The sequence below is a fragment of the Sarcophilus harrisii genome, chromosome 1 (assembly GCF_902635505.1).
Source record: "Sarcophilus harrisii chromosome 1, mSarHar1.11, whole genome shotgun sequence".
NCBI classification, from domain to species: domain Eukaryota; kingdom Metazoa; phylum Chordata; class Mammalia; order Dasyuromorphia; family Dasyuridae; genus Sarcophilus; species Sarcophilus harrisii.
Window position 1 is genome coordinate 618,659,120 of NC_045426.1, and position 144,179 is coordinate 618,803,298.

General features: G+C 33.4%; 2 protein-coding genes across 5 annotated transcripts; one reads left to right on the forward strand and one right to left on the reverse strand.

The window, feature by feature from the left end:
• Positions 1-2,360: 2,360 nt before the first annotated feature.
• Positions 2,361-27,001, forward strand: GSDMC (gasdermin C). The gene is made up of 11 exons (XM_031947347.1): positions 2,361-2,938; positions 7,568-7,754; positions 9,189-9,357; positions 15,707-15,812; positions 16,886-16,936; positions 17,573-17,617; positions 22,738-22,881; positions 24,106-24,245; positions 24,545-24,686; positions 25,268-25,341; positions 26,235-27,001. Exons 1-11 carry the CDS (start codon positions 2,719-2,721, stop codon positions 26,466-26,468), a joined length of 1,512 nt encoding a protein of 503 aa, XP_031803207.1. The 5' UTR covers positions 2,361-2,718; the 3' UTR covers positions 26,469-27,001.
• A 14,928-nt stretch (positions 27,002-41,929) lies between these two features.
• CYRIB (CYFIP related Rac1 interactor B) lies at positions 41,930-113,443 on the reverse strand. 4 transcript variants are annotated; one of them, XM_003760386.4, is made up of 13 exons: positions 113,429-113,443; positions 109,770-109,822; positions 104,174-104,212; positions 74,485-74,567; positions 68,826-68,947; positions 62,121-62,226; positions 59,278-59,414; positions 56,985-57,062; positions 49,500-49,616; positions 48,259-48,338; positions 47,253-47,379; positions 46,043-46,113; positions 41,930-42,689 (listed from the first exon to the last, which is right to left on the reverse strand). In XM_003760386.4, the coding sequence occupies exons 4-13, from the start codon at positions 74,555-74,557 to the stop codon at positions 42,626-42,628; spliced, it is 975 nt and encodes a 324-aa protein (XP_003760434.1). In that variant the 5' UTR covers positions 74,558-74,567; positions 104,174-104,212; positions 109,770-109,822; positions 113,429-113,443; the 3' UTR covers positions 41,930-42,625. The 4 variants fall into 4 exon arrangements, with proteins under 4 accessions (XP_003760434.1, XP_031803057.1, XP_023352265.1 ...); XM_031947197.1 differs by lacking the exon at positions 74,485-74,567 and adding an exon at positions 75,478-75,560; XM_023496497.2 differs by lacking the exons at positions 104,174-104,212; positions 109,770-109,822; positions 113,429-113,443 and adding exons at positions 83,883-84,031; positions 86,984-87,002.
• Between the last annotated feature and the right edge of the window lie 30,736 nt (positions 113,444-144,179).

Below are 144,179 nucleotides of genomic sequence, written 5' to 3' on the forward strand. Positions count from 1 at the left end.
GTACTAGATGAACCTTGTATTTGCTAGAGGGTTCTGCTGTCTATATAAGAAGTTTCTTCAGATGACTCAATAATCCACAATCACAAGTATGGAAGCTGTGGGAATAGTTAGAAAGACTTGATAGGGATAGTTAGAAAAATCTCGTTGGATCAATCTGTGAATCTGAGTTTCTTTTCTCCATCTTATATGCCCTTAGTTAAGAAGCTCTAAATAACACATAAGGATAATCCAGGCTAGGTTCAAACAATACAATAAAATTTTGGGTTTTTTTTCCCACAATTTCCATAATTGCATAATTACATTGTCAAGTACATATCAAACAACTTAGAGATCTTACAATGGACTAGTTCTAAGAAGGGAGATTCACATGTCACCAAGTTAACCAAGAAAATTTAAACACAAACCATCTTGAAATCAAAAAACCAAATCACTACAGTAATTATCTCCAATGTTAATTAACATAAAATCTCTTTGTATCCTAGTAACCCATGCTCAATATTCATTGAACTAGCACATTTTGAGTCCCAAATAGCTCTTGTATTTATCTGGTTCCCAAATATCTTTTCTTGGACAATAAGTTTTATTCTCAGTACAGCTCTAAAGAGAACTCTGTTTTTCTGGTTCCAAATCTAAATGTTCCTAAATAATTCTGACTTAATATAATTTGATACAATCACTTACATTTGGTTCTTCAGTCTTGAAACTTCAGAAAATTTCAATCTATATACCATTTGCTATTTCTATCCTTACCTAAATCCTGTAACTGGCATAAAAATCTTTTAAAAATTTATAAGAAGGGCAGCTAGATGATAAAGTGATACAGTATAGTCCCAGAAGTCAGGAGGACCTGAGTTCAAAAATGACCTCAGATACTTAATACTACTTGCCCGATGCTAGTCAAGTCACATGACTCCAGAATTTATATAAGTAGAAGTTTGACAGTGAGTAGCGGCGAGTTAGATTAAGTTAGGCCCAGTTGTTACTTATGTGTTTTTAAAGCCTATTTCTCCGAGGTATTTAGTTACCATACTAGAGGACTATCATCCGGTTTTGGGGTTTGACGGAAGCGATACCTTATGCTTTCCATTAACATAAACCTTATCGTAGCTTTTGCACTAGCTCTAGTCGGAGTATTAATCTATCGATCACACCTAATATCCACCCTCCTTTGTCTAGAAGGCATAATATTGTCCTTATTTATTCTTATAACAGCTAAGCATAGTGGGGTCTCTAATCCCAGTTTGTACCTTAGCTTTAGTGTCTTCAGCTTTAGTAAAGTCACGTAAGTTGTGTATTTTAGTATCAACTAGGGCGTATTACAGCATAATTGAATTTTAGCTTTATTTGTTTGGTTGCGTGCTTAAACACCCTTTACGCCGTGTTTCGGAGGTATATTAGTAGTGTTTGGTTATACTGCTGCTATAGCGACTGAAGAGTATCCTGAAAGCTGGGTAGGTAATATGGTAGCTTTTAGTATGTTGTTATTGAGTTTATTAATAGAAATAGTTTGGTTAATGGTGTCGGGAGAGGTAGAAGTGGTGATGGCTGTTGAGTTATTTGATTCATTAGGGAATTATTGTGTCGGTCAGGATTGGAATGGGGTATCTTTGTTGTATGGTTGCGGTGGTTGGGCTATAGTATTATTAGGTTGAATTTTGTTCATCCACAAGTTATGGGCTTGCTCTGAAGGATATTGTATCTTCAGATGGCGGGTTGCTGATCTCTCGTGAGTTGGGGATTAAGGTATCCGTAATGGTGATGATCTGCTAGAGGAAGTAGTTTTAGTGGTCTTGGTTCATGGAGTTAATGTCTATGTACGCCAACAATCTTTTAGGAGAACTTTTAGTTATTATGACCTCATTCTCTTGATCTAATTTCTCACTAATCTTACTAGGCACCAATACAGTAATTACAGCCGTATATTCATTATATATGCTAATTACTTCACAACGAGGTAAATTTACTGACCATATGTACATATGAGACATTTGGATGTCTCACCAAAAAAAAAATTATGAGGGACCAACCAAAAAATGAGCTCTTCTGCCTTTTAAAATTATCAAACAAATACTTTAATAGTAGGGAAATAAATTATATTAATAATGGTAAAGAAAGTGAAATTATTGCATAATAATTTCCTTAAACCTTAATAAATCCTTAATCCAATTTTGAGAACTTATTACTAAAATATGCTCAAAACCTAAATTTCCATGATAAATAAATATGGAAGCTGATTTTATATATAGATATATAATTTGATACAATCACTTAAATTTGGCTCTGCACTCTTGAAACTTCAGAAATTTTCAGAAAATATACATATTTATATCATGTCTTAGAGAAAACTGTCCAATCCTCTTTCTTTTCTCAAAAATTTACTATTCCATTTAATTAGAAAGCTTTTACAATGTATTTTTGTCTTATTCCCTTATCTAATCATTTTCTCCCTTAAGAAGATATTATCCCTATATTGTAATTTGACTATAAATATTGGTTAAAATTGTAAGTTCTTCATATTTGCATCCTACTATAGTAACTCAGAGATGTTTTCATATAAATCAATTATTTAACAGATTTAGTATTGACCTACAAAACTGCTTGATTCTAGAAATGTGCTATAAAAGAAAAAAGACAAACATAGTTGTAACAATGCCATATATCATAAAATGAGAGGAGGAGGGATTAATTTTTCCTTTCTCCTTTAGTCTCTTTAGGAACATGCCCTCCATGTTTGAGAAAGAGGCCAAGAATGTGGTCAAAGAGCTGGGTACAAAAAACCTAATACCTGTCACCAGCTTCTACAGCTCTAACCAATTCCGCCCTTTCTGTCTGATGAGGAAGAAGAGAAGTCATATCTTCAGCCATTTTTGGGAAAAGCCTCTTATTCCTACTGATTTGTCACTCATGGATATTCTGGAGCCAAGTTCCATAAACCCAGGTACAGTTTGTCTGAGACATGGAACAAAGTGGGAGGAGGTAAACCACAAAGGGTATCTGCAGGTGTGAATGGCAGTGCACACAAGAGGTTCTGAACTACAGATACATGTAATATTCACATAAGGAGTCACCTTTCAGATTTTGCCCAAAAGAATTTTTCCTGCTGGCTTGTAACTGACATCTAAAATTTCCCCTTTTCCTTGAGTTCATTGCCCTGAATTAAAACTGTCCTTAATGGCCATTTATCTAATGCCACATTCCAGAAAACCAACTGCTTTTCTATACACAATGGATCCTTAAGCAGCTTGATGGTAAAATGAATGGAGCACTAGGCCTAGAGTCAAGAAGATTGGAGGTAAAATCCAGTCTCACACACTTCACTTAATTCTAAGATTCAGAATCCCTGTTTGCTTCAGTTACCTTAAGTGTAATATAAAGTTAACAATTGCACTCATCTCTTAGGATTTTTTTTTTATTTAATAGCCTTTTATTTACAGGATATATACATGGGTAACTTTACAGGATTAACAATTGCCAAACCTCTTGTTCCAATTTTTCACCTCTTACCCCCCCCCCCTCCCTAGATGGCAGGATGACCAGTAGATGTTAAATATATTAAAATATAACTTAGATACACAATAAGTATACATGACCAAAACATTATTTTGCTGTACAAAAAGAATCAGACTCTGAATTATTGTACAATTAGCTTGTGAAGGAAATCAAAAATGCATGTGTGCATAAATATAGGGATTGAGGAATTCAATGTAATGGTTTTAGTCATCTCCCAGAGTTCTTTTTCTGGGCATAGCTAGTTCAGTTCATTACTGCTCCATTAGAAATGATTTGGTTGATCTCGTTGCTGAGGATAGCCTGATCCATCAGAACTGGTCATCATCTAGTATTGTTGTTGAAGTATATAATGATCTCCTGGTCCTGCTCATTTCACTCAGCATCAGTTCGTGTAAGTCTCTCCAGGCCTTTCTGAAATCATCCTGTTGGTCATTTCTTACAGAACAGTAATATTCCATAATTTTCATATACCACAATTTATTCAGCCATTCTCCAACTGATGGACATCCATTCAGTTTCCAGTTTCTAGCCACTACAAAAAGGGCTGCCACAAACATTCGTGCACATACAGGTCCCTTTCCTTCTTTATAATCTCTTTGGGATATAATCCCAGTAGTAACACTGTGGATCAAAGGGTATGCACAGTTTGATAACTTTTTGAGCATAGTTCCAAACTACTCTCCAAAATGGTTGGATTCGTTCACAACTCCACCAACAATGCATCAATGTCCCAGTTTTCCCGCATCCCCTCCAACAATCATCATTATTTTTCCTGTCATCTTAGCCAATCTGACAGGTGGGTAGTGGTATCTTAGAGTTGTCTTAATTTGCATTTCTCTGATTAATAATGACTTGGAGCATCTTTTCATATGACTAGAAATAGTTTCAATTTCTTCATCTGAGAATTGTCTGTTCATATCCTTTGACCATTTTTCAATTGGAGAATGGCTTGATTTTTATAAATTAGAGTTAATTCTCTATATATTTTGGAAATGAGGCCTTTATCAGAACCTTTGACTGTAAAAATATTTTCCCAGTTTATTGCTTCCTTCTAATCTTGTCTGCATTAGTTTTGTTTGTGCAAAAACTTTTCAGTTTGGTATAATCGAAATTTTCTATTTTGTGATCAGTAATGATCTCTAGTTCTGCTTTGGTCATAAAGACCTTCCCCTTCCACAGGTCTGAGAGGTAAACTATCCTATGTTCCTCTAATTTATTAATAATTTCATTCTTTATGCCTAGGTCATGAATCCATTTTGACCTTATCTTGGTGTACTGGCGTTAAGTATGGATCAATGCCTAGTTTCTGCCATATTAGTTTCCAATTTTCCCAGCAATTTTTATCAAACAGTAAGTTCTTATCCCAAAAGCTGGGATCTTTGGGTTTGTCAAAGACTAGGTTGCTATATTTGTTGACTGTTTTATCCTTGAACCTAATCTATTCCACTGATCAACTAATCTATTCCTTAGCCAATACCAAATAGTTTTGGTAACTGCTGCTCTATAATATAATTTTAGATCTGGTACAGCTAAGCCACCATCATTTGATTTTTTTTCATTAATTCCCTTGAAATTCTTGACCTTTGTTTTTCCATATGAACTTTGTTGTTATTTTTTCTAGGTCATTAAAATAGTTTTTGGGAGTCTGATTGGTATAGCGCTAAATAAATAGATTAGTTTAGGTAATATTGTCATCTTTATTATATTTGCTCGCCCTATCCAAGAGCATTTAATATTTTTCCAATTGGTTAGATCAGACTTAATTTGTGTGAAAAGTGGTCTGTAATTTTGCTCATAAAGTTTCTGATTTTCCCTTGACAGATAGATTCCTAAATATTTTATATTATCAGTAGTTACTTTAAATGGAATTTGAAACTCTGACTGTTGGATTTTGTTAGTAATATATAAGAATGCTGATGACTTGTGTGGGTTTATTTTATAACCAGCAACTTTGCTAAAGTTGTGGATTATTTCTAATAACTTTTTAGCAGAATCTCTGGGATTCTCTAAGTATACATCATGTCATCGGCAAAGAGTGATAATTTGGCTTCCTCATTGCCTATTCTTATTCCTTTAATCTCTTTCTCAGCTCTTATTGCTATAGCTAGCGTTTCTAATACAATATTAAATAGTAACGGTGATAGTGGGCAACCTTGTTTCACTCCAGATCTTATTGGGAATGGTTGCAGTTTGTCTCCATTACATATGATGCTTACTGATGGTTTTAAATAGATGCTGCTGATTATTTTAAGGAAAAGTCCATTTATTCCTATACTCTCAAGTGTTTTTAATAGGAATGGATGTTGGATTTTATCAAATGCTTTTTCTGCATCTATTGAGATGATCATATGGTTTTTGTTAATTTGGTTATTAACATGGCCAATTATATTGATAGTTTTCCTAATATTGAACCAGCCCTGCATTCCTGGTATAAATCCTACTTGATCATTAGTGTATTATCTTGGAGATGATTTTCTGTAGTCTTTTTGCTAATAACTTATTTAAGATTTTAGCATCAATATTCATTAGGGAGATTGGTCTATAATTTTCTTTCTCTGTTTTCAGCCTACCTGGTTTAGGTATCAGTACCATGTCTGTGTCATAGAAGGAATTTGGTAGGACTCCTTCATTCCCTATTTTATCAAATAATTTATATAGCATTGGGGCCAATTGTTCTTTAAATGTTTGGTAAAATTCACATGTAAATCCATCTGGTCCTGGGGATTTTTTTTTAGGGAGTTGTTTAATTGCCTGTTCTATTTCTTTTTCTGAAATGGGACTATTCAAGCAATTTACTTCCTCCTCTGTTAGATCTCTTAGGATTATTGTGAGAATAAAATGAGGATAATACTTTTAAGATATTCAGCACAGTGCCTGGCATAGAATTGTTATTGTTCAGTCATTTTTCAGTTGTATACAACTCTTTGCAAATCTATTTTAAGATTTCCTTAGCAAAGATATTATAGTAGTTTCCCATTTGCTTCTCTAGGTCATTTTACAAGTGAAGAAACGAAGGTAGCTGACTTATCCAAAATGATATAGCCAGTGAGTGTCTGAAGCCAGATTTTAACTATGGAAGATAAATCTTATCTTCTCACTGTTCATCTAGCTACTCCTTGGCACAGAATAGGTGGTATATAAATGCTAGCTATTTTAACAATAAATATTGAATGAACAAATAATTGCTCATAAACTTTATCCTTCAGCTTCCATAACTTAATCAGTCTTTCAGTCAAGAGAAAGTCTTGATAAGTTGAACAGAAGAGAAAAAGAAACCGATTCAGTTCAATTGAAGATAGATAAATTTATCTGGAGCCTGGTTTATGAAAGGTCCCATGATTGGTGCAAAGATAGCACACAGAAGCTGATTCCAAGGAATTTATGATCTGATAAAAAAAAGGAAACACAGATATACTCACAACATAAATTTAATGAAACAGATATGCATTTAAACATTTGCAATTCACTCTCCCAGGCACTGGAGATACAAAGAAATGAAATGGAACATTCTGCTTAGGGAGAGATGGCTTCATTTTTTTTTTCTATGTGAGGGATATGCCTGCCTATTTCTGTTACATAGCAGTCTCTTGATAAGTGATTGTTCAGAGACTGATTGAGATTGGTTAATACTGAGTTGCCCATCACTGGAAGGCTTCAATTAGAGGCTGAAGGGCCAAGATTGGAAATATTAGAGAGGGAATAACTGATCACAAAAAAATACGTATGTGATGAAGAAAAGAATCTATTCCAGGCATGGAATATAACCCAAATGACCTGATTAATAAGTGAAAAACACACATTTGCTTTTTGAGTGACCCTGGGCAAATCATTTCACTCCTTGTGACTTAGTTTCCCTTTCTATAATGTGAAGATAAGGTACTAATCTCCCACACCAACTTTAAGGGTATGATTTTATAAATCTATGGACTAAACATCATCTACTCTTCAATGTAATCTAGGGTAGGCTCAAACCCAGGTCATGTCCATTCTGCCACCTGTTTGGAGACCTACTGGCTCTCAGCATAATATCAGGCCTCTGTTTTTCTCTCTCTTATAGAACTGACCTATACAGGACCCTTTAAATTCTCTTTCACTGTGGATGGAAAGTTGAAGACTGACATGGATTTTAATGCAGGAGTAACGATTGGGGTGTCCGCTGAGGTTACAAGGTCCCATAAGTCCTTCCTGGAAGTACAGATTGTTAATGTCCCTCAGGTCATGTGGACAAATATGCAGAGGAATAGGTAAGGCCAACGGACAGAAGGGATAGAGATTAGATCCTGGGAGATGGAGAGACTATTAGGTTTTTTCCATTGGAATTATTATTATATTAATTATATATTATTATATATATTATATTAATCCTGATCCTCAGGTTATTGGGGAAGATTTCCAGGGAAGTAGCAAAAGCCTCTTTTGAGGCTTTTCAGAAGCCACTGCTAACTCTTCCCAAATAAGAAAGGAAAAACAGAACTTGAAGTTAGATAATTTGGATTCAAATCCAAGAACCAACACTTTAACTCCAGTCATAAGTCTGTGACCCAACAAAAAATAAATGGGCTATAATGTGCTATGATCCACTGTGTAACCAAGGGCAAAGCAATTAACTTCTCTGGGTCTCAGTTTCCTCTTCTGTAAAGGGGGAGTAATAAGATCCTTACAAAACTCATAGGATTTATGTGATGAAATCACAACCCCAAAGCACTAAGAAAATATGTGTTATTCTTGGCATATGTTCCACACCTTTTAAGTGGAAGCTGTATCCTAGTACATGTTTATAAGGGGATTGAAGTTTTTGAAAACCTATCTTTACAATGTAGGTAATGTAAATATTATCATTTCCATTTCCTGATGAGGAAACTGAAAGATTGGACAGCTGAAGGAGCGTCACATATCTAGGTTAGAACTGGAATCTAATCTTCTGATTCTAAAATCAGGATATTTTCCATAATGTGTGACTGCCTCTAATCTAGCACTATGCCCACTGGGACATGGAGGGGATCTGGGCTACCTTCTCAAATTAAAAATTATTCACAGCCTATCCTCAATGTCCACCCCAACACATATCTCCATTACTCATACCCCCATCTTCTTTGCTACATCCCTCTTTTCTCCAACTATATGAGTATAAATCTATGGTAATCCTGTTTTCAGTTGCCTTTGTTTCCTCTTTCTTCAATAAAATTAAGCTGTTTTATGTCTCACTCTTCAGAATTATATATGGAGGAGTCTTTTAGCACACCAGATGTCATATTTGTACTTATCAAAGGCTTTCAATACTTAAAATCATTTAGCTCACAGTGACTGACAGTGCAAATCTAGATGATAAGGGAGAAATATTTTTGTGTTTGGGTCCGTCTATTGTCTCCCAAACCACATAATCAGGATGCCACCTGAGTTATCTATATCTAAGACCAATTATGCCCATTAAGCAGCAGAGCAATATCTAAAGATTATGGGAATTAGAGCTGGTCTGTTTCCTTAATCGTCTCTCACCTAAAAGTCTTAGGTTCAATATCCATGAATCCTTTCTTTAAGTTATACCAAGAGATCTAGATATTACAAAAGTTTAAATACTACATATCTTCTGCAATGTCCTAAGGAGGAGAATGTCCCCCAAAAAGAAGCAAAGACCTCTCTCCACATCTATCCTCATGTTTCTTACTTATTTCCCTCAGGAAACTGTTACAACCAGAGCATTCTTTCCTTTTGGAGTGTTGGAATCGAAGGGAAGACCTGTTTGTGGTGATAGAGGCTGTGGAAGTCTTGAACTCTCCTGTTATCCAGAGCAGCAGCAATATTGGTGGTGATGGGAAATTAACCTTGTCCAGAATATCAAATGTACAGGTATAGAACCTGCCCAAACTAAGGAAATAAGAATAAGAAGAAAGCAACCAGCCTGCCCTAACTAAAGTTAACTTCACAACTAGAGAGTCTCATTCTGGGTAGGTAGCACTAAATTCAAATTAGACTAGAATATTTATAGATATAAATTTAGATATATATAGAGAGAGAGATCAATAGATATGTGTATAAAGGTTTGTTTACAAGATGAAAGAAGCTACAATTCCTCTGTTCTATGAATTGAAAGAGATTTCCCCAATAATGGAATCTCATCTTTGTATACTAGTTTAACAACCTTGTAAGGTAGGTAATATAAGGGTCGTTATATCAATGGTAAATCATTTAATTTCTATGTGCCTTAATTTTCTCATCTGTAAAATGAAATCTTTGGATTTACTGTCTTATAAGATCTCTCACAAGTCTCATTCTATGATACATGATTGTCAATTTTACCTGTGAGGAAACTGTGGTCCTGAAAAGGCAGATCATAGTCACAATAAGTAAATGTCTGAACATCTAACATTCAGATGCAGGTCTCTGTAATTCCAGGCCTCCTGCTTTTCCCACTGCATTTACGCTCATTAGAAATGCTAATAAAGGGCATTTTAGCCTTCTGATGTCACTCTAGCCTGGGGAGCAGGGTATGAGCCACCCAGAAGGGGCTCAGTAGTTTCAAGATATCATAAACATCATGTCATAATACTGTATACTCAGTGAATGATAAACCATTTTTAAAATTGAGATTTTATATGCTAAGAATCCAAAGGTAGTTTACAGAAATAGCTAATCTTTTGCCCCATCATGATGAAAATGTCATGAATAGGAAGAAGCTGAAACAAGACTCAGACCCAGGTCTGAGATTTGGATAGGCCCTAGATTTGGAGTCAGGGGAACTTGTTTCTCTAAGTTACTAGCTGAATGATTATAAGAAAATCATTTAAATTTTCTAAGTCTCAGTTACTTCACCTACAAAATAAGCTTAACATTTGCAGAACAGCTCACATTTCTCTAACTTTTTTGATGTTTACAAAGGTTGTTCCTTACCAAGGTCCTAGGAGATAGATAGTAAAAATTTAATCTTCATTTCACAAATAGGAAACTGAGGCTCAGAGAGTTTGTGATGTACTGAGCTTCTCACAGGAAACACTAGGTACTAAACATGTTAGGATGAAAACATTTTCTTTGTAATCTGAAAGAGCTACATAAATATAAGTGATCACTATGAGGAGGCTATCTTTCATAATACTTCTCACATGTAGGTCACACTTCCCCGTATACTGTTCATTAAATTGAATCTAACCCACATAAACCATGTCCAAGACTAAACATATCCAGAAGTCTGGTTGATGCAAAATTATAGGATCTGAAAATAAAATTCAATTAAAAAACAACAATACAGGATTCCAACCAATACAAGAAAAGCAACAAAAGTTTAGAGTGAAAAATGCTAGATGTATGGACAAGAACTTTGGTCTGAGTCTTATATCAAATTCTTCCTACCCATGAGATTTTCAACATGGTGGGACATAGGACTAGCTATTTCTATAAACTATCTTCAGGTTCTAAACACATAATCTTAAAATCTTGATATTAAAAATTATCATTTACTATATACACAAGATCAAGATAGTGAGAATTCAACCTATTTTTAAATTTTATTATGGAGAAGCAAAAAGGGTTGGTGGAAATGTGAGCAATTCAGAATGGCCAATTAGTAAGCATTTATTAAGCATGTATAAGGCAGACTCTGTGCTCTAAGCTATGGAAACATAAAGAAATGTTTTTTAAAATTGCCCTGTAATCAAGGAGGGCATAGTCTGATGAAGAAGACAAAATATAAATAAATATGTTGAAATAAGCTACATAAGAAGGAAATTTATTTATTAACTACCTGCTACATACCACACATTGTGATAAGCACTTTGTAAATATTAACTCATTTGAGTCACAACAATACAAGAAGGTAAGTGCTATTATTATCCCTTTGTACAGTTGAGGAAATTGAGGGAGATAGAAGGTAAGTTGCCCAGCATCACAGAACTAGTAAATGACTGGGGTTGGATTTTAATTCAAACCTTCCTGACTTCAGGACCAACTTTATTCACTAAGCTAGCTATACCTCTGCATTCAATGTAAGAGGGAGGTAATGCCAGAGGAAACATATTAGAACTGTGGGAGGCTGAGAAAGGATTTTTGCAGACATTAATATGAATGAAGCAACGAAGCCAGGAGCCAGAGATGAGGAAGGAGAGCATTCCAGGCATGAGATAGAGCATCTTGTGTTAGAAAAAGCATGAAGACCAGTATCACTGAATATGTAGAAAGGAGCAAAGTAAAAGAAGTTAAGAAAGGAAGAAAAGGTCCATTTCTATAAAAGAATTTAAAAGCTAAATAGGAAGATATTTGTTCCTGGGGATAATAGGGAATCACAAAAGTTTATTAAGTAGGAAAGTAATATAATATGAGCCATACTCTAGAAAAATCACTTTGGCAAATGGAGAATAAACTTAAGTAGGGAAAGACTTCAGGCAAAAGCAATAATAATAATAACTATCAGGCTATTGAAATAGTCCATACTTGATGTGATAAGAGCCTTAGTGAAAAGGTGGCAGCTATGCGAGTAGAGAAGAAGGAAAATGTATGAGAGACAATATGAAGGAAGAAATAATCATTGATAATAGATTAGATATGTGCAGTGAGTGACAATGAGGAGTCAGAAATAATTTCTAGGTTGGGAACCTCGATCAATAGAAGCATGGTGGTGCTTCAATAGTAATAAGAGTGAAGAGATTTAAGAAACCTAAGTTCAATTTTGGACATATGAGTTGGAGATATCTATGAAATATCTAGTTCAATAGCTATACCCAGAAAAAGAACTCTGGGAGATGACTAAAAACCATTACATTGAATTCCCAATCCCTATATTTATGCACACATGCATTTTTGATTTCCTTCATAAGCTAATTGTACAATAATTCAGAGTCTGATTCTTTTTGTACAGCAAAATAATGTTTTGGTCATGTATACTTATTGTGTATCTAAGTTATATTTTAATATATTTAACATCTACTGGTCATCCTGCCATTTAGGGGAGGGGGTGGGGGGGGGTAAGAGGTGAAAAATTGGAACAAGAGGTTTGACAATTGTTAATGCTGTAAAGTTACCTATGTATATATCCTGTAAATAAAAGGCTATTAAATAAAAATAAAAATAAAAAATAAAAAATAAAAAAAAAAGAAATATCTAGTTCAAGATATCTAATGGGTTTATAAGCAAAATAGAAATCAGGAGAGAGTTTAAGGATAGACCTATGAATTATTTAAATGAAGATGATAATGCAATCCATTCCTTGTCATGGCAGAGTGGTTTGCAAAGCTCAATGAAACTCTGAGCTATGCTGTACAAACTTGTTCAAAATGGACAGGTTATAGTAAAGAATTCTGACAAAAGGTGATCCACTATAAAAGGAAATGGCAAAACATTCCAATATCTTTGTCAAGAAAATCCCATGGACAGTACTAAATTGCAAAAAAATATGATAGTGGAAAATGAGCCTCTCAGGTTGGAAGGTGTACAACTTATTACTAAAAAAGAGTAGAGCACTGCTACAAGTAGATGAAGAAAAATTGAAGCAGCTGGACCAAAGATAAAAGGAAGCTCACCTCTTAGATGTGTCTGGTGATGAAGGCTCAATTCTTTAAAGATTGGTATTGCATAAGAACCTGGAATGTAAGATCTATGAACAAGGATAAACTGGATATGGTCAAACAGGAGATGGAAAGTTTAACATTAATATCTTAGATGTCCTTGAATTTAAATAGATGGGAACGGGTGAACTTAATTCAAGTGATCAATACATCTACCACTGTGAACAAGAATCTTTTGGAAGAAATGGAGTAGCCCTCATATTCAATAAAAGGGTGAGAAAAAAAGTAATAGGTTATAATCTCAAAAATGGCAGAATGATATCTGTTCAAATCCGCAGCAAACTATTCAATATCATAGTAACACAAGTCAACCAACTGATGCCAAAAAGGCCAAAGTTGATCAGTTCTATGAAGACATACAACATGTTCTAGAAATAACACCCCAAAAATGTTATATCCAAAAACATAAGGGATTAGAAGGCTAAAGTAGGAAAGCAAAAGATAATTGGAACAACAAAAAAGTTTGACCTTGGAGTACAAAATAAAGTAACACAGGGACTTATCAGATGGCTTTTATAGCCATTGCAAATACTCTTTTTCAACAATCCAAAAGGCAACTCTATACATGGAGTGTCTGGATAACTATGGACAAAAATTCACAATATTGTACAGAAGGTAGCAACAAAAAACATCTCAAAGAAAAAGTTCAAGAAAGCAAAATAGGAGGCATGTTTATATGACTTTCTCTAGTTCCATTCAGTAACTTGGGAAAAGGAATCAAGACAGTGAATGGTAGGAGTAATCCAAGACTGAGTTTTTAGCAGCAGCAGGTCTATAATAAAATAATCAAGAGATTTGAATATGGAGGCTGGTATAGAGCTGAACGGGTTCACTAAGTGATGAAAGAAAAGGAAGGAGAATATATCAAGTTCAGAGGTGATGACCCCTGCAAGAAATGAAGGATAGAGAGACTAATCATCACAATGAAAATGAAGAACGGGGCTTGTTAGGCAGAAAGACAGATGATAAAACATTTTAATCACATCAAAGAATTTTCAGAGTTCATATGAGTGGAATATTTGTGGATGATAGCAAGATCAAGAAAATGATCATCTCTGTGTAACTGAGGTAAAATAAAGGAGTAGGTCACTGGTAATATGTAAACTGAGGAACTAAGAGGTTAGAATATTTATGGAAGTATTAATATTTATGTCAAAATTCTCTAGTATAGTACTCCAAGAGCTGAAGTAAAGAGAAGACCCTGAGCAAGTCACTAAATTCATTGAAGAAGATGATGAGAATGCCTTTGTGGTCAGTACATTACAGATATCAGAGTCTTGATAGATGACAAATATGTAATGAGTGACATACATCACCACTACTGCCATCACCACCACCGCCATTCCCAATGGTAGAGGGCAATATGCAAATATAAGGGAAGAAAAAGAAAAATTCTGACTGTCCCACTATAACCAGTGAATCAGAGGGTATGAATAAATTTACGACTGGCACTGGAAAGGCTACCTAAAGAGACTCTGTCATCAAGAAGAAACCAGAAGATGGAAGGAATAAAATAGCAAAAATTTTCAGATGAAAACAAATATGTTAATTATAGTTCACCCATTCCAGAGAGCAAAGTATGACACTGAAGGACTAAAGCTTAAGAGCATGGAAATGAGAAAGGAAGTAAAGGAGGATAGGGAACAGTTTTGGGGTTCAGAATCCCTGGGATATAGAGTACAATGGGAAGTTAGTGTATGTTAACTTTTAAGGAATGATTTCAAACAGATTATCAGTGACTGGAAAGTTCATTGAGATAGGCAAACAATTAGACTTAATTTGTGACAGATGGTGGTACTGAATCCTCTGAGGCTCAGAAAATCAGATTCTAAGCAGATGCAACTTGGAGATATCTGGACAGAAAATAGAGTCTGGAAATTTGTGGTGAAGCTGGCCTGAGAATGGCCCCTGGATCACTATAGAAGTCCCTGGGACAGATGGCAGGGAGCAGAGGCCTCAAAGCCTGGATCTGAGGCTGACACAAAGCAGTGTGGAACAAGAGTTGGGTTGACTAAGTTCAGGCCAACACAGTGTTCCTGGGAAGTACTACATTCAAAGTATTCAGATTTTTCATACAGTCAAGAGTCAAGAGAGTTGGATGTAAGTCATAACTCTACAATTAACTATCTCTATGATCTTGGTTGAAGTATTCTCCCTCTCCAGGCCTCAGTTTCCTCATATTTAAAATAATAATGTTAAATTACATAATCTGTAGAATACAAATTCTAATAATAATTTATGAAGTACTCTATGAATTGTCCCCAGCAACCCAGTCACTCAAACTTTGGCTTCATCTCTTTTCTCACTATCCCATGCAATTCATGGATTGTTTCTAGCTCTTCTCAGCCCCCTGCCACCACTTGCAATGCAAGGGGAGGAAAAGAAAAAAAAGGAAAAGGAAAAGGAAAAAAAGGAAAAGGAAAAGAAAAGGAAAGGAAAGGAAAGGAAAGGAGAAAGGAAAGGAAAGGAGAGAGGGAAGGAAAAGGGAAGGAGAGAGGGAAGGAAAAAGGGAAGGAGAGAGGGAAGGAGGGAGGGAAGGAGGGAGGGAGGGAAGGATGGAACAATAAAAAACATTGGATGTTTACAATGAAGTCTGTCAGATCCAGAGCTTCAGCTTCCTTGTGGGCCTCATTTTCCCTCCACAGGACAAAAGCGGAGCCCACTTGAACAGACAAAAGTCAGTCTCTATCCCCAAAGGCAGTATCATGGCTTATAGGGCAGTGAAGCTACTTATCCAGGAGGAGAAATGGGGTAAGTTGGTATAGTAAATGGAGATAGTAAAATGAAGGGTGACGAAAATGTGGAAAGGGAGTGGGCTCTATAGTTAAAGAACCCGAGTTTAACTCTTGCCTCTGACACTGACCATGACCTTATCAAGTCCTTTCACATCACCAGGTCTGTTTCCTCACTTGTAAAATGAGGGGATTGGACTAGATGATTCTAAGATCCCTCTCTATTCTAAATCTGTGAATCTTTCAATGTTCAGCTTAGCTGTGTTTTGGAAAAAGGGGTAATAGGAGAGAATGGGATAGGGAATAATTAACTGCCTCCCAGGAAGCTCTACTTCTATACATCCTACCATATATCTTCATACTAGGACTCCTTCTTAATCCAGGGAAGTTGAGAGATGTCTTCCTGAACTTTAAGATGAGTAAAAGGCTAAGTGAGGCACTTGGAGATTTCATCTCAGAAATCAGTAAATAACAGAATAGGCAAAGTTTCATTTTCCATCTTTCTTCCCAATCCTCCCCACCTCTTTGGGTGTCTCCCAGGAGGCCAAGAAGCCAGTGATATTCCCTGCCTGTCCAGAGCCATCCTTTTATCCAGTCAGACCTCTCCTCCCTAAGCAATGCCCCAAGTTCTGAAAGCCTTTCTTTCTCCCTCTTCAAATCACCTAGTTATCCAGAAAGAAATAGTTCTAAGAAACTAACTTATGCTTAAACTCTTGGATATACTTACCAGGGAATATTTGAACATTAGAAGAGAATACAGAAAACCAGCAATATCCTTCCCAAAAGAATAAATCTGTAATAGTGGAATTATTGATAGCTTGGGGCCATGGGAGAAGGCTCAGGTACTCTTTTGATGCTCCTTCCCCTGCTACCCTATGCAACAATCTACAAATAAGACAAGTTGTGTTCCAAAGAACTGGAGAAAGGCTGATCTTCCCCAAGGGTTAAGGAAGGGACTTAGAGGGGGGAAAGTCATGTTGTCATATAAATAACGTGAGAGGTTAGGTCACGTGGTGTTTGCTGGGATCCAGAAGGATTCTTGGAATGAATAATAATCATTATTCTTTTTTTCTGGTTCCTAATTTTATCTAGTCATTCTTCACATCCCTGATCACGAGAAGAATACATTTCAATATAAGAAAAGTAAGTAACAAAGCTCTGGGCTCTTCCCACCCACCCATGAAACCCTCCTGAATCCCTGATTAAAGATGTCTTAAGCTGTTCCTCCAAATAAGCTAATTTTTCTGTACCACTGAGATTCCTTCAAATTCCTCTTCAGTGCTCAACAATTACTTAGTGAATGCTTTCTGAATCTCATTGCCACAGGCCCTGAGGATGAAGAGAAGATTTTCCTTCTTCAGTTATAGAATGGAATGAGGGTGGTATGTCTGATGAGAGCAGGAGGATACTGACTAGAGCTTGAATCTCACAAATACTTAGCCTCTATTCCCTATTTACAGATCATTCTCTCAGGAGTTTCCTATCTAAAACTGCTGTGGAAATAAGGAAAACTAATCTAAACTCTCTCTAGTTCCTCTAGTCCAACTGATTAACCATGACCTTCCCTCACAGTGAGATTCCTTCAAGTCTCCCTCCAGTGCCTAATAATTACTTAGTGGATCTTTTTTGAACTTCACTGCCTCAGGCACTGAAGAAGAGAAGATTTTCTTTCTCCATTTATGGAATGGCAAGAGGGTGGTATGTCTTATGGGAGCAGGAGGATATTGACTACAGCTTGAGTCTCACATACAAATACTTAGCCTCTATCCCCATTTGCAGCTTTTTCTCCCTGGAGTAAAGAGGAACAATCTCATACGGAAATAGGTAAGATTCTTCTAAATTCTCTCTAGTTTCCCTAATCCGACTAATCAACCATGACCTTCCCCTACATAGTTAAGAAAAGATTATAAAGCCTGAAGTTCTTGAATCAAAAACGGTGATCCTTCAGCTCATGAGAGCCTGTGGATGCTGTGGGTGTAGGGAGTGGGTAAAACTTTCTCCCTAGGTTTTGGGGCCATGGGAGAAGTCTCAAGTACTCTCTTGATTTCCCTTCCCCTGCTACCCTATGCAACAACCTACAAATAGACATTGTGTTCCAAGGAACTGGAGAAAGGCTAATCTGCCCCAAGATTAAGGTAGGGACTCCTTTGCATGCTAAACATTGTGAAAAATTATGATTCAGTATCTTATCTGGATAACTTGTGTTTTCTCTCTTATTAGTTGAATCAAGAAAAAATACATTAAGTGATCTGATTTATTTGGAGGAAATGGAAAATAGAGATATCTGCTTTTTGTGAAAACATTCCAATAGACTTCCTCTCTTTTATTAACAGACTTCAGTCTATCTCCTGTGGTTATGAGTATTATTATATAAATTCAATTCACATCTACAGCATATTGATACTTGTAAAGTGGTTTGCTCATTCCATAAGGGATTCCAGTAAATATTAGAAGAGGCAGTGTACTGTGGTAACAATACTGACCAAAATCAAATGATTCTGGGTTCACATTTCAACTCTGTTCTTTATTTCCTGTAGAATATTGGGAAAGTTTTTTCATCTGCAACATGAGATAATTAACCCAAATGACATCTGAAGGAACTTCCAACTGGATCCCTATATTACTTTCTAACCAAATGGCTATGTTCCCCTTTGATCTCTTGTCCTCTTAGATTCAGGTTGCAGGTTTATTCAGGCCCAAAGATACATTTGTTATTTATTCAATACCTCACATACTTATACATTTGTTATTGATTCAATACTTCACATGCTATGTGATACATTTGCTATTTATTCAATATGTTGCATATTTATTATGTGATACATTTGTTATAGATATATATATATATATATATATATTTGTTGTTTATTCAAACCTCACATACTTACTATGTGATACATTTGCTATTTATTCAATATGTTGCATATTTATTATGTGATACATTTGTTATAGATATATATATTTGTTGTTTATTCAAACCTCACATACTTACTATGTGATACATTTTTTCAATACTTACATACTATGTTTAAAGAATCTGTGATTTCATGAGTTGTAACCTCTCCCACCGAGGCAACTGATTACCAGGGCCATACATACCAATCTTCCCCAATAGACATGAAGATGAGCCAACTTTAAGGTTCCAAACAGCCCTTTCTTTATTAGTAATCTCAGCAGGGGTTAGCAGGAAGCAAGAGCAAGTGTATGTCTCTACATTTCTCTGCATCTCTGAATCTCTCTTCTCTTTGAATCCTTCTCTGCCTATGGACTATGATTATTTATATTTATTCTCCTCTGGGATTACCCTGTACCTAACCCACTCAGCACTGTGTAGATGGATCTGTAGAAGGGAGACACCTGGACTTAGTGCTGTGTCCTAAGAAAAGATCTTAACACCTGTAACCTGTAAGACACAACATCCTGCCTCAGAGGCCAAACCCTTTTTACTTCCTAGGTCCACCCTGTCAGCTGATATGGCATACATGGCAATTCTCAGAAGGAAAGTGCCTAACATATCCCCCTTTCTGTTTAACGAGGACCACTAATAAAACCAGCTTTGATATTAAAAATATAAAAATATATCTACATATAAAACATAGGCTTGAAGTAGAAAAAGTACAAAAATGCAATAAAAGGGATGAGAAGGGAATTATGTTTGATGTTGGTACCAGAGCTATAGAAGAATTTCCCCAAGTTTTCTATAAGGGGGCACTTCAAGCAGTCAGACCCAGATTTATCTATGGCAAAGGGACAAGGTCTCATCTTCTGGAATTACTTCAGGCTGACAAGGGGAGTATAGCTAGATCTACCCAATGGGATCCAGACTGAAGAGGGGGGAGTGACGTGTAGGCAGCAGCAGCAGCAGCATCTGATACCAAAAGTCAAGATCAGGTCTAAGGTGATTTCAGGTTGACTAAGTGGTTGGTATTTCTAGAATCCTTCTGAAATCTAGGGGCCTTCCCCATCAAGACCTGCAAGACATAAATATCCTGGCCCTCTAAGGGCCCTCATCCTTTCAACAAACCTTTTGAATGTTCTCTGATGCTTAAAGCCCTGTTTTCATAGGATATGGTCTTCTATCCTGTAAACCTTTATCCACATCCACCCGTCTAGCTCTCTAACTTGCACAGCTGTGTCACCAGGCATGATCACAGGCAAACTTATACCCTGACCCATTATGCATTCCTGCCTTCCCATCTCTAATGAGGCTATTGAGCCTTCCCTTGCAGGGTATGGTAATCCATACTTGTAACCTCTCCCTCGGAGATTACTGATTGCCAGTTTGCTTAATCTCAGGCCATCAGACATCTCAGGCCACTGCCTCATCAAGCAGTGGTTCTTGTTCAACAGAGCACCTGGACACAGGAGCTTGCAAGCTCAAGTTTGAAAGATACTGATAGTCAACATTCTCACATCTTTTTATCATCTCCTCAAGGCTTGCATCCTTATCTAAGGAGGACATGGCTTTCTGGCAATGAGTGTTAGGGTATTCTCTAGCTAATTTCTGAATAAGACCAGCTGCTTTTCCTTTACCTACTAACCCCTCAACAGCCACCACAAAATCAGGGAAAGGTTCATCTAGGCCCTATTTGCAAAGGTTTATTTGTTGGTTGTTTTTTGTTTTGTTTTGTTTTGTTTTTGCTAAGTCTGAAAATAGTCATACATTGCAGAGACTCCCCAGGTGTAAGGCAGACTTTAGCAATAGTCTTCCAATTATTTGGTGTGAATATACTGCTAGAGGTTAGGAAAGCCAGCAGCTCCTTAACATATAGAGATTCAACCCTTTAAATGTTAACTGCCTCTTTCAATTTCTTAAATTTCTTCCACTCTAATAGGACCCAAATTCTTTCCTGGGAGCTATCAAACATGCCAAATCCTTGCTTTCTGTTTCCCTTTGTTTGCTGCCTTCTGTGACATACATCCTAATTCTGTCTGTAAATCTATCTACTTCCTGCTTCTTTTCCACTACCTCTTCCTGTGATGTCACATCGACTTTTGGCTTGCTGTATCAGGCTTGGAGTCTTGTCTCCCTTCCCATGATCGGACCAGCCAAACTCATGAGGCCCCTGACCCTTCCTGTTCCTGTTTAGGTGCTATTTGTAACCTCAGGATCTTTTTGCATCTCTGAATCTCTGTACATCTCTGCCTCTCTCTACTTCTCTGTACTTCTCTCCACATCCTTCTTTACCTATGAACTCAAAGCTGGTTATTTATATTTACTCTCCTCAGGGATTACCCTGTGCCTAGCCCACTCAGTACTGCACAGGTAGATCCGCAGAAGAGAGACACCTGGAGTTAGTGCTGCATCCTAAGAAAAGATTTTAACACTTGTAAAATACAACCTCCTGCCTCAGAGGCCAAGCCCCCTTTTACCTCCTGGGTCCACCCTACCAGCTGACATGGCATATATGGAAATTCTCAGAAGGAAAGTCCCTAACAATGGGTGTAGATGCTAGACTTCCACTAGTAGAGAGATTGATAAATGCTTGTGAACTAGACAACAAATCTACAGTGACTTAACATCTAGGGTTGGGCCTTCTTTATTTCTCTCTAATAGCCCACTATTACTCCAACAACACACCACTTAATCTTTCACTAGACTATTCACCTTTCACTTTCCAACTGATTTCCAACTTGATGCTGCTTCTCTCTTTTTTTCTTTCTTTCTTTTTTTACTTTTTGCTGAGGCAATTGGGGTTAAGTGACTTGCCCAGGATCACACAGCTAGGAAGTGTTAAGTGTCTGAGATTAGATTTGAACTCAGGTCTTCCTGACTTCAGGGCTGGTGCTCTATCCACTGCACCAATCAGCTGTCTCTCAGGTGCAACATTTCTAAAACTCTATAGAATAACCTACAAAAACTAGAGTCACCTCTCAGCCAAAGATACGACACCAGAGAAGAGTAATATATCCAAATAGAGTAGAGTATATACCCAAATGATGTTTGAACCCAAATGACCTTAGTTCTGTTTGATCACCTATAAGATGGAGTAGGTGAAACTTTATATCATGTTTCTAAATCCTCTGATCTTATGATTGTACTAAAAGTCCCTGATGAAGAGGATCATTTTACCACACACTCAAGTCTCTCTCACTACTCTATTGGATAGAAGTTAAACTCCACATATGCAATCCAGGAATACTTGTAGCATATGAAGGGGAACTAAGGCTTGTCCTACCACTGGTGGACTTTGGTGCCCCCTGCTGTTAAGTCCTCACCAGAGCTTAGTTTTTTTTTTAATTTGACCTAGAAAATAGTCAAGTTCAAGTGATTATTCTACATCCATTCAATTTGGCTATAACAACTTTCAAAAATTTGAATTTGTTCCAAATGAAATTGATATATTTAAAACCATTTGAGCATCACTTGAATTTTGAGTTTACTTTTAATTTACAATAACTCTTAAACTCAACCTTTCTGATACTTTCTGCAAACTTTGTGGTTTTCAAGATAAAATGCTGTAGTGATTGTCTATATCTTCTAGAGGAGAGCTGTTCTGTACCTCTACTGGTGCCATTTGCCATGGTGTCCAGCCCAGAATCACCAAGGCCTGTCCAACTGGCTCATTCATTCCAAGGTTTAGGGCAAATAGCAGCTCAAAGCTGAGGATGTTATTCTATATGTTTCTTAACTGATTTTATTAAGTATACATCTTTTTTTATGTAGCACTGATGAAGTTTCTCAGCTTGGTGCATAACCCCATTTTTTCCATAAGCCCTGTGGTTTTTATTACATGATTTTGCATAGCAGGATACTTTTGAGGAATATATAGTTTATAGCAGATCTGACTATACATATAACCTAATATCTACAAAAAACCCTTGAGCAGGAGCTATCCAAAGAAATCTAAGAGCCATTCTTCCTGATAGAAATGGATGTTTAGAGGTAATAAAAAAATGAAATCTCTGAGTTTCCTAATTGAAGTTTGCTTGGATTTTGTTAGGTTTGGGGTCTATGCGTGGCATGGAGGAGAAATTAGAGTGGAAAGATTATCCAAAACTCAGCCTCTTCCTTGAGACCATAGAAGAGACACAGCAAGGCTTTGGATGGAAGCAACAAGACAGGAATAACTGCCAAAGAGTAAGGGGTTGGTAGTGTCCAAGTTTGGGGTAGAGAATGGGATCATTTTTCTTTTGTCTTTTTATTTTTATCGATATATTTTGTCTTTATATTATAAAATAGCCAATATAAAACTACCCTATCCAGCAAGCCATCTCTGATAAGAAAAAGAATAAGGAGACAAACAGACAGAGATAGGGACAGAGTGTCAGACAGAAAAACCAAGAGACAGTCAGAGAGAGACAGCAAGACAGAGAAAGGAACAGTGAAAGAAACAGAGAAATACAAAAATGGAAAGAAAGGTAGAGACAAATGGTGAGGGGAGGAGAGACAAACAAATAGAGAAGGAGGGAGTCTACCATATCCTAGGTATTATGCTAAATATAAGGGATACAAGAAAAGGCAAAAAACAGAACTTACCCTCAAGGAGGTCACAATCTTCTAAGGGAAACAACATGCAAACAATTATATATGAACAAGATAAGATAAATTATAGTTAACCAGTATGAAGAAAGACTGGGAAAGTCTCTTTTTCTAAGGCTGGGTCTTAGAAGAGACTTGAAGGAATCCAATGAATCCCAGATGTAGAGTGAGTAGGGAAAAAATTCCAGGTAAGAAATATTGAGGAAAAGGCCAGAAGTCAATGTACTTAGCTCTTATTTCTCACTACCATTATATGTACAACTACCAAAAATCTCCATCTCTCGGTTTTTCTGTCTCTGATTCTGTCACTCTGTCTATGTCTATGTCCTTATTATCTCTATCTTCATAGATGGCTTGCTGGATGGAGCAGTATCATATTAGTACTGAATATTACAACTATAAAATATTTTTATTTTTAAAAACTAGTATACTTTATCATGTTTATAAACAGTATAAAATCCCTGTTAGAATGAGAAATGCAATCTCCTAAGTATAAATTATCTTTCCCCTACTTAACTGTTATAGCTCAAATCATTTAAATTTTAGCTTTCCTTATACCTAGAAAGTTATTTTCTTTCTCTCCAGGGCTATCCAGGACTTTTTTATGGCCATGGGACTTTGCTATTCTGGTCTCCTCCTGCCCTCTCTTCCAAGTGTTTTCAATAGATCTAGGATCATATTCATGTAATATTTGTATGAATAGATATATCTTTCTTACAACAAAATAGGAGGATGATAATAAATTGCATATTAACTGAGGAAAGGTTTATTCATCACAGACAGGCCAAAAATGAAAGATCTGTTCTCAACAAGTTTTACCTAATGACAGATTTCCAAAGACTACTGGAAGAAGTGACTTTTCAGAAGAAGGACTTGGTTAGGATGCCTGGAAAGCAGAGGACCACCTTGCTCTGTGCCCTCCATGACCTTCTGGGAAACAGAACTGCACTTCAGGATTTAGAGGACAAGGTGAGAGAATTGTTCCCAGATAAATGATTAAGAATTCAAAGATAGATGAGAAGATAATAGAATCCAAGGAATATATGAGTGATAAAATGAAGGAGATGGCTTAAGGATAAGATAAGGTATCCCAAATATTTATGGGCCTATAAAATTTATCTCTGATCACTCAAACCCTACCCATCCAAACAGTGCCACACTAATCACTGTGAAGTATAGCAAGTGGAAATTAAGGAAGACTGATGTGGCAGTAGAGAAATATGATGTCAAACCCACAAATCATCTTTCCTTTTCTTCTTCTCCTAAAGCTGCTGCATGTTTTGGATTCAGGAATTTGGGGGAAGATGGAAGGCCCTGGGAACACAATTCTAAGCAATTTGCAAGATTCCTCAGACTCCCCAGTGAATGGTTACATAACTGGATTTCTCTACCTCCTTGAAGCTTTAGCAGGTATAATGATTAAAAATTTGGAAGACTTTGAAGAAGTAGAAAATCTACAGAGACAGAGGCACTGGAAAAAATTCTCTTCCCTGCCCTAACACGTATTTCCTATAACACCATGTTCAATCTTATTTCTAAATCTTTCTATGACTATTTTTGCCATTTATATGCACACAGCATTTGGACTTAGTGAAGAACACAAGTTGTATATACTTCATTCATCCATTTCCTGTGCCTTTAACTCATTTATTCAATAAATAATTTATCAAACACTATAATGATATAGGTACTATAGTCTAAATCATACTTATAATAAGACATTTTCCTTGTCTTGGAGAAGTTTTCAATCAGATTTTATTTAAAAGGAAATGATTTGTTGACAACCTCTGAAGTCCCTTTCAACTTTAATATTTTATGAATGAATGAAAGCATGTATCCTTGTTCATTGGCCCTGAGATTTCTTCCTCACTAACTGTACAAGGATCTGGTAGTTACAAAATTGGGGGGAGGAGGGGAAGGGAATATGAGACTCCTTAAACCCAAATATATTCCTTAGTGGTGACCCCTTGTCATATTTGCTCTGTTTTTAGCTCTGAGTGACAATCAACATGATCTACTTGCCCAGTCCTTGGAGAAGAAGATCCTATCTCAGCAACTGAAGCTGGTAAGAAAGTGCAGAGAAATACTGCCATGTGCGGTGGGAGAGAAGGAAAGAATGTGAAAAAGCAAGGATAACAGCACAGTTCTGATAGAAAAATCAAAGATGATAGTTTTCTTTGATATTAGGGGACAGAGGAAGGGAGTCTCTTATGACTTTTAAGGAATCACTTGCCTTTTTTCCTGCTCAGCCCTCCAAGAAGAGATACTTTGAGGATAATAGAACTTCTTTTCCCAATAGTTTCTTAGCTTCTACCTCTTCTTGGGTCAGTCTATGTTGACACTGTAGGGAAGAACAATTATAACTATCCAAAGAGAAAATTGGCTAATTGTAAGGCATAGGGAGCTTTCTCCACTAGAAGTCTTCAGACAGAATATGGAGTCCAATTGTTAGGGGTATTGTAGAAGGAATTCTTGTTTAATCATTAATAGTACGAGGTGGAGTCATAAATTCCTTCTAGCACTGAAGCAAATTTTACAAATTCTTGACTTTGATAGGAAAAGTGTCTTGAGAAAATAGTTATAAATGAATTTCACCTATGAAAGATAAATTATAAATCATGACTAAAAGAAGGGAGATAGAAATTAGTACCTAGAGATCTTGATATGGATCTGGGCTGGGTGAAGAACAAAGTAGTAGGAATCTAATTAAAAATTACTAGTGTAAATCTCAATCCCTTTTGTCTCCACCTTTTTTCTCATTGTAAATTAGTGTATTGCAATCAGAAGAAATAATATAGTAACTTGACTGAAGTTTTACTATACTTAACAATAATACCTATGCTATGAATAGTGAGGACTCATTCATAACACTGAAGAAGGCAGGATGTCACTCCCTTAAACAAACCACATACACCTCTCCCTACCCAGGACCAATTAATTCTAATCTTGTTATTTTAGGTGAAAAGCATCTTGGAGACAAACTTCAATCAGTTCCACAGTACCTTCATCCTCCCGCCAGAAATTCTCTCCCTGATTGATGAAGAACTGAACCTTAGCCTAGAATTGGTAGAGGATTGTGGTCTGCAGCTGCAAAGGACTGAGCAAATGCTCATCTTGGATCCAGAGGGAAAAAATCCACTGTGTGCACTATATGGGGCTCTTTCATGCTTGTTGTCACTAAGTGAAGACTAACCTCCTCCTTAGAACAGCCAAGTTTCCCACAAGAACTGCTAAGAGATATAGGATTTTGACAGCAATCACCAGCAAAAATGAGCAACCCAACCTTGAGATAGGTCTTATTTTGATTCGATATAGTCCACAACTATCCTTATAGCACTGAGCTTAGATTCACTTGCTTTGCCGACATTTATTTATTGATGGGCTCATAAATGTGTGTAATGGCTATTAGAGGTGATGGTATAACCTTGCTTCATTTCTCACACCACTTTCATATATGTCTAAGTATAAATAATCCCCAATCCAAAAAACTTGGGCAAAACTGATAGGGGTGACTCAAGACTAAAACTAATCCCACTCATATTCAGATTCAGTCAGAGAAGCAGGGGAACAATTAGGGAATAGTAGAAGAAAAACCAAGCCCAAGTCTTTGAAACTATCTAATTAATCCAAGGCTATCTGAATAGGCTTTGGTTAGAAAATGTCATTTGCATCCAGAAAAAGAACTAAGGAGATTGAATGTAAATTAAACACATGCTATGTTCATTTTTTCCTGGGTTTTTTTTTTTCTCTCCCATGGTTTTTTTCTTTTTGTTCTGATTTTTCTCTCCCAACATGATTCATCAAGCTAACGTGTATTAAAAATAAATAGCTATCTAATTAAGAGGAATTTGAATTTATTCTCTAATCATAAATATAACAGGTTCAGACAGAGATAGTTGCTAGTTGTGGCCCATTAAAATAAAATTTTCTCTACAGTTAAGCTCTTTTTTCCATCTAAATTTCTAGTTTTTCTTTCTTCTGAAATCAGTTTTTCAATAAGTACATTTTTAATTATTTCATTTACTCAAGAAACTATTGTGATAAAAATTTTGCAATAAAGAGAAATTGAGGCATAAAGTTTCAAGTAAGATCGATTTGCTAGCAAGGCTAGTCATTCCCAATAAGATCAGGGGTGAAACAAGATTGCCCACTAACACCATTACTACTCAGTATAGTATTTGTAATGTTAGCTTTAACAAAAAAGGAAGAAAAAGAAATTAAAGGAATTAGAGTAGGTAATGAGGAAAACAAATTATCACTCTTTGCAGATGATGTGATGATATACTTAGAGAATTCTAAAGAATCAATTGAAAAACTATTAGAAATAATTCACAATTTTAGCAAAGTTGCAGGACACAAAATCCACATAAACCATCAGCATTTTTATTTGTTACCAACAAAGCCCAGCAACAAGAGATACAAAGAGAAATTCCATTTAAAATAACTGTAGATTATTATCTAAGATATTTGGGAGTCTAACTGCCAACGCAAAGTAAGAAACTATATGGATACAATTACAAAACACTTTCCACACAAATTAAGTCTGATCTAATCAACTGGAAAAATACCCAGTGCTTATGGGTAAAAATGACAATACTACCTAAATTAATCTACTTATTCAGTGCCATACCAATCAAACTCCCAAGAAACTATTTTTCAGAACTAGAAAAAGAAATAACAAAGTTTATCTGGGAAAAACAAAAGGTCAAGAATTTTAAAAGAATTTAAGGGGAAAAATGCAAATGAAGTTGGCCTAGCTGTACCAGAACTAAAAACTATATTTTAAAGCTAAAGCTGCAGTCATCAAAAATATTTGGTACTAGCTAAGAAATAGAGAAGTGGATCAATGGAATAGGTTAAGCTTATAAGACAATCGTTAATGAATATAGTACTTTAGTGTTTGATAAACCTAGACTCCAGCTTCTGAGATAAGAGCTCACTATTTTACAAAAAATTACTAGAAAAACTGAAAATTAGTATGGCAGAAACTAGGCAGTGAGGATAGTCTACCTCTCAGATCTGTGGAGAAGGAAGAAATTTGTGGCCAAAAAAGAACTAGAATATAGTATGGAATGCAAAATGGTTAATTTTGATTATATTAAGTTAAAATGTTTTGTACAAACAAAACTAATGCAGACAAGATTAGAAGAGAAGCAATAAACTGGGGTGGGAGGGGGGAGGATTTTACATCCAAGAGTTCTGGTAAAGGTCTCATTCCTGAAACATATAATTTATTCAAATTTATAAAAATTCAAGCCATTCTTCACTTGATAAATGGTCAAAGGATATGAACAAACAATTTTCAGATGAAGAAATTAAAATCATGAGTAGTCATATGAAAAATGCTCTAAATCACTATTAATCAGAGAAATGCAAATTAAAATAATTCTGAGGTATCACTACACACCTCTCAGATTGGCTAAAATGACAGGAAAAGATAATGGTGAATGTTGGAAGGCTTGTGGAAAAGCTGGGATACTAATGCATTGTTGGTGAAACTGTGAACTGATCAAACCATTCAGGACAGCAATTTGGAACTATGCCCAAAAGACTATCAAAATGTGTATACCCTTTTGTAATGGGCTGAAACTGAGTTGATGCACTGAGGTCCAACCACTTAAGGCTAATTACCAATTGGATAATACTCTAATAGCATATGCTTGGAGAAAGAATGGCCCTGCCCACTACTCTGTGCAGGCTTGATCTGTTGGCATAAAGAGAGATTGAGGCAGGATTGACAGGGTGGAATAGAACGAGCAAGGTGGCTCAGAGCGGGAAAAGAAAGAGGAGATTCCTGTGTCCATGAGCTCTCCTCTCCCTTCGATAAAAAACAAAAATCAAGGACTTTTGCTTATCCTGACTCCAGCTGATTTTAAAGTATCCAGGGTGGTAACACGGCATCACACCCTTGGATCCCACAGTGTCTACTGGGCCTGAATCACTAAGAGATTATAAATAAGGGAAAAAGATACACATGTGCAAAAATGTTTATAGTAGTCTTTTTTATAGTGGCAAGGAAGTAGAAACTGAATGGATACTCATCAGTTGGAAAATGGCTGAATAAGTTATGGTATATGAATGTTATGGAATATTATTACTGTATAAGAAAAAATGAGCAGGATGATTTCAGAGAGGCCTGGAGAAACTTACATAAACTCATGCTAAGTAAAGTGAGTAGAATCAAAACACTACACAGAAATAACAACACATTAATTTTATCTGTGCCAAAGTCTTTTACTTTCAAGAAATCAAAATTATATATTTTATCAATTTTCTTCTAATTTTAATATCTCCTTTTATGTTTATCATAGGTTTATTTATTGATTGATTGTTCAATTATTCAGATGCATATAAAATTTATTAAACCTCTTTTTTTCTATTTTGTTTATGTTTGTTTGTAAGGACATGGGTTTTTTCTTGATGATTAATTTAATCGTGTCCCAGAAATATTGGTAGGTTGTTTTATCATTTTAGTTTCTTTTACATAATTAATTGTTCCTATGATTTGTTCTTTGAATCACTCATTATTTAAGATTTCACTCCAGCACCTTAAATTCTTTTTCAAGGGAACTGAAATTCTTTTTCATAAGACCTCATTGAAATAAAAATTTATTTTTCATTCTCATTAACTCCTGTCCTGCTTCCAGGCCTAATATTACTTGTCTTTATAAGAAGCAGATTTTGTGTCTACACTCTCATTATTATCCATTTGATTTTCTTCTTATGTGATAAGTGTGGGAGTATGTGTGCTTTTAAGTTTCTTGCTATCACTTTCAACTGAATAAAGCTATCAGTACATCTATTCCTAAGCAGCATCCTTACTTAATTACACTCTTTTATGGCCTGGGAAATCACATGAACAAATCTATTAGACTCAAATCTAGAATATCAGAAAGACTAAGATACCCATTGTCCAAAAATGTCAATCCTCTGAAATTGAAGCTCACAAAATTCAAAATAAAATGTATGATGATGGTTACATTAAAAAAATCTTACCACAGAGTCATCTTGCCTCTTTGATATGACTTTTTAAATACCTTGCTAATGAAGCATAGTGTCCCCATTAATCTTATAAAGCAGAAATCAATCTAAAAGGCAAATAAGGTATAATAAGCTAAAATCTAATTACTTGCAACCTTTGCATCAAGCAACAACATGTCGCAATAGTAGTTTAAAGTGTCATGGACTTCAGAAAAAAAGAAAAAATTGAAAAGTTAAAATTTACCCTAGCATTGCTCAAGAGAGATTTTTCTGATTCTAATGACAAATACCAATTCTACTCAACCATTCAGGCAATTAATATATTTTAAACACCAAGGGAATACTGCCTGGGGTGTTAAGGGAGATGCAGAGGAGAATAAAATTCATCAATGCTCTCAGGTAACCAATAACCTAGAAGGGAAGAATAAGACAAACCTAAATAATGCCCCTAATGACCCTTTGCATAAACCTGTGCAAAAATGTTTGTGAAAGTCCTTTTTGTAGTGGCCAGAAACTGGAAACTGAATGGATGCCCATCAATTGGAGAATGGCTGAATAAGTTATGGTACATGAATGCTATGGAATATTATTGTTCTATAAGAAATGATAAGCAGGATGATTTCAGAGAGGCCTGGAAGGACTTGCATGAACTGATGCTAAGCAAAATGGGCAGAACCAGGAGATCAATTACTCTTATTTTTCTTGGATCTCATGCTTCTCTAAGAAGCATGTCATCATGCTGGCCAGTCCTATATTGTGTTACATCCCATCCAGCCATCTGCAAAGACACCAGGGTCTGCCAGTAGAGACATATCCATTTGCCCAGTTGCTATGTTGTATATCTAGTCTCCCACCTGCCAATCTTGACTTCTTATTCAGGGAAAAATCAAGGCAAATCAATATTAATAAGACAATTAGAAAAGGTGTGATTACTTAGTACCTTATGGCTGTATTCACAGCTTGTGAGATTGCCTATTCTTTCTGGGTCACTCCTCTCAAACTATATATTTATCTTCCTGGTTAGAGAATAAACTTCTTGAGGAAAGGGATTGTTCAGTCATTGTAATCCATTAGTCAACTGCCTTTTAGTACTATCATTTACATTACTGCAATCACTGTATAGGTTGTTTCAAAAGTTTTGATACAATTTTAAAGCTTTAGTTAAAGCTTAAATGAGCTTTAATGAGGTTATCAATAAGCACCATGACTTTTGGGATACTTTCTTTATGCTACATCCCTTCTTAAAAGTTTCCCTGTTTCTCTAAATTCCTCATATTCATTGTTTCATAGGATAATAGATTTTGAGATTTGTTAGAGATTTCAAAGCCCATCTAGTCCAACCAATACACAAAAAGAATTCCAAAGATTAAAAAAAAAAAACTCAGCAAATGGTTGTCTAGCCTCTGAAGAGCTTTAAAAAGTAGGGAGTCCTACTCATTTTGAGAAGATCCATTCCACTCTGAACAGCTGGAATGTGGTGCCTCAAAAGGTGGTACATTTCTTTATTAAATATTTCATTACATTCAGATATAGATGATTCAATGGATAGAACACTAGACTGAAGCCAGGAAGATCTGAGTTCAAGTATAGTCCCAGATACTTACTAGATGTTTGACCAAGTCACTTAACTCTTTTTGTCTCAGTTTCCTCCTTTGAAAATGAATTGGAGGAGAAAGCAACAAACCTCCAATAAAGTCATGAAAGATTGGACATGACTGAATAACAACAACATTCATTAGTTTTAGTTTTAATTTGTTTGTTTGTTTTTGGCTATCTAGGTATTCATATCTTGCTATGAATATAAAAGATCCTATGTTCATGGCATATTTCTGTGACTCACCTCGTGGAAGCATGTGTCTGATAGTGTACAAATCCATGGCTAATAAGGAATTTTAATCAAGTATCTACAATCAACAGCCTTTTCTTCTTGCTGGGAAAGTATTTATGAAACTTGACCTTGTCTAAGTCTATCAATAACTGATTGCTGATGACATAATCACTGATAAAATAGAAGACTTTCTAAGGGAAGAAGCTTGACTGACTAGGATGGTGAAGAATTGAAAGAAGGAAAAACTAAAGGGAAACAGTGATCACTGTCTTCAAGTCCATAAAGGATAATAGGAAAAGGAGCTCTCTTCTGTGTTGATAAGAAACTAAAACTAGGACCAATGAGTAGAAATTAGAATGCATAGAGCATCAGCCCTGAAGTCAGGAGAACCTAAGTTCAAATCTGACCTCAGACACTTAATACTTCCTAGCTGTGTGATCTTGGGGAAGTCACTTAACCCCAATTGCCTCAGGGGGAAAAAATAGAAGGAAGGAAAAGATTTACTTAATTGATACAAGCAAAGACTTTCTAAGTATAGCTGACTAATCAGTAGAATGGGGTATACTGTGAAGTAGTTAGGAAAAAAAAGTCTAATGCTTTGTAAACTATTTGAAAAAATAGGGAATGAAGGAATCCTACCAAATTCCTTTTATGACACAGACATGGTACTGATACCTAAACCAGGTAGGCTGAAAACAGAGAAAGAAAATAAGAAATTAGCAAAAAGACTACAGAAAATCATCCCCAGGATAATACACCATGACCAAGTAGGATTTATACCAGGAATGCAGGGCTGGTTCAATATTAGGAAAACTATTAGTATAATTGACCATATTAATAACCAAATTAACAAAAACCATATGATTATCTCAATAGATGCAGAAAAAGCATTTGATAAAATCCAACATCCATTCCTACTAAAAACACTTGAGAGTTTAGGAATAAATGGACTTTTCCTTAAAATAATCAGTAGTATCTATTTAAAACCATTAGTAAGCATCACATTCAATGGGGATAAACTGAAACCATTCCCAATAAGATCAGGAGTGCAACAACGTTGCCCACTATCACCATTACTATTCAATATTGTCTTAGAAATGCTAGCTTTAGCAATAAGAGTTGAGAAAGAGATTAAAGGAATTAGAGTAGGTAATGAGGAAACCAAATTATCACTCTTTGCTGATGATATGATGATATATTTAGAGAACACCAGAAATTCTACTAAAAAGCTATTAGAAATAATTTAACAAATTTAGCAAAAAAAAAAAAAAAAAAAAAAAAAACTTTAGCAAGATATAAAATAAACCCACGTCATCAGCATTCTTATATATCACTAACAAAATCCAACAGTTAGAGTTATAATGAGAAATTTCATTTAAAATAACTACCGATAGTATAAAATATTTGGGAATCTATCTGCAAAGGGAAAATCATATGAGCAAAATTACAAAATACTTTCCACACAAATAAAGTCAGATCTAATCAATTGGAAAAATATTAAGTGCTCTTGGATGAGGCAAGCAAATATAATAAAGATGACAATACTACCTAAACTAATCTATTTATATAATGCTATACCAATCAGACTTCCAAAAAAACCATTTTAATGACCTAGAAAAATAACAACAAAGTTCATATGGAAAAACAAAAGGTCAAGAATTTTGAGGGAACTAATGAAAAAAAAAAAAAAATCAAATGAATGTGGCCTAGCTGTACTTGATCTAAAACTATATTATAAAGCAGCAGTTACCAAAACCATTTGGTATTGGCTAAGAAATAGATTAGTTGAATAGATTAGGTTCAAAGGACAATAGTCAATAACTTTAATAATTTAATCTTTGACAAACCCAAAGACCCCAGCTTTTGGGACAAGAATTCACTATTTGACAAAAACTGCTGGGAAAATTGGAAATTAGTATGGCAGAAACAAGGCATTGACCCACATTTAACACCATACACCAAGATAAGGTCAAAATGGGTTCATGAGCTAAGCATAAAGAATGAGGTTATAAATAAATTAGAACATAGGATAGTTTACCTCTCAGACCTGTGGAGGAGGAAGGAATTTATAACCAAAGAAAAACTAGCGATCATTATTGACCAGAAAATAGAAAATTTTGATTATAAAATTGAAAAGTTTTTGTACAAACAAAACTAATGCAGACAAGATTAGAAGGGAAGTAATAAACTGGGAAAACATCTTTACAGTCAAAGGTTCTGATAAAGGCCTCATTTCCAAATTATATAGAGAATTGACTCTAAGTTATAAGAAATCAAGCCATTCTCCAGTTGATAAGTGGTCAAAGGATATGAACAGACAATTGTCAGACGAATAAATTGAAACTATTTCTAGCCATATGAAAAGATGCTCCAACTCGTTATTAATTAGAGAAATGCAAATTAAGACAACTCTGAGATACCACTACACATCTGTCAGATTGGCTAGAATGACAGTGAAAGATAATGCGGAATGTTGGAGGGGATGTGGGAAAACTGTGACACTGAAACATTATTGGTGGAATTGTGAATACATCCAGCCATTCTGGAGAGCAATTTGGAACTATGCCCAAAAAGTTATCAAACTGTGCATACCCTTTGATCCAGCAGTGTTACTACTGGGATTATATCCCAAAGAGATCACAAAGAAGGGAAAGGGACCTGTATGTGCACGAATGTTTGTGGCAGCCCTCTTTGTAGTGGCCAGAACTGGAAACTGAGTGGATGCCCATCAATTTGGGAATGGCTGAATAAACTGTGGTATATGATGGATATTATGGAGTATTATTGTTCTGTAAGAAACAATTTCAGAAAGACCTGGAGAGACTTGCATGAACTGATGCTAAATGAAATGAGCAAGACCAGGAGATCATTATATACTTTAACAACAATTCTATATGACGATCAATTCTGATGGACGTGGCCCTCTTCAACGAGATGAACCAAATCACTTCCAATAGTGCAGTAATGAATAGAACCAGATACACCCAGCAAAAGAACTCTGGGAAACGAGTGTGAACCACTACATAAAATTCCCAATCCCCCTATTTTTGTCTGCCTGCATTTTTTATTTCCTTCACAGGTTAATTATACATTATTTCAAAGTCCAATTCTTCTTGTGCAGCAAAATAACTATGGATATGTATACATATGTTGTATTTAACATATACTTTAACATATTTAACATGTTTTGGTCTACTTGCCATGAAGGGGAAAATTGGAACAAAAGGTTTTGCAAATGTCAATGCTGAAAAATTATCCATGCATATATCTTGCAAATAAAAAGCTATAAATAAAAAAAAGATATTAAAAAATGAAGAATATGTGGAAAGTAGTAACTTGAAGGAAGACTGGAAAGGTAGGAAGAAGCCAAATTATGAAGGATTTTAAATACCAAATTGAGGCTTTTTAATTTAATTTTATTTTTTATTATAGCTTTTTATTTACAAGTTATATGCGTGGGTAATTTTACAGCACTGACAATTGCAAAACCTTTTGTTCCAATTTTTCTCCTCCTTTTCCTCACCCCCTCCCCCAGATGGCAGGTTGACCAATACATATTAAATATATTAAAGTATAAATTAAATACAATATAAGTATACATGTCCAGTTATTTTGCTGTACAAAAAGAATCGGACTTTGAAATAGTGTATAATTAGCCTGTGAGGGAAATCAAAAATGGATGCGGACAAAAATATAGGGATTGGGAATTCTATGTAGTGGGTTCATAGTCATTTGAGGCTTTTTAATATTTTATCATAAAGGTGATAGTGAACCATTGGATTTTCTAGAATAAAGAAGTGGAAGTGGGGTGACAGGATTGGATTCACACTTTAGAAAAATCACTTTGATAATTAAGTGAATGATCTCTCACCTGACATTAACATCATAATTTTGGGGAAAATAGCAGTTTTTTGGTTCTTAAGTTCAAATGCTTTTGGAAACTAAAGTCATCTTCTACAAATGCCCTTCTTCTGAATTTCCTATCTATAACCTTCATCCAGACTCTAGTTTCTTGATGTAGATTGTCTTTTCAGAAGTTTTCTCTTCCTTGTCCTCCAGGGAAGCCCTTTTGGGAAGATATTTCTGTTGTTAAGGAATGTTGTTTCATTCTCCTTAAGAAGTTATTCCTTAAATCAATTTTAGTTCCTGTCCTAGAATTACTAAGTAGGCAGTCAGTCAACAAGCATTTATTATGTGCTTACTATATGCCAGGCACAAAGCTAGAGATAAAAATTAAGATTAAAACAATCTGTGTCTATGTGTTTCTCTGTGTGTGTGTTTGTGTTCTACCACCAAGCCTACATTGGAGCATGTTGGCAAACATTATTATACTAGCATCACAGATTTTGAGCTGGAATAGATCCTCAGAAGTCATTTAGTATAATTCCTTCATTGTACAGACAAAGAAATTGAAGCTCAGAGAGATTATTTACCCAAGATCATACAACTAAGTGAGATAGCTAAAATTTGCACCCATGTCTTCTGACCTCAAATTTAGGACTCTTTCTGTTGAACCATACCATCTCAAATAGTTGGCCATTGCAAAAATGCAAACATTATATACATTATGCTGATTATTGTGAAATTTTTCCCAGTATCTAAAGTTTCTAGAATAAGATCTTCATTTCTCTTAATTTCTACTAGTAGTTTTCTGGGTATTTTTTGTTTGTTTTGGTAAATTGTTCAGCTAAGGAGTTTTTCCTCTCAAAATGACAGAATCAAACAATAAATAACAATAAATATTTATTAAGTACTTATAGCTGTGGCATTTAAGAAGTTTTAGTATGACATTTTGGGTTATGAGTCTGAGTACCTGGGAGGTGGTCTTGCCCTCTACAGTAATAGGAAATTAAAACATGCTTTAATCATTGTGCTTATTGTTTTCCTAACTCTGCTTACGTCACACTTTCCCCACACTTCTCTGTATTCTTCAGATGGTTCATTACCTTCAGGGACCCCAAATTATTTAGTTGTTTCCCAATTGATGGACATCAACTTTACTTCCAGTTCTTTGACACTCTATTTTAGTGTATTCTGGGGCCTTCCTCTTAAAACATTGATTTCCTTGAGGCATATGCCTGGCAGGGAGATTTTTGGACCCTAATGTCTTTTAAGGAGTCATATACTGACACTTATGCCCATTTCCTCCTTTACTTTCACAAGAAGCACAACTACGCTGTGGAAAAATAGTATCTTCCATTTTCATGGAACTTTAAACCTCTAGATTAGTAGGTTCTTGGCCTTTTGAAGATTTTAGACTTCTCAGAATAATTTTTTTTAATGCATAAAATAAGATGTTTACAGTGGAAACCAGTTTGGTGAAAATAAGGTAGCATTTTTCCCCCAACCAAGTTCATGGATGCCTTGTCTGGAACAACTGAAAAGGCAACCAGTTTCCATGGGGAATTCAGCCATCTTTATGATTGCTGTCTAATACTCTCTCCCTTTCTGGAGAGAAGTGCCCACTCAAGATCTCCCCTCTCTCCTGATCTGCCTATTCTACTAACTTAAGGAATCTGTCCATCTGGTACTTTTGTCTTCCAGATGAGAAGCATCCTGAAGGCAAACTTCAATCAGTATCAGAGAGATTCCTTCCCCATTCAGCCTAAATTCCTCTACTTACTTTCAGGGGAAAATCTAGGCATTACCCTGAGTCTTGTGAAAGAGTGTGGTCTGGAGCTAAAAAGGCCTGATCTTCAGCTCACCTGGGATCAAGATGGACAGATTTTGCTCTCTTCACTCTATAGGACTCTCTCATGCCTTCAGTGACTATCATTGTGAATTTCTCTCATTATTTGTGCCAAGGAGGAGAGGGGAAATAGGATAGCAATCAAAGCCATTCAACATCTCCACATCTTGATGGGATCCTATTGTGATCCGGTCCAAGGAGAAACCTAGTTCAAAGTTACTAATAAAGAGCCATGCTCAGCTTCTGTTGCAGTGTTCTTTGCTATTCTTTGTATGTGATCTGTTAACACATGAGGGATAAATTAGTGGTGATGGGTTACACAGAGCCATATACGCTTTTTTAAACGTAGTCCCTACTTAGGATTGGTGACATGGTCTTAAGAAAGTTATAATCTTCAGTCCAAAAAGATTGAGCAAGGCACATTTGTCTAGGAGACCACTACTAGGAACAAGTCCCTGGAGTCCTAAAATACATGTCTTTTAAAGATTCTTCAGACTACTGGTGACTCAAGGCTGAGTCCACATGGTACCTGACAAACAGTAAGAACTTTTAAAAATTCTGTAATCAGCTGTCTACCAATCTATTCATACATCTTGCTACCATCCATCCATCTACCTACCTACTTACCAATCTATCCATTATCTCAAGCCACTCTGATCTGGACAGAGAGGGTCTAGAGAAAAGAAAAAAGGAAAAGCCAAGAAAGTAAAAACTGTCTGTGCTTGCTGATTAAGACAAAAATGGTCTCATTCTCTAACCATAAGTATAAGAAGCTTAGCCTGGAATGGAAAATAATTGATTCTTGAGCACTAACAGTTTCTTCTCAGGGTTAAGTCTTTCAATAAATATACCCATCGTCTCAACAACCAGATATCAAACATCCATAGTTGTGGCAAAAACAAAACATGGTTTGGGTTTGTGTGTAGTTACTCCAGGGTATAGATAGTTCATCAGATCTGGAACTAAAAGGCATTTCCTTTTCTCCACTAGCAATTTATTGAAGATTATAACTCAAATACTGGAGGAACATAAAGGTGGAACTATTTGGCAAGCAGTTGAAAATTCCAGTTTAGAGGTGAGATCAAGATATAAAAAAGCTAGAATTAAAGTGACAGAAATAGACGAAATTGCCAATTTAAATAAGGACTAAACACACAACACATGAGGAAAAGTGAATGCAGTTGAACGAACAAAAAATCCTGATAGGGACTTGCAGTATTAAGCTATTTTATTCTTCAAATTAATTTAAAAATAAATACCTATCTAGCAAATAGAATTGCCTGAATTCATGCTTAATGTTAACTATCCAATAAAACATTTATTTAACTCTCCCCACCAATGCTGAATATATGTATAGAAATCTATATAAATGAATATAGGCATATATCTGTGATAGTTTTATAGTTATGTTCAGATGCTCTACAGTCAGATGCTCTACAATGGGGTGGAATGGGTGTCAAATCATAATTGAGGTCACTGTAAAAAAAATGTGGAAATGGAACCAATAGACCACTGTTAAGATATTATGTACATTTATGAATAATCACTTCCACCTCTCTCCAACTGAACATGTTTCCTAGGACCTGTATTGCAACCCTTTTCAATATACACCAAACTAAACTTTGAATTCATAAGGTAGAATGCATAATGAATTGTCGGGACAGTCCAACAATCGATTATCTTCCCTTTAGTTTTTTAGTTTCAGGGCCCCAAACTTTCTGCACTCCAGGAATGATTAAGAATTCATCACCTATGTTCAGGCCAGTATCAATGGACTTGATGGAGAAATGGAGAGAGCTATCTGCACCCAGAGAGAGGACTGTGGGGACTAAATGTGGATGACAACATACTATTTTCACTTTTTTTGTTATTTACTTGCATTTGGTTTTCTTTCTCATTTTTTTTTCCTTTATGATTTGATTTTTCTTGTACAGCATGATAATTATGGAAATAGTACAGAGGAAATGCATATGTTTAATATACTAGATTACTTGCCACCTGGGGGAGGTGGGAGGAAGAAAGGAGAAAAATAACAAACCAAAGAAAACATAGCCAATGAAACAATTCAAGACACAGACATGCAGAGCAAGATCCTAAATTCTTTAATAAGAAGGGAAAGTTGGGAATAGATGAAAAAAAGGGGAAGGGAAGGGGGAAAGAACATTTATTAAGCAAACCATGTGCCAAGAATTGAACAATGCCCTTTATAAATATCTCAGTTGAACCTTATATCAACCATGCAAAGTAAAGGCAATTGAGGAAAGTGAGGAATATAGATTAAGTGACTTCCTAAGAGTCATACAGCTACTGTCTGTGGCCAAATTTGAACCCAGATCTTTCTGACTGCAGGCCGATCAGGGAGAGGCATATAAATTGGGAAAGACCTCCTGTCACTTTGGGGTGAATACCACAAGGAAAATAGGAAAATCAATTAGCAGGATCAGGAAAGCAGGTTATAAAAGTGATAACCTTCTTAGTTCTCCTAAGTGCTTGACCTATATAATGGGGTTTTCCCTATATACCCACAACTGACTTGATCAACCACATTTAGGTAAAAGAATTCAAGGTTAGTAAACTTTTAATCCAGGCATGAAACTAATCAGTGTCCTTGTAGTTGATGGGGGAAAGGGGAAAGAAAGAGTGGAATGGCTTAATACCATATCATCTGTTAATTGACTGTTTCTAAAATCCTTTTCCCAGTCAGTCCCTAAGACTCTGCTCAGAAATCATCATCACACATAAGGGAAGATACTCAGCTCTCAATCATGGTACATTTTATATTCTGGCTTGTCAAAATCTTTTTGAATCCTAACTCTGATATATATAAGATATTAGATATCCCTCCCAGTTTTATTTAATCTGCAGATCTGATGGGCCTGTCATTTATATGATTATCCAAAATTCAATAAGCAATGGTAAATGGTAAAGGCCAAGTGAAAATCCTTGGGGATGTGCACAGAAATATGTGCTATGCTGATATTAAAAACATTAACCATTTATTCATTTAAGTCCCACCATCTGATCAGTTTGAATCCACCTAATTGTCAACATTTCATCACAAGAATAAGCTCACTTCTTTTTTTCTTTCTCCTCTTTTCTTTCTCCTGTCTCGCTCTCCAATGTCCTGATAGGGAAGTTAAATTTCCCGCCCTGTCCCTCAAATCCCTGTTTTTTCCAATGAAGTTTTGCTGCCATTCTACCCTACAAACAAAAGTGGTTTTCTTTAAGTCTCTTTACTTTCTCCTACAAAAGGCAGATCAACCTATACCCAGAACATAGGTAACAGCCACTCAGATGCAGCAGAAATACATAAACTGCGCACACACACACTTCAAAATACTTAACTTTCATAATCTTCATTAGGATTAGTGTTTACAGACTGATTCTGAACTATTAATGAATATTTATACCTCAACCCTAAGAACCAAAGTAAACTTTTATGAATTAATTTTCATTTCTTAATAACTTAACCCCACTCAACTTTTTTCCTTGGTATTATAAACTCTGTAGCCATAGCCTTCTTTTCACTTTCATATCAATCTATTTTACAAATTTATGTTACTCACAAATTTGTCTTATTCACAGATCCTTTCAAATTGATTTTTCCACAAATTGTTCCAATTACTTTTTCTAATGTGCCATGTCAAGTGCATTCTTCTTTTGCTTCAAGGATTCTCTCCTGCTTAAGGATCCATGATCTCATTATATAGCTTCATTCTCTCAATCCTGCTCCTCAATACACAGTAGAATCTGGATCTTAAGATTGTTCCTCTTTACATTTTCCTAAATTCTCACAAATTATTCATCCTCCAATTCAACCTCTGACCTATTTTTCACTGATTCAAATACGTGCAAATCACCTCTGATTTTCTTCTTATTTGGTTCATGTCTTCGGCTCTCCTTACATGATTTCTCATTGAAATCAAAAGCAGGATGAATTACTATCTTTAAAATCATCTATCAGGCTGCATGTGTATTTTTCCTATAGTCACATGTCTATTACATATTTGGGGAGGTGGGGAAAATTCCCTTTTCCCATGTGCTCACATTTTGGAAAACAAATGGAAATACGAAAATTAAGTCCTCAAGAGCTAAAAGTCTCCTCAGAAAGCTCAGAACTGAATGCCAGAATTAACTCAGTAAAACAAGACACACTTAGAAAAATGAAAGCTGATCTTTATTTTATCATCAACAGCCATTCTTTAAACATGAACATGCATACGTATTTTTTCTACGCACACATCACAGTTTTAACGTTAGTTAATAAAGGTTAAAACACACAACATACATCCTTACAAAAAAAAAAGTCAAAATGCAAATGTAAAACTTTAAACAAACCAGTTTTACTAATTAAAAAAAAAAAACCTTTTGTGTTGGGTACCATTTTGTACAACACAGTTAATTTAAACATCTTTATCTTGGTTGCACATGAAAAAAGCGGCAATAGAAAAATGAAGTCATTGAGGGTTTTTAAATAGCAGAAATAGGCAGTTTTGCCATGCAGAAGAAGCAATATTAAATATTAGTTTCCCCAAAAAAATCCACGTTTAAAAATATTTAGTTCAAGTCACAGAATTTTTCTCAGTAGAGATCCAAATGCAATGCATAATTAGCTGCCTTAAATGGCCATGTTGAAAGGAAAACATCCCTTCAAAGTTTATATCTTTATTCATTTTGGCACAGAAAAGAAGTCTTAAAAACAAGAACATGATTTAAAAAGGGGGAAGAGGAAAAAAGAAAGAAAAAGCAAGAATGAATGAGAGAGTAATTGCAATCACTAAAAAACTGTGCATCTCAGTCATTGCAGAATACTGTCATCTTTCTACAGCAGGTGCTAATTCCAGGAAACTGTTATTGCAGCATGGATTTTATTTGCTTGGAGGTAGTCTCATCATTCAAATGTTTTGTTGTGTACCTAAAAAAATATGTGTCCATTAATTTTAGAAAATGATTACTTACATTTGTTTCCAAATGTATTGCATAGAGAGGACATAAGACATCTCTAAAATTAACCCTCTACATTTACTAAAGATATTAACAGAAAATTTATTTAGTTGCATTAGCTCATTGAGATCAATTGTTGATATTAATAAAGGGAAAATAAGAATAAACAACATATGTGTCTTCATCAATCCTCTTTCCTAATTAAATCCTAGAGGTAAAAAATTGTAAATTGACTTTTCACCCCAAAGAATTGGCTTAATGTTTCTTCTGATTATACCTGTGTATAGTGTTCCAGATGAGAAATATCCTGCATCAATAAAAACCAACTGGTGCTAAAGAGTTACCAAATGTACTGAGTAAAATTAAATGCCTTGCCCAGGGGAAATACAAATTTTCTTCCAACGCTAGTTCTCTATCCACTTACTAGAATTACAAGGAAATTACTTTGCTACTATCACTTTTTTCCCCTCTCACCTCAAAAATATCCTACCAATTTATTTAAACTTTCTCAGTATCAGAAATATTTCCAGCTAAGAATATTTTTTTGTTCTAAACCAACTCAACAAATGAAAATTCAAAAATAACAAATAACAAATATCTAATTTAACAATAATCATCACATAATGCTGCTGTTTTAGGGAATTTAAAGTATGATTTTCTTTTCACACATTTGGTCTGCACACATTTTTAGAAACATCTACTAAGGTAGCAGAAAACATCTGTTTATTTTGCTGTCCCATGTATACATACTAAATTCCTTTTAGGCTAACTATATAATTTTAATTTTAAAAAATCAAGCAAATTGGAAAAATAATAAACTATACATAAATGTATGTATATGAATTACTGAAATCTGACCTACAAGTTCAATTGTCATAATTTACCAAAGTAAATCCTTGATAATAATCTCTAAACAATGCAAAGATGAGTACATATAGCTAACAAGATATTCTTTAAACTACAATATAAAATGGAAAAAAATTTTCAACATTTTTTTAGTTAACTGTTTAAAAATTCCCATAATTATATTTCCGAATTAGTCAAATAATGTGGCTAGTGAATCTTTAAAGGCAGGACATCCAACTTGTATGAAGACACTGTTATACACAATTGTGAATACTCTTTTAGCTATAATACATGTTCCTTCCATGTGTGATGTGACTTAATTTCCATCAAGACTTTAGAGACATCAGAGGTTTGGGTAAGGGACATAAGGGACACTAACAAGACCAATGATATTTGAAGATAGAACATCTGACTATTATATATATATAGTCACTTTTAGTTTTAGCTTAGTAACTTAACAGAGAAAGGTAGCAACATTATTACTGAACCTCAATTCCCAATTCTAGTACCCTTCCCTCCTAAATGATCTTATGAAAGTGGTTCATTTAATTATTACATGTGGAAAATGTAGGTATAATTTGTTGCCTTTTCTTAATTGTATGTTTTGAATCTGAAATAACTATATATGAAATACTATACTGACAAATGGATATATCAGTAGACAAATCTATCATAGCCTGACTTTTATTTACACCTCTACTTTAAAACAAATTCTATTTTCCTTTCTTTGGTTGTTTAGCCTTGAGGGGGAAAAAAAAATAATTAATTAAATACAGGTTAAGTTATTCTTTGCAGTGAAATATAGCATTTGAATGGCAGGATTAATTTATCTTAAAGACAATGACATATTTTATTAAATTGGGACCCTACTGTAACAAACTGACTTCAAATAGCCTCTCTAAGTGCCTAAATGGCACCCAGATACAGGTGGTCCACTAGAGAAACAACATAACAAATAACAAAAATCACTTATAAAATTTGTTTTTAATTTTTCTATTAACTTCCCAACATATAATTGGAGAAACAGTTCTCTAAGAATTGCATTTTCAAGTGATAAAGTAAATCAAAAAGTGCTAGGAATAGCTAATACATTTTCAAGTATCTTCTTCAAATGATTCCTAAACCTTAAATATTTTTTATTTTACTTTCTAAATGGCCATTAACATTTACTGGAAGCTTCTGACAGTCCAAAATAGCAGTGGACTGTGGAAATATGGCAAAGACCAGAAAGATAAAGACAGAAATCAGTATAAAAATTTTAATGGGAGAAAAATCCACTCATCATTCCAAAAGTGTAGATAAAAATCTAACTATAGTGGTTTATAAATCATAAATGGCACTCAAAACATCATGATGTTTAAGGTTATGGTCAATTTTGTAAAACTTAAATTGCTTTCTTCAATAAATCTTAAAAATTTCAAAATACTTAATCCTCAAATCTAATTAATCTACTTTATCTAAATAGTCCCATTTTTTTTGCTATTTTACACCCTTACATGCTTATAAAGCCCTTTCAGTGATATCCTACTTTCCATTTTTTTAAACTCACTTATTCTTAGCTAAATATTCATAGGCAGCCTTTTGTTTTTAACCAATATAGATTGCCATCTTGTGGTGAAAAGGTGGTATTTGAGTTTTCTGTACAAAAGTGATTTGGTTTTATTATATATTTAAGGTTGCAACTAAGTATAACGAAAGATTTCATATTTTTTGGTGTTAACCAATTAATATGAATTTTAAAATAAATTAGTTTCTTTTTCATGGAATTAGGACAAGTTAAAATCTGGCCTCAAACACCTACTAGTTATGTGACTCTAGGTAACTGGTTAACCTTTGTTTGACTCACCACTTTCCCCAACTTTAAAAATGGGGTTATTAATAGCAGCAACTACTTCATCACTTTGATGTGAGGATCAAATGATATATTTATAAAAAATGCACAGAGCCTGGCACTTCTAACTCTTCAGATTATAACTATGTTTGAAAAGTTGTTTTAAAATATTCCAGCATTTTAACAAATCAATTATTCCATCTGGGGAAAACATATCTAATTCAACTATATCAGTTTCAGTCTAGAAAAATGTTATCATAAGGCAAGTCAGTTAACTCCTTTAACTCCAAGGACCACCAAAAATAAATAAATAAATAAATAAAAATTTCTCTGAAGAGAAAGCAGCAACTACAATCCAAAAATCTGCCAAAAGCACTTAATGACCTGTTGAACTTATTGTTTAAAGAAGTATGCACGTGGTAAATATTAAAACAGAATGATTGTCAAACACACATATCTCAGTATTGGGGGGGAGGGGAAAGAAAACTCCTGTGAAATCGAGTTACTATTATTACTATTGTTATTATTGTATATAGTTTAGAATTTTCGTTATTTCCTAACCTGAATATCAAAATTTCAATTTTAGTCACAGTAGTGACTTCTGCTACATTACATATTTATAAACAAACTATTAAAAAGAGAAATACCTGAGAGCATTTAGAAGGCCTTCTACACTATTAGGAGGCTGGTCCTTTAGGACTTTGATACAACCTTTCATCTAAGAAAGAAAAAAGATGGTTATTTTAAATTGGCATTATTTATAAACACAAGAATTTTCCAAGGAAGAAAAATTGTATCCCTACCCAACAAAATAAGATATGTCTATTTATAACATTGAAAATAATTTTCTAGTCAGCTTTTGACCAAAAAAATTCAATCTAATTTCACAATTCTTTTTAAGTCAACAAACAACATTCTTAAACAAACTATTATAAGCAAAACTATAATAAGCATAAGAAAAGGAAGAACAATCCCTTCAAGTGATTTACAAACTAAATGGGGACAGTACACAAGAAAATTTACAAAACAATATCTATAAAGCTTCTTCTGAAAGGCAGGTCAGTTCAAACATTATATCCCTGTACAAATGAGCACTTTTAGGACTTGTTCAAAACTGCTAATTAAAGAACAATGTTTGAGTCTCTTTTCACAATACCAAACTAACAGAGCAAAAACCCCATATTTTTGAAGTGCAAACTGAGTATGTAAACATTAATAAATTTATATATAGTCAGTAAAAGTGATGAGAAAAATGTCTGTGAAAAAATCAAATGTTTTCCCTAGTTGGCTGGTGGTTGTCCTTTTATACTAGAATAGGATCAAAATGACGTTCTCTGTTAGAAAACTTTCCATTAGTATGAATCCATTGACATCTTAGTTAAAATGGTCACCGTGACTATACTTCCCTGATAAGGCAATATTTTAAATGAAACATACCACAATGTCCTAAAATAAAATCACTCTTACTATTGAACAAAATGAAAGAATGAGGGAATGGTTACAAACTATGAAATAAATTACACATTTTGAATTCTATTAAAGTCATCAAATATACAAAAAATTATGCAAGTAAAATTATCACAATGTTCATACTTTGACCAAAACATTACACAATTGAGACTACAATCCAAGGCTAAATGTACACAGCGCAAAAAAAAAAAAAAAAAAAAAAAAAAAAAAAAAAAAAAAAAAAAAAAAATTATGGTGATTTAAAAACTGGAATAACAAAATACCAAAATCTCAAGTCTACCTTTTTAAAAGAAACAGCAAAACTGAGCAGTATTTATCCTTGAATATAAAAAATATCATGTATCAAAAGTTTATTATTTGATGTTAAAAAAATTAAATGTAACTTACATCAATTTTCGATGTTTTGGCAAATGCTCCCACTGGATGTACATGGTCATAGAGTATGATGACACCCACCATTACTCTCAGACAGAATGACACTGTCTCCTCATTTGTAAACCTGCTTCTATACTCCCTAGAAGAGCAGAAAGGACACGAGAGGATGAAGTACAAGATAAACTTCTGCATTTTTACAACAGAAGCAAATGTTTTACCTAGTCTTTACATGGCCTTCCTCCCCAATCTGAAAGGTTTTGGTTTTTATCAAAAGTGAGGGGAATAGGGTCATCATTACCATCCCAGAAATACCATTAAGAAACTTTCACAATTGGTAACTCATTTTCCACTACCCCACCAAGTTAGATAATAAACTACAACCTCAGGCAAACTGGTAAGTAGTCTGCCAAACTTAATAAAATGGCATTCAAGTCTTCCAATAGTAAAGCTTACTGAAATGTATTCGTTAATATCACACAAATATAGGATTTAAATTTCCATTTTAATTTCTTTTCCCTTTTCACTATTACAATATATTTCCTGATTTTATTCAGCAGGAAAAAGAAAAAAAGATAAATTTCTTAAAATGGAACCAAGGAAGGTTCTTAAAACACCAAAGAAAGTAGTCATAACTTTAAAAATGAGAAGGTAGAATGGGAGAATTAAATCTTCTCACCAAAGAATTGAAACAAAGAGAAATCAAGAGAAACAAAAAAGCTCTTTTGATAATGAAGGGAAATAAAAGACAGTTCAAAGAATGAAAAGCATGACGATAGAAAAATAATTTTAAATATTTAAATTGTCTGACACAACTGTAAACTTAATCATACATCATTTTTAATTCCAAAGAAATTTCCCAAAAACTATAAATTCTTTCATTTTAATCAACATTATTTTAACATTTGGGTTAATGATTATGCTTAAATTCTTTCTCCCAAAGATACCTCTATATCTTATGAAACATGAATCATCATAGGATTTGTATAGTAGGGGGAAAAAAAGACTAGCAGATACATACGGTGTTTCAAGCATGACTCTGCATACACTAGCCATGGTGCTTAAACAATCTGTGGTATTTTCTATTGGTAGATTTTTATTCTGTGAAATAATTTGAAAAGTGAAGAAAAATTCATAAGTAAAAGACAATTCTACAAACCAGAAAATGAGCACACAAACCAAAACCAAGAAAGTTTTAGATTAGAATAATTTTAAAAGTGAGATTTGAGAGACAAATGTACATAGCAGGCTACTGCATAACAAATACAAAGAATACAAACTAATGGTAGAAAAGGAGAACAACCACCCCAGAAAAAAATTATGCAAGTAAAATTATCAAACTGTTCATACTCTGACCAAGACATTACACTATTGGGACTATAGCCCAAGGCTTACACTTACACACACACCAATATGTACAAAAATATTTATAACAATATTTATGATGATTTAAAAGCTGCAAACAAAACTTAAATTCCAAACTAGTAATTGACTGAACAAATTATGGTACATGAATGCAATGAAATATTAGGTCATATACAATGACAAAAGAATTCAGAAAAAAATAAGGAAAGATGTGTATTCATAAATGACAAGCAACAAAACTTGGATCAAATATACAATTTCGGATAGGCATCATAGCAAAGTTATGGAAAAATTCTTCCTAAGTAAGAATTATTTGGGGGGAACTATGGGAGTAGAGAAATAGAGTTTGATAAGAACCTATTGTTTCAAAATGATAATCATCAATATCTCTCTTTTAAAGAACAGGTAAGGATTCAATATGCAAAGTTGAAGGAAATCATTCTAGGCAGAAACACACAATAAGAAAGGGCTGCACACATTCAGAGGACAAAGAAAAGTAGCAATATTAGAACCCAGAATCACCTAATCAACCAATGGTTTCCTTTGGGAGAAGAGATCTTAATTGGGCAGGGTACTTCTAAAAGGCTAGGTGAATAGTACTGTAATAGAATGGAGGTAACAAAATGAGAAGGGGATTGAATTATACAAATGAATAGGAACTCAGATCATCTAATAGAACCAGCACCTTATTTTGAGGATGAAAAATATGAGGACCAAAGTGGTGGAGTGATTTGCACAAAGACACATGAGTACCTAGGAATCAGGTGTGCTGAGTCCCAGCACTTTCCCCCACTCTACCAGAGAAGAACCACAAACTCAGGGAGGAGGGGAGGGAAGAAGGGGAGTTGTTGGGAGGAGAAGAGGAGAGGAGAGATGTGGTTCGCACCGCTCCCTTACCTCTGATACAAATTTCGTTGTGGCATCGCTTAAGGTTTTCAACATTGGGGTTGCTTCAGCATAAAATAAAGACATGCGGTTTGCCAATTCATTATTTACTTCATTTTCTCCTTCTGCCTGTGTCAAAGAAGAAAATCATTTGATTCAACCTGTAAACTGAAGGAAAGAACTTTGGAAGCCATGTAGCTCACCAGAATAAGATAACTACAAGTTTAAAACTTCTGTATGAAAATATCCAATGAGGGAGAACCTCACTGGATACTAAGGCTTGAAGCCCATATGGCAAGAACTCAAAATCCTGTAAGCTACTCTCTCAGTTGCACTCCTATGAAAAGAAATCTTTTTAGTTTACAAATGTGCTTCCTGAAATATGGCTCCCATAAATGAACATATGACATTGTATAAACACATTAAGTTCTAATGGAACTCTCCCCTCTTTAAGTTAAGGATGCAAAATCCAAATGCAACTGCAACTGATCCATAATGATGATCTTTAAGTCCACTAGAAAAAAATTATCTTTGTCAAATTAATTCCTAATGCTAGCCCTTACTCTCCCCTCTGAACTATTCTACTCAGTTGCTCAGTCTGTAGTCCACTCATCTCCACAGGAATTTATCACCCACCCATCTCTTCTCCTTTCTAGTTTTTTTTCCCATGTTTTCCTCCTATTATAATGAGGAGGGCAGAAATTGTCATTCTCTCCACTTTTATTTGAATTGCCAGTGGTTAGCACACTTCATGGTATATTAAATGTGAATAAATCACTGAAATGCTGAATAAATGTTTACTGATTAACTCTTACTTTGTTATGAAGGTAAATTTTTTTTTGAGCCAAAATATAAGACAATAGATTTCTCTTACATTTATCTTTTTACATTGGCCCTTTATTTTCTAACCTGTTATAAATTTTTTGGATCCCAACTCTGACATCAAATATGTTACCAGTTTTGTGACCACCAAACTTTGTTCAAACTAAGGATAAAAATAGCATAGGGTCAACCAACCATCGATATATAGAACAATTCCCTCAAGAACCCTTTCCAAGCTGACAATTTAATGTGTACTTTTTAAATCAACGAATTCTGAAACTGTCTAGCCTACACCAATCCAAATTCTTTACAACACCATGAAAAAATTTATTTGCAGCATTCCCATGATTTCCCTGTAATAAAAAGGAAATTAAGTTAACCTATCATAAAATGTTGTATCTTCGACTCTTTGAACTTTCTTTTTTTCATCAGCTAATACCAAATCTTATATAAGAAATAAAGCTATTTTGTGGAATTATTTCTCTTTCATTTATGAAAAATAAAGACTTTTGTTTTTCTAGTCATACAACTACTTCTATCATCATCACTGATGATGGGTTAGCAATCACAATAGTTAGTTTTCAGTTCCTTAGAAAGTATATGATAATAGTATTTATATAGCACTTTCAATTTTTTTTTTTAATCTTTTAACTATTTTCTCATTCTCATACCAGGGAACATAGGGACATATGTTATGACTAAGTACATTACAACTATAAACATTATATAAATGCCACTGTTAGCTATTATTATTTAAAATAGACTGACAAAGATTAAATGACTTGCTCAGGATCACACAGCTATTAAGTATCCAAGGCAAGATTCAAACTAAAGTCTTCCAGACACTAGGAATTACTATGCACAAAAAAACAAGAGTAGCTAGTAATATTATCATTACCTTCTTAGCTATCCTGGTTGTCAACTAGCTATTTTTATCACGCCCTTTCCAGTCCTAAGATTCACTCTCTTGAAATGAAAATAAGAGATGATGATGATGGTGTTAGTGGCGACGGTGACAACAATGACAACAAAGTTAATATAATTAGTAATCATATGCCACTTTAAGATTTCTAATATGCCACATATATGAAATCTCATTTATTACAATGTTGTGAGGTAAGCACTCCATTTTAAAGATAATAGCTGAGTTCTGTCTTTGCACTATTATTATTCTCTTCTTTTCTCTTTTTCCCCAATATTAAAAAAAAAAAACACCTCTTTTTGTTTAGACATATTTTACATTTTCAGCTCATTCAGGCTGCTTTGCTTCAGACACTATTCTTTTTTTTTTTATTATTATTATTATAGCTTTTTATTTACAAGTTATATGCATGGGTAATTTTACAGCAATGACAATTGCCAAACCTTTTGTTCTAATTTTTCCCCTCCTTCACCCCATCCCCTCCCCCCCATGGCAGGTTGACTAATACATGTTAAAGTATAAACTAAATACAATATAAGTATACATGTCCTAACAGTTATTTTGCTGTACAAAAAGAATCCGACTTTGAAATAGTCTACTATTAGCTTATAAAGGAGATCAAAAATGCAGGCGAACAAAAATATAGGGATTGGGAATTCCATGTAATGGTTCATAGTCATCTCCCAGAGTTCTTTCTCTGGGTGTAGCTGGTTCAATTCATTACCGCTCCATTGGAACTAATTTGGTTCATCTCATTGCTGGAGATGGCCACGCCCATCAGAATTGATCATCATATAGTATTGTTGTTGAAGTATATAATGATCTGGTCCTGCTCATTTCACTCGGCATCAGTTCTAAGTCTCTCCAGGCCTTTCTGAAATCCTCCTGCTGGTTCAGACACTATTCTTAAAGGACAGTACTCACCTATCACCTATACTTGCTTCCATCTTCTGTTTATGTCAGTCTGTTTCTACTTCATTCTACCAAGTTTCTGTGATATCTATGTGGTTAAATTTGGCCCCTTGTAATAGGACCTCTACTTCATCTTGCTTGTTTAGTCATCCTTAGTATCTCTAGTCAGAAGAAGCCATGAAATTTTTTTCCTGGTTCCTTTCTTGAATGTTTTTGTCTGTAAAATTCTGAGTACTTCTATTTCTATTATTTCTAAAGCCCTATGTTTCACATTGTCTAGTTTGGTGGACATACACAAGCAGTTTTCTCCATCTTTCCTTTCGATTTAAAACTTTCTAATTAGAATTGCAAGATTCCTAGAAAATGTTCTTATCTTGTTGGGAGTATTCCATCCATGGTCTATATTTTTAAATAAAACAGTCGAGAAATTCAAATTCCATTCTCAGAATATTTTATTCAGCTTTTCACGTAATAAATCTGCTTTTCCCTTTGAGATATCTTATCTTCAACAGTCAGAAATGATGGAATCAATAACTGTGCCCCTAAGCTTTTCTTATGCTTTTGCTGAAGGTGGAAAATTTTAGTGGTGCTTTTTAGATTTCTTCTGGAAATTTCTTTTGTGTTTGTGTAAATTCCAGAACAATTCATTTGAAAAACCAAAAGTCAATTAAGTACTGGAAAGACTTTTTCTTGTCTTGGATAAATGATCAAGGGAGACAGTTAAGAGATTAACTATTATTGTTAATAGTTTGTCAAATAGGTGGATGATCAATACACCTTAGAGGAGAATCAAAGACAGCTTTGCACCTCTCCTTACTGAATGATCTCCTCTGACAGCACAAAGAAATACTCATCATTATTTCTTTAGAAGGAAGAAAGCTATTTTCTCTTCAAAAAGCCCTTTAAGTGTGTTTCATAGCTCTAAGTGATGCTTTTTCATCTCTTTTCTCCTATCCTCCCATTTGCTCACACAGGTTTTTTTTTTTCTGAGAGAGCAGAGAAGTATTCCTTTAGCTCTTTATTTGCATTCAAAGCACATAAAACAATCTCCTGAAACTGGCAAGATACAACACATTCCACGTACAATGTGTATTCAATACCCTACTGGAACTGGCAAGATACAACACATTTCTCGTATAATGTATTTTCAATACCCTACTTTCCTACCTATTCAAATCTTTAGTCTCTATCTTTCTTGCTAGAAAACTCTCTTGGAAAACTAACTGTGATGAGCTGCTAGTGGGATCTCAATTCCAAAACTGTCATTCAGCTCCTTTTCCCTTCTTTAACTACTTATACTTTAACTTACCACTTAGTTAACCATTCTCACCTGCTCCTTCAGGTTGAGTCCTTTGCTCCTTGATTTGCTCATATGCTTATTTCTCTACTTTTTCTTTCCTCTACCCTTACCTCTATCCATTCCTCCATTTCCTTTCTTCTAGTTCTTATCTTTTATCTGTTCTTCCCCTCACCTTTATGTCCTCCATTTTTCTATCCTTCACTTCTTTCTTCTAGAATACAAAGTGATATGTATCCTGACTGAATAATATATTCATTAATCTTGAAAAAAATTTTTTGTTGAAAATTACTATACTTGCTGGTCTGGTTAAATGATTAAAGACTTATTAACAACCACACTTATATAATTGTGTATTTTGGGGAAAAGGCTTATTAACTTGGTTTTGGATTCCTTTCTAATTAGTATATAATCACGATTATCAATAAAATTAATGCTTTCCCAAAACATGTTACAAAGCAGATATAATAAATCTGGAACTATCCCCCAAATGTCACAACTATGCATATACTCAGTCATACCGGTATTAGACACAAAGGGATCAAATAAAGAGAAAAAAGTCCTATATGTACAAAAACATTCACAGAAGCTCTTTTTATAGTGATTAAGAGCTGTTAAGAATAGCTCAACATAGTAAGGCAAATTAATATAATATAATATATGCTATGCCATTAAAAAAAAGAATGGAATAGTTTCAGAGAAACTCTGGAAGATTTTATGTAGGAAAAGATGCAAAATAAAATGAATAGAACATTGTGAATGAATTCATTTCTATTCATTGTGAAAATAAACCTGTACAATGAAGAAGATTGGAAAACATGCTATGGACACCTATCTCAATTTAAAAATTGACATTTATAATGCTTTTTAAATTTTTCACAACCAGGTTCCCAACATATTTGACCTTTCTTTCTACTACTATATATTAGTGGCTTGCTATTATCTCTAGATACCAAATATAAAATCCTATTTGGTTTTTAAAAACCTTCATAACCTGGCTCCTTACTTCCTACCTTTCCAGGTATCTCATACTTTATTCCCATTCACATACTCTACAATACAGTAACAATGACCTCCTTGGTGTAACTAACACAGGACACACCATCTCTGGGCTTCAGGCATTTTCACAGGCTGTTCCCCAGGACAATCTGAGATGACTTCGATTTATCCTACAAATATTTTGTTTTATATAGTTGTTAGCATTTTGTATCGCTATTACATTATGTATCTCTAAAGTAGAGACGCTGTTTTTACCTATTTGTATACCCAAAGCTAAGAAAACTGCCTGGCACATAAAAAGCGCTAGTGTTTTTCCTGAGCTCACATTTCATATCACCAATTACTTCTTTGTTCTGTGGACATCTCAAACTCAACTAATCCAAAACAGAATTCTTTATTTTTCCCCCTCAAATACTATTCATTTATTTTTATCTATTTTTATTTTTATCACAGACCCCATACTATCCTTCTCATAACCTCAATACTATCCTTGATTCCTTAGTTTCTCCTTACTCAAGATAAGTTATTCAGTTATTAGATCATGTTTCCTTTCATCCCATAGTAACAGTTGCAGGAATCCACCTCTCTCCACTTATAAGGTCACCACCCTGGTTCAGGCTCTCAACACCTTTTGTCTAGATTATCAGCTCTTCCAATTGATCCTCCAGACTCAAATCTCTCCCCAATATCTTAAATCTATAAGTTGTCAATGTGATTTTTCCCAAAATACGTCTAAGCACAAGTCTACGCATTAGAAGGGTAATATACCTAATTTTAAACTTCTCTGTCTCCCTATTGCTTTTAGAAGCTTTTAGTATAAAGTCCTCTTTTTTAGTTTTATTATTACCTTTTATCAACAGACAATCACAAAATAATGAAACTTATGTGAAAACTAGCTTTATTATAAATGTTCATGTGGAACCTGAAGAGTTCACAATTCAAACAGAAGCTTGCATACTTATATATGCATACAGGCCAAAGGAAGAGAAACCTAGAAGGGTTTGCATGGGAGAGGGAAGGGTTCAATAAAAATGGAAAAAAGACAAAGCTCCTCCCAAAAGAGAGGAGCAAAGCAATGGCAAAAATTAGATTCTTTCCTTTTGGAAACTGCTAAACTATAATATGGGATGAGCTACAGGATGCCAACTTCCTAACTACACAAGCAAATTTCCCAGTTTTGCACAGATTATTGTGGGGGAGGGAGCACTGTCCTTGACATACTCAAGGTCCCCTGCATGCTCTGGAAAATATAGCAAATCAAAAAGACAAGTTCAATAGGACTCCTTAATAATAGTTCTTAATATCTTCCACCTTTCCTTCCTGTGACTCTACTTTAGCCAGATTGATCTCATACATTACTCATTTCATCTTTATGCTACTGTACTGTCTCCCTTACCTGGAATGCCCTTTTTATTTTTATCTTGTACAATCTGTTATTTCCTTCAAGACCCAAATCAATCACCACACACTACAATGAAATCTTTTAAATCTCAACTCACAGAGCTTTCTCCCTCAAAATTCACTTGTATTTATTTTCTACATTTTCTGTGTATACTTTTGTCTCCTCTGACAGAAGCATCTTCAGAGCAGGAACTGTTTCATTTTTGCTTTTGTAACACCTAGAAGAGTTCCTGGGACACAGCAGGCACTTAATATTAACAAATCCTTGCTAATTATAAATTTATACTAGATCTTCACTGCTGCTCTGAAATCCTTTATCTGTCCCTGTCCCTTTCAATCTCCCTACAGAATAAATCTCTCTGGTCCTCTGTCTCACTCCTCAGTCCACAAACATGTGTATGTACGTACACACACACACACACACAATTATATTTCCCTCCCCTAGTACGTTAGTAAAACATAATCTTGACAGGAAAAACTGTCACATTTCCATTTGAGCATCCAGTCTGGTTCTTCAATGAATGCTACCCTTCATTCTTGAAAGAAGACCAAAATGACATTACTATTTTAGAGTCAAGTTACAGTTGTTCTAGTTCTATAAAATGGTATTAGTTCCTATAGGTGGAGAAGGTTATATACAGGAATCTAAAATTTAAAAAGTAGTCACTTTTTTTTAAAAAAGAAAGCATATGCCATGTCATTTTCTCAATAAGAAATAATGAAGGTGATTTGAAAGCCTCTAGAGTTTGTAATGTCTTATTCTTCCTTAACATCTCTGGTACTCTTCCCTTCCCATTAATCAGTGTGTCTCAAAAAATTCTAAGATTGTAACATAAGATTTTTTGTTTTTCCCTCTCTCCATTATTCATAAGAATTTTTAATCAATAAAATGAAATATAAAACAAAAGTGCTGTGTTAATTTAAAAAAAAAGTCTAATTACTATAATATTAATAAACATTCAAATTGTGGGAGCCAACAGGAATAGCAGATGGACAATAGGTTCTAGATAAGAGAGACCATTCATTTAGAGTGTCTTTTCTCTCACTACACCAGAACTGTTGTTGTTCATACTTACTATCACTTTTAAAAGCCTTTATTTAAAAAAAAAATTCCTCTGACACTCTTTTCCAAGTAGGAACTTACTGGAACATTATTGATCCTCATACGACTCAGTGTTCTTCTGTAATAGCTGAAATCATTCTGTATAGCAGGATTTGTCATCTAGAATATATAGAGTTAACATTAATGAATATACATATATAAGTATTCACAAAGTGTTAACCTAAATGATTTACTGTGAAGTTAATTATCTTCAATACCTTTTCTCCTTCTAAAATCTCTATATGTAAAATAGTATTAATTTAGGCAATCTTCTAGTCAAAAATCCTTCTGTCCCATAACTGTACATAGATTAATGAGAACCTTTGTAAAATTGATTTTTTGGTAGCAAAATACATATGCACATCACATCTCCCTCCCATTAAATAAAATTTAGAAGAAAATGAATTTGATTTACAGTGATGTTCCATTGTATATATTTTATTGGTTTATTAAATTATTTAATATGTTTAAGTCCAAATAAGCAGTCTCGCTCTCAAATTGGAATTTAAGACCTTCTGATAGGAAGACAGAGTAACAAAATACTGAGACAGTAATAATTAAATATTTAGTTGGTGCTTTAGGACAGGCCAGCAAGGTGAGAGTTTATTTCAGTAACAGGGAAGAATACAATGGCTAAAAATGTACTGGATTTGGAATCAATAGATCAAGTTTTGAATTCTCTTAAGTTTGCCACTTGCTCCCAGTGTAACTTTGTTCCTAGGTAATCTTTAACTAGTTTTTAAATACGGAAAATAAATATGGTTTGTAGTGATAATTATATAGTGCTGTAATGTTTGTAAAATAATTTACTTATATTATCTCTTCTGAGCTCTCCTTTTAAAGTACAATAACCCTGTAAGATAGGTACTACAACTATCCCATTTGATAGATGAATCTGAGCTTGAGACAGTACATGCATAATCTAGAATCATACAGATATAGATGCTGGTTTGGGGAGGGGGAGAGGTTGGAATTTGAACCCAAATATTACTGACTTCAATTCTAGAGCCATTATCTACTTTATGACATTGCTTTTACATTATTTCACAATTCTAATTCTATATCCTAAGTTCATTTGATATGACAGGAAATCATGTCCTAATTATCCCCCCTAAATCTAGTCTATCACCTCTCCAACTCATGCTCCAAACAATGCCAAACTTATAAATCGTGTAACTTTCTTGCTCAAGAAGCTACAACAGCTCCCAAATGCTTTTGGAATATAATTTCTTCTGTCCTTTAAAGACCTTTACAATCTTGCTCCAGTCTATTGATTCAAACTTATTAAATATTATCTCTCTTCATGCACTCTATTTTCTAACTAAAATAGTTCACCTGCTATCCCTCACAATTATATTCCACCTCTCATCTTTGTGCCTTTTCCTCATTACTGTGATAGTCTCTTCCTACCTCCAACTCTTAACACTCTTAACTTCCTTCAAGTGCCATCTTCTACATGAGGCTTATTCTGAATCCTTCAGTTGCTACTGTTCTTTCTCTCTCCTCCCAAAATCCCCCTCCCCAATTTACTTTGCATGTATATGTATGTATATGCTATTTTATGTTTATAATATATCCTGATAATAGAATATAAGCATTTTTAAAGCAAAAGTCATTTTGATTTTTATTTTTCCAACACCTAATATAGTACGGGCGCCAAATAGATACTTAATAAATACTTGCTCTTAAGACAAAATTTATAATATCACAAAGAACTTATTTTAGGCAATGAGATGCCATGGATAAATGACCAGCCTTGATTGAAGAAATCTGGGTTTAATCTTTCTTCTGAAAATACTGATTTCTATGACCTCAGTCAAGTATTAACCTCTCACAGTGACTAGACAGCATTCTAAGAAAAGTTGTCAAATATTTGCTCAGATGTATTGGTAGAAGGAGTGTCCTCACAGGAAGCTTCTTATACCAATGAAATTACTTAGGGATGAACAAAATAGAAAAACACATATATTAACACATGCTTACATACATAAATATACCCATATTCATATATTCAAGAGAAAATTAACATCACCCAATTTTTCAAATGATAAAACATAGTAAAGTTAAATGAAGAAGTTGTGTAACTTAATTTCAGTCACACATTTCTATCAGAAATACCACCAAGATTTTACCAGTCTTGTTTTTTACTTAGGTTCATTGGTTCTGCTTACTACAATTTACTCTGCATTCAAATCCTAAATGTACAACACATAAATGAATTAAAATATTTCCCTTAAAAATGCAATTATGTGTGGAGATCGACAGATTTTTTTTTTTTTGATGAATGAAATAACTAATAATTTAACAACATTCACAAAAAAGCAAAAAAGTCTACCTTGAGTTCATCAAATCGGAGTGTGAAATGAAGAATCTCTGCAAACTGTTTAGCAAGAGCCTGCTCTCGCTCTAGGTGCTGTGTTGGAGAATATGGGGTACTTGTCAAGGCTCCCAGAAGACCTCTCAATGCTGCCTCTTAATAAATTTAAAAATGGAAAGTTTTTTTTTCTATTTCCTTGATATTTATTAAATAAAAATATAATCTACAAGTTTTAACAATTATCCCCACCAGCAAGCTTTTAAACACATATTAGCAGTAAAGATAAATTAGTATAAATATTTTTAATGAGAATATATCTTATAATAAAATAAGAAATGGTTGCTTTAATTTTAATCAGAAATGGAACATTTCCACATTTCAAAGAAAGAAGGATGAGTTCATTTAACTTCTGAAATGATATATTTAATAACTAAGAAAATATCAAACATTTTGACTAAAATGCATCTAAAGTTTATTTCAAAATAATTCTTAAAAAAAAAACAAAACCCTCATACTTTGTATATTTACATTTTGTAACCAAAATACTGAGAATTCTTCCTTATAGAGTATGTATGCAAATGGAAATAAACATGTGCAAATTTTAGGTTATATAGTAACTGATCTAATAGTCTAAATAAAGCATTTTAAGCTTTCCAAGATAAATTCTACAAAAAATGTTTTCATGAGGAAACTGCATATTGGAATGGAACAATTTAGATAATAAACTTATTAGTATGGAAAGATTGAGATGTTAAAAATAAGTATAATTAACTTAAAGTGCTATACTTTTAGAATATCAAGTTGGTAAATATCACAGTCCTTTCCTCTGCAAGGTTAAGTAATAAATATCAAAATACTGATTTACCTTTACTACTTCTCTTATATCTTATCTAAACAAAGACCTCTAGAAATCAATCAACTCGATCACAGATAAAAGGAAAATAAAGAATGTACTGGTTTTTTTTGACTAGAGCTGTGATTTCACTGGTGTAGGCAGTTCAGTGTAATGAATAATACTAATATAACTGGGCACTGTCTGCAATTTAGTTTTAGAAAGTTGACTGAGACACTGAAAGGTTAAATGATGTGCTTAGTTATATAGTTAGTATGCTCCAGAGGCAAACTAGAACACAGGTCTTCCTGACACAGATGTTAGCTCTCTACAAACTATACCATATTGCCTCACTAAATAACTTGGCACCATGACTAATTCAAATCATATCAATAAATGACATTTGCAGAAATGCAGAAGACAGAGTGCTGTTATTCAATGACACCTACTTTGTAAAGTTATAAAATCTGGAATTATTTAATTAATAGTCTCTATGTTTCCTATTAAGATGTACAAACTATTTCAAAATTTAACAGCCATTTTTACCCACTGGCCAGGAGATTTAGGAATCTTTCCTAGTTAAGGGACAGAGCTGGTAGATAACTTCTACAGTCAATTAAAAGAATACCCCACTTCCTGTTGGTAATGCCCATTTCAAATATAGCTGCTTTCTAATTACCTTATTGATGAAACTGAACACATTGGAATTCCCAATACCTAGGTCTACAATTCTTAATTACAAATGGAAAACATGGATTCTCATAAAGCTTGGTTAATTATTCAATGACTGACTCAAAATGGCAAATTAAAGGTATATTTTATATTTGAATGGCATAAAAGTAAAATATAAAGCAGCGTAATATCAACAGCAGTGTAGAAATGTCAGAAGAACTTAATATGTAGCAATCAAAGACTTTCTAAACTCAGATTTGGGGAATGAAAATATATAGAAAATACTAGAGATGCAATGTAAATTCATGTTTTAACAGCAAATGATGTAAAATGATGTTAAAAACTCAAGAAAATATAACTTTACCATTTTTGTTACTATAGTCAAAATGGTAATATTTACATAAATCTTCTATCCTCATATTTTTATGCCACATTTTAATAAACTGCTCTATATTATAAAGGATAAATAGTAATTTTCCAATCTTCTGAATTGAAATAGATTTAAAATGGCATTTCATATTGAATGCATAATTCATTTATTATAGCTTCTATCATTTAAAATGTACATATGCATTATATAAATGAGAGATTTATATCTCTCATTTATATAATAATTACTTCTTCAAAGTTATATCTCTTAAATTATTCAAGAAAACAAATGCTCCAAATACAAAAGGATTTGAAAGGAAATAACTCATGATGTTATGCTATGCATCTGAAGTCAGTTTATCTTTTCTGACTTTCATTAGATTAATATAATTTGATCTTGCCATAAAGGAAGATGAAGTAGCAACATGTGAGAAAAGAATCAAAAAGAAATTTTTCCTTTCCCCCATATAGCTCCCTGGCAAATCCTTTTGTATAAAATAGGGAAAGATAATAAATGTTTCAGCCCCAGAATTTCAATTTGTAGCATAATCCATAATGCTTGAACTAATTGCAGGAATGATTCGGACTTAAAACTTGGACAAAATCATCCAAAGGCCAAATCCTACGCATGGAAGAACTGCAATAAACTGACAGAAAAGGATGAAATTATGTTATCAATCTGCCAAAATGGAACCTCTTTAGCTTGCATACAATTAAGGCCAAGTCTTGTCTTGTTAGAACAATGCAGGTTGAGACGGGTTAGAAAAACTGAGAAAAGTGCTCTTGTGCAAATTACACATTTCTATCCATGTGTTTCAAGAAAACTAGTAATTAAGAAAAGCAGAGCTGATAAATGAGACTACATTGTATATAAAATTACTTAATGTGAAAATTTACGGAAACTTTAATAGCTCCATTTAACATCTTTAGTAATGATTATTTTCCTTATTAGGCTGCTTATATATTCACTATATTTTCAACAACTTACCTAACCTCTGAGAAAACTCATAAAATTTCTTTAGTTTGCCTACTAGTGGAATAACTGCACCCCATGCCTTCTCTTGCAACTTCTCATCAGCTGGATGTTGTATTGCCTTCAAAATTTAAAGCAAAATAGACAAAAGTTAGATTAAAAAAAACAAAAACCTATTATAATTGTTCTTGATTTTAGAAACAGCAAAGAAGTATCAAAATATATCATAAGGAGAACAGAAAACTGGCCTTGTAGAAAAAAGAATCCTGGGTAAAAATTTCATCCCAGTCAAAGAACTTGACAAACTTTAAAGTACTATCTATAAACCAGTTATTATTAATAACTGGGGAGATGCTCCTCAACTGCAGGACCAACAGTCTAACCACTATACCTAGCAACTCAGGGCTCATAGTAGTTTCAGCTAAATTGTTCATACAAAGAAATAAGCATAGTAATCTTTCCCCATCATCCTATATATTGCTAATTAATAATTTCCCCTTGTATGCCATAATTAATAATATTTTTACACAATTAACTTGAGAGGCTATTGCCTCTAAAACTCCTCTCTTTAGCTTTGCAAACCTTTCACAACTTAACTCTGATCCATCTTTCTAACTCAATGAACAGTGTTAAAGAAATTCAGAACATTTGTGAACCTGTGGCTGATTGTCAATATAAAGATTAAGGACGCCAAGAATGATGACAGAAAGAGGAGGTGGGAAGATCGTGGGCTAGGTAATACAGAAATGTTAAAATTGGAAGGAAAAATCTAGAATACGTATATAGCTTTGTATACCTTTTAGGATAAGAATGACGGTGAGTGCTCAAATACATAAAAAAACAAAGGAAGAAAAGTCATTGAATGGGGAATGATTGAGGAGTGACCTGGGAATACTTAAAAACAAAGAATATGTTTACCCTTTCTTCTGACTCTGAGCTGTGAATGTGTTATCCTTCCACAAGATTCTTTCCTTAGGTATTTGGTATAGGCAGCATTTTGTTCTACCACATGTGATTTCTTGGTGGAAAAAAATACTAAGATGATTTCCTTGGGAAGACATGTTAATGTTCAGGAGTATCCTGTTTTTGGTTTTGAGAAATCAGTGAAAGAAGCATCCCACTTGTTCCCACTGAATTACTGACTTTGCAAAAATTGTATTTTTTAAGAATAAGTTTTCCAAAACTGGGGGATTCAAAACAGGGCCAGTGTTGTTGGATATTTTCAAGTATAGGTCCTGCATAAATACATCAATATTTTTCAATGAAAACAAAGTATAAATCAGTCAATAAGAGGAAGACTGTCATCCTGAATTTACTACAGTTAACAATGAATGAAGTATAATGATTATTCAGTTTAGTACCTGCTATTGAGATGAGTGGGCACAATCTACCACTGTTACTATTAATTATGTAAACTTACTATGCAAATGACTTAGTGTCTCACTGTTTGCCACGTTTGAACATGTAGTGTTGGTAAGGTTTAGATTTAGGGAACCAAAATGAAATCAGGGTTTCTGGTGGTCAAGGAGTTAAATAAGATCTAGTGGTAGGTTCATGGTTCAGGGAACCAAATGAATAAGTTTGGCTCCCCTGCAACCATTTGGGATTCGGCGCAACAACAGGCAGTTTTGGGGAACCCTTTCTGGCAGCATGGAGGTTCTCTGTAAAAGAATTTATAGACCCGAAAACCTAGATTGATCAAAGGGTTTATTATGGGGATTGGAAGTAAGGTTAGAAATCCTGACAGAGGCATAAAGTCTGGTTACAGAAATAGATGAGGATAAAGAGAGATTGACACTGGAAAGAATATTCCAGTGGACAGAGGCCCTTGGCATCCCAACCATGGCATAGCATGGCATGTTTGGAACCTCTGCAAAGAAGGTTTTAGTTTGGCTCTTTTATAATGGGAGCTTTGGCAACAAGCTGAAGGGGGGCTCGTGGATGGAGTTCCAAGTTAGCTCATCGCTAGGTTTCAGCTTGAGCTGGAATTTGAATTAAATTCAATGAGTTTCAGGACTGAACCGACCTCATCAAGATAACCCGGATGAAATTGTTTGTCCCTAGGGGCAGGGTCCCTCACTGAGGCAGAGTTGAAGGAAATTTTCTCCTTTTAGGATTTTTAGAGTTTCGAGGTCCCCTCTTCAGTGTGAAAGCTTTTTATATAAAACCATTTTTATGTAGAAGTGAAAAGTGCCACAAAATTCCATTATATACTTCAGCAGAATCATCTTGTTAAATACAAATCCAAGAAATTTGCAACTTTTAAAGCATTGAAAAAACTCAACAACTATAATAATTTGAAATTTTCTACAATTTGAATTTAAATAATTTCCTTTTTTTAAAAGTGGAATTCCCTTTAAAAGTGGAATTATTCGGGTTTGAAAAGAAAATCTACTGATATGGCTAAATTAGGACCACCAGAAATAATATATACAGTTTAAATAGCAGAATCACAAAGAAAGAAGTCTATCTTCACAAGTAATGATCTATAATATGTTTATAAATTCTCTTATTGAGCAATCATTTAAAACATTTAAGTGCCTACTAATGTTAAGCACTCTACTAGTTTCTGGGGATACAAAAGTGGTAAATGAAATAATCACTACTTGAAAACTTAAATTCTGACAGGAATATACTTATTATGTACTTATTATTTTATTATATTACATATATTATATACTTATTTTAAGTATATACAGAATAAGCATAAGTAAGTTTTACAACATATTTCTTTAATAAAGATCTCATTTCTTCAAAACAAAAACAAAAACAAAAAAAAACCTATATATGTTGGGGCAGCTAGGTGTTGCAATGGCTAGAGCACCAGCCCTGAAGTCAAGAGGACCTGAGTTCAAATTAGTTCTCAAACACTTTACACCTCCTAGTTGTGTGACCCTGAGCAAGTCACTTAACCCCAATTGCCTCAAAAAAAAAAAAAAAAAAAAAAAAAAAAAAAAAAAAAAAAGGACTTTGGAAATGCTATAACAGGTAGCATTTGAATTGAGTTTTGGGGAAAAAAAAAAACCTAAGGATTCTGGAGGCAGAGGTGAAGAAAGAGAACATTTTAAGTATGTGAGTCAGCCTATCTTGAGACATGGAGATAGGATATGAAATGCTGTACATAAGAAACAGTAAGCTGACAAGTTTGGATGGGCCAAAGAAAGCATGAAGAAAAGTAATATGTATTCAGTCAGGAAAAGTAAAATAAAAATGTCTACAAGAATTTGAATGCCAAAGTTAGTAGTTTGTATTTTATCCAAGGGGATTATTATGGAGCTGTAATTACTGTTTAGGCATGATGGCTAAGGGAGAATGAAAATTTAAAGATAATTTCAGGATAATAAACTTGGGTGATTCAAAAGTTGTATCTTCACAGAATTAAGTTAAGAATAGGGCATGTATATATACAAGGCAGAAATATGAGTTCTATTTTGGACATGTTGAATTTTGGTTCTCCACAGAACATCTAATTGGAGATGTTCAATAGGCAATTGGTGCTATAAGACTAAAAGCTCATGGTACATTCTACATTTTAGGCATACTGGCCTCCTTGCTCCCAAAGACAACAACCTATTTGCCCAGGCTCCTTAGAATATCCAGCTTCACCCCTCCAAAGCATCACACCCATGATTTCATGTTGACTTTTAATATATTTACTTGATGAATCTATGCATATGTTATTTTCCCAAGTAGATAATGTAAGCTTTTGACAGCTAAAACAATTTTACTAGCTTCACAGTTAATGTAGCACAATGCATTGCATGTAGTGGATCCTGTTAAATGCTTATTAAATTTCCTTATGACCCTATGAATCGAGTATTTGATGTAGTCACATACCTAATGCATATTTTGAGTAGGCAAATAGGAGACTATTCCTATAAAGTCTCTGAGTGTCTTTGTCATTAATATTATAAGCTTTTAGTCTTAAAGTTGATTTAATAGGAGAGTAATATAAGCTAACCTTCGCTTCAAGAATATCCATTTGGTAGTTGTATGAATGACAAATGAGAAGAGCTAGTGACATCAATTAAGAGGCTATTTCTATAGCTCAATTGAAGGAATGAAAACTTCAATCAGGACAGAGAAAAGGGGACAAAAAGTGACAGTTGTTAAGAAAGTAAATCAAATCTTAGAACCTCACTGGATATGGGAAGTGAGGGTACAGTTGAAGATGATTCCAGAGCACTGAAGCTGGGTGAACTAAAAAGAAAAGACTTGTTATAAAAAATAAGGTCATTTTTGGTAGTACTTGCTTTCTTATATACCTCCCGTAATCTTCCCTATACATATTTGATCTTTTTAATATTTTTGATCAATCCCAGCTTTCTTTTCCTTTTATTCTTAGATAACACACCAAAACACAAACCAATAAACTAAAATGCAGCATTCATAATTATGTCATGGAGCTTTATGTCAAATAAAACAACTTTTTAAAAACTGCAAAGAGGGCAGAGCAAAGATCACAAAATAAAGGGAAACTTATCCTATCTCTCCAAAACTCCCTGCAAACCAACTTTAAACTGGTTTAAATGGTCCCTACTGATTCCAATTGAATGTAAATAGTCATTTCTGCTTTGGTCAGAAACCCAGAGGGGCTCCCCACTCCCAGATTCATTTATTTATTTTTATTTTGGGGGAATAAATGAAAGAAAAGATTCTTTGCCTCAATTGCTACCCAGCCTTCATAACTGAATGAGTAACAAATAAGGGATGAGAAAAAACTGCTACAATGGGAGAAGAGAGAGATGGAATTGAATAAATTAACTCACATTAAAGAGATGGAAAGAACTTTTATAGTAGAGAGGGAAAACGAGGGGTAGGAGATAATTGACAATGCTAGAAACTTACTCTCATCAGAATTGGCTCAAAAAAGGAATAACATATAAAGTTGGGCAATAGAAAACTTATCTTACTCTACTATAAAGGAGACAAGGGGAAAGGGAAAGGAGTAGAGAGCTGATAGAAAGAAAGGCAGATTGAGAGTAGTCTGAAGCAAAACTGTGAAGAGCAACAGGGCTAAAGGTGAGAAAAACAGAGAGAAGGATAAATGGGGGAAAATGGGAGTGGAGGAAAATACACAGTAATTATAAATGAAAAATTTTTACATCAGTTTTCTCTGATAATGGAAATATGAATCAAATTTATAAGAAGAGAAGTTATTTCCAAGTTGATAAATGTTCAAAGGATATCGACAGACAATTTTCAGAAGAAGAAATCAAAGCTATCTGCATATGAAGAAATACTCTAAATAATGATTAGAGAAATGCAAATTAAAAACTCTGAGCTATCACGCCACACCTATCATATTGGTTTATATGACAAAAAAGAAAATTGACAAATGTTGCAGGGAATGTGGGAAAACTAGGACTCTAAAGCATTGTTGGTAGAGTTGTAAACTGATCCAATCATGCTGGAAAATAATTTGGAAATATGTCCAAAGGACTACAAAACTATGTATACCCTCTGACCCAGTAATACCATTACTAGATCTATATCCCAAAGAGATTTTTTAAAAGTGTGGTGTAGAGGGAAATATATATGAACAAAAATATTTATGGTAGGTCTTTTTGTGGTAACGATGAATTGGAAATTGAGGGATGCCCATCACATGGAAAAAGGCTGAAGAGGTTGTGGTATAGGATTGTGATGGAATACTACTGTAATGACAAGCAGGATGCTTTTAAGAAAAACCTGGAAAGACTTAACATGAACTGATGCAAAGGGAAGTGAGCAGAACCAGAAGAAAAGTTTAATAGCAAAATTTTATGATGATCAACTGGAGTTTTGAATGTTTTAGTTCCTAAGCAAGTGGTCTATGCACCAAAACTTGTGCAGTAATCTTAGTCATATGCAACTCTTCATTACTCCATTAATTTTCTTGGAAAAGATAGTGGAAAGGTTTGTCATTTCCTTCTCGAATTCCTTGTATAAATAAGAAGCTGAGGAAATGAAGGTTAAATGAATTTCCCAAGGTCAAGAGTAAAGGTAGTAAAGCTCTAAGGTCAGACTTGAACTCATAAGGATGAGAGTCAGTCTGACTTAAGGTCCAGTATTCTTCCACTGTACCACCTAGTTGCTCCACCAAAACTAGATAAAACTAACAGAAGCAGTAGTCTACCAAAAATAAAAATTTTTTCAAGTATTCATATCATTAAATGATCGAGCCTATTTTAAAATATTACTGACTGACAAGGAGACAACTTTAAAATTTTTCTAGATCACAATATTAAAAAAGATAAATATTCCCTAAATAGAGATCTACCAGGGAAGAACAAAATTAGATAATTTGTTCATTTCTTCTTTTCTTATCTACATTATTTGTTTTACATAAAATATCCTGTTTTTGTTAGTCACTGCCCAAATTAAGAGAAATGGGGAAAAATAAAGTATATCTGGTAACACAACAGTGTAACTCAGACTCTTGGAAGGTATTTATTAATGCACAAAAGTTCAATTTAGGTAATTCTTTAAAAACAAAAAGTTTAGACAAAAATTTGATCATTGCTCTTCCTTAGAGCAATAAAATATAAAATTCCATACTCTAATAATATAATATAGAATCTGGTTAAACTATGAGCAATATAGGAAAAATTCTGTAGATAATTACTTCTCTATTTTAACAAGATTTTCTCACAATTTTATATAATAAAAACTGAAATTAAAATTATACTGTTAATGTTTGAAAGTGAATTTTTGAAAATATGTTTAAACATGCTTTACCTCTCGTATCTCATGGCCAGCTCCTCTGTACGATTGTAAATCCTCCAGAATGCCTTCTGCATCTTTTAATACTACATTCACCTGATTATAAATTTCCTTTTCAGATTCTGTAGGCTGGGCATCTGAATACCAGGAAAGGACAACAAAGTTATAGGAATATATAAAAATGTCTGTGCATATATACATATGCTTTATATCATGACATTATATGACAAGAAATCACTAAGTAGCTAACTTTCTGCAGAAAAGCTTTATTTCACCTACAGATGCTTTTGGTTGTTTAAATTATCATTTGCTATAATGAACTCAAAGAAAAACCATGACAATTTAAAATTATCATTCTATCATAGTCATAATGATATCCTATTTTAAAGACTTCAACTATCCATTTACAAAATGTGCCAAGTGACCAGGACCCCTGGGAGATTAAATATCTGGCCCAATGTCATAAAATTATATGTCAGAGGAGGATTTAAATTCAGGTCTTCCCAGATTCTCACACTAGTCACTCAGGCTCTTCAGATAATTTTAAAAGGATTAGCTCTGTAACAATGTGTGCTATTTGGGTTCCAGATTTATCTCAATCCAATTCAGCAACCCTGTGCTATGTCCTGAAAGGGTTCCCATTACAAACATAATTTCTTTAAGAATTTAGAAAGGTTTTGTACTTGCAGAATAGTCATTTCATCAGTTAAAACTGGGAGGGGAAGGGGGAAAGATTTAACTTAGAAACTTTTACAAAGTGGCAAACCAGTAAAAGGATGGAAGCAAAAACAAAAATGGCTGAAAAAATTGCCATGACAAAAGAATACCATGAATAAGTCATATTACGAATTCAGTTTTCATCACATAATAGATTAAAATTTATTTTAAAAAATTCTTAATTTTTGACAATTATAGTGTCCATATTTGATGTGAAATAACCTAAGTTTGCTATAATTCAACAATAAAATAAATCTGCATCTAATTCATTCAACTAATATTTATTAAATGCCTTAAATAGTTCCATGATTAAGTATGCATTCACATATTCATTTATTAAAACACCCACTATGTGACACATTACACTATACATATAACACTAATATTTATCTTATTGAAGTCCCTGCTCCCAATTTTGTTTGTGTTCCTAAATTCTTATGATAGAAAAACCTAAAACTTAAAAATAATATCATTGCATCCAAATAACAAGTATCTTAAAGTAACCATTTATACACTGGCTTTGCAGTCTTAAATAACTTTTCAGTCTAAGTCTCTCAGCAGTAATAGTTACTTTTTCACTGGGATTTCCCTCCAAATGTATTAATTCAAAGGACATTAACATTCATCTTCTGAAATGTCATACTTACTCTAGGTATAGTTGAAAATAATATTTTCACAGGCAAAAATTGTGGCTAGTAATCTTTTTTACATAAAGTAATTTGTTATAAAAATATTAATACATTATAGGCTAAACCCATTTAATAGGAATCTATAGCAAGATATTTAAAATATCTGTATACAGTGTATAAGCCATTTCTGAAGTTAGAAAACATTTACATTAAATCATGCAAATTTATCTGTGGATGATTAGCTGTTGACAAAAAAATATGACATTTAGACATTGAGACTAACATACAAACAAAACATTATCAAGTAGCCTTAAGTAGATATCACAGGTGGTTATTATTGTTTAAATTAAAACTTTTAACAAACATCAAGAAAAATTTAAAAATAAATGGAAAGAGTGTGGTTCCATCTTTAAAAAAATCTAGCATCACACTAAACAATTTTTAGACTACCACAGGAAAGTCACATTTATAATTTTGAAAGCTGCTGAAGACTGCTGTAGAAATGAAGACAGAAACAGGAAAAATAGCAGACAGGTAAGCACTACTTTACTGATAGCAATTCATGCAAGAGGAGTGAAATGCTAAATATAAAATAATATAAAAATGAGGCACATTATAACATCTCAAATAATATTGGCATTTTTATGTAATGCAATCAAGACTTGTCACTTTTGTTTTTCTTGGCAAATCACTGCTTTACAGAATTTGAAGAAAAATGTACTATTTGTCCACCTAACAAAAGAGCATTCATTTGATAGTAACATAGTGGTGCATTTACTTAAGCCAGTAGGCATGCACTGATTGCTCACTAAACTTAATTCTAAAAGACATTCAAGAGACAACAAGGGCATGTTTTAATTATTCATTTTTCTGTTTAACGATAAAATAAAAGGCTTTAAGATTTTGGAGAACATGGCTTCCAAAAGTGTAAAGGATCATTAAATATGATGGTAAATTCAAAGAAAATGGTCCCACAATACAAAAGAATACAAGGATAAAAAATAAGGAAAAAAGGGAGTTTTGATTAGGGAAATTACTACAGTATACAGTCAATTTATGGATTCTTCACCACCATTTCCACCAAAAAGCCCTTGTATGAATTAAAATAGTCTACAGTATAATGTGGCTTCGCTTTGACATACATACAAAAGTATGTATTTTTGGATTATTTTTAATAGAGATGCTAACAGGCCAAAGGATAATTTTAAAAGAACAGATGAAAAGTATTGGTAGATACAAGATGGAAAGATTTTTTAAAAATAAAATAGAGGGACTAATTTAGAGTAAATACTAAAAGGCAGTGAAATGAATAAAAGATATACATAAAAAGGAGGTGGAGAAAAGGAAAGGGAATTTGGGCACATTCAAGAGAAAGATGTGATAGTATAGTGTTAAAAATCAATAATAAATAGGGCAAAAGTTAAATTAAATTCTCATTTCGATTAAAAATGATCACCTCAAACTCATGTATTCCCTGATTTTATTTTTCTTAGCAATAAATGGAAGTATACATGTATGTATGCATGCATGTATGTATTTGTACATGTATTCTATGCATACTCTTAGCTCAAATAGGCTGAGAAATTGTTACTTTATAGCCATCCTATGAAGAATATTATGACTAGAAAATACTTTGAAAAAGCTTTTACTATGTCTTTTATTGCTATTGTATGTTATTGTTAATGTTTTTTGTATTGTGGCTTTGTTGGTAGCTGCCGGTAAAGTCTTTGGGAGTCTCTGGTTTAAGTTAAATGATTTCTTCAAAGTCATACAAACTGGGTTTGTAACCACTCAGCCAAGCTATCTTTCTCCTCTCTTCTTATACTCATTCATTATATCCTATTTATTTTCTTATTATTATTATTATACATTTTAACATAAGCTTCACCCAACTCTAATTATGTGAAATATTCAGGGCCAGTTCTGTTATACTGGCATACTAAACTAGAAAAATTCTAAATGGCATAAAATATATATGTAATAGAATGATGTAAAGTTATGTATGACCTAAAAGTTGCTGCAAGACAAAAATGAGCAACTTTTTTTTTGCAAAAAATTATTTTCCAAAATACATGTTCAACTATTCTTTATCATTACATAAATCACATAAGAACTAAAAATTATCGAGAAGGGACAGAAAGTTAACATGAAAATAAAAGACAGCTCTGATTGTAGCACAAATAAGGTATAGGAAAGTGCTTCTCCTATCTAAGAATAACTACTTCTTTAGAGTGACTAAGCAATTTTATGAAGATGTATCTCCCAAAATAAAATAAGCTAGAAGTTGTTCTCATATTAAAAACTATGCAAAACATATATTTAAACTGAAGAGCAGCACTAAGGCCAAATTCTATTTTTTGTACACAACTGATACTCTGCCCAGAAAACAAGTTAAATTAAACAAAACAATATAAATTTGATCACATATGCAATTATGTGTCATTTTTAAGTTTAATGCATTTGTTTATAGAAAATTTATAAATTAGTCCACTGATATTACCCAGGACCTTTTTTATTCTCCCTAAATCATCTACTTGAATTTTATAAAACAAATCTGGTATAACAAAGTTTTCTTTCCCTAAGGGGAGGTAGACCAAAACTAAATAAATTTCTAAACACTATATTAAATTCATTCTTCTTCACAAAGCCACAACAGTTCAAAATTAACTATACAAAGATCAAGTGCCAAGTCTTGAACAAGATCCTGACCATATTAAAGCCAAGATTCTGCAAATGCAAGGTATCTGAAATTAGGGAAAGGAAGAAGCCAGGAAACGGAGAGTAGCAAATATATACAAGACAAAGGTTGAAACAAGACATATATGGACTAAAATACAGCTAAAATGTAAAAGCCTCATCTAAAAATGTCATCTTTAACGTCAGCAATCTGCTCATCATTCCCCAAGCTGATGCCATTAACCACATGCTCCACATGCACTTAAAACAGCAATATTCAATTGTTGAGAAGGGTAAAGGAAATTAATCTTCATATATTTGGCAAAAAGTTGATGAATGATTATCTTATTGACACTAATACTAAAAGAAGAGTGCTGTAAGTTAGCACAAAAGTACAAATTTCTTAAAACTATAATGGTGTTATTAATGAAACATAATATTTGGCCAACCAGACCACAAAATTCATCTTAAATATATAACTTAGCTATATATCATGTTATACTTCACTGAGCCTGATTGACAGAGGAAAAAAGCAAAAATTATCAGAAAAGATAACTATACATTCTGTATATAGTATAGTATATGTATAGTATACATATACTGCAAACTATGTTTAGAACCAGGGAAATGAAATAACTCATTTAAAAAAAAAGGCAATAATTTTCCCTGGTGATTATCATCACTACCAGAAAAGTTTTAAATTTTTGTTTTCTTCAGTTTCTTCAAAAAGATTCAAACTTATATACAATTGTAGAAAATATAATGGAGAGCCTAAAATAACTTATCTTCACCCTTTCCTAACAATTTCTTTTAAGTTCAGCTAAAATGGCAACATCCAAATTAAAACAACTATTTTACATCATTTTTAAAAAAGTTGATAGAAACAAGCTAAAGCAATACTGACAGCCAAAGAGCAAAGCAGTTTCACATGCACAGCAATCAATTACACTTACCTGCCATTCTTAGACCATATTACAATAGGTCATGCAACATAAAACAAACAGAAGGCAAATTACTTAAAGGTCTGTGAACCAGTTTTTTGGTTTTTTTAAATTTTCATTTAATATCAATTGGGGAAAAGGGACAAGTATATGACTGAAATGCATTTTTAAATTTTCAAGCTTTACAAAGTAGGGAATTCTCTGCCAAAATCAAGTAGATTAGGTTCACACTTACCTTTTAATATTATGCCCAAATTACTGAGCTGTGAATGGCCTTCGTGAACAAATTTATAAATAAATATTAAAGAATGGGGACAAAATAATTCAATATTGATGAAGTTATCTTGAAAATACAGCATATTAGCCCCAGATATTGCTTTTTCTAATAAATCTGGAGATGTTTTTCTAGTGTCATATCTACCAAAATTACCTTTATTTAAATATTTGTATTGATAAATCTTAAGATAAGAGTGCATATCCTTTTTGTAGATATGGCTACACTTCAATAAAGAAAAATAAATGTTATCTCAATTTGATGAATGAATTATCATAGATTGTTTCAAGAAGGCAAGAGAAATTTTATCCAACAATTCATAGCTCAGTCATGCAAAGCAATTATAAAGATGGCAAAGTGAAGACATTCATTTAGTGCAAGACAGACGCAGTCTACTGCAGGCAAAGAGAAATAGATATATAAAATCATCTTCTCACTTTCAAAATCAAGGAAAAAATTTGGCCCCTGCTCAAGGTCTGTGCATGTCAAAACTTTAAGAAGATTCCCCATGTTAAGGTACCTGTCAAGACAAGAATGAGAAAAGAGAGAATATCCCTTTATAAAAAGGTACATCTGAAATATAGTAGAAAAATAGCAGAGTGGAAAGGGAAGCTCTTCAGGTATGAACTCATCTTGCAGGCTACCCACTCTGTGACCAGAAGGAGAACAATCCTTATTCTCAAGGTATTGACTTGTAGGACCTAGAGGTAAAATGTGGTTTTCCTGTATAAAACATTTGGCAGACTGTTACTATATTTCTTCTCAAAGTTTTCCTAAGAAGTTTGATTAAAGACCTTATAGTGAATAATTCTTTCAGTATTTCAATAGTGCTAGTGTTCTGAGCATTTGTATTCTATTATTTGATCAAAAATAATTTCATCAGATTTTTTTATATTATACTTGAATGGACTTTATTTTAAAATTGAATATTTAAAAGTTATTGCATAAGTATATCCCAACTCTTTAATTTAAAAAGTTTTCTATGAAACTTATATACCTACCAATTTTAAGTATAGTGCTCTAAAAATCTTGGACCATACCATTATAAAGTCATGTTTTTGATTTTTTTTTATCATTTGGTTGCCATCTAGTGATAGAACAAAACTAAGTTAGATTTGGTTATGTATCCAGAGTTACTATCAAACTGCTCAGCAGAGTCACTAAAGCACAATGAGAATTTTCATCATAAGGCTACTTGCTTTATGGACTAATGAGAGGACAGCACTGGATACAAAGACTCAAATAATATCAGCAAATGAAAAATCAAAAAATTGTATGACAACGTTCAGCAACTACTGGAAGAAAAATCATGCAACCTCTTTTTTCCATGTTTTACCAACAAACTGGCTTGCCTTCACTGTGGTGGTAGAAATAAACAATGTTTCACCATTACCATTATGCACCAACTGTGAAAGGCTGAAGAGACTTACTTTCAAAATCCAAGAAAAAATGTGCTGCATTGTGGTCTATGTCCCTGGTTAGCACCTTAATGAGATTACCCATGCCAGCAAACCTAAAAATAAAAATGGCAACATCATTTAGTTCCAGTAAAAAAAAAAAAAGTTTTAAGCAGAGGCCTGGGATTCGTCGAAGGCTGGCTTTTCCATGGCTCCCAGCAGGTGCAGGTTTATGGATTCTTGCAACTGAAAAGTTGGGAATAGAGAAACATCTGGCTCCTATTCCCCGCCCCTGCCCCCCACTTTTGCACATCTCAAAAAAAATTTTTTACATCAAATTAAAAAAAAAAAAATCAAAGCATAAGATTAGATTTTCCATATATTTGCAATATTTATTTTTCACTTCTAATATCTGTCATTACATTATATACTTTTAACCTTCTAAATATTGAAGCCAAGAATACAAAAGGAAAAAAAATTTCAACTAAAAATTCAATATCAAAAGCAGATTTCTCAGAATTATATATCTGAAATAGAAAAGATTTCTATTATAATTTTTCTTGATTCCTTACTAAATATACTGAACAGATTCACTAGTTAATCTAATTTTTACTAAAATTTCTCATATTCCTGCCCTTCCATCACACATGGTATCTTTCTCATCAAAATGTATATTCACAGGAAAGTGCAATTCTAATACCTCAGTAAAATTTCAATGACAATCTTAATAAATTCTCATGAGACAAAGTCTATGGAGAATAAAAAAAAACAAACTACAATGGGAACTGTTTAAAAGTAGTTCATTAGCAACCTTTCCATAACAACAATTCACACTTATATATCACTGTTTTATAATAAACATTATACACCAATGTAATCTGTTCCTTTCTGCACTCCAATCTAAATAATTTTCAGATACTTTAAAGCCATGACCTAGGAAAGTTCTAATAATTATAGTTTTTAGGGAAAAGAAATGAGCTGTATTTAGTTTACATCAAAGCTTAATCAAGACAGAAATATACAACAAAATATAGATTACAAAAACCAGAAGCCTAAAATAATAACTCTTGGAATTCTTTTCCTTTTTTTTTTAAAGTAGTGTACTAACCTCAATATATGAAAACTACAAATAAAGATTTTTTTTTCTTTACTTAATTTAGATATCATTTTGAAAGAATAAGCCTACAAAATATGAATGAAATTTATTCATTCATTTATTAACATAATTTATTAACATAAATTATCTCAATTTTAAAGGAAAACCATTACCCTCACAAATAGTTATAGTTTTTTTTTCAAAGCTTGAAATCCTACAATTATATACTAGCTCTAGTTAATGCAAGAATTTATAAAGAAAAAGTTTTATAAAAGATAATTTCATGATCATAACAAAATACATGGCTTCTTACTATAAAGATATCAAGTTACCCAAATAAAAACTATCAGTTTTGTCCAGGGTAGTATCACTACAAGGTATCCTACTACTAATGAGATTTTTAATTTACAATCTATAATTCAAATAATTTTAAATTTAACCCCTCCCCAACTGTATCATTCCTTATGACCAGGAGATAAGAATGTATAGAAGCCAAAAGTCACAAAATAACTGGTAACCCCTCCAATTTCCTTCAAGAACTCAGTAAATCATTTTTAAAACACTTAATGTATGCTAGGCACTGGAGATAAAGGAAGTACTCACTTTACAAATGGACTGTTTTAAAGATTTTTTTCTATGAGTTACTTGATACTAAGAATTAATGTTTTGGATGTGTTTCTTAGATTTCCAGGCTAGCCCACAAATGGCTTATTTCTTTATATACTTAAATTAATAGTTTATCTTCTCTACATCTTAGGGTAATGGGGTAATTCGGACCAAAACAGAAGACAATGACAAGGGAAAGTTTTTCTCCCCCTTTTCTATATACAAGGATTCATTACAGACAAGATTTCGAAAAATTCGAAAAAGGCAGGATTTATCTTTGGTATCTTCTCATCTATCATTTCATCCCTCTCTTCTACATTTAGTAGCTCTCTCTCTTCCCAGGCACTAGGATGTTCAGTATCCTTAGCCTTAAAAGTTCTATTATGATACCCTAACTAGGCTGTAGTACTTCCCTGAAGCATCCCATGCTTCAAAATTTCTTATGTTTCTCTTCCCCTAATTAAAACTCCCATCCTCACAATATACTAAATCTTCAATGTAAGGCATTCAATTTAACATTCATTAAGCACTGCAGTAGGAATTACAGATTAAAAAATGAAATAAGACCCAGTTCCTGCTCTTAAAGAGCTTAGAACCTAATGAGTAAATGAGTTATATACACAAATTGCCCAAAACAAAATACAAATTCAAATGATAGATCCATGTAAATTGCTATGAGAAAATTGAAGAACAAACTTCTTTCTTCTTAGAGGAAAAGGAGATGTGAGAGTAAGAGGGACATCTCGTCACTTTGGGTTTTACAAAAACAATAATTCCAAGGAGGAGAAGTAGGGAAGAAAAAGGCAAGAAGGCATAGAAGTTGATGAAAAACAAAGGTATAGAAAAGAGCAAGGTAAGAACAGGGGAAATAAGTCATTATATAAGATGGGGGTGACAAATTCTTTTTGGAAGAAAGTGAAAGAAACTATTCTGGTCAGAGTCTGAATTCTCACTAACGGGTGAATGACTTTTAATTGATCCTTCTATTTCTATTTCTCAAACAAGTGTTAAACTCCAATGAATTTCTACTTGGCAGATTCTAGGAGTAACAAAAGAGCCTTAAAAACCAGAGACTCTGGGAGAATTCAGGTTCTAGATTTGATGGAATGAAATTTCTTTAAACTCTTCCTACTTTTCATAACGTTTCCCTTTATCCACTTTTAAATTTTACTTTTCTAAAAGCTCTTAAATTTTTTCAAAATGGCTTCTATGACAATAAGGTTCGTGGCCTCTCCAATAACAGACAGGAAGGACAATCATTTTAAATTTATGATATAAAAAAAATTATATATAAATTTGGAACTCTTTGTATTGTGGTAGAAGAAAAACAAGAGATGTAAATACCACAGTGTAAAATGGAAACAGCACTGGTTTAGAGTTTAAAAGAAAGTAATTTTAGGTTATATTTTAATTCTGATGTTTGACAGCCATCTAATCTGCTAATTCTAAACAAGATTATTTTGAGACTTAGTTTTCTCATCAGTAAAATGGGAATAATACTTTTTCCACCTAACCTCGCAAGATATAAACACTACAAATATCAACTTCTGAGGTATAATAGTCAGGTTGTTTCCTTTAAAACATAAAGTATCATTCTCAACTAAAGCAGAAAAAACAAGGGATAATGCTATAAGAACCAAGAAATAATCAAAGAAAAAGAAATCCTTTATTCATTTTTTTTCTTAACCATGACTTTCAATATTCAATTCAATCTATTAAAAGCATTAGCAACAACTATTTGCAAGATACTAACACACCACAAAGATAAATAATTTCACGTCCTCATAAGAGATTCCCTTTTGCTAGAAGCTAAAACAAATCACCATTTTCCATAAATCACAACTAAAAATAGGTAACTTTGGCATGCATAAAATACCAGGCACAAAAAATGACTTTGACATTTTTGACAGGAATAGCACAAACATCCATAAGATAAGTCAAAATTTGCCCTGCCCTTCCTCAAACATTATATATCTTGGCCTTTCAAACTCTTTTAATCAATTAAATCCTTTATCTAACTAACTAAACCATCTGACATTATTAATGGAAGGTCAAATCCCCTGTCTGTTTCTGTTCAACCCATCTACTATAATGATTTTTACATTTAAAAATGCAATAAAACATTATTTTAAAATGTAAGATCCATTATATAAAAACCGGCAGTGGGTCCATTAGTATAGAATGAGTTAAAATCACTACATGGGCTACAATGTGAGCTATTACAAACTATTTCCCAAATTCTTGAAAGGTTTCAACTCTTTTTATGCTCATTTTTTAATTTTGTAGAGCTTTTAGATAACACAATTTAAAATTACATTGGGGAGATGACCAATGATATAAATTCTAATCATTTCTTTTTCAGGTATTGAAATATGGTCCTAATGAATTGTAACTTTATTGTCAAGTGCTATAAGAAATGACCAGTTTTCAAACCTCCCTACAAAAATATGTGAAGCTCTGGAAAACAGAATCTCAAAAAGAACTCATTATAGGACACATATTTATTTGTGATCTTCAAAGGTACTTTAAAGTCTTATCTGATCGCCTACCAATTCCTGGTACCCTTTTTCTTCCCAAGTACCTTGTGCTTAACTAGTTTGAATTTATTTGTATTTGTTCTTTTATTCATATTAATTTTTCTTATATATATGTAATTAATAATATATGTAATTTCTTATCTATGTAATATGTAATCTAATATATGTAATTCTCATTTCCTCCTATTTCCACATTTTAAGTTCCCTGAGTAAGGATTGTTTTATTCTTTATAACTATATAACTCATAGGAGTTTTTAAATGCTTGTGATCAATTCCCTCAATTGGTGCAAATCATAACCCATTCATGACTTCCTATACAATGCTCATCCAGGTTCTCCCAGAGATCTGCTAAACCACTGTGTTAAATTATTTTCAAAGGCTCTTATTCTTAACCTCATCTTGTTTGTCAAAGTCCATTACTCCATGAGAGCCAAGCAAAGGAAGAATGGAATGTGTATACTAACAAAAAAAAATTTTTAAATGAAGAAAAGACTTTTGGTTGTGCTCAATGAAGAATCCATAGAAGCAGAGCACTAATGTCAGGTCCCTGATCACGTCCAACAGAAACCTTCAGGAGATATTGCCCTTGTGAAAGACAGCTCTCCTACTTCAGGTAGAACTCTCAGTTATACAATCTGATAAAGAAACCTTATCACCATGTGAATCCTCCCTAACAAAGGATATTCTATCTTTTAATCCACTGTGTACCTGCTGCCTGAAATCATTTCACCTGTGTGCCTGTCATTCTGGACAGATTAGAATGTTTTTGGCAGCTAAGTGTAGCACTTATATAACGAGTATGCTCTATTTTGGGGGAGGAGCAGGAGGGGTTGAAAAATAATTCTTTTGTGAGGCAATTTAAATTTAAATTACAATTTAAAGGGTGCAGACAGGATTAGAAATCAGAGAACATGAGTTTAAATCCCAGCCTAAATTCTTCCCCCTGGTCATCTATCCAACTCCATTAGAGTTCTCAATCTATGTTTACTCAAGTACTGAAGGCTATTTAAAAGTTTTTTTTTATATTTCATGGGTATTAGGATGCTTAAACTATCTGTTCCTCTCCGCCCTCCCCATTTTCTCTACATTCACCTGCCTTCCCTTTCTCTTTTCTGATTATTTGTTTCTTGGATTAAATACCTCATATCATTTCTTAGACATAAATCATTAGTAGAAATAAACTGTTCATTTTGGGTCATATCCCAACTCAGATTCTATAGAGACTATGGCATTCCAAAATTTATTATATTATAATATCACCAGGGTAACACTTGTATATAAAAATGTGGGCTTTTATGCCAGGAAACAGAATAGGATCATTAAACATACTACAAAGATATTGTTCCAGTTTAAGCAATTAAAGTGGCTGAAGGTTCGGGGCAGCTAGGTGGCTCAATAGATAGAGCAATGGCCCTGAAGTCAGGAAGATCTGAATTCAAATTTGACCTCAGACACTTAAGGCTTCTTAGCTGTGTGACCCTGGGCCAGACACTTAACCCAATTGCCTCAGGAAAAAAAAAAAAAAAAAAAGTGGCTGAAGGTCTCTATGAGACCATTCACCAAAAAATAAATAAAAAACAACGCCCACCAAAATTTCATGAATGTTCCCTCCAAGACAAGTGAAAGAATTTCAAAATGGTACAAGTGAAAGAATTTCAAAAAAAAACATTATGAAAAGTAAACTATCTTATTAGTTGCTGATATTAAAAGTCTTACCAAAATCAGCTATCTATGTATATTCCGATCATTTCACCATTTAAATCCAAGATCAAAATCAACATAAAATTTGGAGTGACATTGTCAAAAACTTCATATTCACCTATTCAAAGAAGCCACATTTCTTGCTTTCTATTTCCTGTTACTATAATTTGCTATTCAGAAAATTATTTGAAATTCTGATGTTCTAAAAATCTACTTTAAAAAAGATATAAATGTAACAAAAGCAATATTCAATGCTTTAAGAATATATTCTAATCAGACATTTTAATGTATTATTTTAAAATGCATTTGCAAACTAGATTTTAAATTTTTTTAAATACACCTTTAATTATTCTAATTTGATCATATAAACTAATTTGACCTTTCCACAACTGACCTACAAATTCTTCAAGAGAAAATTTTCCAATAAAAACAATTTAGAAATTTTTTAAAAATTTTATAAACGGAATAATGACATCGCTTGACATGCATAAAATTATCAGTATGTATTAAAAAATATTCCAACCAGCCAAACTAAGTGGTCAACAAACAAAAAATTATACCAAAAACTAATGATTTAAGGAAGTCAAAAGTTAACAAGACTCCAACAAAATTTAAAACAAAGCAAAAAAAAAAAAAAAAAACTTCAAAAAGTTGTCTAACCCAGTTAAACTCAACTTCAGCTATTTTCTGGTGTTGTGATTCTGGGCAAGTCATTTAATAGTCTACCTGTTTCCTCATATGTAAAATGAGGGTAATATTAGCACCTATTTCACAGGATTGTTGTGAGGATCAAATGTATCAAATGAGATAACATTTGTAAAATGCTTCACAATTATTAAAGCACTATATAAATGCTGATTTTTTTTATCTAATTAAAACAAAATATTTTTTAGATCAAAGCTTACTCCAGAAATAAGATCATCTAAATCTAATTGAATAACAAAGAAATTAAATTACTCAATAATGACATGTAATGCATATTTCTAGAATAATATAAACATTTGTAAGTTGCAGAAAATAATGGAATTCAAATCCTGTCTCAAATACTTATTAGCTATGTGACCTTGAATCAAATCACTTAATCTCTTTGCCTCACTTTCCTTAACTGTTAAATGATAGCACCTAAATAATAGCAGCCTATCTCCTGGGTAGTTTGTGAGGATAAAATGAAATACTTATAAAGCTCTTATGACCCGGTCTGATTTATAGTAAGCACTATAAAAAAATCAGCTGCTATTAATAATATTTAAGATTAAAACAACTTCTTTACATTATATATTTAACTACATGACATAATTCAAAGCTAGAGTCTTTTCTTCTCTCTGATTATTAAAGATGTGAATAAAAATCTTTTTGTTTTATTGGACCTGTAATTTCAAATTTAGGGAGATCTTGATGGGGAACCTTCCCCCAACATAGACTGCTACTGTTCTGCAACTTGTGATCTTAAAAGTGTTGCCTAAGTCATTGAGAGATTAAATGTCTTATCCAGGGACATAAAATCAGGCCATTCTCTCAGTGGCAGAACTTTGAACTCTGGTCAAAAAGACCAGACTGGTCCTATCTTTCAAACACAATGTAATCAAAATAAAATGATTAAGAAAAAAAGATAAGATCTGGATTTTATCTCTTAAAATCTCTCAGCCCTAAATGCCATAAGTTTATATAGCAAAACATTTTTATATAGTCAAACAAAAAGCAAAGGAAATCTTAATTCAAAAGTCTACATGCCTAGAAGAATCTATTTATGAATCCAATGTAAATAACATAGGACCATAACATAAATTAAAAATATAGAACAAATTAATATTTTTTAAATCAGGTTACTCTAAAGTTTTTCAACTAATGTTGAAAAAGATGAAATATTGTTTTGTGTGTTTGTGTGTGTGCAATATAAAGATTGCTGACTCTTTAGCTTTACTTTACATAGAACATTGTCTTTAAAACAATATGGGTCTCAAAGTGCTTAGTTCTAACTGGCAGCCTAGAAGTCAAGAATTTCTTCTGATTTATTTAACATATATTAATCTCTCTTTTGGGAAGTGACATAGGTATACAAAAACAAACTGTACCAGCTTTATTTTGTGGCTTTTAACTGCATACACTCTCTTGTATTGACAATGACTTACTTTATGAATAGTCAAAAAACAGAATACTTTTCTCCTCTGAAGAAAGTAAATAAAAATAAAGTTTAAATATGGGGTTTATATTCTTTACTGTGGCATTAAAAGGTCACAAGTTGGCTGGCTACCATTTTTATTTCTATCTTACAATGATAATGTCATTATGGGACACTCTGTATGCAAAAATCAAAAGGGGTCATAAGGGCTAACAGTCATTTCCCTTGATCAGCCAGATTTAAGCAACAGCAACAATTTTCAGAAAAATGACACTTTTCAAGTGTTATGCATCATGGTGCCAGCCTATTATTATTATTATTATTATTACTATCCAAAATGAAGTAGCATGGATAAATGTGAATGGAAAAGCATTTTACCTGCATATTCCAGAGTTCAATATTCTTTGTTTCTTGATAAAACCACTAACACCTAAAAGAGAACAGGAATCTGGACTCTCGGGACTGTGTTGGATGTTGAAGTCATCAGATCTTGCAGGGGAAACAACCCCGAACTCAGGTCTTAGCAGCTAAAAGGAGGAAATTATTTTCATGTGTTTTGTATTAATATACTAAAACAAAAATTTAACAAAACTTGTATTACAGACCCAACTCAGTCCATTCAATATTTACTAGATGAGACTGAAATGAAATCTACTGTTACTTAAGCTATATTGTAGAATTGATTTTATGACCTTTATAAAGGACTAAATTATTTGAAAGATTACTAACTGTAAACATCATAAAAGCAAAACTAAAATTCCTTCTTTTAAATAAAGCCCACCCTTCTGGAATTTCAAGCTAACAAAACCAATATTTTACTGTACAAAACGTTATTTAACCTTGGGAATTTTCAGATTAAAAAGAGATAAAAGTCAGAAAGTTAGTTCTATTGGCCCAGCATAATGGTGTAATGTATGTAATTAAGAAATAATACACACTCTGATAATCACTGATTTATTTTGCAATGGTAACTTTATAATTGTTGCTTATTTCATTTCAAAATATCCTCACTTTACTTCCTCAAGTACCAGAGTATACATACATACATACATATATATATATATATATATTTTTTTTTTTAAGGCATTTTGTTTTGGTAATTTTAGAGCCTTTTTAAGATAAGTGGAAACATCTTAGAGTAGCACAAAAGCAAGATTAGCAATCACTAAATCAAACTGAACAATCCAAAGTCACAATAATATTGCTTATAGGTTTTAAGGATCAGCATAAAGAAAATTCCTATCATGTGCAGAGAATGTAAGGGAGAAAAGTAAAGAGGCAAAGAGTATGTGCGATCAATCAAAAAGAATTTATAAAACATCTACTGTTGAGTGCCAGACACTTGCTAAGTCCTGGAAAATTACAAAAATGATATAGTTCTTGGTCTTATTTTAAGCAAGTACTGCAAAAGTATTTCCAGACTTTAAAAAAAAAAAATCAACTAATTAGTATCTCAATCTTTGAACTAAATATATTTAAATCAAGCTATTTATGCATTTACTTCTGTGAAGCTTAAATCTTCTAGATATGAAAATTTCACGTTCTTGAGAGAAATTTGCTTTATGATCATTTTTGGTCAGAAGTATCTTTCTGTAGTAATTTTAGATAGTTAAGACAATATTATATTTCTCATACATGAAATCACAATATGTGATGAATTGTTCACATAATAAAAATAAGCCATATGGAATAAATTGTAACTGTAGCTGTGAATATTTCAATTCAAATAGTTTCTTAAATACTGTCAAAATTAAAATGGATTTTGATATTACAAAATACATTAAAATTATTCAAACATGTACAACAAAACTAAGAAAATACACTCCAAAATATGCATTATGCCCAAATTTACACATACACACACACACCCCTTTGTAAGAACTCTATAACTGCATGAATCAGTACAAATATTTAAGCATCCATTATGGGAAAGGTGCATTCTAAATGTTAGGGATGTAAAGATCAAAAATCAACAATTCCTATCCTCAAGAAGGGACACTCTACTTATACTTCTAAAATGAAATCATTTTATTTTAATAAATCTCAGTTGCATATTAAATAATTCAGGTCTCTACACCAAATGCAGAATACTCAGATAATATTGGCTTCCACTATGAAAGGCAAAATGTATCAAAAAAATGTCTGGCTATTGAGAGGATTTTCCCAGGATACTCTTAAGGAAATCTGTTCCAGAGAAGAAGGGATAATAGAAAGGAGAAAATGAGGGTAGGAAAATGAGAAGGGATTGACCACAAATACTGCTTCCTGTTAAGAGACTCACTGAATAGAACTGGAAGAGTCCTTAGATATTAACTATTCAAAGCCATACCTGGAGTAGATATTCTTTCCACAAAAAACCTAAGAGGAAATAGATAACTCACCTCAAAAGGTACCACAAAATTATTAGGAAGTGTTTCTCAGATTAAGTTTATAGGTTCCTGTCTAACTTTTATCCATTGATTCTAATCCACCTAACCTACATAATAGCTATACCATCATCTCCTCTGCTCATCAAATCTTTACATTTCCTGGCTAAACATTCACAATAAATCTTTAAGCCAAGTTAATTTAAAAACAAATCTTTGAGCCCAGACACTCAACCAGTTCCAAATATACTTAACCATACTATCATCTATTCTGGCTGTTTTGTTGTTGTTATTTTATTCTCATTAATCAAGCTATATTTGGTAAAGAATTAATTAAGTTGTCATATAACAAATGATATGCATTTTACAAACATAGGTTATAATATTTCATGGAAGTCTTTTGGTTTTTAAGTTATTTTAGGAGCTCTAATGGAGAGTTTAATATAGTAAAAAGAATACCATATACTGACAGAAGACTTAAGAGTTCTGCTTCTATCACTAACAAGTTAAATGACATTAGGAAAAAAAAAAAACACTTTTGAACTTCAATTCCTTTATTTATAAAAGGAAGAGTTTGAACTAGATGTAAATTAGAATGGTTGAGGAAAAAATGGAAAAGAAATGAAATCTATGGAAAAAAATATTGGAACGAGAATTAATAGCTTGGTATAAGAAGCCCAAGCAGTAAAAATCCAAATCTTAAGTATCTTTATAGCAAAAAACAACTGATCAAAAATAAGATTATGGAGAGAAAAATTAAGAATCATTGGACTATGTGAATGTCATCACCCCCTTTCAGAAGATTTGGGATTATAGCTAACAATAACTATCCATCAAAACTGAATTATAAAATAGAAAACTTTAATGAAATAAGAGAATTTTCAAGCATTCGTGATAAAAACAAAGTTTTATAGAAAGAAACTCAAGTTCAAGCACAAGAGTTAAGAAAAACATAAAAAAGGACAGCTAGGTGGGTTGGGAAACCTCATGCTCCTGAGTTTAAATCTGGGCTCAGACAATTATTAGCTGTGTGACCCTAAGCAAGGCTACTGACAACCCCATTTAACTCAGCTTCTTCATCTCTAAAATAAGTTGAAGAAAGAAATGACAAACCTCTCTACGATCTTTGCCAAGAAAATCTCAAATAGGGTGACCAAGAGTCAGACATAGCTGAAAATGAACAAAAGGTAAACATAAACATGGATAATTAACTAACCAAATAAAATGATTACATTTTGATAAAAGGGGAATGATACATGTGTCCCCTTAAGAGTCCTACATCAATAGAGTGGTGATAGATTTTAATCAAAGGCTAGAAATAATTCTTTTATATCTTGATGAATGGAAAGAGAGGGGGAAAGGAATACACTGGAGGGGAAGTAAAGGAGAGGAAGATTAGCAGAAACCATATAAGTTGTGTACACAAATGTATTTCATTCAACAGGGAAATAGGAAAAACAATGTGGAGAATGAGAATGGTGAGAAGAAGAGTAAATTAAGGTAAGAATTAGTCCCCAAAATGTACCAATATTCATATTTTGTACAAAAGTATACATAGGTTCAAAAATGTAAAGAAATATTTATAGCTCCTTTGAGTTGGCAAAGAATGGGCATCTGAGGGAGTATCCATAAAATAGTGAATAGATGAACAAAGTATGGCATATAAATACGATAGAATACTATTATGTTATAAGAAAAAAGGGATAGCTTTAGAGAAACCTGGGAGACATGTATGAAGTGATGCAGAATAAAGTAAACAGAACTAGGAGAACAATTTATACAACAGGAATATGGTAAAGACACACAACTCTGAAAGAATTAGGGGCTCTTTATGGCATAAAGATCAATCACAGCTCCAGAAGGCTAATGATGAACTATAGTACCAACTTCCTGGTAGAGAGGTGGACTTTAAGTGCAGAATAAGACAATTAAAAAATATATATGACCAATGTAGAAATCTGATTTGATTGACTATACATGTTTGGGGGAGAGGGGGATGTTTAATTCTCAAGTGGGAGGTGGTAATGTCTTTTGAAAGATTAAGAAGGCAGATTTATTGTTGAATGAAAAAATGAATATAATTTTTTCAAAAGACCAGACAATTCAAAAGGGAAATGACAGCATTCAAGATAAAGGGAATTAAACTAGCAAAGGCAGGAGAAAAGAAAAAAAGAACAAATTTGGGGAATAAGAAATAATTTAGTGTCAACAGCACACAACTAATTCATATTGAAGGTATTACAGAACAAAAATGGTATGTAATTGTAAAGGTCCTTGAATTAAAAGCTGTACAATTGTAAAGGGCCTTGAATGAAAAGCTAAGCAGCATAGAATTTTATCCAGAAAATTATATGAAGTACAACGACTGTTAAGCAATTAAGTATTGTGATCATTCCCAGGGGTTAAGAAATTTAGCCTGGCAGCAATGTGTATGGATTGGAAGGAATAGAACTGAAAATGAACATATTGGTTATTACTGTGAAATGAAGGTAATGAATATATAAATTTGAAGGAGTATGTGGACTGTGTTTAAACAAACAAACAAACAAACAAACAAACCCTGCAGAGATTTTTTTTTTTTTACTTTGCTATTAAAGGTTTCTTGGCCTATTACTCTCATGACTGAGATTTGAGGAAAGATGTACTAAGAAGTCATCTGTTTTATATTAAATGGAAAATGAGAGAGAAGGTTGGAGAGAATACCCTTGTCTTTCCATCTCTCTCAGAACACAGAAGTCTAGCTAGCTATGATGGGCAAGTCACTTAATCTTTCAGTGCATTCAACTCTAAAATTGTAAGTTACAAATGACAAATTAATGCCAGTCTGCATCAGTGAACGGAGCTGTCACAATGGAAATTCCCTATGCCAATGAGATCACAAGCACTGACAAAAAAAGGTTCACATTCAAATGAGATAATGTATCTAAAATGCTTTGCAAACTTTTAGGCATCTTATGTCAATTACATAATAATTAGAAATATTTATTTCAAACTACTTCTAAAAGGTGGTAGAGATGGTGGAATTGATAGAAATAACAACAGCTAATACTTTAATATATGCAAAGTGCTTTACCCACATTACCTAATTTGAGCTTCATAATAATCCCTTGAAGTAGGCATTACAAATATTACTATTATTTTACAGATAAGAAAGTTGAGACTCTGAAAAGTTAATTAGATTGTCCAGTCACATAGTTAATAAATGTGTAAACCATATCTTCCTAATGCCAAGTCCAAAATATTATCATACATTAAACCATAAGCAAAAATAATTGTTTAGGAATAAATAAGAAGGCCAGATTTATTTGTGAGCCCATGACTCTCACTCATAAATGATAGATTTTTACATATATGCCACCAATTCTGTGATCAACTCCTCTCAAAACTCTTGAGGCAAAGACACAGATATTGTGAGCATTTTAACCATATGCTCTCTATTGCTATACCACCTTTCAACTCCAATTTTTCTCTCATCCCCAATCTTTTCAATCAAGTAATTCCTATGTCTCACTTCAAGTCTGCAAACTCTTTCCATAAAATCCTCTGTAATGTATATTTAATACTGAACTTAATTCTCATCACTGAATCTCTTCTAATATTTCTTCCATTTACTTTAATACATGAGACCTGGCTTGCCAAGATGATACAGAATTCATAACCATCTTCTCTAATACATTACATTTCAAATCAAATACCACAAAGAAAACACAAACTCATTAAAGTAATTAAACACATTATCTTCCATCTACCATCCCAACTCAACCCCTTTCAAACTTTACAATATAGATTCAAAACAAGCAATACCTTTCTGTAACTCATGGTAATTATTTTATTCAGGAGGAAAATTGAAAGAGGGCATGGTTTTGAAAATTCAATAAAAACTATATGACATCTTGTAAGGCCAGGTTATTTCTTTTAAAATTAAATTTAAAAGGGTAAGAAATTAAAAGCCATCAGGTAGAAATTAGATTTAGATGATTATCTCACAGCATTTACCACAATAAGTTTGAAATGGAAAGAAGGAATAGAATTTTCAATTATGGAGGGGGACAATTCTTTATTAAGATAATAATAAAAGATAATATATACATTTTGGGAAAAACATCAAAAAGTTTTAACAAAAACAAAATCAAAGCAGTTAAAATGAGAAAGCAGTCAACTGGGGAAAAAAATCACAGCAAATTTCTCTTAATGAAGATCTGATATACAAGATATATAGGAACTTGTTTAATATAAGAACAATAGTTATTCCCCAATAGATAAATGATTAAAGAATATAACAAAGTGTTCCAAATCACTGAGAAATAAAAATTAAAATACTAAAATTCTAGTTTATAACTCTCTGGTTGGCAAAAATAACAAAAATGGAAAATAGCAATTGCTAGAGGAGCTATGAGTAGACAAATATACCAATGGACCATATAGCCGCTCTAGAAAGCAATTTAAAATCGTAACCCAGTAAGTCATTTGTGCATATTATTTGATAATAGCACGTAATATATATTATTACATTATATGTTAATATATCTTGTTTATATATTAATATATTATTAATACATAATATATAAATAATATATTTGATATAATCCCAGCAACACTACTGCTAGATATAAAAGAAGTCAAAGAGAGAGGAAAAGGACCCAAATGTGTAAAATATTTATAGAAACCTTTTTCTTGTGACAAAGAATTAAGAATAAAAAATGACAATCAACTAAGGAATGGCTGAGCAAATTATGATGTACATGTGATAAAATGTTATTATGCCATAAGAAATGATAAAATAAACACAAAGATAGATTTTTAAAATTTTAGAGTTTTATGAACTGATGAAGAGAGTTAAATAACAATTCAATGATTTTTGTTATTAAAAAGGAAAACAACTTTGAAGGACTTAAAACCTTTGATCAATGTAATAACCAGTCATTGATGTGAGGAACGCGGATACTATGCTGATTTGAGGGGACCATGAGGTAAACACTTGAGAACTTCTTGGTTTCATTCTGTTATCTTGGTGGGGACTAGTTGAGTCCAGGACCACTCCTACTTAGCACTAGCTGAAGATCTAGATTTCTATGGACCTCTACTGAGCTGAAAATTGGCTCAACCATTCCCAGTAGGCTATCCCATTCTATTGGAAATCTAGGCCTGGGGGCAATAATCTCATTCAATTGAACCTTCTATTCTGAAAATTTTGGTCTTTTTTCAACTCAAATTACCCCCAGTTCCCAGCTAAGATAAAATAGGCATTTGCTAGCTCACTTCTTTGCAGAGGGTCAAAAGCAGTACATGCCATGCCAAGGAACCTCTCTCTCTCCTTGGCAGAGCTGCTTTTGAGGACCCTCTGCCTGCTAAGAAGACTAACTCCTCTTTATCTTTCAGTCAGGATTTCTTTACACCTCTTGTTTATTTTTCTGCCAGGACTGCTCTGCTGGACTTTTACTTCTCTGTCAGGACCTTGCCACCAAGGAAGTCAGGCTCCTAGCAAAAGCTGACTTCCCAGAGCCAATAAACTTCTTTTTGCCAGTATAACTTTTGGGGTTTGTAAACTCATTTACAAAGGACCTGCGCCGACCCTCATAATCATGACATCAGAAAACTGTAAGAAACCATGTTTCCCACCTCTTGGCAGAGAAGTAATGAACTACAGGTAAAGGAGACAAATCTCTTTCAACATGGCTAATCTGTAAATATGCTTTGCTTGATTATACTTATTAGAAGGAAGAACCTCTAATTGGAGAAATAAATATGGGAAGGTGAGGGGATATGTAGTAACAAAAACACCGAAAGAAAAAAGGAAAAGAAAGAGGATCAATAAAACATTTTTTTTAAATCACATAAAAGGAAAAAAAAAAAGTTTAGACCTGGTCAAAAATAAGCAGGTTAGATTTTTGTTGTTTTACTATCTTTTTTAATTTAATTTATTTAAAAACTGTATATAATTAAACTTCAGTTTTACACACAATTATCCTTTATTCATTGTATGCTGAAATGTTTATGAATTAACGTTTAACGTTTATTCCACTCATAATAAAAGAAAATTAATAAATCACTTCTAATTCTCTCTTCCAAATGCATTACTTATTTATCCTTTTCTATTTCTACCAAAAATACTCTAATTTAGGGTCTAAATATTAACTTGCTCTCATTCAACTCTAAAATTTCCCTTGCAATAACTTTACTTTCTTGTAGATCACACTTGTCCATCCTCATCCCTGCCCTGAAAGTCCTCTTCTCTTAGACAATTCCTACCTAGCTTTCAAGACCCATTCAAAAGCCCTGTTACTCCATGAAAGCTTTCTTCAGCCTTTTTCTGAACTTGTGTTGCCCTTATACAAGATGCTCTATATCCTTTCACTATATCTTTGTATTCATTTTCCACATGCCTAGAATAATCTTCCTTCCTACCTCTGCCTCTTGGAATTCCCTTGGATTCCTTCACAAAACAGCAAGTGCTGTCTACTATAAAAGGTCTTTTTCTTATTCCAACCAATGACTTTCAGGCCAAATGTGCTTTTGCACATGCCTTGCAAATATGTGCGGAGAAGTTTCCCCCTTAAAAATCTAAATTCTTCAAGGTCAGAAATTGTTTTGTTTTAGTTTTGTATCTCCCGAATTCACAGTGAGAGGCATAAATATTTGTTGACTGTTTTGATTCCTGCTTTGAGGACCACTGGATTATTGGGAAAAGAGACTTCAGAGGTCTTCTTTCTCATATCATTTTTTCTTATAGACACCATTTACTATCATATTATTATCAAGCATATGGCATATGCATTTTTTTGGGGGGGGAATGATAAAACACCTCTGCCTCAGTGAAATCATAAGAAATAGTGGACTATGGTAAAGAAGCATGCATGGCGTTGGGGACCTGTAATGCCGGAAAAACTGAGGCAAGATACAGATAAGAGAATTTTTAATATTTTATTTGAAAGGGAGAGATTGTGCTGGGGGTATGCTGCCCCCAGGGCTGATGTCCAAAGCATCCAGCAGCCAATGTGAGTTCTCCATCACACACACACACACACACACACACACACACGCGCGCACGCGGGCTTAGCTACAGAGGTAGACAGAGGCAGGGGTAGAGTCAGTGCACTGAGATCTGGAATGGACTATCAATCCAGTTCTGACAAGTAGGAGGAGGCACCTAACATTCTGATAAGTTGGGATAAAGAAGAACAATGACAGATGGGGGGAGGCACCAGACAGTCTGATGATGTCTAAGATAGAAGGTCTTCTTACCTGGATCATCATGATTAGAAGGGGGGGTGGTGTTACAGGATTGAGCAGAACATTTAGGAACAGAGGCAGAACAATTCAGGGAAACCAAGGCAGGACAATTTAGGGAAACTGAGTTAGGATAATTGGGAAAACTGAATCAGGACAATAAAAGGGAACTGTGGTACAACAGACCGAGTATGAGAAACTGTACCAACTACAGTTAGAGTATACCTCCTATAACCTAATATTTAAAAGAAAAACAACAAATCTTAATATGTAAGTATATAAAGCATATAAATCTAAACAAAAATTAAAGAAAGGATTAAAAGATCAGTTGAATTGACCTATCTAGGGTTTCACAGGAAGTAACTAGCAAAGATTATGTTTGAACTCTGGTCCTCTGATGTTGAAGTCTATGCTTTTTCTACATACAGTACAATTAAACTTCTCATACAAGTTGCTCCAAAATCAACTGGGAAACTCATTTTCTAATTCCTTGTTCATTTAATAATGAACAGTTCTGACTAGAAAATTAGAATCTATTTACATTAACTGTTCAAAGAAAACAAAATATTTTGTAAAAATAACATGCAATAAAGTTTAAATACTATTCATTGTCAACCTTAGTTTTAGGGCTTAAAGTGTATAAACTTATATTAGAACTGTTTGACAAGCACATGCTGCTGCTTTTTTTACATTCATTTCTTATATATTTAAGACTTGGAAATTGAAATTAGGCTGTTCCATGATATAAACACTAAACTACAAGTTGGTACATGAGACTGACATTAAGTATGGCAACACAAAACAATAACTTAACTGCTCTTCTGCATTCCATTCTTAGAATGCTCTTATTCACTTCTGCTTTTTGGCTCTCAGCTTGGATCTCCCCTTCTACAGGAGGTCTTTCTTGGTACTGTTTCTTCCCTTCCCACCCCCACACAGATCCCTTTGCTAGTTAATGTCTTCCTGCTGAGAGACTGTATTTTGGATGTATACTGTGTCTCAACATCTTGTCAGCTTCCTTAAGCTGTGAGCTCTTTTAATAGCAGAAACCCAAGTTTTTGCCTTTCTTTGCAACCTCAGCACTTAACAAGGCCTGACACATAACTTAAAACATACAGGTTTAAAGCAACTACAACTGAAACTAATTTTAAGCCAATCTAGTTATAAACATAAGTTAGTAACAACTCTAATTCTAAGGTTCTTAACCTAGGGCCCATGCATTTGTTTTTTGAAATATCTTAATACCTATTTCAACATAATTGGCTAACTTTTCAATCCTATGAATTTTATTTTATTCTCAGAAGAGATCCATAGGCTTCACTAGACTGTTAAAGGATTCTATGACACAAAAGTGGTTAAGAACTTGTGCTTCTCAGCAGTCATGAAAACCATTTGGTACTGGCTAAGAAATAGAATAGTAGATCAGTGGAAAGGTTAGGTTCATAGGACAAAATACTCAATGACTATAGTAATCTAGTGTTTGACAAAACCAAAGACCCCAGCTTTGGGGATAAGAACTCATTATTTGAAAAAAACTGCTGGGAAAACTGCTTGGGAAAATACTACTTTCAGTATGGCAGAAACTAGACATCGACACACACAACAATGTATACCAAGATAAGGTTGAAATGGGTTCATGATCTAGACATAAAGAATGATATTATAAATACATTAGAAGAACATAGGCTAGTTTACCTCTCAGATCTGTGGAGGAAGGAATTTGTGACTAAAGAAGAACTGGAAATCATTACTGATCACAAAATAGATAACTTTGATTATATTATGTTAAAAAGCTTTTGTACAAACAAAACTAATGCAGACAAGATTAGAAGGGAAGCAAACTGGAAAAACATTTTTACATTCAAAGGTTCTGACAAAGGCCTCATTTCTAAAATATATAGAGAACTGACTCAAATTTATAAGAATTCAAGCCATTCTCCAATTAATAAATGGTCAAAGGATAAGAACACCCAATTTTAAGGTGAAGAAATTGAAATTATTTCTAGTCATATGAAAAGGTGCTCTACATCACTACTGAGCAGAGAAATACAAATTAAGACAACTTTGAGATACCACTCCATACCCCTTCAGATTGGCTAAGGTGATAGGAAAATATAATGACGTATGTTTGAGAGGATATGGGAAAACTGGGGTAATAACACATTGTTGATGGAATTGTGAATGGAACTAGACATTCTGGAGAGCAATTTGGAACTATGCTCAAAAAGGAAACATGCATCCCCTTTGATCCAGCAGTGTTTCTAGTGGGCTTATATCCCAAAAAGATCTTAAAGGAGGAAAAGAGATCCACGTGTGTAAAAATGTTTGTGGCAGCCCTTTTTATAGTAGCAAGAAACTGGAAACTGAATGGCTGCCCATCAATTGGAGAATGGCTAAATAAATTGTGGTATATATGCATGTTATTGTTCTGCAAGAAATGACCAACAGGATGATTTCAGAGAGACCTGGAGAGACTTACATGAATTGATGCTGAGTGAAATGATCAGAACTGGGAGATCATTTTACAAGGCAACAAGAAGATTATACGATGACCAATTCTGATGGACACGGTTTTCTTCAACAATGAGATGATTCAAACCAGTTCCAATTGTTCAGTGATGAAGAGAGCCATCTACACCCAGAGAGAGGACTGTGGGAACTGAGTGTAGTTTCACTCTTTTTGTTGTTGTTTGCTTGCATTTTATTTTGCTTCTCTTTTTTTCTTGTGTGGCATAATTATATAAATATGTATGCATATATTAGATTTAACATATATTGGACAACTTGCCATGTAGAGGAGAGCTAAATTTTTAGATAGCTAAATTTTTTTCCTATTTTTCTTTTTAAAATTTTATTTTCAGTTCCAAATTCTCTCTCTCCCATCCATTGAGAAAACAAGAAAAAACAAAACCGAAAACTAAAATGTAGTCATGCAAAACAAGCATTTCAATCTGTGCTCTGAGGTCTGGTTGTGGATTACATATTCAACACGAGTCCTTTGGAATTGTGACTGGTCATAGTATTAATCACAGTAAGATTATCAAAGTTGATATATTTTTGTACATGTAAGTCTTTTTTCCTTTTATCTCTTTGGGATATACAGCCAGTAATAGTATTGCTTGGATCTATGCCCAGTATAATAACTTTGGGGGCACAGTTCCAGAATGATTGAATTAGTTCACAGCTCCACCAACAATGCATTAGCGTACCTGTTTTCATATAATCCCTCCAAAATCTGTCAATTTCCTTTTTTGTTATTGTAGCCAATCTTATGGCTGTGAGGTAATACTTCAGAGTTCTTTTAATTTGGACTTCTCTAATTATTAATGATTTAAAGCATTTTGTCACAGGATTATTGATAATCACTGATGAAGTCAGGATTCAGAACCAAATGATGAGATTGGGATAACAATCCTTAGTTCAAATACAAATGTAAGTTGCAAAAGCACATGTGAAGAACTGAAAGTGGCTTTTTTGTTACCAAAAGGTACATTTATTTAAGAGAAGAGTTTATAGACAAAATGAAGTAGTAAAATAGAAATCAGGAGTGATAAATATGAAACAGTATTGAGAGAACACAGAAATCAGCAAGCAAAGGAGTTTCACCAATTAACAATGGAAAAGACAAGTTCCCCAGCAGAACTCACAATTAATCAGGAGAAAGAGAATATGCCATGAGGTGGAAACATACCATTAACTGGAAGGCTAAATCCATAGAGAACTTTAATAGACAAAAAGAGTTAATTATCTATAATAAAGAGAAAGACACCAGGAGGAATAGGGTAGGATGCTAAGTTAAAAGCATTTAACAAAGATGACATAGGCAATGGACAGAATTTACAGGGGAATTAAACCTTAACTTGGCTTTCTGATATAGTAAGGTGGGATTTCCCAAAATCTCCACACGGATGGGAACTGATCTTGTTTCACTGCTTGCCTCAGAGAGGCAATCTTAGCAGTACTTCAGTCTTTCTCTGCCAACCCTATTTAGTTACCCAGGATTTCATCAGCCATGATTTCTTCTGAAAACTCTCTATTCATATCAATTAGAAAATGGCTCCGATTCTTATAAATTTGACTTAGTCCCCCTGTATATGTAAGAAAGGAGAATTTTGTCATATAAATTAACTATAAAGATGCTTTCGTCCCCCCTCAGTTTACTTTCCAATTTTAGTTCTACTAAATTACTATTTTGTTAGTGTAAAAATTTTTTGTTATTAAAATTATTCATTTCATGAACCCCTCAATCTCATTTTGTCAAGAACTCTTATTTCTAGAGATCTGATAGGTAATTTCTTCCAGAATCTATTAATCTACTTAATTCCCTCCTTTGCACATACCTATTTTGAGCTTTATCTTGAGATATGGTTTAGGATGTTGGTCTGCCCAGTTTCTACCAGACTACTTTTCATTTTTCCCAAATTTTTTGCCAAATAATGAGTTCTTGCCCTAATAGTTGGAATTATTGGGTTTATCAAACAATAGGTGAAATATACTCATTTGCTTTGGTATACTACTGTGTACCTAATATGTTCCAATGATCACAAACTTTTTTATTTCTAACCCAGGACCAAATTATTTTCATGTTTACAGAACTTAAGCTTAGTTTAAGATCTGGCACTGCTAGGACCCTACTTTCTCATTTTTCCCCCCTAATTCCCCTGAAATTCTTGATTTTTGGTTCCTCCAAATGAATTTTATTATTTTTTTCTATTTTTATACAATAATCCTTTTGTAATTTGATTAACAAGGCACTTAGATGAACTCATTTTAGTAGTATTATTTTAATTATATTGGGCTGACTTACTCATTGGCCTTTTCTCCAGTTGCTTAGATTTCTTTATTTGTGTAAAGAATATTTGGTAATTGTATTCATATATGTTTTTGTATGTCTTGGAAGGTAAGATTCACAAACATTTCACCCTATTATTAGTCATTTTAAATGAAAATTTTCATTTTTTTGTTTTGTTGGCAAAATATAAAAATGCTGATATGAGGACTTAGAAATACCACAACACTACTAAAATTGTAATTGTTTCATTTAGTTTCTTAGTTGACTCTCTAGAGTGTCTAAATAGACTATCATAACGTGCAAAAAGGCGAGGGTAGTTTCCTCACTATCCATGTTAATTCCTTCAACTTTTTTTTTCCTTTTCTTATTGTTATAGCTAGCATTTCTAGAACAATAACAAATAATAATAGTGATATGGATACTCCAGTTTCACCCAAGGACTTCCTAGAAAGGGCCTAGTTTATCCCCATTATAGATGACACTGGTTTTTGTTTTTAGGTAAAAGTTTATCATTTTAAGGAACAGCTCCAATTAGTCTCGTGTTTTTAAAAAGAACAGGTGCTTACTTTGTCAAAAGTTTTTCTCCATCTACTGAAATACTCATATAATTTTTGTTGCTTTTGCGATTGATGTGGTCATTTTCCTAATACTGATTCAGTCCTTCATTCCTGGTACATAAAATCCAGCCTGGTCATTGTGCATGATCTTCACGATATATTGATGCAATCTCCTTGTTTTATCTATGATTTTTGCCTCAATATTTCATAAGAAAATTGGTCTAGTTTTTTGCCCTCCCCATTTGGGCTTTTCCTAGTTTAAATAACCATGCCATATTTATGCCACAGACTTGTGGTAGGATTCTTTACTTATATTTTCTAACAATTTATGTAGTACTGGAATTAATTTCTTTGTAAATGTTTAGTGGAATGTGTTTGCAAATCCATCTCTTCTTGGTTTGCCCCCATTAGGGGATGTATTTATGTCTTGTTTGATACCTTTTCCAAAGATAGAGTTAAGTATCCTATTTTTTGTCCTGTTCATCTGGGTAATTTATAAATATATTTTTAAGTACAATCTAATCATTTAAATTGTTAGTCTTATTTATTGGCGTAAATTAGACAAAATAACTCCTAATAATTCCTTTTATTTCCTCTTCACTAATTATGAATTCATCTTTTTCATTTTTGATATAATTTGACTTTTTTCTTTCCTTTAAAAAATAAAATTAATATTTTGCATGTTTTATTAAGTTGTTCTTTGTTTTGTTTTTCAAATAGCCAGATCCTCATTTTACTTATTAAGTTCAATATGTTTGTTTTTAACTTTCAATGTTGTCAATCTCTCCCTTGATTTGCAGCATTTCTACTTTAATGTTTAATTTGCTAGTTTTCTAAATTTTTTTAGTTGTATGTCCAATTTGTTGTCCTTTCTTTTTGACTGATGAAATTTTTCAGAAATAAAAATTTTCTAAGTACTGTTTTGTTGGAATATACAGGAAAGCTGCTGAAATACATGAGAGTCACCTAATAGTGGCTGCTTGGTGATCCAACCCAGAATGGATCTCCTCTTGTGACAGGATGATACAAGGAGACTGAGAGGCAGTTATTGTTCTCTGACCTCTCTGACTGAGAGACCATTGTGCTGTCTTGACCTCTCTCCTCTTCTCTCTGCCTCCAATTTATCTCGTTTCCAGTCCACAACACCTATGTCAGCAAAGGCTGTCTTTAAACTCCTTCAAATGTTATGATCCACAGCTGTGGAGGCTCTCAGAGAATTGACCTGTCCCTTAACATGGTTTTGGCTATATTTCTTAAAGTTTGGTATGTTGTCTCATTGCTGTCATCATCTTTAGTGAAACTATTGTTTCTATGAAAGTTCTTTCACTCATACATTCTTTGGAATTGCTATTGAGTGTCCAATTAAATGTTAATGTATGCTTTAAGATCTCTTATTAAATGTAATTTATTGTATAATGGTCAGAAAGTTCATTTAATATTTCTACTTTGCTATAATTGAATGAAAGCTTTTTATGCACTAATACATGGTCAATTTTTGTAAAGATGAGAAATACAAAAATTCCATTATATTTCCATTCAACATTCTTCAGAGGCCTATCAGTTTTAACTTTTTAAAAATTCTATTCAATGTTTGTGGCAGCCCTCTTTGTAGTGGCTAAAGACTGGAAACTGAGTGGATGCCCATCAATTGGAGAATTGCTGAATAAATTGTGGTATATGAATGTTATGGAATATTATTACTCTGTAAGAAATGACCAGCAGGATGATTTCAGAAAGACCTGGAATGACTTACGTGAACTGATCCTGAGTGAAATGAGCAGGACCAGGAGATCATTGTATACTTCAACAACAATACTATATGATGATCAATTCTGATGGATGTGGTCCTCTTTAACAATGAAATGAAGCAAATCAGTTTCAATAGAGCAGCTTCACCCACCAAAAGAACTCTGGGAGATGGCTATGAACCATTACATAGAATTCCCAATCCCTCTATTTTTGTCCACCTGCATTTTCGATTTCCTTCACAGGCTAACTGTACACTACTTCAAAGTCCGACTCTTTTTGTACAGCAAAATAACTGTATGGACATGTATACATATATTGTATTTGACTTATACTTTAACATATTTGACATGTATTGGTCAACCTGCCATCTGGGGGAAGGGATGGGGGGAAGGAGGGGAAAAGTTGGAACAAAAGCTTTTGCAACTGTCAATGCTGAAAAATTACCCATTCATATATCTTGTAAATTAAAAGCTATATATATATATATTTTTAAAAATCTATTCAAATTACTAACTTTTTTCTTATTTTACTTTAGTATTAGATTTATCTAGTTCTGAGATTTAGTTTATTTTTTTTCTGTAACTCAACTTTTCCCTTAAGAATTTAGACGCTATGTGTGGAAAATGATTATTTATTAATAATTATCATATTAGGACTAATGTTTTTCCCCTTATCTACTTGCTCATCCAGAAAACAACCAGTGTGGGACATACCCAGATCAAGTTCTAATCAGACAGTAAAAGAAATTCAAAATTTAGGTTAATGGATGTGTAAGTCTTAATCACTGTGTTTGCTCAGACAGGCCTCTCTGTTAATATATCTCTATGACTGTGATCAAAATCATAAACCCCAAGACCCTCATTGTAATGTAGCCCACCCTCCCATTATAATATTCATGTTCTCTTTTAACTATTAACCAATCAGTATTGACTGCCATCTCTCAGGAACATGTCCTATATAATAGACATATAAACTGTGAGCCTATCACCACATGGAGTCTTTGGTGTAAGAGCCAAATGACCATCCATTTATTAATAAGTGAATTGGAATTATTAACAGAATGATTAAATTACCCAGAAATTACATTTCTTGAACCTTTTTAAAATGCCACACTGACATTTGGTGCACATATGTCCAATACTATAATTTATTGTCCATGATATGTTTAAACAAAATATACCTTGAATGTTTATTTCTTTAAGTATAATTCTGCATTTGCTTTGTCTGAGATGATTTGCCACCCTTAAATTTTTTTCTTTAAAACAAAACAGATTCTGATCTAGCCCCCTATTTTAATTCTATATATAGATTTCTGTTTGAAGTATTTCTGGTAAAGAACATATTACTGAATTCTAGTTCCTAATCCATTCTGCTGTTTACTTTTGTTTTATGCTGTCTACTTCTCACTAAATGTTATCCCATTTACATTGCACAATTATATATTTCCCTCCATACTATTTTATCATACTTATCCTTCTCTATTTTACCCTATTCCCTCTTTAATAATCTTTTTTATTTCTGACCACAGGATCCCTCAATCTATTTTCCCACTCTTATTTCCCTTCTCCTATGTGCCCTTTTCCTTATGCCCTTTTCTACTATTTCCCTGCTGGGTAAAGATGAATTGATCTTTAAAAAAAAAAAAAAATAGTAGGTAGCTTTTTAAAAAACAATTTTAAAACAAATTCCAAGGAAGAATACAAAAAAGGAAATTTTAGAATTGCTTTCCTATTTTATGTTGCCTGAATCTGAGATCTCTACCAGAGTTTCAAGACATCTATTCAAATGTGTATATTTCTACACACAACTTTAACATGTCTATTCCTTAATTCCCCAACTAGATCACTAACCTACTAGGGAAATTATTCTTTTTATCTACCACACTACGTGTGATACAGTGCCATCCCCACAACAGATTCCCAACAAATATTTGTCATTGAGTAGATAAACTTTTGCTTGTGTCCTTGAGGAAAATGGTCTCAAGGACTTTGGACAGTTCTTCTTCTGGAAATTTATTAAGAGGATCTAAAGTGTAGATAATGTAAGCTTCATCTTCAATGATTAACAAATTAAATACAACAAAACTATTATACAAACTCTAGTCTAATATATTTGGAACAGGAAGTTTTTCAATATCAATAACTTCTCTGGTAAGGTAAATTCTCAAATTAAAACTTTGAAAACATAAAAATATTTTATAAAGTCAATAACAAAGACTTGATATCATCTATACAATTGTTACATATTGTGTAACACTGGCTTTTCTACATTAGAATCCCAGAAATAAAAGGTTAATTATGCTTAACAAGAATAATAAAACTTTAGAGCTATAGAGGACCATTAAAGATCACCGTACTAAACACCCTAATTTTATAAATGACTCTCAAAGAGGATAAGTGGCGCACCCAAGGTCATTAAGCTAATTAATACTATTGAAACTGAGATAACAGGTCTCCTGAGTATTAGTTCAGACAGATAGTTCTCTTTCCATCATAAAAGACTACCTAAGAGTCTTTTCTGAAGATACACCAAGATACTAAGTGTTGTTCTATAAAGATACAAAGTTTTCAAATATGTACTTCAATATCATATTTGTCAACTGAGAACTAATCTAGCTAAGGTTGGAGAGGTTCTTTATCCCACCCTTAAGCTACAAATGAACTATTTTTAGCCACAAAAGCTAGGGAGCCCTCTATTAATGTATGGATGGCTAGCAATCTATACAACAGAGAGGTGTCTACACTGATGAAACTATACCACTCTTTTAAAGATCTTTCTATAAAATGGTCAAATAACTGACATTGTACAGCAAGTATAAATCTCAAGTGCAACATATTTGGGTAGGCATTACCTTCTGTTCATAGTGAACATATTATTTTCATATTAATGTAACAGGAAAATATTGTTTGCTACCACTGCTGCCCTGAGACCAAAATTTCAAAGGATGAAAAAATGTTGGGAAAAGCTTTAAAGATTTAGACTAGACGATTATTTAGAACACAAACCAATAAATTTTAAAGCTATTATTACTTCTTCAGAATAATAACTTAGATTAAGGGTAAAGCACAAATACCCATAATTTAGAAAAACACATACTAGGGGGAAAAAGGCATAAAAGAACAAAAAGTACAAGAAAATTTTCATTAATCAAATTATTAAACAAAATATTAAATATACAATGCATTATTCCATAGCAGACTAAAGAGAGACTTGTGGTTTGAATAACTATCAGGAAATCCAGGTAATGGAAAACCAGTCATCCAGTTGATACATGGCATGTATAAAATGATTAAAAAAAATTTTAACAGTATACAAATAGTTGCCACATTTATCTTGATGGACTGGTTAGTAGGGGTTTTTTAAAAATTTAACATCCCTATTACAAGATATAAAACTGAGAAATAGGGTTAAGAAAAAGATTCAAAATGGAATCTACTCTTTTGGTCATATGAATGAATAGGAAACACATAAAAAGAGCAATGAATTTTTAAAATTGAGAAATATGTAAACAAAGACCACAAATCATTAGGTTAAACTGTAATTGGTCTCTCATTTAAATATGTATGTATGTATGTATGTGTGTGTCTATATATACACATATACAAACACACAGATATATACCAGCTCTCCCAAGGGAAAAGGAGAACTTTGAAAACTACAAAACTTGAGTTGCTCTTAACAACTGTATTATTTACAGCTGAAAAGCTGTTGAAATTAATTCAGTTATCAAGAAAAAACATGCTTCCGTCCCATTTCTCAAGAAAGCAGGGAAAAAATAAAAGTTTCAATATATTACCATATTTCCTACTTTAAGCCAAGAATCAAAAAAACTGGTTCTCTGTAAGTAAGACTTTTAGTAAGTTCTAAATTAGTTAAGAGTGGAAATTCCCCTTTAAACTATAATTAGGTAATGCTTTTTAAAATTTTAAATTATAATGTACAACTGAATAATAATATAGTCACAAAGATTTAACTTACCTATAGCCAGTGCTGGTGTTTCTGCTCTTGTCCCTCTATCTGTTGTTTAAAAAAAAAAAGAAAAAGAAAAGAAAAGGAAAATTCTGAAATATTACTCTGCTTCTATACAAACTTTGGGGAAAAAAGTTAATGTTAAAAAACATGTACACATTTTCTACCAAATTTTAATTTATATATTTTGTAACATTCAATACAATTATTTAACTCATTGAAAACAGGTTCTTTGTAGGATATGACAGTTAAAGACAAGCCCCAGTTCATTATATAACAGCTATCACACCACACTGTTTCAATACACTTCCATAAGATAACCCAGTGGCTCAGGCACCAGATGGAAATAAGATGAGAAATGTTATACTGAATACATTATTCATTATGAAATCATCAGGCACAATGTTCTTGAAGGTATGTTTGAAAGTTTCAAAACATCTGGTATTCTTCTAAGTTTCAATACAAAATTTGCATTTCTTATCATGCCAAGCAAATGTTTGATGTGATTAAAACACATTTCTACAATAAAAAAAAAAGTCATAAGAAAAGTACTTTGTCAAAGATTTGGACATTTCATCATAATAAACATCTGATTTGATTTGGGAAACCAAATTTGGTTAAAGAAATGTGGTAAAAACTAAAATTTAACTGCATGTCTATACTATTTTAAGTCTTATGATATTATCAGTAAAAGTTTCATAAGGCTTACCCTAACATCTCAATTAGAAGCTATAGGGATATCCCTTTAACAGTAGCTCCACCCATATTTAAAAATATTTTATAGCTATGCACACTTTCAAAATTACTCTACATTTATCACCTTACTGTCATTAATGCAACTATACCTCACTGTGGCACAAGAAACCAGGTTCTCAAAGACTATCATACCAGCACAAGCTCTAATAAATCTAACCAAAGCAGAAAAGGTCTTAGCAGCACCAAATGTCTTTTATTTAAGCATCATCCTACTACCTAGCTAAGTCCGGAAAGGTTAATCACCTGAAGAATGGCTACCAGATGATAAATTTTTTTGCAGAGCAACTGATAAACACTGACAAAAATCTATATCAAAAGTTTGGAAAGCCCACAGCCAAGAAAATGAATTTTTTATTCTGATTTATTTTTACTGCACAACCTACTAGTTCACAGAAATAACATTTTTACAAATAATTTCCCTCATTATCCTCACCAAGAATTCTCAAAAAGAATGATGCTTATTTCAGTTTTTAAAATTTAAATTCAATTTATTTATGTATTGTCAAAGTTCTAATGCAAATACAATCTAACAACACATTAAATTGTTTTGACTCAGGTCTCCATATAAATAAATTGAAGACAACTTTCAGAGTATTCACAAAATCAGAATGCCCAAATCAAATAAAATTCATAGTAGTGTTTCCCCAATTCAGAATATCTGGATTCTGATCAATTTTTAAAAGCTGCTTTCTCTTGTTAACACACAGAATATTAATTAGTCCTCTTTTACACCCTACACCTCAATAAGATAAGGACTCATTGCTGGGGGGAAACCTACCTATTCAGGAAGTATTTCCCCCATAAAAACAATATAAATGGAGATTAAGTATTAGTTGAAATATTGTTATTAGTACTAAACATGCTTCTTTCAATGGTTAGTTAGGAATTTATCCGGCCAAGGAATAATTTTGCATAAGAACACATCCAAGGTGGTCTGGGAAAAACCTGTATGTTCTAAAATATTTAAAGCGGTTTTCTTTGTAGTAGCAAAAAAAAAAAAAGGAAATTGAAGGGATATAATGCCCAACAACTAGGGAATGACTGAATAAATTGTATGTGATTGTGATGGAATATTACTGTTCCATAAGAAATGAGCAGATTGATTTTAGGAAAATATGTTAAGACTTGCATAATTATGAAAAAGAAGTAGAGACAGAGAAGGTTGTATACAGTAACAGTTATATTGTTTGAAGAAAAATTGTGAATGACTAAGTTATAGGAATATTCAAATCAACAAAGAACCTGTGAAGGAAGAGGCTACCCACCTCCAGAAAAAGAACTGAAAATATGGAAGAATGTATCATATGATTTCACTTATATATCTATATCAAGTTATCTATATCACATATATCTAGCGCAAGGTTGGAAGGAAGGGAAAAGCAGAAGAGGTAAGAGAGAAGAAGAGAGGAAGAAAACAGAAAGGGAAGAGGGATGAACAAAGGAAGGAAGAAGCAACTCAGCTTTTGAAGACATTCACAAGTAACAGTCACTACTTGGATGAAGATCTAGAAAAGGAGATTTAGACAGAGTAGTAAGGTAGAAGGAGAGCCAGAGATTACTAAACCTAAAAAAAGAAGGTAGTATCAAGAGATTAATCCACTTTCAATAACTGCAAAGTTTAAAAAGGATGAAGAATAAGAAAAATGCATTAGATTTGGCAATTAAGAGTTCAATGGCAACTTTGGAGAGGACAGTTAGATGAATGGTGAGACTGGAAGCCAAACTGCACAGGTCAAAAACAAAACAAAACAAAGGAGATAAAAACACAATTGAAACAGTTCCTGAACTCAAATTCCTTACTCTTTATTAGAAAAACAACATTTTTACACAAGACACATACAAAGCAGAAATTTTGGATAGGAAGACAAAGGTTGCTGAATGTACCAACTCACAATAAAAAAGAAACCAAGGAATTCCAAGAGGCAAATGAGCAGAAAAGTGGAAAGGTAGTATCAAGGCAGAAACAAGAAAACAAAAAATTTTGAAGAATTCATAGACCAAAATGACTGGACAAATGAGCATATAAAGGAGACTGTGGTATAACATGATTAAGATTTTAGGGAGAGATGAAATGATCAAATATTATGACTACATAAAAGGTTTCAGAGTTCTCATTCATGAAAATGTAACACTTAGGAATGATGGAAAGATCAAGATAGATGAGATGGGCATAGAGGAGAAGTCATAAGAGCAGAGCAATTCAGAAGTGAAAAACTGTAACACAAATTCACTGCCAGTGGACTGTAAAATGATCCAACAATTTTGGAGTGTAATCTGGAATTATCACCAAACAGGCATAATACTCTGTCTATTCCTTGACTCAGCAATACCACAATTAGGTCTGTTGTCCAAGGTGATTAGAAAAAAAGGAGAAGAACTTTTATGTTCTAAAATATTTAAAGTAGCTCTCTTTGTGGAGCAAAGAAGTGAAAATTGAAGGGATGCCCCCAATTGGGGAATGGCTAAATAAATTATGATACAGGATTATGAAGGAATACTACTATGCCATAAGAAATAATGACCTGGTTCATTTTATTTTATTTTATTATTATATTTGTTTTTTGCTGAGGCAATTGGGGTTAAGTGACTTGCCCAGGGTCACACAGCTGGGAAGTGTTAAATGTCTGAGTCCAAATTTGAACTCAGGTCCTCCTGACTTCAGAGCTGATGCTTTATCCATTGTACCACCTAGCTGCCCCTCATTTAAAAAAAAAAAAAAAAAAAAAGGAAATTTGTATGAAATCTGAGAAAAGGTTGGAAAGGCAGTTTTGAACCAGACTATGAAGTGCTTCAAATGCAACAAGGAGTTATTTGAATGAAAAAGAATCAAGGATCATTGGAAAAATACTAGTATACTCAACAGGAAAAGGAAAATCTGGTTAAGTTCTTATGTAACAGATGCTTATGTCCTTACAAATAAAGATAAATGAGGTCCAATGGTAAGTGATTTTTCTCTAAGTCATTCAATGACACAGGAAAGACAGAATCCAGGCCCTTTAAGACTGTCTATCATTTTTTCCTCTACATCATATTGCCTCTTCTAAGGACCCCAAAATAACAATTTAAAAAAAAAATGCAATACCATACCCATCTTTACAAAAGTACCCTTTATTTATAATAAACAATTAATTCATATTTCCATTATATATTAATAAAATAATACTAAGTAGAGAAATAGCCTAAAGGTATTTAAATTTTTATCAATGTACTGAATAAAGATATAAATTAAATACTTGACAAATCTGTAAAGAATACATAGCTGGAAAAGAAAGCTAACATTCTGAAAGAAAAAGTAAAGATCTAAACTCCTAAAATAACTTGAAAACCAAAACACTGAGCTGAACTGCACTAAATCTATTAGGGCAGAATTTAATAGGACTAATTACACTTGGGTTTAATTCTCAAATGCAATAAATAAAACATAGCCTAAACAGTTGATTATTTTTAAAAGAGTAGTATTTTAATAGATTATAACCTTTGTGATATGAAAAATGTGTGACATAAAAGTGGAAATCTAATGCAATCTTAGGAAATATTAAAATAGGCAAAGACTAGGAAAGTGGTTTGTAAGCAAAAAATAAAAGTTTTGCTTAACACAATATGCTTTTCTTTGAGGAATCATGATATACTGAACATATATAGTTAACATTACATGAGGAACAGGAAGCCCAACCCATGTGTTTTCCCTTTAATAAAGGCAGTCATTTTTGTTGAGTGAGTAGGAGGAGGAGGAAGAGAAGAAAATGAGTTGTCTCAGGTTCCCCCTCTTTGGAGATCTTTAAAGCAAAAGGTGGGTTACTTTTCAAGAATATCATATAGAAAGACCTTAATCAATTATAACTGTATTAGATCAGGTTGGGAAACATCTAGCTCATAGGAATCATTTGCTAAAGCAAGCAAGGAGGAAATGAAAGCAAAGTACAACAACCTCCCATAGCTCTTTGATAATTTGGTATGGCCTTCGAATGATGTTTATAAATATTCAAATGGCCCTTGACAGAAAAAAAGTTTCCCCACTCCCTACTCCCTGAAGTTATTTCCAACTTTAAGATTCCTTGATTCCATAACAATAATAGGTAAAGTCAGCCCAAAAGACTTTCTCATAATTTGCACAAACATTGAATATTTAAAAGATAAAGGCAACTCTTTAAATACAAGAGGCTGCGGAAGAATTGTCAAATTGCATTAGTAGTAGTTTCCTAACTGTACATTAACTACAACAAAAAGAGACCCCTAGATGGCAAAGTAGCTAGAGAACTGGGCATGAAGAAAAATGAACTTAAATCCTGTTCAGGCACTTAGAAGCACATATTAAGGGTAGCCCACATGTCTTTGATCTATAATTTCTTAAATATGAACCATAATTTTCTAATATACTTTTTGTGATCTTCTGTACCTATTAAAAACAATGAGAATTCATATATATTATTTTCAGAGTAGTCTTTGCTTATATTACTCATAATTACATTGTAAGAAGAGATCTATATCCCATGACATGTGCTTTAGTACATATTCACAGTAGTCAATACATACTTATTTAATATTAATATGATCCTAATAGTAGCAGGACATGATGAAGCTTATCCTCCTCAATAAAAACGGATAAGCAAAAATTTAAGAGCAAAGACTAAGCTGTTTTTCATTTTTGTATTTCTAGTACTTTGCACAAAGCAGGTAATTGATAGATGTTTGTCAAACTTATTATTTAAAATTTAGTAGAAATTTTAAAACCATAAAGATGACAGAGTATAAGGGGGGAAAAAATTGGGTAAAATCTTATTTAAACAAAATAGAACCAATTTAAAAGTGCATTTCTCTTCACATTAAAGTCCATCTGAAAATGTATTACCTTTGACTTTGTGTTCCTGATGGGGGGATTGGAAAGTTGGGAAGAGGAATAAGCTGTGGGATACACAAACAAACAAAGTCAAAATATGTAACAGCTTAGATTCTGCTAAATTAAATTTTCATTCTTCACATTCTAGCTAAACTTTTTTGTATACCTTATGTTTCTTACTTTACAGCATCCATTAACATCATGAATTAAGTTTCATTAAACCCAAGACCTTAAGAGTAAGACTTTGTAGTTTATCTAATGCAACCTAAATGAATTCAGAAATTCTTTCTATAATGCAGATCATTATCTAGTTCTATTAAAACATCTTTCTAGTGATGATGAGCTTACTACTATAACCAGTAGCTCATTTTACTATTGGGCAATTATAATTATAAATTTCTTTAGGCTGAATAAAATCATAATTTTTTTTTCCAATATCAAGAGTCTGTCTTGTCTATTGAAGTTGGAATCAAAATAGTTGGGTTCTGATTTTTAAAAAGTGGTCAAAGAATATAAACAAATGTTTGGGTTTTGATTTGGTTTTCTTTTAAAGAAAGGCATAATTTGGGATAGCTAGATAGCACAGTGGATAGAGCACCAGCCCTGAAGTCCAGGAGGACCTAAGTTGAAATTCACATAATAATGCCCCGTGTGATCCTGGTCAAATCACTTACCCCCAATTGCTTCAGGGGGAAAAAAAGGCATAATTATCAATAATCATTCCAAAAAAAGCTCAGCAGCACTAATAATTTAAGAAAATATAAATTAAAACTGAGATAATCTCATTACATTTTATAATTTCATAGATTCAGACTTGGATGAAACTTTTAGTGACATCTGGTCCAACCTCTTCAATTAAAATTTGGAAAAAGTTATTATCAGAAGTAACTTGCCGAAAGTCATATGGGTAATGAAATCAAGCATGCAAAGAAGCTAAAAGATAGTGAAATGCACTGTAGAACACACCATTTTAAGAAACCCTGCTAGTAGAGCTGTGAATTAATTCAACAAACTCTAGGGGAATCTGGAATTATTGCCCCTCCAAAAAAAAGTTTAATAAATGTCATACATGCTGACCTAGAAATTCCCATACTTGGACCATATCAAAAGGAGGTTACTGAAGGAAGGTAAAAACCCATATGAACAAAAATGTTCAAAGAATCATTTTTTTGTGATAAAATATTTGCCCAAACACTGAAGAGTGATGAGATAAATTATGGTATAATAGAATGAAATATTACTCTCATAAAGCATGACAAATGAGAATTTTGAAACAGATGAGAAAACTTTAGGAAATAATGAGAAAAGCAGAACCAAATGAACTGTGACTATGTATACAATAATCATAGTAACTGCAGTATATATAGAATTATTACAATCATGTAAATGAAGTCAAAATAGAAAAAAACTAACTAATCAATTACAATAGTTAATGTTAGTATCATACCATTAATTTAAAGGACACAGCTTTCTTTTCTCTCAACAACTGATTAGTTTTTTTGGGTTTTTTTTTTTTTTTTTTTTTTTTTTAGGGAATGTGCTTTTTAAGGGTGTTTTCAGTTTTGTTCAGAAATGAATACCATGTTGAAACAATATGTATCAATAAATTTAATATTTTAAAGACCTGGCTGGGAGGCCTAAGGCAAATCCTGCAATTTCTGGAAGAATCAGTTTCTTCCTCTGCCCTTCTTATCTTAAAATTGTAAGCCAAGGGCTTTGACAATACTGATGTTCTTGTGAGGATTGTGGGAACTGAATGTGGATCACAACATAATAAAATCTCTCTTTTTGTTGTTGTTCTCTTGCATTTTGTTTTCTTATTCATTTACTTTCCTTTTTTATTTGATTTTTCTTGTGCAGAAAGAACTGTATAAATGCTTACAAATACTGGATTTAACATATATAACATATTGGATTGTTTGCCATCTAGGAGAGAGGTGAAGGAAAGGATAAGAAAAGCTGAAACACAAGGCTATACAAGAGTCAATGTTGAAAAATTATCTGTGCATATGTTTTGAAAATAAAAAGCTTTAAAAATTTTAAAAGGGGGGGGGGCTTTGAAATTCTAAAATATATAAAAGCTATTATTGTTTATATTCCTACTCACGGCCCTAATTTTTACTTTCTGGATCAACACAAATATATGAGGACAGGTATTATGACTGCAAAGAACCTGACTCTGTGACCTCTGAACACACTGATGTGCGAACACTAGCAGAAAATGCCAAAAAATGTGTAAAACAATGAGAAATCAAGTATATGAGTCTTTATTAACAAGTGTTGAATTAAGATAGCAAAATGTTTAACAGCAAAATCTAATTGTTTCAATAAATTCCATGCTAATTAAGAGGGTGGGCACTTCATAAGCTTGTGATCTGTACAAAAACTTCCTGTTATAAGATATCTGTTATAAAGATAGGCTACATTTTGATTAATTCTTGCCTGTTATTAACCATACTGAAAAACTAGTTTCTGCACTAACCAACCTTTCAAAACCACATATGCTGTTGTTGTCTTAGCACATATTTTTTGAACTGCACTAAGAATGTGGGACACCATATATTTTACAAATACCAGTGTCATCACTGTTAGATGGGAAGAAATTCATCAATTTCAAAGAATATAGAGAAGATAATCAAATCTAACTTTGGGAATTACAGAAGGCAAATGAATCTATCTCCATTTCTTTTTACATTCTGTAGAAGTTTTCCTGAATGCTTCTGACATCTGTATATGTTAGGAATAGACATATTGACTATACCTGTAGATCCAAGTTACTCTATATACTGAGGAACAGGGAAAAAAAAAATCTAAATTTTCTACCCCAAAGTAATTAGTTATTTGTAATTTCAGATGGTTTTCTGTTTAAAATCCTCCACAACCTGATTCCAATCTACTTTTCCAGGATTATTACATATTATTTCCTCCACACTTTCTGATTTTATTCTAAATAACCCTATTGCTGTTCCTAACACACATTGTATTCCTTGGCCTTTGCACAGACCTTGATTAACCTCTGCCCTAGCTACTCATGCCACCCTCTCAAAATGACCTTTTGTATTTTGTATACATATAAATTTTATTTCTTTTGAAAGAATATTCCTGAGGGTAATTAAGTAGGTTCACTTCTGTCCCAGTAAACCTACACATAATGAGCACTTTTAAAAATGTATATTGTCTGACTGAATAGGAAAGGGAGCAAATAGCTAAGGAGAGGCGCCATGGGAAAAGAAGGGAATAAAAAGAATCCCATTCTTAGACCACCTTAGTCCTACTATAGTCCTTAAAAGATAATGATCTTTGATAATAAAAATTTCATTAGCAATAAGAATTAGCCAAGTACTGTACTAACATTGGATCAAGGTTGGAAACCTACAGGCCTTGGGTCAAATATAGTCTATTTTAATTTTCATGCAGCTACTGATCAAACACCTTTTCTCATTCTCCTTGATGTTAATTCTTTAGAGTGTTTATATTCTTTTCACAGATACAGAATAAAAATCCTCTCTGACTTATATATAACCACCAAGAGTTGTTATGAAGGTTAATTCTCAAACAGAAGACATGCTCACAGCCCCTATCAGAACAAGTACCAAAATTACATAGAGCTAGCTATGCCTAAAGCTGTAAAAAAATTTCAATAGTGCTTTAAAAATCTTTAGTAGCAGTACCTTTGAAGACCACAAGATGGGAATATTGCTGCTCCAAAGTCTTTTATGTATGCATCTAAATGCAAATGAAAGCAGTTTGTTTAAAAAAATTATTTTAAAATATATGAAATTGTATGAAATACATATTAAATGAATAACATTCCAAATTTTTATAAACCAAAAATCTTCATGTACCAATATATAAAAATAAAAAATATAATCCTACCTCACAGAACTAGTGAAGTAACATAAATATCCCTTCCAATGTTATAAACACTTTTCAGATATATCCTTCCTAATCTTTACAGTGAGGGAGCTAGATGGAACAGTGGTTAGAGAACTGGGCCTGCCGTCAGGAAGATTTGAGTTCAAATTCAACCTCAGACACTTACTAGCTATGTGATCCTGGACAAGTCATTTATAAATAACACACATCTAGAATAGTTAAACTCATTCAGTCAATATACTTACTATTAATAATGCTGACATTGGAGGTCTAATACATATAGAAGTCGATTAGACTCACTGAAAAGCTCTACTTTAACCATAAATGAAAGACTGCATCCCTACTCCTGAGTAGTCATCTGAAAGAAGTCAATAGTCATAATCCTATCAAAAAATTAATTCATTTCAACAAGTTGACCCTGGCAGCTAAGAGGTACTGTAGATAAGAGTGTAGGGCCTGGAATGAAGTTTCTGGAGTTCAAATCTTTTCTCATATATCTAACTAGCCATGTGACCCTTGGTAAGTCACTTAATCCTCTTTAACTCAGTTTCTTCATCTGCAAACTAAAATCTTTGCCAAAAAAAAAAATCTCTAATGGAGTCACAAAGAGACTGCCACAACGAAACAAATGAACAACAAAACTGGCAATAATATCACAATTTAAGTTTCCTACTATTTCTCCAAAAGTAATATCCTTACTTACCATCAAAACTTTTAAGCATCAGAAACAGGGATCTATAAAACTGCTTAGATTGTATAACAGGGAACATATAATTTAATGTTATGTTTCTTCATTCTAATTCTGAAGATTCTGAGAACTGAATCTATAGTCCCTTCTCTAGACTGCCAAAGGGCTTCATGACACAAAAAATTAACCCCTACTCTAGAGACTTTTCCTTTATATCACCCACAATCTTCAACACTACATCATGTAGTCTTCCTGACTCCAGGCCCAGTGCCCTATCCATTGCACCACTTAGCAGTCCATTATTGCCATGAATCTTTCCTAACAGTTGTCAGACTCAAAAAGATTTTGATATATATTGGATTACTTTGATATACACTAAAATTACTGTCTACTGGAGGGAGTGGGGGAAGAAAGGAAGAAAAAATTGTTACACAAGGTTTTGCAAAAATAAATTTGAAAACTATTTTTGCACGTATTTTGAAAATAAAAAGCTATTATTTTAAAAAAAGGTTAAAAAGGTTTTGATAGCTATTAAAAAGCATGTCATACCAGCAGGATGAATAGAGAGAGACTTGGAGAGACTTACATGAACTGATGCTAAGTGAAATGAGCAAAACCAGGAGATCATTATATACTTTAACAACGATACTGTATGAAGATGTATTCTGATGGAAGTGGATTTCTTTGACAAAGAGACCTAATTCAGTTTCAATTGATCAATGATGGACAGAAGCAGCTACACCCAAAGAAAGAACACTGGGAAATGAATGTAAACTGCATTTTTGTTTTTCTTCCCAGGTTATTTTTTACCTTCTGAATCCAATTCTTCCTGTGCAACAAGAGAGAGAACTGTTTGGTTCTGCACACATATATTGTATCTAGGATATACTACGATATATTCAACATATATAGGACTGTTTGCCATCTAGGGGAAGGGGTGGAGGGAGAGAGGGGAAAAATCGGAATAGAAGTGAGTGCAAGGGATAATGTTGTAAAAAACTATCCTGGTATGGGTTCTCAATAAGTTATTATATTAAAAAAAAAAGTCATATATTCTAATGAAAGAATTACTTCTTATATTTAAATATATATATATATATATATACACATGAATAGTATATATGTGAATACACACATGTACTTATACACATCCCTTTTTTTAAAATGTAAGAAATTTTCTAATCAAAATAATAAGCTTCTGGAATTTGCTCAAAGAACTTTCCAAGAGAATGAGGGAGGAAAGGGAACTTTTAAGTGTTTGGCACATGGTAAGCACCTAATAAATGCTTTTTTAATTCATTCATTCATACTTTTCTTGTAACAATCACTTTATGTATCGGTCTGAACTATCAAAATTGTCTATAATAAATTAACACTAAAGTGCATAGAAAAAAAAAGACATTGTTAATATAAGACTAATGCAGAAAATAAAAGGAATTTTTAAAGATTTTTTTCACTCTCCCAAAGCACACAAACTCAAGCTAATTATTTCTATAGTTGTTATCACAATCTGCTCTATGTTGTGGTATTCTGAACTCAAGTCAAATCAACTACAGCCAAGTATAAAAATTTTAGTTTGAATACTTACAACTAAGAAATTAGCAAACCCTACAAATCAAGGCTTGATTTATTTTTGCTATTGTTTAGTCTTAAGAAATAGGACAAGTTTTAATAGTACAAATTAAATTTAAAACAATATAGATTAAAATTTAAATTAAAAAACTGTTGTGGGTAAGGCTATTAAACATATCAGTATAGTCCTGTGCACTAGCTGCATAATTGTTTACAATACTTGGTCTTCTACTAGGCAAACTTGTAAATCCCTAAGTGTGCAATATCCTCAAGACTTAATAAGAGAAGTAAGTTCTAAAAATCTTGGAAGACTTAAGTTCAAACACAACCTCAGTGTCTTACTAGGTGTGTGAATCTTAGCAAGCAATCTCAGTTTCTCAACTGTAAATTGGGAATATATCTAAAACCTACCTTGCAAGTTTGTGAGAATCATATGTTAAGACACATATAAAAGATTTTGCAAACTTTAATACACAATATAAATGCCAGCTATAATTGGTATTATTATTTTATTATTATTATAAAGGTATCACAAATTTCACTGTGAAACAAAATAAACATTCAGAGTAATTGTAAAAGATATCTTACAGGAAAATGATTGTTTTCCATACATCAACATCAAAATGTCATTGATTTATCCCCAAGTATATTTAGCCAAAAAGAATGATATAAATAAATAGTATTGGGCTTTTTTTCTACAAATGTCCATTTATAACTTATTATGTAATATATATGTATATACACGTATTTAAGCTTTTCAAAATGAGGACACAAATTTTCAATACAATCCAAATGCAAAAACGGCAGCATGAAGCAAGCTTCTTGTAAGTGAACAGAGTTTTAGTTCAAATCTCAGCTATGCCATATATATATAAAATTATGTTTTCTTCATCCCTAAAATGAAGCAGTTAAATTAAATGATTACTATGGTCAACTATGATTCTATTATGTCCTCTCAGGTATCATCTTTCCTACTATGTTTCTCTCTTATCCCTCAATTGATAAAAGTTACCTAAAATGTTAAACTTTTTGGTCTCAGGATCCCTTTATAATTTTAAAAATTATAAAGAACCCCTGAAGTTTTTGCTTATTTGTAAGTTATTAATTATGAATATTTACCAGAGAATTTTTAGAAATTTTTTTAAAAACCTATTTTTAGTAAATTAAAGCATCTTATTATGAAAATAATTTTGATGACTCCTTGAAAGGAAGCAAGGACTCCACCCAGACCAAACTTTGAAAACCACTGAATTTGTACAATTACAAAATCATTATGTATCAGAGAATGGACTTGATTCTGGGTCCTCCAGGCCAAGGACAACTTTCTATACAGTCCATAAAGAAGCCTCTCATTTTTACAATTTAGTATTTATTAAAGTCCCTACTGTGTGTGTTGTACACAGTTTATTATTACCAATTAATTACCAAATATTAGAACTCCTACTAATACATTATATTTTATAAATATTTTTCATTTAAAAAAAAAAGGCTTCTAAAAATAGTTCTATCTGAGGAATAGAGTATTTTTAATATGTAAAGTAAATTATGGTCTCAAAGAGAAAATTTATTCATAGTACCTAATCTGGAATAACAGCCTCTCTTAAAATAAGACTTTTATAAATTGATAAGAAACTGTTGTATATTAACATATGAAACAAATATGTACACTCAGATATGAAGTAGGAATTTTAAGAAATCAGGGCTGATACAAAACTAATGGCGTTTGATACCTTTACCAGATACTTAGTTAAAAAAGACTTAAGAAAGGTTAAAAGTACAAAACAAAAAAAGTTGTGTTTTTTTTTAAAGTAAAAACAGAATAGAACATAAGGAAAAAAAGATGAAAAAAACCAAGATTATCTTATAACAATTATAGACCTAATAAAGAAATAGAAGGCTTCTATAGTACTTCTGACAAAGCTTTTACACCTTCAAAGTTACAAGTATCACTAAATATAAGCTCTGTTTTCCCTTAATTCAAAGAGCTCCATCTGTTCTCCAGACATTGCCTCCAAGTGGTATTTTGAAGAAATAAAGGGCATATATAAGAATATGAAAAGTAATTCATATTTAGAAGAAACAAGTTTACTCAAAGGAATCTGACAGATACATCAAAGTTTCAAATTCTTGGTACTTAATCCTAGTATAATAATTTCTTATTTAATTTAAATTTGTCAGACAATAAGATGCTCCACATTTAGAAATTTTCCATGACATCCCTCAAGCACCAAAAAGCTTTTAACTATTTTGATTGGAAATAGCTCTAAAGCTTTTCATTGCCCTATAGACCCAGTTCATCATTGTACCAAATGAAACATATGTAACTATGCTTGGTAACCTTAAAGCAGTAAAAAGCAGTTAAATGAACGAAAATGCAGATCACTTAATCTACTTGTTTATGACTTAGTCATCATGATAACAGTAGCTAATATTTATACAGCAAAGAGTATGTGGCAGGCATTTCAGAAAGTCTTTAGAAATTGTTTACATGTGTATAGCTGTGAGTATTGTTTTTCTTTTCCAAATGCAATAATGAACTAATGAACCCAAATTGCTCTTTTTAAGTTCTTATGTAATTTTTTACTTCATCAATTGTCTCAGGTAGTACATATCAGTCACAGGATTCAGAAATGAGAGTGACCTCAAATGTCTAGTCTCATTTTTACAGAAAATAAATTTAAATCCACAAACACCGACTTCCATAGACGGTTACAGATAGTATAAATTGAATTAAATTTAAATTTATCTCATTTGGCTCCAAATCCAAGTTCTTCAATCAGCCATGGATTCCCTTATTTCCCTTCTAATTTGCTGGTTCTGATTTGCTTGCCATCTAAAGGCTATCTAAAATAAAAATAAATACCTGAAATACAAAATAGTGGTAATATTGATAAATTTGGAATCAGGACAACCTGATCTTAAACCTAACATAAACCAAAATTTCTCTCTCAGATACTTAACTATAGGGCTGAGGAAAATTACAATCTCTCTGAATCTCAATTTCACAATCAATAAAATTGATGTGACTACTATTACAATACAATTTCACAAGATGGTTGTAAAAATCAAATGTAAAAAGTCAAACACTTTGCAAAACTTATAGCACTGCATAAACATAAGTACTGTATCATATAAGGAGCTCTATTGAGAATAATTAAATGAGATTTTATGCATAAATTTTGTACTCTTTAATTTTGTTTGTTTGTTTGTTTAAGTATATGAGAGACAGAGAGAGGAGAGATGTATAGTCTTCTTCATTCTCAGCAGGCTTTATAATAGCTCAGATGGCAATGTAAATGAGACATCAAAAGAGGGGAAAATGTTTTAAAACCATACAAATAATCTTCATAAGAAGAAAGCTGTATCTTGGGTCTATGGGGGATGAAAGTCTTAGCATAATTTTAAGATTACTGTAATATTGTAGTACTATAAATACTTTTAAAGCTTAAAACTGTCTAAGATTTGTGGGACGTTTTGTATACTTTTCTAGTGCCCAGCACAGTACCCTTTGCACAGAACTTTACATACAGTCAGTATTTAATACTTATAGTAATTGCCTAATATGTAAAATACCTAGTCAATCCTAGAATAAACAAATAACTATGAAAAGAACAGTACAAAAAATCAAAATCCACAAATAATCGATTCTGGGTTTGGTATAAAACTGCTTAAACAGCAGAAAACAACGAATCATGATGTACACAACAGGTAGTAACATTTTTCAAAGGAGAAAAAAATCATAGGAATATAAGAACACCTATCATACTACTTTTTAAAACACACAATGAATGAAGGACATCAACAATTTTTTAACTTTATTTCATATCATGTGTTCAAAGTATTAAGATCGTTTTGAGGAAAATTTTAATATGAAGAGGTTATTTCATAACTGCTTTGTATGTTTTCCCCATTGAAGGAAAGCAACTTGAGGGCAGAACTGTTTCCCCACTGAGGGAAGAAACTTAATGAAAAATTATTGAGCTATAAGAAATGACATGTAATAGATTCAAAGAAACCTGGAAAGCAGTATTAATTATATTAAATGATACAGACTGAAGTGAGAAAAACCAGGAGAATAATTTGCACAACTACAATAATGTAAAGGAAAACAACTCTGAAAGATTTAAAAATTCTGATAAATGCAATGATCAATCATCTCTAGTACCTGGCATAAATAAAGCATGTTCTTAATAGATGCTGGATGACTGATAAAAATGATTAGTAAATATGATTAGTGTCTTGGTAGAGGGGCAATGTATTAAAAAAGTAGATCCATTTTAGATATGGCCAAAGTATTGATTTATTTTGTGTGCTATAACAAGAAAAACAAAGGGGAGAAAGATGTGGTATGTGCTAAAAATTAAACAAAAAGAAAGGATACAAATGAGGCATTAAAAATTACACATAATAGAAAGATCATAATGGGACAAAGCTAAAGGTAGTTTTATTACATTTAACAACATTTAAAAAATCAAAATAAAAAAAAACAGCTCACTGATAAAACTTTTCTATTTTTTTTTAGAATTAAATATTCATGACTGTTGAAATTTAAATTCATTTAAATAGGAAAGAAAGAAAGAAACCAGGACAATAACATCTAAGAACCTTAGCACCTTGAGAATCACTCAACAAGAGCTCTGCAAAGGATTATTTTTTTTTTAAACAATGAACAGTTCTGTCTAGCTCACAATCTATTTTATGCCTGGCCTGATGTCCTCATCAAAGGATCATTTCACAGAGTTATATCTGTTGTTGTGCCTTTCAAGAAACCTTGAATGATTTTGATTTATGAACAGAAGAAAACATCTCAGAAAATAGCTTTAAGGTAGCATTTTGCTCTGTCAAATTCAACTGTTTTTTTCATAATTAAAAAATAAGCACATGAGAATTTTATATTCTTACATTTGTCAATTTCAAAAAAGTAAAAATAAAGAATGAAACATTTATTAAGTGCTTACTATGTTTAAAGTACTAGGCTAAGCAATGGGGATTCAAATAGAAAAATCTTTTTGAGGAGCTCACATTACATTATGGTAAACAACACACTGAAAGTATGTTGCAAATGTATTCAGGCTAAGTGGGATTTAAAAAAAAATAGCAAAGCAGATAGTTTATATATGTCATTTTCCCATGTATTAAAATCTGAACAATTTTTTATACAGAAAAATTTAACAGATTTTGATAACATGCTTTCTTCTATGGATCTTCAATAGTTGAGATATAGCACTTACAGAAGCAGTTTAAACAAGGTCTCCACAGGGATTAGTTTCCTGGATAATTAAGTGGCCTGAACTGTCTCTATCAGAATCCGAGGGAAGCTTGTGGCCAAGATGATTGTAGTAGTTTGGTCTGACACATTTGTCTCCCAGCTCTCAGTGTACTTTAACTATAAAGCCTTTAGTTTAAAGTCTGATACAGACTTTAAGAAAAAATATGGAGCTGTGCCATTAGGCAGTTAGATGATAAAATAGTTAAAGCATCACTCTATGGAGTTGAGTTCAAATTCCATCTCAGAGACCCACTACCTTTGTGAACTTGGCAAGTTATTAACCCGTCTTTCTCGGTTTCCTAATCTGTAAAGTGAGAACAATAATAGCACCTACTTCCCAGAGTTATTTCGAAGATAAAATAAGCCAATATTTCTAAAGGATTCTGCAAACCTTGAAACATAATTCCTACTACTATTCAGCCATACAAACTAATCAAATCTTAAATTAAAAAAAAAAAAAAAAAAAAAAAAAGCCACCTCTTTCCAAAGAGGGGAACTTTAAATTAAGAATGAGCAGTCCATTTTTGGATATGGCCAAGGTAGGAATTTGATACTGGCCTCTTTTGCCATTTCTTATACATGACAATCCATCTTCCAATTTCTGGTGTTTTCACTGGCTGCTCCCCATTCCTGGAATTTTTCCCTCCTCTTTTATGCCTCATCTCATCACTATACACCTGTGGTATTAAAATAGCCTTCTGGGAAGTCTTTTTGCCATAAATAGCATATCACTCCCATCAAATTAATCTTCCCTAAACACAGGTCTCTGACCATGTCATCCCCATCAACATCCACTACTTTTCCAATTTCCTTATACCTTCTCCTTCTAATAGTCTGCAATCCAATGACATTGGTCTCCTTTGCTGTTCCTCAAACAAGATTTTCCATCTTCTCTCTTGGCATTTTTACTGGCTGCTTAGAATGGTCTTCATTTCTGTCTCCTGACTTCCCTCACTTACTTCCAAGTTTCAATTAAAATCTCACCTTTTGATTCAGGCCAATTGCAATAGATTGATGATAGAGAGAACCATCTACATCCAGAGAGAGGACTGTGGGGGCTGAGTATGGATCACAACATAGTATTTTCACTTTTTTATTGCTGTTTGCTTATTTTTTGATCTGATTTTTTCCCCCTTTCTTTTCTGATCTGATTTTTCTTGTATAGCATGATGAATGTGGAAATATGTTTAGAAGAATTGAACATATTTAACATATATTGGATTATTTGCTATCTAAAAGAGAAGATAGAGGAAAGGGAGGGAGAAAAATTTTTGGAACACAAGGTTTTGCAAGGGTTAATGCTGAAAACTATCTTTGCATATATTTTGAAAATAAAAAGCTATTATTGAAAATAAAATAAAATCTCACCTTCTATAAAAATCCTTTTCTTATCCTTCTCAATGTTAGTGTCTTCTCTGTTGATTATCTCTAAATTATCTTGTCTAGGCAGCTATATGGCACAGTGTCTGGAGCACCAGCCCTGAAGTCAGGAGGACCTGAGTCCAGATCTGACCTCAGACTCTTATCACTTCCTAGTTGTGTGACCCTGGATAGGTTACTTAACCCCAATAGCCTCTGCAAAAAAATTAACTAATTAATTAGCTTGTCTATACCTTGATCATATATAACTTTTTATGCTGTCTACCTTATTAAATTATGAGCTTCTTGAGAGAAAACTGGGTTTTTTATTTTGCTTGGGGGGAGGATATTTTTCTTTGCATCCTCAGACCTTAGCCTAGCATAATAAGAGCTTAATAAATACTTGTTGATTTATTTTGCTGGAATTTATAAGAGTCTGAATTTTATTTTGTTTTTTTTTTTTTAACTGTTCAGTCAAGGGAACTCAATAGAAAGGAATGATTATAATTATTTGTAAAAAAAAATTTTAAACTAAGCACAAATAAATATAGATATGCTATAATGGCATCTGACATATGTAAAAGGGAAAAGTCTCTTTCAAAAACTGAAAGTACTATTTCTGCACAAATAGCATGCATCGCCACAGGAAATGGTGATATGGTGAAAAAAGCAATGGATGTTTACTGAATACCTAGGTTTGAAGAACTTTGCCATTTACTTTGTAATGTCGTTCAATCACTCAGTCATGTCCGACTCTTCATGATCCTATCTGAGGTTTTCTTGGCAATGAAACTAGAATGGGTTATTTCCTTCTCCAGCTCATTTTACACATGATGAACTGAAACAAACAGGGTTATGTGACTTGCCCAAGATCATCCAGCTATTAAGTGTCTGAGGACAAAGTTGAAACTGAGTCTGACTCTGGGTCCAGTTCTCTATCCACTGTGCTTCCTAATTGCCATTTACTAATAACTTTGTGAACCTGAGGAGGCAGCATTATCCCTGGAAAACAGAGGGAGAGAGTGGTTATATGAGACTCCAAGGTCTCTTTCTCACTCTAAATCTATGCTCCTTTATCTAAATCCCTTGGGAACTAAGGAGAAAGGATATGCCACCTATTATATACAAGGTACTATATGGATAACTCATATGAATCTCCTATGTAGGTACTATTACTATGCTCATTTTACAGCTGAGGAAACTGAAAGAAAGAGAAGATAAGTGATTTGCCCACGGTCACATATTTGTGACTAAAGCTGGAGGTGAACTCAATTAATACAGCACTAAGTCCAGAGCTCTATATAATTTGTAGATATACCTTAAACAAATTCTCCAAAGTTAGCTGCATATAACAAACACATAATTAGACATAACCTTGGTCTAAGATGATTTTTTTGTTTAACCTTTTTCCTTTGTTTCAAATGTGATATTAAGTTAGAACAAAGGGGAAAGTAGTAAAAATAATTGTTTGTTTTTTAACATATTTCTTGATTCCTTTTTTTGGACACTTCATTTTGCATTAATGAGTAGACTACTTTTAAAATTTTCTTAGTCTGTGAAAGCTAGGAAGAAAATCTGCTATTCAACATCTCTAGCAAATTTGAAGTGTTTTCAGAAGCTGATGAAGAAATATATCTTCTTCTGAACATATTTTCCTCTCAATGCTGCTCAATTTTTCCTTTAAAACACACACACACACACAATAGAACACAAAAATGAGCTGAACCCTTCACAGGATCAGTTAGCTTATAAACTCCCTTATCGCAAAAATCTTATACATTATCCATTAAAATAGCATAAAAAATCCAAGAGCTTTGAGAAGAAAGGATCTTGAAGTAAAGATGTAATTTCATCTATAAAATTCAAAAGATTTTTTATTTGCTAGAGAGGCTGAATAGCAAATTTTTATTCCCCAGTTCTTATAAATTAGTATATTTTTAGAATCTATTCATAATAAAATTCCACATTAAGTGGGGGGAAAAAAGTAATGCATGGAGCTCCTATAAAGAGTTTTGATCTATAAATGTAAAATCTAAAAATATTTAGGTAAAGTAGTAATTAATCAAAACCTGGAACCATCATGTATAATGGATTAAAAAAAAATAAGATTTATTAAGAATCAGACAATGTTATGAAGCTATACTAATAAAATTTGAGTTGTTACTAATATGATCATTGATTCTTCTAAAAACAGTTCAACATAACACACGCGTATTTAAAAGTATTGACTCTAAAATAATAATATAAAATGCTAACAAATTTCTCTAACACCCAAGAGAAGATTTATGGTAACTATAAAGATAAAATTGAATTTCTGTATTAAGTTTATTTGAAGATTTATGTATAACTCATAAAGCACATACTTAGCAAAAAAATTAATTTTGCTTTTCAACTTGTAATTTTGAGGCCTAAAGAGATTTCCATCTCATCAGTTTCTAGAAGCTCAGGCTACATCACTTTAAAAAAAAAACTATAAAACTTATTATTATTACAGAGGTGCTTGAAAGAAGGAATCAGTTAAGTAAAAGACCATGGGCTTACTCAATCCAAGAAACAAGAATAAAAAGCAAAGTAAAGAAGGTCCTTTTTTTTTAACATACCCAAAACAAACAAAAAAATATGGCTATAGCCTTTTAAAATTAAATTCCTACTATAGGTTACTTTTTAAAAGCCCCAAATCAGAAGTATCTTAAACTCTTAAAAGAAAAAATATATATACAAATGAAAAACAAAAAAGGAGACACAGAAGAACTACTAATAAAATAAAGCACCTAAGCCATGTCAACTTTTGCATGGATTAGAGTGCTACTATAGCTCATCCATCTTTATTATAAGAATTAAGTAATCTACTTCTTCAAATTAGTTATTAATGAAATTATTTTGATCAACTAGGGAATCCGATGGAAAATTACAGTTATAAAGTAAATAGAATAAAAGTAAATAGAAGCAAGGCCCCAGCACAAATAATAGAATATATAGATTCTAAATTGTCTCTTTCTATTTCTGCTTACTAAATTCCAAAAAATATTGGTATCTGGAGAAAGAAAGTAGTCAGATAGTAGGTTTATAATAATGATCACATTAATGGACATATACATATCTTCTAACTATTCAATTTCATTTTCATTTCATTTCATCCTACAGATTAGGATGGTTCTTCAAGTATGTAGTTATCATATAAAAAATTATATAGCTTTATTTTTACTAGGTATAGCCATCATAGAAAGGGAGCAGACCTTGGAGCCAGGACTTAGTTCAAGTCCTCCCACACAAATTGCCTACATGATTCCCCAGGCAAGTCCTGGTGCCTCAGGTAACTCTCTAAGACTAACTAACTGCAAAGAAGGTTCTGACTAGCATTAGCAATATAAGTTTCCTCATCCAGAAATTATTATGTACCAATCAAATCTTGCATGTACTGATGAAATCAAGACTAAGGAAGGAAAGTGAACATAGAAGTACTTACTATGTGCCAGGCAGTGTGCTAATTGTTTTGTTTCATCTGATCCTCACAAAACCCTGAAGTAGACACAACCTAGCTGCCAAGCCAGTGAAGCAACAAAAGATTTTTAAGGCATATACACAGAAATCTTACTATACATAATGATAGCAAATAAATAGTTGTCTTGAAACATCTGGTTAAAATATTGTTTCATCTATAACCTGAAGAAAACTTTCCTTCAGCTTTATTAAACCATAAATATACCTCTTTCTTTTAAACCTTTAATTCCTCTCCATTCTTGTCAACTCAAGATAAGGTTCTATATGCCATCTATATGGCATATACTATGATGGCAAAAACGAAAAAAGCCTTAAAATTTTTTGATTTGTGAGCCTAGACCATGTTTAGAAAACAAAGCTTTAAAATGAACTTTTTCATTTTTAAAATTATTTCATTGGTAGTTCTTTGGATTGATTTTTATTGCATTATGGTCTGTTAAAATGTATTTAATATTTCTGCTTTTCTGAATTTACTTAGGTTTTTGTGCCCTGATACATGATTAATATTTGTGAATGTACCATACAGAGCTGACAAAAAGGTATACTCCTAATCGTCTACAGTAGTCCACAACTAACTTTCCTAAAATTCTATTTAGATCCTTCATTTTCTGAATTTTCCTTTTAGAATTTAAATGTTATGGAAAGGTTTTGTTTAGTACTGATATTAATACTTCATATATGGTAACTTTCAACAAAATGTAATTTCCCTGTTTATCAATTTTAATTAGTTGTTTTTGCTGGTGCCTTATCTGACATGATTGCTATCCTTGGCTTTTTTTTTTTTTAACTTCAGCTCTATTCTGCTCTCTTTAACTCCACATGCATCCTTTTGCTTCAAGTACTTCTTGCAAACAATACATTGTTGGATTCTGCTTTCTAATCCATTCTACCTTCCTCTTCCATTTTATGAGTAAGTTTATCTCATTCATATTTAGTTATATTAATTGTATTTCTCTATATCTTATCTTCTTATACCTTTCTTTCATTTCCTGAGTTTGTTTAGCTTGTTACTTATCACTCTTAATCTATTCATTCTATTTCCCTCCCCTTTCCATTAACTCCCTTCTCTACTATTTCCATTGGATGAAATGAATTGCCATACCAAACTGTTTCACACATAAGTGTGAGTGTGTATTATTTCTTCCTTTGGTCAATTCAGAAAAGTGAAGTCCAAATGTCATTCGCTCTCCCCCCTCCTCCATGTTGTAGAGGTTTCTACTTAAGCACCCAAATCATGAGATAATTTTCCCAACCTGCCTCATTATCCACATCCTCAGGATGTTTTCTTTTTTCTTTTAAGAGCATCAAAATCTCCAAGAATCCCTCCCAGACTATCTGCATATAATTAGAATACTTCTCTAACCCCTAATGATAGAGTTCTGAGGAAACATTTATCATCTCCCAATATTAGAAAAACATTTTCCTTGTTGAGTCCATATGATGTTTGTCCATGTTTCCCTATTTTATGCATCTCTTGACTCCTTCATCTCCATTTTAAAGTTTCTATACATCTCAGGTCTTTTCATCAGGAATATTTGGAAGTCATTTCATTTTTTTCTCTATAGAATTATAATATTGTGATTATTTTGGCCTAAAAGTATACATATTTTGCCTTCTGGAACATGTTTTACAAGTTTAGTGTTCTTGTTAAATGGTGGCTGCTAAATTTCGTATGATCCTGAATGTGGTTCCTTCCCTACTTTCTTTCTGACTGCCTACATATTTCTATTTTTTTTTTTTTAATGTGGAGGGATTTTTTGAGACTCTGATGTTCTCAAAAGAGAGAAAAAGAATACCCTGAGCATGTGGATAAGAACACATTTCTTATCTAGCAATCTAGTTTTAAAAACCCATTTTTAGTATTTAAAAACAAGTTTTAAAAACCTCTGGCTTTATCTTTCAGGAATTCTTGTCTCCAACTGCCTTTTTCTTTGAGGCTTTGCTTATAGTTTTAAAGTCATTCTCTTTGTCTAAGTTTATGCCCTAAATGTTCCCATCATAAGAATGGTTCTTGATAGCAAAATTCTTTTTATTATTTGTTCATTATTCCAACCTACTTCCCAATTCTGGACTTTGTTAGGCTAAGTTCTACATAGTTCTGGAAGAAATATCTGAGCTAAGCTTCTGTCCTCTTTGGTCATATTGATGTTTTCTTGGTAAAGCAAATGAATGTTGTGTTTTATCAGGATCTCAAAAGAGCTTAGGATGTAGATCTTCAAGCTTTCAGTGATTCCAAAATGATCCAATTCAGGGGAAAGTTGGCTCCTTATTCTCCTGGTTTGAGCTCAGCAAGCTCCTGATCCAGGTCTGTGTTTAAGGAACATGGCATTCATCTAGTTGGAAGTCCCAGTAGATTGCTGATGGACTTAGTTACTCTCAGTTAGATTGAAAGCTCAACAGTTTCAGAATGACATAATTTTAAGATCCCATTTAGTCTGAGATTCTTGTCCTGGTTATTCAACAGCAGGCTTCAGATTGGGCTAATAATTAGACATTAGTTTTTTGTTTCATTCAAAAACAAAGACATTTTGTTTCATGTCTTGCTTTAAACTCATGCTTTATCTTCTCTTTGGATGAGATCAGAACATATAGCTATTTGCTTCTGAAGCTGTTCTTTGCTCTGCATACAACATAGGGACTCGACTGCCTTCCTTATGCCACTACTATGGTACAGATTCCCTTCTCAGTCTCCCTGTGGATCTAAAAGCAAGAACTGGGAAGCGAGTGAAAGATCTGCCAGCAGAGACCTATTTCTATACCCTGCATTAATTTGGGAAGATCCAGACATCTCTCTTTGCCACAATGCTCTAATACATAGCTTCAGTCCTCTTTCAGTTCTTGGGTAATGGAATGCTCCCTACAGTTTTCCTTGTGCCATCTGATTTGAGTTTGTGTTAGAAAAATGACTCCTGGTTCAGGCTGAACTGGAGTGGTTAATTTGACATCTCTATTCTAGGTCTTTGTAGAGGAACTGTGTTGAGAGAATTAGTCTATACTTCTTCCTACTACTCGATCTTGAACTCCTAATTCAACTCTCATTCACATTAATTTGAATGTAACATCAAAACTAATGTTTAACAATTCAAAATAGTAAGTAAAATTAGGGGTATTACTCTATCCAGACTAGACAAATATAATGACGTATCAAAGGAAAGTGAAATAAAGCACAAAAATAAAGCATGAAATTGGAGTAAAAACATTTTCAAGTAACACTGAAAATGTCTCTTGAATCACATATATTGAATAACAAATATGTATACTAGTTGTCTATAACTTTATAAGATTAACCATGGTTTCCTATCAACCTCAGCCATCCAACTGGAAGTGTTAATAGGTGGTGGTTCACTCAACAAATACATTATACACAGGTTTCCTTTGAAAGGCACCTTGAATTATATAATATTTTGACTATTTCAGTTCTCTGTTCTGCATTATCATTTTTTTGTTTTGAAAATAAAAAACTTTAATTAAAAAAGAAAAAGAAAAGAATTTGAACATTCTGCCATTTGATGAATGAAATTTGGTGTTGATGGTTTTACATTAGCTATGTGCATTCTCCTCCTTACTATATTCTTCTCTCTCTCTCTCTCTCTCTCTCTCTCTCCTTCTCTCTGTCTCTGCTGCTATCCTCCCCAGCCCCCTCCTCTCCTTTTCCTCCTCTAAAGTCTCTTTTGCTTTTGACCACTGCCTTTTTTTATCTGTTTTGATCTTTGTTTTCACTTATCCCTTCCCCCCTACTCCTCTTTCAATGACAACCTGAGAAAATGTGTATTTCTCCCTTTTTGAACCAATTTAGAAATTTAGATGCGAGTATTGCCTAATTTCACCCCTCAAACCATTTCCCCTTCCTTTATTAAAGTTCTTCTTTGGATGTTTTTTTAATCTCAAACAATTTGGCCCATTCTTTCTCCCCCTTTCCCTCTCTCCCAGTGCATCCATGTTTTTCTTTATCCACTTTTTACAACTTCTCAACATAATCAACTCACTCCCACACCCTTCTTCTGAGTCCTTCCAATTCCTAATAATGACAAAATCCATAAAAGGGAAGATAATTTCTTCCCTTATAGAAAGGAATTCCCTTATAGAAAGATATCTTAATTTCCCCTGCATATCATTTTTTAAAGAAGTGGAGAATATATTTATAGTTAATTTGGTAAGCATGGTCAATTCTCAATTATCAAAGGCTATTTCTAACTTCCAGCAGACTGGCTTAATTCCTAAAGCCAAGATTCAAAGAATTACAGAGTTGAAAGTGTATATCTTGGCATACTGTAAATATAATTGTAACATACTGAGAAGGTTCACACAGCTTTCTTGGCATCTGGCTACTGTTCTAGTCAACTACCTTCAGGCAGAAGCTCCACCTTAGGTAGGTGGATTATCCTACATTCCCTATTCAAAGACAAAAATAATACCAGAATTTGAATCATTCCAATATTTCCTCCACAGATTTTTTTTTTTAAAGATTCTAACTAATAAATACACTCTAAATTTTGAGTTTTTATAGCCCAGGTAATTATGTAAACATTTTGACAAAATTTTAAATTTAAAATTCTGTCAATTTGCCAAAAAATAGTTTGTTTTTTAATTGGGACACTAAAGCACTGTTAGTGGAACTGTAAACAAATTCAACCATTCTGGAAAGCAATTCGAAACTATGTTCAGTGGACTATAAAACTGAGCACAGCCTTTGATCCAGAAATACTATTACTAGGTCTATATCCAAAAGAGATTTTTTTAAAGGGAAAGGACTTATTTGTTGAAAAATACTTATAGCAGCTCTTTTTTATGGCAGCAAAGATTTGGAAATTGAAGGGATGCCCATCAATTTGAGAATGAAATGATGAATACAATAGTTTCAGAAAAACCTGGAAAGACTTAGATGAACTGATGCAAAGTGAAGGGAGCAGAACCAGGAAAATATTCTATGCATCAAGAGCAATACTGTATGATGATGAACTGAATGATGCAAGACAATTTCAAAAGGTTCATGATGAGAAAAATGCTATCTACCTCCAAAGAAAGAACTAAAGGAATCTGAATGTGGATTGAAACATATTATTTTTGCCTCCCCCCTCCTTTGGGTCTCTGTCTCCTTTTAATATCATGACTAATATGGTAATATATATTTTGCATAATTGAACATGTATAACTTATAACAAACTCCTTACTGTCTCAGAGAAGGGTGGAGGTGACGGAAGGAGAGAAAAACTTTGGAATTCAAAAAAATTTCTTAATGCTAAAAAATGTCTTTATAAGTAACTGGAAATAATAAAAAATTAGAATCTTTTATTTTTTCTTTTTAAAAATATTTTTAAATTATTTTAGAAAAATGCATGTCTCTTTAGGCAAGGGAAAACAAAAACATTTCATCAATTAGCATTTATTAAGGACTTCCTAAGAGTAGGGCTCTGTGCTAAGCAATGGAAATACAAGGAAAGCTAAATGGCATAGTGGAGAGAAGTATTGACCCTGGAGTCAGGAAGACCTGAGATCAAAACCAGCCTCAGGAGCTTAGTAAGCTGTGTGACCCTGGGTAAATTACTTAACCACAACTTCTCCTGTCCCCAAAGACTCTACATTCTAATGGAGAAAATACCGGCATAAATAGGTACATATAAAATACACAGAAGATAGATGGAAGATAATCTTAGGGAAAAAAAGACTCTACAGCTAGGAATACCATGGAAGAACTTCTCATAGAAGGTGTTATTTGAACTATGTCCAGACTCAAGTCTGAAAGTCAGATTCAAAAAGAAAGAGGTAAGAAATAAGAGAAACAAGCAGTGCAAAGGCACACAGATAAGAAGGACAAGTAGGTCAGCATGCCTGGATCATGCAGTGTGTATGCGAGTATAAGAAGAGTGGAAAGATAGGAAGGGATAGGTTGTGAAAATTTTTAAATGCAAAAAAAAACCCAAAAATAAACATTTGATTCTAGAACTGGGGTTCTTTAACTTTATTTTTTTCTGTCATGGATCTCTTTGGCAGTTTGGTGAAGCTTTTGGATCCCTTCTCAGTATAAAGTTTTTAAAAGCATAAAATAAAACACAAAATATAAGTACAAAGAAAAATAATTATACTAAAAATTATTAAAATATGTATGTGTATGCATATAAACACACATGTGTCTATGTATGTATGTTTTAACTTCATAGATTCCAGGTTAAGAATCTATCTAAAACAATAAGGACTAACTGGAATTTATTGGGATGGGATATGCCTAAATGAAATCTGCACTTTAGGCATATCATTTGGCAGGAGGACATATTAGGATAGGAAGAGACTTGAGGCAGGGAGACCATTCAAGATTATTGAAATAATCAAGGAGAAAGAGAGATAATGAATTGAACTAGAATGGTGGTTGTATGAAAAGAGACAATGGGTCTTATCCGATAAGATTTTTTTTTTATAAATGCTACTTTTGAGAAGTAAAAAAGCTGACAACAAAAATTAATTCCCTTAGTAGATATTTAAATATTTTTATAACAGTACTTTTGTGAGAACAAATATACAGAAGTGCACTGGGCGCAAACAGATTGAAAAACGGCTGAACTGTTGTAATGGAATAGTATCTTAAGGAATGACTAGGAAAACTTGTATGAACTGATGAGGACTGAAATAAGCAGAACCAAGAAAATTATTTATTTGACTCCAATGAGATAAAGGAGAACTAAACTGAAAGATGTCAAAATTGTGATCAATGTAGTGATCAATCTTAACTTTAGAGTATCAGCAAGAAAAAAAAAATCTCTCCTTTCTATAAAGAAATGAACAACCAATGTGTTAGTCTGTTTTCTTTAATTCTACTTGTTACAAAAGGAAGAAGTTCTACAATAGGAGTTAAAGAAGGAAGGAAGTCATGGTTAAGTGACAGTGCTGTTAAAAAAAAAAAAAGTTTAACGATGCCTCTAAACTTGCCTTATGATACACTATACAAAATTTTGAACATCCAAAAGTTGTGAAAAACAATCTCTTCTAAACAGGTGTGTCCTTAGCTAACATAGCAAAGAAGTACACATTGAAGCAAAGCAAAGTAATATCATATACCCTGCAGTTATAATTTCAACTAGGTGAGCTTCTTTCATACTTGGAAACAATCTCAATTTAATTTCAATTCTTAGTATAACTACTGTACACTCATCTCATTCCTGACTCACCCCAGGACTGTCTGAACATGTTGCTATTTACTTTTAGAAAAAAAAATGTCATTAAATTTTTCTAGTGTGACTATAATCACAGCTATACCACATAAGAAAGATGTGTAACAAAAATGGAACATAACCATAACATGAAGAAACCTTATGTGACAAGATCAGGATTCAGCACCTTAGCCTTTTTCATTGTTATCTTCTGAACAGCCTTTCTTTTAGTAGTTAAACATACATATTACAACAATTACTTCTACTTTACCGCAATGAATCTATTATACAGTCATTTCTTGATTAATCACATTAATTAATGAGTAACAACAGTAGCAGAGATAATCCAAAAGAAATCTCTTTTGAGTAAATCAATGTGGTTTAGGCATGAGAAAAGGGAGGGATGAGGTAAAGGAGTTTGCAACTTCCTAATGCTTTGCTTAGAAATATTAAAATTAGCTCCCTCAGAAGACACTTGACAAGCAAAGAGTAACAGCATTATTTTTTTGAAGGCAATCATTAGATATGAGTTGGAAAAGACCTTTGAGATCATCTTGTTCAAACCTCTCTTATTTGACAGATAAGAGAAGCTAAGGCCTGAGCAGGCTGATACCCAAGATTTCAGAGGTAGTAAAAAGCTGAGCTGAATCAAGCCCATGTCTTGCAGAATTTCAATATTCTACTCAGGTACAGGTTTTTCCCATGTCATCACTTATTCTCACTACATTCTTGCAAGACATACAAAAAAAGCAAGCCCATTTTAGAGACAGAGAACAGCATGTCCAATTCTTAGTTAAGAAGTGTCTTTACCACTACATTTTTACACCAATTCAACTCTGAAAATAAATTTAGTCAACATCTTGCATAAATTTACTTTCAACATTAGAAAAAGGGAAAATAAACCAGCTAAGAGATACTAAATGTCATTTCAGCACATGATCAATTCTGTTATCTATGAAGTAATGGTGTATATATAACTGGAAAATCATTTTTAGTTGGTTACAGAAGATGTTGTTTCCTTCCCCTAGATATAAATAAGATCCCTACTTATTAAACTGAATGTGAATTCCCCGAGTATACAACAAATGTCAGAGAGGGGAGAGTGTGCCAAATGACACAGAAAAAGTCATTCTAAATTTTAGTATTAACTAACACCACAACAAAGTTTTATCACTAAAGTTTGGACACCAGGTAATAAAATTTTTGCCAACTAGAACAACCTTTTAAGGTGTAGAAGGACTGTAATTTACCAGTGGCTATTGGAATACCTTCAAAAATTCTTCAGGTATTTAAGGAAATCCCCACAAATTGGATTATTCACAAGCTGACAAATGATTATATGGAAGGCATACCACCTTGTCTCTATTACCAACAAGAGCTTTCTCCTGCAAGAGGTCAGACTGTTTCATTTTTCTCTTTGTATCTCCATAGTCTATCATAGAGCCTGGGCAGCAAGAAGGCTGTTAAAAAACCACTTGGCTTCTTAATTGTTGTAATAAATGCCTAATGTATGATAAAACTAGAATATAACCAATAGTTCAATAAAATAACATTTTACTATATAACTTTAAGTTAAGGATCTAGAATCACTATTTTCTCCTCTATGGTATTACTGGAAAATTTAAAGGCAGAGCTTTATCATTTTTATATTATCAGATATTTGCACTAATTCATTGAATTAAAATACTACATTTGATGAATAGAATGAAATACAAAGCTCTGTGTATTAAGGATTTTAATGCTGACTTTTAACAACTGTTAACAGCATAAAAAAGCATTTCACTTTACTGTTAACAAATGCTGACAACATGCATATTTCAAATGCCCAATCTGTTAGTAGCATAGCATTGTTTCAAGCCCCTGAGCTACAGAACAAAACTTAATGACATTTCTATAGTCTTTTCCCCAAAAAAGACCAAAGTGTAATACCTTCAACATTTTGCAAAGTACTTAAAAAGCAAAGATCAAGCTTTTTCCAGAAGTTAGAATGCTATGGTGACCTAACTTTTTTCCCCCTCACTGTCAGGATGACAGTGTCTGGAGTACTAGTAAAGAGCTAATAAAAAATTTCAAGCTCTGTGATGTTTCCTTTCAAATGTCAAATGGAAAGTTAAATGCCTATCCTCTCCAGGAACTACAAATTGAGTACTCAATAAAGGACATAAGAAAGGTAGCCAAAATATATTGAAACTTTATAGATTTCGTATTAAACCAACTCAAAGTCCTCCCCAAAAAAGGAAATTAATAATAGAATTAGTGAATAAACCTTTTGTTTTCCTCTAACATAAATCATTTCTTCAACTGAATTAATACCTAATTGGCTACTTCAAAACAAAATTAATTTTAAAATGAGTGGCACTATACATGTGGAAATAAAACAACATGTAAGGTACTTGAATTGGAAAATGCTAGGGCTGGAATAAAGAACAATTTCAACCTGCAAATGAATCAGATATTTCATTTTAAAGATAAAAAAAATTCCATCAAAAGCTAAATTCTTAACATTTCCTAGCTATATCATACTGGGCAAGACTTTTTTTTCCCCAAAAACTTCACTTTCTACTTATGAAAAATGGAGATAATACTATTTAAACTACAGATTCCACAAGATTGTTTTTGAGGATCAAATGAAATATCAATAAAGCACACTGTAACTGGAAAATGCTATATAAATGTAAAGAATTCTGTTAAGAAATTTCTTGAGAAGATGAAACTTATACACATCTTTTGATTTTCCCCAATGTCCAGGGCAATAGAAGGTACATAAGAAATTAATGGGAGGAAAAAATTAAAGACATACTGTTTTATTTTCCATTAGCTACATTCACTTTCATCACATTCATCAGTGACCAAAAAATTTATCTGGGGACCAGGAAATAAAATAACTACATCAAACATGATCTGGTAGATCTATTTTTATTAAGAATTTCATACTTGGAAAGCTCAGAAAAACAAAATCTGAATCAAGTAAATTAGGCTGATTCCACTGTGGCCCTGAATGAAAAATACAACTAAATTATAACTTCATAACTTTAAATCGAATAAATTTACATATCACATCTCTTAACTAATTCCTTTGGTCAACAAACATTTTAAGTATCTGAGAAATCTGGCATCTTCCCAGCAACTTATAGTCTAAGGTACATTCTAAACATTCTACCACATTCTATAAAATCAGAAGTTTTCACTGAGTCAGCTACAGTATTGTTAAAAAAAAATTTTTTTTCTAATTATTTAGAACTCAATAAATAAAACAGTAAAATTCTCTTTATCTAAAAGACCACTTTGACATTCATTCTTGAACCTCAGTTAAAACATATGTACATCAATAGTCAAGAATCATTTAAAAATTTTAGCTCTCCAGAGGAATGGTTTTTTAAAAAAATGTTATTATTGAAGACAGTGGTGATATATTTCATTATCTGTCTTTGCCATTTCTACTGTCAGCAATACAACTTAATAAAGTCCTCCCAAATTCAGGTCCTCATTACTTCTCATCTAAACTAATGAGGATCAGAATTAATAAATGTCCTGTTTCCAGTCTCTTCTGAATCCAATTTATCCTACACATACTGATGACAAATTATTCTTGTGCACTAACAGTTTCTAATCATAGTTATGACTACCTCACTCTTGCATTCAAAAATCTCCAGTAGCTCTTCACTGCCTACTAGTGCCACAATGACAATAGCCTTCCTGGATGAATACTCACTAAGTACAAAAAACAAACAAAAAATCATTATGAGTTAATCCCTTCACAATTCTGAAACTAGAAGAGAGTGAGTTAATAAATTCATCAAAAGCCCGCTACCTAGCCAGTCCTGGAATATGCTTCACCTATGATTCAGTTATTCACAAGGAAACTAAAGCCTGGTAGGAAAGACATCTTGCCACCTGTCCTGTCCCCCTCATCTCCACCCATGACAGGCACCACCTGCAGGCTCTAGGAACACTAATCAAAACTACTGCTGTCAACTAATCTAGGTGAGAGTAAGGCAAATTGACTACTCAATAGTTATTTAATCATGATCCCTGCGATTCTCCAAACCAAAATACCTTTCTCTAGTCACCACTATGTTGTATCTTTTGTCTCTTCCTTAAAACATGTATATTTGACATCAAGAACTACATCATTTTTATATAGTGGATCCTTGACAAAGACTTTTCTGTTCATTATCTTCCCCAAAAAACTTTCTTCCTTCCAAATATTCCCAGTTACAAGTTTATTACTTTGAAGTCAGTCAGGATTCTCATATGCAAACCTCATATTCAATATTACTTTCTCTTTCGTCCATTCTTTTATTTCCATTCATAAAAACCATGTTCAAGTCCTTATCAACTCCTCCCTGGACTATTGTACCTGTATCTTAATTGTTGTCCCTACTTCCAGAATCTCCCTCTCTCTAAATTAATTCTCCTTTTACACAAGCTGCCAAAATAACTTTCACAAGATACAGTTCTGACCTCTGTTCAAAAGTTCAGTGGTTCCAATTACATATTAAAATATTAAATCCTCTGCAATGGCACTTAAGATCTTCTACAACCTAATTCTAAAAAATTTTCTGACTCTCACTACATCTTTTACAAACTAACTGTTCCCCAAAATAAATACTACTTCCTATATTCACTATCCTAGTGAATCATTGGGGACATCTCTTATTCCTGGAATGCACTCTTCAGTCTTCTCACTTACCATAGTACTTCAAGGATTACCTCCTATTATCAATCAACTCTTTTATAAAGTCATTCCTAGAAAACCTCACCTAACCCTTAAATTGTCATTGCCCTCTCCCCACTTTAAGCTCCTTTATACTAAACTTCTATTCCCTTAGTCTATAGATATGTTCTCTAATGTTATCTCCCTAGGAGAATATAAGCTTCTTAAGGGCAAAGACTTTTATTTTGGGTTTGTAACTTCAGTACCTAGTCCTCAGATTAATTTCCTTAATTTGGCACTCAACATGCCCTTAGATCCCTTTATATTCCTCATATGTATTTATATGTTAATTTGTATTAGATTTAGCCAGTGGTAATCCTGACTATTAAAACAAGGAAAAATTTTGATCAGAATCAGTGGAAAGATTACCTATACTAAGGAAACCATAGAATCACTACTTTGTGTGTGTATGTGCCCCTGTTCCCCTTTCTCCCTGTTCTTTACATCCAAAAAAATGTTGTAGGTTTTTCCAGGTCAGAGAAACAATTTAACTTTGGGTTACACACAGCACTCTCACACTTAACAGTACAGTCTACCTAAATATTCATTAATAAATGTCTGACGGATAACTTATGTAGATCAACAATTATTATTCAGGTGCCTCAAAAAAATGAATTTCCTCTTACAGTTTATAACAGATGTTATAAAAAAAAAAAGGCTGTCATTTCATTCAATAAATACTGATGTAATATTTAGCTCACTAATACTTATTAATGTGATCCTCAATTATCATGCAGTTTTGAACTCAAAGTGTTATTTCTAACATTACACAACTAAAAATCAAAAAGATAGCCTATCTTCATTTAAATCGATATAATCTTACCTTCAATAATAAAGTATACTTATTTAAGCCCACCTGATTGAAATCTTTGAGTGGAATAAAATATTATTCTTACATTTAAGCTTGCCAACTGTAGAAGTGTACCAAAAAAACGTGCATTTCCCCATAAATTCCCTAACAGATTTTTTTTTTTTAAACGATAACTGTAAATGGACTCATCAACTAACTGGAGAATGAGAAAAGTAAATATAAGTTCTTAATATTAAGGGTATTATTGCTCCATACAAAAAACTTAGCAGAGCAATCCAGAATAGCACTCTAGTTCAGAGAATATCCACGAATTCCAAAAGTGCTCTGCATACAGTGGACACTCAAATGCTGCTGACTGGACAAAAAAAAAAAAAAGTCTCAAAGAAACATTTTCTATTGGTGGGTTATATTGTGCATCAGTCACGGAAATATTGAGAGTAAAAAACCACAGCAGCAAGTATTAAAACAATGAAACTATTATTGCCCAATTTTAAAATCAGAAAAGAATCAATCAAATATAAATAATCTTCCAGAGAGGGAATGTGATATGGTCAGGACATCCATGATATTTTTTAAAGTTTAAAAAAAAAAAAGAAACCACCAATGGACTCTCCCCACTAGAATTTGACTGCCACGAGTTTTTGGTAATTACAGTAAAATTATATGTTTTGGAAACACCCGAAGACCACACCCTAGCTGAATGGGAATCAGAAGCCAGAATGAGAGAATGAGGAGGTCAAGGGAAAAAAAAAAAATTTAATTGGGGGGAGGGGAAGAAATTGACAAACTCAGGTGGAGGGAGGTGATAAAGGAAAATGACAAATTCTATACCCCAAAGGAAGGCGGCAGGAAAAGAATGACACGCAGGGCCCGGGGTTGGGGGGCGCCTAAAGGGGGCAAGCGGTGACGGAGGGGGGGGAGGAGGGTTCAGAGGTGTCTGGTGAGCCAGCACCGGAGAGACAAAATCTAGCGGGAGGAAGAAGCCTCGGAGGGCTAGGAAGGTAAGACCTACCTACGCAGGACTGGAAGCGGGGTGAGGGGAAAAGTGAGGGGGAGTCCACGTGGGAGGGAGGGAAAACTAGAGAAGGGGTCAGGGACAGGGGCAAGGAAGACGAGTTTCAGGGAAAGCCGGGGACAGCAGTGGGTGGGGAGGGAAAGAAAGTTGGGGGGCAAGAAAGAGGGGGTGAAAACGATGGATGAATGGATGAATGAATGAATGGAGGAGAAAGGAGAGAGGAAAAGGGAAGGGAGGGGGCGGCGCCGGGGGGACGGGAGGTAGAGGAAGGGAGGTGGGGGGGTTACGGAGCACAGGCGGCGTGGGCTCTGGGCAGCCTTATGGAAGGCGCTGGGGGCCGGAGAGAGGGAGAGGCGGGGACCGAGTGGGGGGCGCCATGGGCTGGGGGGGAGGGGCGAACGGAAAGAAGAGGGGGGAAAATAATCTCACGAGGGAAAAACTCACCCGCAGCCTAAGAGCCTCCGGGGCTCTGCTCTGTCCCGCTCCACTCGCCTCCTCCCCCCGGAGCGGCGGCGAAGGAGGAGGAGGAGGAGGACGAGGAGGAGGAGGACGAGGAGGAGGCGACTCTTCTGCGGCGCTAGGGGGAGCCCCGGGGCGGGAGCGGGGGAAGCGGCGGCGGCCGGGACCTAGAGCCTTCCGCACCTGCCCCTGTAGCGGAGCGGCGACGAGCCAGGCGGCGGCGGAGACGGCAGCAAACGGCAGCTACGACCGGAGAGGGCAAGTGACCCGGATGTACAGGGGAAGGGGGAGGGAAGGGGGAATGCCAGGAAGTGAGGACGCCGGGGACCTGTCCGGCCTGCGCATGCGCCACGCCCCACAAGGTAAATTGTCCGCCGGCTTTTTCTCCGCCTCCCTTCCTCTCCCCTCCCCGTTAGAAAAGGGGCGGGGCGAGGCGGCTGCCGGAGACAGGTGGTCGGGCTGAGCTAGCGCTAGGCGAGGGCGGAGAGGCTGGCGCTTTACGAGGAGGGCGGACCCTCCCTTCGGTTCCTTCGCTACCCCTCCTCTTCTTAAAGGGGTCGCAGGGAGACATACTCCTACGGAGGTGAACCCAGAAAGTTTCACCCTTCTCTCCCCGGCCTCTACCTCAGTGAACAGGCCCCTTCACTGGGTATTAACTGCTGTGCGTGCGCCTTAAATGAGAAAGAGAGCTTTGGAACGGGAGCTTGCTTTCCACTTTCTTTGTCTTCCAACCTGCACACTCTAGGAGCTTAATAAATGCGTTTGACTAATAATATGACTTAATAAATGCGTTTGACTAATAATATGACTTAATAAATAAGTTTGACTAATAATATGACTTAATAAATAAGTTTGACTAATAATATGACTTAATAAATAAGTTTGACTAATAATATGACTTAATAAATGCGTTTCAGGAACAATTCAACATGAATATTTATTAAATTTATTAAAATTAAATTAAATTAAAATTAATTAAATTTATTAAATGTACAGAGCACATGCAATTAATTAAGCAACTACTATGTGCCGAATGTTTGTGCTAAAAACTGAGGGCAAAAAATAAAAAGTCCCTGCCTTTAAGGAGTTTACATTCTGTGGGAAAGTCATACACTGTATAAAAGCATAGACAAAATAAATATAAATTCATGGGGGTGAGCATAAGCTGCAGTGTGAGCCCAGGAAAGGCTTCTTGTGGAATAATAATTAATCCTTAGGTAGCGCATTAAGACTTGCAAAGTGTTTTACCGTTATCTCGTGTTTCTGTTTATGCTGTAGAAATATTTGAGCTGAATTTTGACTGGAACTAGACTGAAGAAAAGATGAGGTCTTTGCTCTCATGAAGCTTTCAAACTATCAAAGAATTTGATATGTACACAAATAACCACATAACACAAAGTATAATATAACAGAATACATTATAAATGTAATTACACAATGACCAACTAGAATTCTACAGGACTTATTGTTATGCCACAGTTCTCTTTTATTGTCCTGACTCAGTTTCTCTAATTGTTCTGCTTCAGTTTATAATTATCAGCTCAAAGCTCAGTCCTGAAAAACCTCCCCTCCCTCTTTATCAGAATATTTGATAAGGGTAAAAGATCTTATGTTTTAGAATATCAGAATGTCTCTCCCCATCCCAGGCTATCTATGGGTATGTAAGATACTGTCTTATTAAGATGCCTCCCCCACCTCCCCAATCTCCAGAGGCTCACCCCACCTTGTCAGAGTCCTGTTCTGCTCTCAGTACCCAATCTCTGCCCCTGCCTCAATCTACCCCCTGAGTCTGAGCCATGTATATATAGGTCATTGAGAACTCACATTGTTTGCTGGATTCTTGGAGACTGATAGTCTCATTTAGCCCTGGGACCAAACCATGGATCCATTTGGTCCCAGTAAATCTCTCCCATTTAACATATTATTAAATACTCTTTAATCTTTATATTGCCTCAGTCTCTCCAGCATTACATTATGAAGGAAACATGCTACCCAACTACTGATAGAAATAGACTTAGTGCTGTTATCTTTTTAGATGATCAATGCAGATGTGAGAACTTGTTTTGCTTTACTATACATATTTATAACAGAGATTTGGGGGTTTTTGCTTATTCAGTGGGGAATGCAGAAGGAGGTGTAGAGAATAAAAATTTTCTGGAAAATAAAATAAAATTGAATTTTTTTAAGGAACATAAAAAGTAGTATCACATGGAGTCCAATAGGGAAATATTATTAGTTTGATTAAAGTAGAAAAGGATTTCAGAGAGAATGGAGCATTTAAGTCAGACTTTAAAATATGAGTGAAAAATTCAGTAGGCATAGAGGATCATAGAAGAATTTAAGGCATTTGAGCAAACCCCAATGGCAGGAAAGGGTGAGGTGTATAAAGAGGATTGAGAGTAGTCTAGTTTGCCTGGAGCATATGGTAAGTGAAAGGGAAAAGTCTGAAATACCAAAGAGACTTAGGGTGGGAGCTGTATAAGGCTAAATGGTGAAATCTTGAGTGCCAGGCCAAAAAATATGAGCCTTATTGTGTGTGCAATCCAAATCTATTGAAGGATTCTGAGCAGAGGAGTAGCATGACCAGATTTATACATAGGAGGATTTGTGAAGTGGTGTTAAGAATAGTTTGGAGGAGGGAGAAAATGGAATTCCCGGGCAGAAGGAAAACAATAAAATGTCCTCTTTGTTTTCTATAGGGGAGTTGATTTTTCTTTTTCTTTCTTTTCTTTTCTTTTCTTTTCTTTTCTTTTCTTTTTTTTTTTTTTACCAATTTCCTAGCCCAGAAAATACAGAATTATAAACATGATGTGTTAACTTTAAGATTCCCTTATTCTGACATCTATTAGATTCTTAAAAAGGTTTCTTGATTTCTCCACTAGATCACTTTATGAGGTATGAACACCTTTCTCTGAATTAATCAAAAGGAGCAGTCCTAAGGACTTCCTTTGCTCCTTTAAAACAGTTGGTTTGTGAGTTCTGAAAATTTTGAGATCTCTACTGGTGGAATTTCATGTAGAACACCTGTCCTATATAACAGCTTTTTAAATATTTGAAGGCAGCATTCCTGCTTCCACTCAGTTTTCTCCAAATCAAATATCTTTAAGTCCTTAGGCAAAATATTTTGATGTGAACTGCAGGCCATTTTCTCCCACTCCTTCCCTTTTTATCTATTCACCACAACACCCATCCTCTCTTGCCAGCTATATCTAGAACATCAGATCCCTAAGGTCAGTTGAATATACCATTTCAAGTCCCTTGTCTTATCTTTTTCCCACCTCCCCTTTCTTAAGGGTCTATCTAGTTCCAAACTATTTAAAGGCTTTATCTTGTACCTTTTCCTTTTATCTCAAACCATCACCCCCATTTTATAGACAAATAAATTGAGACTCAAAAGAGATTCAGTGATTTCAAATAGAATCACATAACTCTTAAATGGTGAAGCCCATCTTAGAAGCTGGGTTTTCTGATTTCTAAACCACTGTTTTATGTAGTACACAATCTAATACCAATCTAGGACCTGCCTGCAGGACTTTGATCCTTAATAAAAAACACCATGCCACAGTCCTTATAAATTAATGACCAAGAAAGCCTGCAATGCCAAGGTAACTAGTCAAGTTACTAACATGAATTAATTCCTGAAGACAATGATAGTTGACTTTTATATAGCACTTTATATAGATCACATCATTTGTTCACAAGTTAGTTCTGTGAGATAGCTGAGAAATTATTATTCACATCGGACAAATAAGGAAAAGATGGCTAGGAAAGATTAAGTGAAAGGTCACACAAGTACTAAATACTTAGCACAGGTGACATTTGAACCCAGGTCCTTTGACTTTAAACCCAGGGGTTTTGCTACAGTTCATTGTCTAGTGCTTTTTGCAAGGCTAGACACTTAACAAAAAGAATAAAAGCTAAGACACAAATAAAATCCTGAGATAAAAACCAATGCTTTCTTTCAAGAGACATCACTTTATTGTGAAATATTAATTAATCTTTTTTCCCCTTCT

Bases quoted from the DNA above. Each gene is read 5' to 3' on its own strand.
- GSDMC (XM_031947347.1), top strand. From the start codon at position 2,719: ATGCCCTCCATGTTTGAGAAAGAGGCCAAGAATGTGGTCAAAGAGCTG. The intron at 17,618-22,737 runs GTAAGATTCTTC...GGATTTTGTTAG, and splicing joins ACAATCTCATACGGAAATAG to GTTTGGGGTCTATGCGTGGC. The intron at 24,246-24,544 runs GTGAGAGAATTG...CTTCTCCTAAAG, and splicing joins TTCAGGATTTAGAGGACAAG to CTGCTGCATGTTTTGGATTC.
- CYRIB (XM_003760386.4), bottom strand. From the start codon at position 74,557: ATGGGGAATCTTCTTAAAGTTTTGACATGCACAGACCTTGAGCAGGGG. The intron at 62,227-68,825 runs GTAAAGCATGTT...TAAATTTTGAAG, and splicing joins CTGGCCATGAGATACGAGAG to GCAATACAACATCCAGCTGA. The intron at 57,063-59,277 runs GTAGACTTTTTT...TATATATTCTAG, and splicing joins TCCGATTTGATGAACTCAAG to ATGACAAATCCTGCTATACA.